General features: G+C 43.8%; 4 protein-coding genes across 10 annotated transcripts in view; 3 read left to right on the forward strand and 1 right to left on the reverse strand.

The window, feature by feature from the left end:
• The first annotated feature begins 9,574 nt into the window (after positions 1 to 9,574).
• Positions 9,575 to 55,839, forward strand: LOC139154135 (seizure protein 6 homolog). Its single transcript, XM_070728566.1, has 18 exons — positions 9,575 to 9,884; positions 10,935 to 11,153; positions 13,212 to 13,529; positions 14,425 to 14,558; positions 18,150 to 18,342; positions 22,301 to 22,486; positions 25,447 to 25,618; positions 28,203 to 28,357; positions 32,142 to 32,336; positions 37,934 to 38,072; positions 42,426 to 42,622; positions 44,394 to 44,588; positions 46,640 to 46,831; positions 47,138 to 47,329; positions 47,440 to 47,478; positions 48,732 to 48,849; positions 51,277 to 51,379; positions 52,964 to 55,839. The coding sequence occupies exons 1-18, from the start codon at positions 9,575 to 9,577 to the stop codon at positions 52,991 to 52,993; spliced, it is 3,087 nt and encodes a 1,028-aa protein (XP_070584667.1). The 3' UTR covers positions 52,994 to 55,839.
• Positions 55,840 to 70,848: 15,009 nt separating this feature from the next.
• LOC139152957 (dual specificity protein phosphatase 14-like) lies at positions 70,849 to 81,444 on the forward strand. Of its 4 annotated transcripts, none has more exons than XM_070726425.1 (2): positions 70,849 to 70,929; positions 77,345 to 81,444. In XM_070726425.1, exon 2 carries the CDS (start codon positions 77,350 to 77,352, stop codon positions 77,989 to 77,991), a length of 642 nt encoding a protein of 213 aa, XP_070582526.1. In that variant the 5' UTR covers positions 70,849 to 70,929; positions 77,345 to 77,349; the 3' UTR covers positions 77,992 to 81,444. The 4 variants fall into 4 exon arrangements, with proteins under 4 accessions (XP_070582526.1, XP_070582527.1, XP_070582525.1 ...); XM_070726426.1 differs by having other exon boundaries at positions 70,878 to 70,943; XM_070726424.1 differs by lacking the exon at positions 70,849 to 70,929 and adding an exon at positions 73,741 to 74,230.
• A 4,944-nt stretch (positions 81,445 to 86,388) lies between these two features.
• LOC139153540 (HIRA-interacting protein 3-like) lies at positions 86,389 to 113,411 on the reverse strand. Its single transcript, XM_070727604.1, has 7 exons — positions 113,248 to 113,411; positions 107,512 to 107,632; positions 107,255 to 107,411; positions 95,565 to 96,952; positions 93,200 to 93,374; positions 91,397 to 91,495; positions 86,389 to 87,160 (listed from the first exon to the last, which is right to left on the reverse strand). The coding sequence occupies exons 1-7, from the start codon at positions 113,313 to 113,315 to the stop codon at positions 87,024 to 87,026; spliced, it is 2,145 nt and encodes a 714-aa protein (XP_070583705.1). The 5' UTR covers positions 113,316 to 113,411; the 3' UTR covers positions 86,389 to 87,023.
• A 359-nt stretch (positions 113,412 to 113,770) lies between these two features.
• Positions 113,771 to 144,179, forward strand: part of LOC139153542 (INO80 complex subunit E-like) — a 33,158-nt gene continuing 2,749 nt past the window's right edge. The window contains exons 1-6 of one of the 4 annotated variants that reach the window (XM_070727607.1): positions 113,771 to 113,992; positions 119,046 to 119,116; positions 123,369 to 123,421; positions 128,113 to 128,188; positions 132,957 to 133,074; positions 141,868 to 141,996. In XM_070727607.1, coding sequence (XP_070583708.1) covers positions 113,828 to 113,992; positions 119,046 to 119,116; positions 123,369 to 123,421; positions 128,113 to 128,188; positions 132,957 to 133,074; positions 141,868 to 141,996 — 612 coding nt within the window. In that variant the 5' untranslated portion in view covers positions 113,771 to 113,827. Of the gene's footprint in view, positions 113,993 to 114,943; positions 115,066 to 116,239; positions 116,841 to 119,045; positions 119,117 to 123,368; positions 123,422 to 128,112; positions 128,189 to 132,956; positions 133,075 to 141,867; positions 141,997 to 144,179 lie in introns of those variants that run through there. The other 3 variants (XM_070727608.1, XM_070727606.1, XM_070727609.1) reach the window with 3 other exon arrangements.

Here is a 144,179-nt window from a genome sequence, read left to right on the forward strand (position 1 = left end):
AGAGTCCGGTGCCTTTTCTTACGCAAAGAAATTCATATTGACCTCCCCTGTGTGTCTCCATTCAATGGGAGAAATGGGAGAAACAGAGGGGCTTGGGGTGAAGGAGGCCTGACATCATGTCTGCTCTCAAAAATAATTTCAGCAAAAGGAAGCAGTCCGCTGCATTTCTCGTTCTATAAGCGAAGAAGGGGGAGCCCGGGGGGGGGGGGAGGTTGTCCAGATAACACAGTTAATCAGTTATGCAGCAAGCGGGAGCAGACTGCAGAAAAGGCACATTTCCAAAAACACAAATAGAAAAAGCCTAGGTTGCTTTGGAAAGGCGAAAGAGAGAAATCCTACAGAACTAGCCCTTGCAAAGAAGCTACTGCATTTTCATTTGCTAAGCAGATTCCTAGCTCCACGGCTCCCTTGCCTGGTAGGAGAAGGAAGTAGCCAGGCTAGGTATTCTGCAGGTCTGAAGAAATCCAAAATGCGCTGTTTGGAAAAAGCAGGACTCGACATGCTGCTTCTACTGCCGCTGCTTTGCTCCCTGTCTCTTCTGCAAGGTAAGCGGGAAGCTTTTTTGGCACAAGGGTTGGGGAGGGGGCGGCCGGGCGACCCAAACGGAAGGGGCTTATTTCAATTTAACCATCTTTTGTATTAACGAGAAAAAAGGGGGGGGTTGTTGAAAAATCCATCTTCATCACTACCAGCTTCCCGCCTCCCCCCCCCCAACCGCCCTTCCCCAGTGCAAATGGCAGGTGGGCATATGTTGTAAAGATGGTGTTGGAGCCTATTTGAAAATGCATCTTGACATGGACCAAAAGAAAGAAAGATTTGTTTTCATTGCTTGGGGATGCACGCATTTTAAAACGGCTGTAGGGAAACGATGGTTGCAAGAGGATAAAAGAAGGGAGCTGGTATTTGATGGTCCATGGTATCTCCTAGGTGGAAATTGGGGATGGGGAGAAGAGAGGGGTTATTCTCTGGGTGTAGTAAGCAGAATGTAGAAATCTGGTGAGGATGATAGCAAGGAGGATGTAATTTGAGGTGCTCTTTGGGAAAAAACAAACAAACCAGAGAGGAATTCTATTTAGAAAGATGTAAAATCTGCTAGGGAGAGATTTGGAATCATTTTCACTTTACCTTATCCTATATCTTTGAGGCATTGTAAAGGTTGGCAGTGATTTTAAGGGAAGCGATTATCTATAAAAGCTGGGTTGTCAGGTTGTTGCAGAAGGTTGCAAGTGAAGCAGAAATTTGAGGCTGACCCTTGACGAGAAGTTGCAGAAATCACCGAAAGATTTGATAGTTAGGCTTGAAAGCTGACCTGAATTTTTGAACATCAGGGTCCAAGAAATGGAGTGGAATGAGATGGGAATAAATTGAACTAGGCAAAGAACAACCCACCCCCCACCTCAGGGGGTGAAAAATCCCAGGGGTTTTTGCATGAAATGCTGCCAAGAAAAACAAATTCAATATTCATTCATTGCTAAACTGGAAAAGCAGAGTCCGGGTCAAAATGAGGGTGCCCCACTCAGAAGCCCTTAGCAAGCATAATGGCAAAGTCTTAAAAGAACCTATGAGGGGGGGGGGCTGCATTATGAAATCATGCGACACATTTCCTAAAAAGGAGGCTGGCACTCTTGCAGCTCTGCAAATTCAGCGAAGGGTAAGAAGTTCGAATTTGCTGGATAGGTTAGGGTGAACCCTGATGCAACAGGGAGTCACCCTGGAAAAGGCCACGCAGAAGGATGGTGGTAGGGAAGAAGGCCTCGGAGTTTTGCGGGGCCCAAGGGTGTAAGGAAGAAACAGGTAGGCCTAGAAAACCAAGAAGGAAGGATGTGAAGACACAAGGGTTCCCCCTCCCAATGGACTGAAGTTAAGAGTGTATTGTTCTCCTCTTCCAACACCACTACCATCACCATCACCCTTGTTGACTTGGCATGGGGGAGGTTGAGACACAGCACCCAGAATGTGCTGGACTTGGGAAATAAAACCTCAGCAAGATGTCATCTCACATAATCACATACCTCCCAGAGACCTATAAGAGCACACAGAGTTGGCCTCCTCTGGGTCCTGTCGACGAAGCAATGCAGGTTGGCAGGATTGCAGGGGAGGGCCTTCTCTGTGGCCGCCCCTACTCTATGGAACCAACTGCCCCCCAGCTGTCCGTACTGCTCCCCCCCTGCTGGCCTTCCGTAAGGCCACAAAAACGTGGCCTTGCCAGCAGGCCAGGGGGGCCATGAACTAACAACTGACAAGGCCACACTGTATGAATGGTATGTATGTATGGGATTATGACTGCTTTGTAATTAATGTGTTTCTTTTAATACGGGGTTTTATAGTTTTAGATTATATTTGACTTCTTTTATTGTTTTTTAATAGAAATTTTATTTTTCTCTAACACAGAATAAAAAACAATACATAAATACAAACACTAAAACTATGCTTAAAGTAAAACATATATAATTTTTTTCTTTTTCTATTAATCATTCCAGGGAGGCTTATTTTCTTCCCTTATAAAAAACATTCTATAGAACCTATGTAATATTATCAAAATAAAGAAAACCTCAATCTTTTCCCCACCTTACATTGAAAAATTACATTACATCAGTATAAACAATATCAAACTCTATATTATGCGCATCTTAACTCAAACTTTCATTTCTACATTAGATTAATTAATTCAATATCAACTTATCCGACTTCTTTTATTGTTCTACATCTATTTGTATTTCTATCTATCTTATTGTAAACCACCCTGAGCCCTTTGGGAGTCGAATCAATCAATCAATCAATCAATCAATCAATCAATAGTTTCAAGTTTCAAGTTTTATTGGATTTATATGCCGCCCCTCTCCGAAAACTCGGGGCGGCTAACAGAAATCATAGACAATATACAATAATAATCCAATACTAAAAGCAAATTAAAACCCCTTAATATAGAAAACCAAACACACATACAAACATACCATGCATACCATTGTAACGGCCTAGGGGGAGAAGAAATCTTAATTCCCCCATGCCTGGCGGCAGAGGTGGGTTTTAAGTAGTTTACGAAAGGCAAGGTGGGTGGGGGCAATTCTAATCCCTGGGGGGAGTTGGTTCCAGAGGGCTGGGGCCGCCACAGAGAAGGCTCTTCCCCTGGGTCCCACCAAGCAACATTGTTTAGTTGACGGGACCCGGAGAAGGCCAACTCTGTGGGACCTAACTGGTCGCTGGGATTCGTGCGGCAGAAGGCGGTCCCTGAGGTAATCTGGTCCGGTGCCATGAAGGGCTTTATAGGTCATAACCAACACTTTGAAATGTGACGGGAAACTGATCGGCAACCAATGCAGACTGCGGAGTGTTGGTGTAACTTTCTATGGGAAGCTTTGCCTTCTCCAGAGGCATCACCAATGGATTTTGACCAGTGGAGCAAACCAAGGTAGGGAAAACCTGTTTAACCCAAGACCAGCAAGCCAGGCCTTTCCATTTGACTGAGGAAATAGGAAAAATGCACAGGGCACCCAACCTCTGAGGCAGCTGGCCTTCCTAATAGAAAGAGCTCAGAGCAATTAACGGTTTTTTCAGAAGCTGCCCAGACCCACATGCTGTCAGTTGCCTAAAGCGGGCTGCAGCTGTCAGTCCTGAACTTGTCATATCCAGGCAACCCGAGTGATGTGCGGCACTCGTCATTTGAGGCCTTTTAGGTCCCTGATCGGATCTGCAGACTTCTCTGCTCCTCGAAGCAGGCATGGGCTTTTCACAATCCAGCTATTCCATTCCATCAGTAGCCTGCCTCCTAGCCAGAGGCTTTGGTTACCCGCCGTGTATTTATTTACAGTAGTCCCTCGCTATACCGCGCTTCACCTACTGCGGCTTCACTTCATCACGGGTTTTCAAGAAATATTAATGAGAAAAATCATTCGCGGATCTTCGCTGGTTCGCAGGTTTCTGAGGAAGTTGATCAGCAGATTTAAACAGCCCGCCGAACTCGATCGGCAAGTTTTTCAAAAAAAATATATCTAAAATTGTAAATACTGTATTTAAATACTGTATCTAAAATAAATACTGTGTGGGAAGGGTTTATAAACACTTAAAACAATGAAAACTTACCAAACAATTACAATATAAATACTTAAATAAGTACTATCAGTCGATAAATTCCACATCGCGGATTTCACCTATCGCGGCCGGGTCTGGAACGTAACACCAGCGATAGGTGAGGGACTACTGTATTCAGCATGAAGCAAAGTTTAATGTATCAATACTCATATTTATATTTAGCTTCGTATTTATACATATTTCATGTAGAAATATGAAAGCTAAGTGACGCAGCTTTCTGCAGCAAAAGAGAAGGGAGTCAGCATTCACAAGATCACTTTTGCACACGTAGGTCTCCAGCGGGTATCTGAGCTATCCGATTCCCCCTCGAGACATTATAGCTACAATTTGCCTCTTTTCATAAAGTAGCTATCCAAGTTTGCTGAAAGAAGACCACATCGTTTAAACAAACCATTCCACTTAACTCATTTTAATCCCAGTTCTGTTAGATTGCCTGTGCCTTAATGAACCATTTCTATTTTGTACTCATTCATCATCTATTCTAATTGCTTATTTGGCTGCCATGGAGAATGAGGATTATTCTACCCCCTCTCTTCCACTCTCTAAATAATAAGTTAGCAAATGGATTTGTCTTTTTTATGATTGTGGAACATCTTAAATTACTTTTTGAGGACAACATCCAGATCACATTTGATCCACAAAGTATATATGTATGAAATTATATTTTACATTTTTATATTATCTCCAACTATGATTGTCAATAAAAATGTGATTAAGCTGCAATTCAAAGTATTTTACTCTGGGAAGTTGACACTTTTGAATGTCATTTAAGTTTGTAAACATCACTGTTTATTTCAATTAACTTGGCCAAAGAAAAATGGAAAATTATTATTATTATTATTATTATTATTATTATTATTAATATTATTTATTAGATTTGTATGCCTCCCTTCTCCGGAAACTCGGGGTGGCATGCAAATCTAATAAATAAGTTGAAGTGATGATGATGAAGGTATACCCCAAATTTTTTAGGGACTACCCCATGTTCAGAATTTTGACTTAAAGAATTGAAAAATTTAAGAATTCGATTTTTATTTCTATGTCAACTATATGCTTGGGAAAACAGATTATATCTATTTTGGGGGGGAAAATCTATGTGACCCAATTCCCATCTTGTAATACATGGAGTGCTCTCAATTTAATTTATAAACTCTATCTTTAAAGAACCCTGCCGTCTAAAACCTTTTCCAATGTTAGCCATTTTAAAAAGTGTGGACTTCAGTTCCCAGAATACCTCAGCCAACTCAACCGAACAGGTCCTACAAACTTTTATCACAAGCAGTTAGGTTGTTAAGTGAGTCATGCTCAGTTTTATGACCTTTCTTGCTGTGGTTGTTAAGCAAATCATCCAATTGTTAAATGAACACCTAGTCATTAAATCAGGGGTCTCCAACCTTGGCCACTTTAAGCGTGTCAGACTTAAGTTGGAAGTTGAAGTCCACCAGACTTAAAGTGAACAAGGTTGGAGACCTCTGCATTAAATGGACTTTGCTTTCCCCTGTTAACTTTGCTTGTCAGATGTCAGTTGGGAAGATCACAGATGGAGATCATATGACAGGAGATATATATATATATATATATATATATATATATATATATATATATATATATATATATATATCCAACTACTCAGGATATCACGCCTAATCTACAAGCATTAACTAATCAGCATACCTCAGTTAAATCAACGACCCCAGGTGTTACCCCACTGACTCACAAGGAAGTTTCTACACAGCAGGCAATTGCTGACCCATCAAACCACACTCAGCCACCAGTATTTATAGAAGGAAGGCAGCTCAGGTCTCGCTGTGTTCGTCCTAGAACAAGGACAGAAACACCAGCCTGAAGATGACGAGTGGGACCTCGTCGAAACGTCGCCAGAAATTTCCAAATCCTACACGGGAAGAAATCCGAATATACCAAGACCATCATATATATATATATATATATATATATATATATATATATATGTGTGTGTGTGTGTGTGTGTGTGTGTGTGTGTGTGTGTGTGTGTGTAGATTTTCGCCCTAGAACAAGGACAGAAGCACCAGCCTGAAGATGACGAGTGGGACCTCGTCGAAATGTCGCCAGAAATTTCTTAAATCCTATACGGGAAGAAACCCGAATATATCAAGACCATCATATATATATATGTGTGTGTTATATATATATAACCTTTATAAATACATATTGATTGCCAAGTGCCCAAAATTACAGTCCTATGACGGTCAGGGATGTTGTACGTGTGAGGACCAGTCGTCACTTTTTTCAGCTCTGTCACAATATTGAATGATAAGTCTGTCACTAAATGAATAAGTTCTATCTATATAAATGGGTAGTCTAAACCAGGGGTCTCCAACCTTGTCAAGTTTAGGAATTGTGGACTTCAACTCCCAGAATTCCTTAGCCAGCGGGCTGGGGAAATCTGGGAATTGAAGTTCCCAAGTCTTACATTTTACAAGGTTGGAGATCCCTGGTCTAAACCAGTGTTTTTCAACCAGTGTGCCGTGAGACATGGTCAGGTGTGCCGTGAAGCTCAGAGAGAGAAAGAAAGCAAAAGGGAGAGAAAGAAAGAGAAAGAAAGCAAGAGAGAGAGAGAGAGAAAGAAAGAGAGAGAAAGAGCGAGCGAGGGAGAAAGAGAACAAGAGAGAGAAAGAAAGCAAGAGAGAGCAAGAGAACAAGAGAAAGAAAGAAAGAGAGAGAGCAAGAGAGAAAGAAAGCAAGAGAGAGAGAGAGAGGGAGGGAAGGAGAGAGAGAGAGAAAGACATAGAGGGAGGGAGGGAGAGAGAAAGCAAAAAAGAGAGGAAGGAAGGAAGAGAAAGAAAGAGGGATGGAGAGAGAGAAAGAGGAAGGGAGAGAAAGAGGGAGAGAGAAATATAGCGAAAGGGAGGAAGAGAGAGAGAGAGAAAGAAAGAGAGAGAAAGAGCGAGCGAGGGAGAAAGAGAACAAGAGAGAGAAAGAAAGCAAGAGAGAGCAAGAGAACAAGAGAAAGAAAGAAAGAGAGAGCAAGAGAGAAAGAAAGCAAGAGAGAGAGAGAGGGAGGGAAGGAGAGAGAGATAGAAAGACATAGAGGGAGGGAGGGAGGGAGGGAGAAAGCAAAAAAGAGAGGAAGGAAGAGAAAGAAAGAGGGATGGAGAGAGAGAAAGAGGAAGGGAGAGAAAGAGGGAGAGAGAAATATAGCGAAAGGGAGGAAGAGAGAGAGAGAGAAAGAAAGAGAGAGAAAGAGCGAGCGAGGGAGAAAGAGAACAAGAGAGAGAAAGAAAGCAAGCAAGAGAGCAAGAGAACAAGAGAAAGAAAGAAAGAAAGAGAGAGCAAGAGAGAAAGAAAGCAAGAGAGAGAGAGAGAGGGAGGGAAGGAGAGAGAGAGAGAAAGACATAGAGGGAGGGAGGGAGGGAGAGAGAAAGCAAAAAAGAGAGGAAGGAAGGAAGAGAAAGAAAGAGGGATGGAGAGAGAGAAAGAGGAAGGGAGAGAAAGAGGGAGAGAGAAATATAGCGAAAGGGAGGAAGAGAGAGAGAGAGAGAATGTTTTGTCCAAACTTTTTTTAGCCCCTGCCCCGCTCAATGTGCCCCAGGGTTTCGTAAATATAAAAAATGCCGCGGCTCAAAAAAGGTTGAAACTCACTGGTCTAAACTATAGGATGGTGGCAACTCTTATTGAGGGCTCCCCTTTTGCTATGAACGCGCTCTTCAAAAAAAGTGGAACCAAGGGGGCAGGGGTGGGCTGTTAGCCATAACACTAAGTTGTGCTTGCCGCGACGGCTCGTAAGTTGTGGGGCCAGCGCTATTTTGCATCTGCACCTGTGGAGGTAGCAAAATCGTGCACAGAACCACAGGTGCGCCCGCGTTTCAGCAAGTTTTTTGCTTCTGTGCATGCTGAAACACGGGCACACCTGTGGCTCCGTGCATGATTTTGCTACCTCCACAGCTGCAGAAGCAAAATCGCGATGGCCCTGCAAGCACTTATGAGCCGCGGTGGCGAGCACAATTTAGCGTTCTTGCTGCGAAGGGACCTGTGGACAGAGAAGAACATTCAGTGTTCAGGTAGTCCTCTGCTTACAACCGTTCGTTCAGTGACTTTTCAAAGTTAAACGGGGCTGAAAAAAGTGAGTTATGACCATTTTTCACATTTACGACTGTTTTGCAGCATTTCCGTGGTCACATGATCAAAATTTGGACCCTTGGTAACTGCATGTATTTATGATGGACTGCAATGCGCCAGGGTCATGTGATCCCAACTTGCAACCTTCTGACAAGCAAAGTCAATGGGGAAACCAAGTTCACTTAGCAACCATGTTATTAAATTAACAACCGCAGTGACACAATTAACAACTGTGTCAAGAAAAGTCACAAATGGGTCAAAATTCACTTTAACCACTACCTTACTTAGCAGTGGATGTTTTGGGCTCAGTTGTGGCTGTAAGTCAAGGACTAACGTGTGCAGGATTGGACCAATGTGTAAGGACGGCAGGCCAAAATTACAGGCCTAAATGGACATTAGGCAGTAAAGCATAAGTAAACAACCAAGAATGTAGGCCTGTCTGTTGCTATAGAAACTGCTTAAGTGATTTGTGCCTGCCTGCCTCTCTCTCTCTCTGTCTCTGCCTCTCTGCCTCTCTCTCTCTCTCTGTGTGCAACCTATCTCACAAAGCTTGATGGTTGTGCAGAAAAATTAGATTAACTGGCCACAAAAACCTACAACATATGTATCCAATCCGGTTGGTTTGCTATAGATCTATTTGGAGCTTATTTGCTCTCGTCAGTCACCCATACCCTTACTGGGATTTGAACCTGCAGCCTCTGCCTTGTAAGGCAGTGGCCTTAGCCTCTAGGAGAGTGATTTTCAACCTTATTTGAGTCGCGGCACATTTTTTACATTTACAAAATCCTGGGGCACACCACCAACCAAAATGACACTCTAAGACACTCTCCTCTCTTTTTCCATTCCTGTCATCCCGCTCTTGTGTGTGTGTGCGTATACACACTCTTGAACCATTTCCAAAAGCAGGTGAGGGCTGGGATTTTTTCTCTCTTATTCTTTGGGTGCTTTTTATCATATGCTTTAAATCAAGAGTCACTTCTCTCTCTCTTTTCTCTCTCTCTTTTGTTTCTCTCTCTTTCTTCTCATTCTCTGCGTCAATAATTTTCTAATTTCTCTTTTTTTTCTCCCCTTTTTTCTCCCATTTCTCTCTCTCTCCCTTCCTCCCCCCCTCTCTTGCTTTTTTTCTCTCTCACTCTTGCTTTCTTTCTCTCTTTCTCTCTCTCTCTCTTGCTTTCTCTCTCTCTCTTTCTCTCTCCCCTCTCTCTTTCTCTCTCTCTCTCTTTCTCTCTCTCTCTCTCTTTCTCTTTCTTTCTCTCTCGTACACCACACCGGCAACAGCAGCATCAGGCAGTAGCCGCAGGGCGGTGGCAGGGTGGTCGGCTGCAAGTGGGAGCTCCAGAGCAGAGGCACTGTCATCGTCAGCTGGATGTGTTGCTGGATTCCCTACATGCTGGTGGCGCACTGGGCATCAGCGCGGGGTTGGCATCTCCATCCTGGCCCAGCCAGCAGGCCAGGGTCTGCCCCACAGTGTCCAGCAACACGTCCAGCCACTGCTGTCGGTGCCTCTGCCCTGGAGCTCCCGCTTGAAGCCGACTGCCCTGCTGCCGCCCCGCAGCTACTGCCCGATGCTGCTGTTGTTGGCATGGTGTACGCTGTTGCCGACCGCTCGCAGCCGCCGGCCCGCGTCTACTGCCTGGTGCTGCTGCTGCCAGCGCCCTCCCACTCCCGCTGCTGGCGCCCTCCCACTGGGCCCCAAGGCTCACATGCCGCCGCCGTCGTTAGGGAAGCTCCAGCCAGGCGGGGCACTGCAGCTGCCGGAAAACATGGAAGGCGCAAAGAAGGAAGCTCAGCTTCCGGTCTCCCAGCTTTTTGCTCTTCGCGCCCTCAGCCAAAAGTTGTGAGACCGGAACCTGAGCTTCCTTCTTCCCGGCACACCTGACCATGCATGCCACGGCACACTGGTTGAAAAACACTGCTCTAGGATCCAGACTCTCCTCCTTATCAGCCCCCCCGAGTCTTCTGAGAGAGGCGGCATACAAATCTAATAAATTATTATTAAATTATTATTATTATTGTACCAGGGAAGGGTTATATGTGATTTTTTGTCGAGTCACCCTGGTATATCCCAATATGGGAGGAGCATACAGCTTCCTTTCTGCCCCTCATTCCAAGGCAGATAAACTTTTTATAGCCGACAACTATATAAGTGTAACATATTTTTGCAGATAAATAAATAGATAGATAGATAGATAGATAGATAGATAGATAGATAGATAGATGGTAGATAGAAAAGTTAATGTACATAAATCAAATAAAACATTAAAAGTTTATGCTTTTTTGGGCTGCACTAATAGCTGTCAAGGGCTATAAACAATCTAGACTATGAGTGGGAGGAGCCTGATCTAGAAGATCCAAAACCTTCTTAGATTTCTATAGCTCTTTGCTGCCATCTGTGGAGGTCTGGAACATTGCAGACCAGAAAGGCCAGTCCCAGGAAAAAAATAGGGTGGGAACCAGTGCTATGCCTGCTGGTCCAGGAGGGAACGTGCAGCCTTATTTAAATTTAATAAATTTACAATTTGCAATTTAATTTAATGTAATTTCTTGAACTTCTATGCTGCCCAATTCTGTAGGACTCAGGGTGGCTTACAACAATTAAAAAGCAGGACAATTGCACAATAACAAAAAGAAGTTGAACATATTTGTTCAAATTTAACAAATTTGCAATCTACTTCTCTGTGGACATATGGGGCTAATGTGAGGAGAATGGGAAGGACTGGCCACTGTTAACCCTTTGTCTCCTGCAGGCCTGCCTCTCTGGGAAAATGAAGAGGCCACCCCTTCCCTCCTGTTGGAAGCCCTCTCTTCGGAGGCCATGGAGGGACCCAAAGAGGAGGAAATGGAGGTCTCGGCGGAGGTGCGGGGATCCTCACCCCCAAGTCCCGAAGGCCTCTCCGAGTTGCTTGAAGGGGCACTGCTGAGAAAGGAGTTTCCCGGAGAGGAAGTGGCAGAAGAACCAATTTCCGGTGAGAAACACCCCCCCCATTGTGACACCATTGTGAATCATAAAATTTGGCATCGCACTTTAAAAAATGGGTTAATGAATAGCTCCATTATGAGTAATGGGTTGTTGCCCCCATGGGGAATGGGACGGGACGCAGTGGGGGTAGTAAGTTTATACACTATTTACAGAATTCTTAATAGTTTTTTTATTCTCCTTCTCTAGTCCCTTAGTATGATCCTTAATTACTTTTAAAATAACAAATAATTAAATAGCATGTTTTTACCCATAAACGCTTTCATCATTTTCATCATTATCTAGAACTGAACTTTTATAGCAATGAAAGGAAATTGAGCTACTTGCCTAATCTGTTATCATACTGAACCTTGTAGGTTCGGTACAAACCCTTAAAAATGTTACTGTGCTCCTCAGCAAATTATGCTGTCTATCATTTGTCATTTTTGAAGTTATTCAAACAATGTGACTTAATCCACTGAAAAAGAGTCCAAGCCCCTATTTGATAATTTGCCCACCCAGTCACATGACCTTTAAGCCACCACCTGGTCATATGACTCCTACCTGGTCACGTGACCATCAAGCCACTCCCGCAAAACAAGCTACGCCCACAGGGTGGCAGTAAACATCTTGGCAGCCTGTCACTCAACATAATTGCACATTGGTTTTTCTGCCAGGAAAAAAACAAACAGGTGGCAGAAAGGAGATTTTTGAGCAGTGGGAGGTAGGGACATGTTGCCATTACTGCCACTACTGCGTGTGCAGCTTCATTTGTCTTTCATGCGCACCCATGCTAGGCACACGGAACCCTAGCATGTTTCTCCTTCTGTGTATGCACAGGAAACAAAAATGAACTGAAATCTCATGACGGGATGCACACGCAAGGGTTTTTTTTGCTTCTGCACATGTGCGGAATGGAAAAATTGCCCAAAATCTCACACATTTATTCATTTATTCCTTCCTTCCTTCATTCACTCACTCACTCACTCACTCACTCACTCACTCACTCACTCACTCACTCACTTACTTATTTACTTACTTACTTATTTACTTATTTACTTTATTTATTCATTCATTTATTTATTTACTTACTTATTTACTTATTTATTTATATTTATTTATTAATTTTGTCCAATACACAATACTTATTGAAGAGAATAGACATGTAGTATTATATATAAAGAAAAGGATAGAAGAAAAGATATAAAAATAGAGGAGAAGATATATGAAAGGAAGAAAATATATATGATATACGAGATAAAGGAAAGACAATTGGACAGGGGACGGAAGGCACACTAGTGCACTTATGTATGCCCCTTACTGGCCTCTTAGGAACCTGGAGAGGTCAATTGTGGATAGTATAAGGGAGAAATGTTGGGGGTTACAGGATGACACTACTGAGTCCGGTAATGAGTTCTATGCTTCGACAACTCGGTTGCTGAAGTCATATTTTTTACAGTCACGTTTGGAGCGATTAATATTAAGTTTGAATCTGTTGCGTGCTCTTGTGTTGTTGCAGTTGAAGCTGAAGTAGTCATTGACAGGCCGGACGTTGCAGCATATGATCATGTAGGAAATACTTAAATCGTGTTTTAGTCGTCGTAGTTCTAAGCTTTCTCGATTTTTATGCCACCCTTCTCCTTAGACTCAGGGCAGCTTACAACATGTTAGCAGTAGCACCTTTTAGCAAGCTTATTGCCCCCACAATCCGGGTCCTCATTTTACCCACCTCGAAAGGATGGAAGGCTGAGTCAACCTTGAGCCAGTGATGAGATTTGAACCGCTGACCTACAGAACTACAGTCAGCTTCAGTGGCCTGCAGTACAGCACTCTACCGGCTGCACCACCCTGGCTCTTATGTGCACCCCTTTGTGAGATTTTGAAGGAAAAAGATGGCAGCGCCCATAGTACTGACAGTGGAGCAGTCACGCGCAAATTGCGCAAACCGGGGGCTGCTACCAGTGTGCAGCCCCCTACTGCAAAGTTAGCAATCCACTACCAGTGGGCAGGTATGAGAGATTTGCAGTGTTTTTGTTCTGATGTCCCCATACTCCTTCTTTCTAACTAGGAGGACAGTCTTCTACTCTGTCCCCATTCCATCCACCCACCCAACATCTAGATGGTGGGACGGTCCTTGAGACCTCTGAAGCTACAGCCACTGGCCCCTCCCCGCTGACCACCGCTGCCCCTCCCACTGGCTTCTTACTCACCACACCTCCAGCTTCAACGGCGGCTGCTCCTTCCTGGTTGCCCCCTCCACTGGACGAGGTCGGTTCGGCCAACCGCCCTATTTCGGCCACCACCACCACCTTCATCCCTGATGGTGATGAGGAGACAACGACCACCCTGATTACGACGACGACTATCACAACTGTTCATACGCCTGGTAAGTGATATGAGTGAGATGCAAAGGTTTGGACATGGGCGTAAGCCTTCTCCAAACCCAACGCTTTCATGTTACTTGCCTACCTAGTACAGTAGTACCTTGTGATACGAACCCCTCGCCATACGAACTTTCCGAGATACGAACCCGGGGTTCGGAAATTTTTTGCCTCTTCTTACGAACTTTTTCCGCCTTACGAACTTGCTGCCCGAACGCTGAACCCGGAAGTTCGGCAAAAGTTCGGGTTTGGCGTTCGGGTTCGGGAGGATGCTGAGAAGCCCCCTGGCTGTTTCAAAAGGCAACAGCTAGACGGCGGGGCTTCTCGGTGGCCACCCGAACCCGAACTTTTGCCGAACTTCTGGGTTCGGCATTTGGGAGAACGCTGAGAAGCGCCCTGCTGTTTCAAAAGGTGACAGCCGGGCGGCGGCGTTTTTGTGGGTTTTTTTCTTGCACGCATTAATTGATTTTGCATTGTTTCCTATGGGAAACATTGTTTCATCTTACGAACTTTTCGCCTTACGAACCTCCTCCGGAAACTAATTAAGTTCATAAGACGAGGTATTACTGTAGTCTGAAAGCATGCAAATGCGAGTAGATAAAAAGGTACCACTTCAGTTGGAAGGTAACAGCATTCCATGCGCCTCGGCCTATAGTCATTAATGACCACATGAACACCGAAGTGTCCTCAGGCTAAGAAACTAGAGATTAGCACTGACCTTTGTACTTAGACATGGCTGGGCATCAGGAAATGTTTACCTTTATCATCCTCCAGCCCAAAAGGTCTGGATGACCCATATGGAGTCACCAAATAATGGTAGGTTGAACTTAGTTGAAAAAATACGGACCATCCTGGACTAAACTAAACTTCTTTGTCTTTTTTCTTGCCTTCCTCGCCAAGTACTTTGCAACAACAACATTACCGACATAGAAGGCTACGTTGAATCTCCCGATTACGCTGGCACTACCTTTTATGGAGGCCTAGATTGTACTTACACGATTTCAGTGTATATGGGCTACGGAATAGAAGTGCAGGTAAGACGATATGAATTGGTCAGCCCTGAAGAAGTTAAAACTACGGTAGGCCTGACATTGGGAAATTTGTGCAATGAAATTTCATTTTAATGTATATGCTGGCTAGTGTCCATTCAAAGTGACAATATTCTAAGTGTAAAAACTCATGTGGATGAGTCTAAACTTTTAACTAACCTCAGTTTGTGCCCCCTTTTTCTTGTGTTCACTTTAATAGGAAAGTGAGCACAAGAACAAGGGGGCACAATCTGAGGTTAGTTGGGGGGAAGATCAGAAGCAACGTGAGAAAATATTATTATTTAGGTTAGGTCCCACAGAGTGGGTCTTCTCCGGGTCCTGTCAACCAAACAATGTCGCTTGGTGGGACCCAGAGGAAGAGCCTTCCCTGTGGCGTCCCCGACCCTCTGGAACCAACTCCCCCCAGAGATTAGAATTGCCCCCACCCTTCTTGCCTTTTGTAAACTGCTTAAAACCCATCTCTGCCGCCAGGCATGGGGGAACTAAGATACACTTTCGCCCTAGGCCTTTACAATTTTATGCATGGTATGTTTGTATGTATGACTGGTTTTTATATAATGGGTTTTTAACTGTTTTTTTAGTATTGGATTTTGTTGTACTGTTTTACTGCTGTTGTTAGCCGCCTCGAGTCTGCGGAGAGGGGTGGCATACAAATCCAATTAATAATAATAATAATTATTATTATTATTATTATTGGACTGAAAGAGTAGTAGATGCTTGGAACAAACTTCCAGCAGATGTGGTTGGTAAATCCACAGTAACTGAATTTAAACATGCCTGGGATAAACATATATCCATCCTGAGATAAAAGACAGGAAATAGTATAAGGGCAGGCTAGATCGACCATGAGGTCTTTTTCTGCCGTCAATCTTCTATGTTTCTATGTGGATTGATCTTTTTTTCCCAAAAGTGTTTAGAAGGTGAAAAAGAATCAGCGAGACCTGACCACATTACAGGCAGTCATTGACTTACAACCATTTGTTAGTGACCGTTCAAAGTTACAACGGCAGTGGAAAAAAGTGACTTGAACTTATGACCCTTGCACAATGGTGGGTTGCTGTCAGTTCGGACCGGTTCGCCCAAACTGGTGGTGGAAACCGGTCCTATGCTCGCCATTCCTGGAAAGAAACTGGCAAAAACCCTCTGCATGCATAAAATGTTTAGGTCCCACAGAGTGGGTCTTCTCTGGGTCCCGTCGACTAAGCAATGCCATCTGGCGGGGCCCAGGGGAGGAGCCTTCTCTGTGGTGGCCCCAGCCCTCTGGAACCAACTCCCCCCGGAGATCAGAACTGCCCCCACCCTCCTCGCCTTTCGCAAGTTGTTGAAAACTCACCTTGCTGCCAGGCATGGGGAAGTTTACATCTCCCATAACTACTTTGCTTTATATATGGTCTGATTGGGTTGTGTCATTATTTTATTATAAGGATTTTTAAATTGTGTTTTTAAATATTGGGTTTGTACATTGCTTATTATTGTTGTGAGCTGCCTTGAGTTTTCAGAGAGGAGTGGCATACAAATCTAATAAATTATTAAATTATTATTATTATGTCAGTACAACACAGCAAACGAGATCACTATGCTGGATTTCGTATTTCATCACCAGTCGGGCGCTTCCCAAGCACCTGGGACTGCGTGATGTAGCGGCGAATTATGTTTGCCGATCCCAGTAAAGCGGCCTTTTGCTATTGACAGATGGAGATTTTGTTAATTCCGATGGTTGTCAAATGTCCGCTGAGATCCTTTGGTACTGCGCCCAGCGTGCCAAGGACCACTGGGACCACTTTCACTGGCTTATGCCAGAGTTGTTGCAGCTCGATTTTTAGATCTTCGTATTTCACTAATTTCTCTAGCTGCTTCTCAATTCTGCTGCCTCCTGGGATTGCGATGTCAATGATCCATACTTTCTTTTTCTCCACGATCACAATGTCAAGGCGTACCCATCACTGGGATTATTATTATTATTATTATTATTATTATTATTATTATTATTATTAGGTTTATTGGATTTATATGCCGCCCCTCTCCGCTCACAACAATAATAAAAAACAGTACAGTACACAATACCAAATCCAATGCCCACCCATCCAGTTCCAATTTAAATTAATAATCTCATAAAAAACAGTATATATAAAAAACAGACACACAGTCAATCAATCAACAAAACAACATGGGCAAGGGGGAGGTGTTTTAGTTCCCCCATGCCTGACGGCAAAGGTGGGTCTTAAGGAGTTTACGAAAGGCAGGGAGGGTGGGGGCAATCCTAATCTCAGGGGGGAGCTGGTTCCAGAGGGTCGGGGCCCCCACAGAGAAGGCTCTTCCCCTGGGTCCCGCCAGACGACATTGTTTAGTCGACGGGACCCGGAGAAGGCCAACTCTGTGGGACCTAACCGGTCGCTGGGATTCGTGCGGCAGGAGGCGGTCCCGAAGATATTCTGGTCCGGTGCCATGAAGGGCTTTATAGGTCATAACCAACACTTTGAATTGTGACCGGAAACTGATCGGCAGCCAATGCAGACTGCGGAGTGTTGGAGTGATATGGGCATACTTGGAGAAGCCCATAATTGCTCTCGCAGCTGCATTCTGCACGATCTGAAGTTTGAATATTATTATTATTATTATTATTATTATTATTATTATTATTATTATTACTTTCGACGTAATGCAAACTGGTAGGGAAGGTAAGTGGACCCCACCTCTGCAGCATCCCATGGTCACATGACCATAATTTGGCTGCTTAGCAACCTGCAAGTATTTCCAACTCTTGCAATGTCCTGGGATCTTAGTGACCACCATTTGCAAGCTTCCCAGCTGACAAGCAGAGTCAGCTGCCCTTTGGAAAAGCTGGTTTCAGGCTTCTTCGCCTGGATAAAGATGCTGTTGCTTTAAGAGTTGCATCCATTTTAGTGAATGGGTTAATTAACCAACAGCATCCTCCCCCCACCCCTCCAGGCTTGCACTGAACCTTAAAGGCTTAAAGCTGCTTTAAGAAACACCAAAGTGATTGTTCAAGAATCAAAGGGCTTCGGAAATATTTCTGAAGCTTAACCCACCCTGGTCCATTAGATCAGTGTTTCCCAACCTTGGCCATGTGAAGATATTTGGACTTCAACTCCCAGAATTCCCCAGCCAGCAAATGCTGGCTGGGGAATTCTGGGAGTTGAAGTCCAAATATCTTCACATGGCCAAGGTTGGGAAACACTGCATTAGATAAATATGTGTTTCAAGTCCTGTTTTTGCAGAGGTGCTTCCCCTTTCATCTTCCGGAACCCAATAATTTTCCTGATCATATCTTCTCTTAACTTTAGATTGTTGAACAACATTTTTAAAATACACTGCTCAAAATAAATAAATAAAGGGAACATTTAAACAACACAAGTAAATCAAACGTCTGTGAGCATCCTCCCCCAATCAAAGTGTCCACTTAGGAAGCAACACTGATTGACATGCGGTTGTGCACATTCAACTTTGTACAGAACAAAGTATTCAATGAGAATATTTCATTCATTCAGATCTAGGATGGGTTCTTTGAGTGTTCCCTTTTTTTTTTCCTTCTTCCTACCTTTGTTCACTTCACAGGTGCAGACTCTGAACTTGTCCAAGGAGGATTCACTGACGGTGGAAGGTCTTGGAGGGGAGAAGCCTGTTGTCTTGGCCAATGAATCATTGATGGTTGAGGGGCAAGTGATCCGTAGCCCAACCAATCAGCTTCTGATTCATTTCCAGAGCTACCACACCACCACCCCTGGTGTCTTCAGATTCCACTACCAGGGTAAGGCTTGAATACCTCCTCATTACACCTTCTTTTAAATTACCTGCAACAACATAGCCAAGAAGGCTTCAAGAGTTGTAAACCTAATCCTACGTAGCTTCTGCTCTGGCAATCTCACACTACTTACCAGAGCTTACAAAACTTTTGCCAGACCCATCCTCGAATACAGCTCATCTGTTTGGAACCCATATCACATCTCAGACATTAACACCCTTGAAAATGTCCAAAGATTCTTCACCAGAAGAGCCCTTCACTCCTCCACTCGAAACAGAATACCCTACGAGACTAGACTTTCAATCCTGGGACTAGAAAGTTTAGAACTAAGACGCTTTAAACAAGATCTAAGTATTGCCCACAGGATCATATGCTGCAACGTCCTGCCTGTTGGCGACTACTTCAGCTTCAACCACAACAACACAAGAGCACACAACAGATTTAAACTTAATATTAACTGCTCCAAACTTGACTGTAAAAAATATGACTTCAGTAACCGAGTTGTCATCCCCAAACCCCCAACACTTTACCCTTAGATTATCTACGGTTGACCTATCCAGATTCCTAAGAGGTCAGTAAGGGGCGAGTACAAGTGCACTAGAGTGCCTTCCGTCCCCTGTCCTATTGCTCTCCTATATCTCCTATACCTTTCTTCTATTCCTATATCTCTTCTATTCTTTCATTGATATGTTCTATTACTATACCTTCTTTTCTATTCTTTCTTAGATATATTTTAGTATGAATATCTCCTCTATAACCTTCATCATGTATTTTACTCTGTGTGTGTGTGTGTGTGTGTGTGTGTGTGTGTGTGTGTATATATGTTGTTTTGTTTTTTGCTGAATTTGAAAATTAAGGGAGACTAGGATAGATCTATTTCGGCCTTATTTTGGCCTCATCAGCTAGCCATACCCTCACTGGGACTTGAACCTGCAACCTTTGCCTTGTAAGGCAGAGAATTATATATATATATAATTATATATATTATATATAATTATATATATATACCCACTAAAACCCTCATTGTGTATTGGACAAAATAAATAAATAAAAATAAATACCTTTCCCTGCTTAGTCCTCCACATATGGTTGAGATTCCTACTCAAAACCTCCCAGGGTGTTTAGACTGCATGTTATGAGAAGCATATCCCAAAGATGCTTTTTTTCAAGAGGCTACTGGACTTTCTTCGTTTCTTCTTGAAGATGTTTCACTTCTGTCCAAGAAGCTTCTTCAGTTCTGTCCTCAGACGTCTGAACTGAAGAAGCTTCTGGCAGGAGAAGTGAAATGCCTTCGAAGAAAAAACCCAGCCAGGATGTCCAGTTCTTACCCCTTTGAGCAGTGGGAGACTAAGGACTGAGAGCACAAGAAGAGTGCAGAAGATTATAAATATTTTTTTCAGTGTTGTGCTGAAGTTTTGGGCTATTCTCAGGGGAAGGGCAGCATAGAAATTAAACAAACAAACAAACAAATAAATACACAAACAAACAAACAATAAATATTCTAGCACAAAAATCAGACCTGACAAAAGCTGATTCTCAACAGGCTTTTTCAGAACAAAAGTGAATATCTACACATTACATGTTTAACGTATTATTAGAATAGATTGGTTCGTTCTCAGCGTGCATCTAATTGCATGCACATTTCTCTAAATTCAGGCTGTGTGTAGTACGTATGATATAGAGTGGGAGGCGCCTCAAAGCAAATGAGATGCATAATATGATTTACCAGAAGCTCCTTTCCTTGGATGTAATCTAATCCCAGAAGCACTGGGGGGGGGGGGGGATCTCTTAAGGGTGATGGCAGTGGGTTTAACAAGGGTTTATCTGCTTTGCAGCTTGACTAATTTACATAAGAGTGAAGGAGAACCCCTCTTGTAACTCCAAATCAAAAGGAACCATACCTCTCTAAAAAAATTAATAATAATAATAATAATAATGAAAAGGCCAATAAACCAGTTACAAATCAAGAATATATTTATTTACATTTATAGGGTGCATATATTTACAGTTTCATGTATGGTATGTCTGTATGTCTGTTTGGTTTTTTATATTAATGGGTTTTTAATCTTTTTTGGATTTATTGGATTATTATCGTACATTGTTTTATTATTGCTGTTAGTCGCCCCGAGTCTCCGGAGTGGGGCGGCATACAAATCCAATAAATAAATAAGTAAGTAAGTAAGTAAGTAAGTAAGTAAGTAAGTAAGTAAGTAAGTAAGTAAGTAAGTACGTAAGTACGTAAGTAAGTAAGTAAGTAAGTAAATATTATATTATATTATATTGTATTGTATTATATTATATTATATTATATTATATTATATTATATTATATTATATAGTATTATATTATATTATATTATATTATATTATATTATATTATATAGTATTATATTATATTATATTATATTATATTATATTATATTATATTATATTATATTATGTTGGCTGCATATATTATATCCACTCAATGATATTCAGAGTAGAGGAGAACTTCTTTGGGTTCATCATATCCTTTGGTACAAATCCAGTGCGCACAGGGTGGGCTCCAGCCGGAACGCTAAATTGGGCTCACCGCCGCGGCTCATGAGTGCTTGCTGGGCCAGCGCGATTTTGCTTCTGCACCTGTGGAGATAGCAAAATCGCGCACGGAGCCGTAGGTGCACCCATGATTTGGCATGTGCAGAAGTGAAAAAATATCGCCAAAACATGGGCGCACCTGCAGCTCCATGCGCGATTTTGCTATCTCGCGCTAGCCCACATGCTCTTGCGAGCTGCGGCGGCGAGCCCAATTTAGCGTTCCGGCTAGCAGCCCCCCCCCGAGTGTGTATTTTGTTTTGTTTTTTAAAAAAATATATTTTATTGGTTTTTGCACATATATAACACAATACAAACAACATACAACAGTGCTCTGTGCATGTGTTCCCATCACCTGACTAAACATACATTCCCCACCACCAATTGTGGGGGGGGTTTCAAATATTTACAAGTATATATTCTGTTATTTCCTCAGCTCTGATTTGCATTTATTTACAATTCAAAGAGTGATTGGAATTTATTTTTCACCTTTTCGTCGCAAATTTTACTTAACATATAATCTTTCGCCTTGTCCCATCGTTCCATCAGTTTCTCCAGTTTGTTTTCATTAAAGTTGTTTAATCTTATTTCCATAATTTCAAAGTGTCTACGGAGAGGGGCGGCATACAAATCTAATAAATAAAATAAATAAATAAATAAAGTGAATGTGATCAGTGTTCCCTCTAATTTTTTGGGGGGGTGGGCGGAAAAGTATAGTGTCTGAGTGGCAGTCCCTTCGGGACTGGGCGGCACAGAAATAATAAACAAACAAACAAACAAACAAACAAACAAATAAATAACCCACCCTGTTTTGCCTCAGAGAATTTCAAAATAAAATACTGTACTGTGTGTCTATAACAGTGAGCTCATAATAGGGCAACTCTATCAATATCAAAATGCCACTTAAATAGTTGAGCTAGTTTCAAACTAGATTTTGATTTTCTTTCTCTCTTCCTTACTCCCATTCTTTTTCTTTCTCTTTTCCTTCCTCTCTTTTTTCTATCTGTTTCTCTCTCTTCCTCTCTCTCTCCTTCCCTCTCACTCTTTCCCTCTCGGCTTCTGGGCAGGTTTGGAAAACTCTGAGTTGATTTATGATTTTTAAGTGAGCGATTGCTCACTGCTCAGCTTAGAGGGAACTATGAATGCGATCCACCATGTACCAGTACCAATTGTGTATTTTGTGTGTTAAAAAAGACACAACCGAGGCAACGGACATACCAAAAACTGAACAAGAGCCTATTAACGGTCGCCTAGGCGTACAAATATTTATCAAGTATTGGCAGCATTGAGCATGTTCCTTTATGAATCCATGTCATTTGTTGAAGGCGTTTTGTGAGTATAATTACCGGCGATGTTTCTCTGTCTGCAACCTTCCTATCTCCCAACCCCAGCTTTCCTGCTCAGCTGTGGCTTCCCCAGTAGGCCAGAAAATGGAGATGTCATGGTAACTGATCTCCATCCGGGCGGCTCTGCCACTTTCAAATGTGAGTCAGGATTCCAGTTGAGGGGTGAAGAGATACTCATTTGCCTCAACGTCAGCCGCCCTCGGTGGAGTGGCACCAGCCCTGCATGTGTGGGTGAGTGAAGGAATAAAACGAAGCAGAAAGTGCATCCTTGTCAAAAGATTGGAGTGGTAATGGACAAAAATGGAGAGCATTAAAAGCTTTTTGAGTCCCAGGGGCAGAACATTTTTTAGAGAACACTTTCTTCCTTCATTGTATGACAACGTATTTTGGGGGGCTTTTTAAAAAAAATGCACTGATACCAATGGCCCAGTTAATGAGACTAATACCAGAATACCGTATTTTTCGGCGTATAAGACGCACCGGTGTATAAGATGCACCTTAATTTTGGGGGAGGAAAATGGGGAAAAGCATCTGCTTACCAGATATTCATCTAGCTAGTGTGGTCAGCTTCAGCAGATTATTTTATCCCCTGATTAGGGCTTTAAAAAAAAACTTATTGGAGAGAGTAACAATGAAAGAGTTTGCAAGCGGGGTAACAGCTGGGAACATCATTAGCACCTGGTTAGGGCTGGAAAAAAACATTTGGAGCAAGTTAGAGCAATGAAAAGAACCCTGCAAAGATGTAGGACTTGGAAAACATTCTTCACAGAGAGTAACAATGAAAGAGCTTGCAAGCCAGTAAGAGCTGGGAACATCGTTAGCACCTGGTTAGGGCTGGAAAGAAACATTCGGAGCAAGTTAGAGCAATGAAAAAAATCCTACGAAGACAGGGTTTGGAAAACATTCTTAGCAGAGAGTAACAATGAAAGAGCTTGGAAGCCAGTAAGAGCTGGGAACATCATTAGCATGTGGTTAGGGATGGAAAGAAACATTCAGAGCAAGTTAGAGCAATGAAAAAAAAAAACCCTGCAAAGACTTGGAGCTTGGAAAACATTCTTCGCAAGGAGTAACAATGAAAGAACCTGCAAGGTAACAGCTGAAGAAGATCGTTAGCACCTAGTTAGGGCTGGGGGGAAAAGCTTTGAAAAATGATACATTCAGAGTATAAGATGCACGCAGATTTTCATCCTCTTTTAGGAAAGAAAAAGGTGCATCTCATGCTCTGAAAAATACAATAATTGTCTGAATTATTCAAAAATATCCATCTGGTTGCCCAAAGGTGCTTTTTCAAGAGGCAACTGGACTTTCTGGTTTTTCTTTGAAGACATTTTGCTTCTCATGCAAGAAGCTTCTTTAGTTCTGATGTCTGAGGACCAGAACTGAAGAAACTTCTTGGACAGAAGTGAAACATTAAACGTTAAAGGAAAAACAAAACAATTCCAGTTGTCTCTTGAAAAAGCACATTTGGGACAACCAGAGAATCTCCATAGACATTTATCCATCTGGCTGTTGGTCTCAAATACTGTACTGAGTGATCATTTGCAGGCTAAGAATTTTTTGGCCCAATGGGGGGCTGATTTAAGAGTTTGCTATTGAAGAAAAGAGAATCCTTTTGTTTTCTTTTGCCATTTATAATATTGTCAGGTGAATTTTGTTTCTTGACCATTCTGAGTTAAATTGTAAAGATTTATATGGTTATGAATGTTGCAAGAACAAGGCAAATAACACTTTTTCCTCTAAATGTTAAAACCAGGTAGTTACACAATGAACAGATTGCCAATATGTTCAGAATAAAAATGTTTCTTTGCAGAATGCATAATTTATTGTCACAAGGTGCAGGGATGATAGTAACTAAATAGCTTTAGAAAGCCATAAAATTAACAGTGGAGAAAGCCTCAATAGCGATTTTGTCATTAGAATGGAAGCTTTATATTTAGAGGTATTATCCTTCTGATTGCCAGACATTCTGGGTAAACACCCAATGCTTTACACAGGTAATATTCTTCAAGTGATTTTCTAAGAGTATCTAACTGGCTTCAGGGTTTTTTTTACAAAAGTTTTTCAATAATGCTTAATTTTTCTTATAAGTTTGGATTCCTTGAACAATTGCAAATGCTCCAAAAAAAAAAAAAGGTCCAAACTCTAGATTCAGGATATTTTGTGTTTAAATTTAAAATTTCCAGAATAGCTACAAAATTCTAGTCAATCCATCATCAGGGAAGAGTGTGACTTTTATATTCTTCGCTAATCACATGAAAACGTATCTTGATAAACGTAATAACTCATAATGTATTTGTAGAGAATGAGAACCTTAACGATATTTGGTGATTTATATATTTTTTATAAAGTGAACTCCAAAAGGCAATGTTGAATTAAGGAACCTGGGAAGTGTCAGGTGTTGGATAGTGTTGGGCGAACCCAACAAAGTTCGGGTTCGGCACCCGAATTTTAAAAAACGTGTTCGGCACCCAAACCCAAACCCGAACTTTTGCCAAACTTCCGGTTTGGCGTTCAGGAGACCGCCGAGAAGCGCCCCGGCTGTTTCTGAAGGTGATAGCTGGGCGGCGGCACTTCCCAGAACAGCCGGGGAGCTGTCGGCCGGTCAGGAGGCGCAAAAGGAGGTGGGGAATCCCACGAGGGGATTGCAGGGGGGGAGCTTTGACGTCACTGAGACGTCCTTCCTGGAGTCTCCGTTTCAGCCGGCCAGGAAGGACATCTCAGTGATGTCAAAGTTCCGCCCCTGGAATCTCCTCGTGGGATTCCCCACCTCCTTTTTCGCCTCCCGACCGGCTGACAGCTCCCCGCTGTTTCGGAAGGTGACAGTTGGGCGGCGGCGCTTCCTGGCGCTCTCCCAAACTCGAACCCGAACTTTTGCTGAACTTTTGCAAAAATTCGGGTACGGGTTCGGTATACCGAACCACACAAAATTTGGTACGAACCCGAACTTTGCAGGTTTGGTTTGCCCAACACTAGGATTCAGGATGTTATCATTCAGAATTCATTTTGGAGTGAGCTGCAGATAAATGCAATAAATAAATAAATTACCTTGAGTAGAACTTAGTTTCTCCTGTCAAAATGAAATCTGAAGGAACTTTCTAAGGATGCATGAAATGTTAAACAGGATTCCAGATTCTGAAGAATTCTAGGGGAAAACGGGACTTGCAAAGAACATCTGGCCTTCCTCCCTTTAGCTTCTTGTGGAGGAACAGTTCACAACGCCACTCGTGGACGCATTGTGGCTCCGGACGCCCCAGGAGGACCACGTGGTCGGAACCTGACCTGCCGTTGGTTGGTGGAAGCACCCGAAGGCCAAAGGCTCCATCTACACTTCGAAAGAGTGGCACTGGATGAGGATAACGACAAGTGAGAAAGTGGGAAAATGGGGGTGAGAAGATGGGAAATTGACGGGAAATCAAGCATGCTGCAGAGGTGGGAGTGGAGAAGGGAGAAGATGGGGAGGCATCAGCTGATGACAAACAGGAACGGTTGAAATATACACTGCTCAAAAATAAATAAATAAAGGGAACACTTTAAACAACACAATATAACTTCAAGTAAATCAAATTTCTGTGAAATCAAACTGTCCACTTAGGAAGCAACACTGATTGACAATCAATTTCACATGCTGTTGTGCACATTCAACTTGGTACAGAAGAAAGTATTCAGTGGGAATATTTCATTCATTCAGGTCTAGGATGGGTTATTTGAGTGTTCCCTTTATTTTTTTGAGCAGTACAATTCAGAAAATGTCAATAACCCAGCCTGGTGCAGGGATGAATCCTACTATCAGTCTGTAGACATAAAAGTAACAGGAGAGAGGAGGAAGGTATTTTTGTACTGCCCACAAAAATATGATGGACTCTCATGAAACGTCCAAAGAAATTTATAACTGTCTTTGGAGAAGGGATGAGAGGACTGTTAAGGAGGAACTTGGACAAGAGATTACAATAGCTTTGCCTTCCTTTGGCTGAAGTGAGAAACTTGGACGAGTTTTCAAGTTTGTTGCCAGCCTTTCATAACTGTGACACTGTCAGAATTCCAGGAATGCCATTTTATTGTTAAAGAATATAATACCAGAATATTGCATTGTGAAGTCCATTACTTCTCAATTATTTTCTGTTATGCCCCCCAGGAGAGAATTAAACAATTTGCACGTCCCCAACTCTCCTCTACAACTATAAATAGTATCATGCCCCACCCCACCCGATCTACCACCCCCAAATTGCGCCCCACCGTGAGACGTACATCCTACCTAGCACTGATACTTCCGTTATCTTCCTGATACCTCCGTCATGTTCCTCACCATTATGTCCAGGGCAGGCCGTTCTAAAAGAAAACATCTTGTGACCTCGAGAACGTTGATTGAACTTTCGAGACGTTTTCTTTTAGAACGGACTGCCTTGGACACAACGCTGAGGAACGTGACGGAGGTAGAGGTACAAATGTCAGGTATGATGCGCGTCCTACTCCCTATGGCAAAAAAAATCCACGTTCCCCAGGATCATGCGCCCCACCGGGCATCACTGCACACACATCCTAAGGCAGTGATGGCAAACCTTTTTTTCCTCTGGTTCCAAAAGAGCGTGCGTGTGCACTATCGTGCCCACACCCATAATTCAATGCCTGGGGAGGGCGAAAACATTTCCCCCACATCCTGGAGGCCAGAAATGGCCTGTTTCCAAACTTCTGGTGGGCCCAATAGGCTCGTGTTTCGCCCTCCCCAGGTTCCAAAGGCTTCCCTGGAGCTGGAAAAAGGTAAAAACACCCTCCCAGAGCTTCTATGCAAGCCAAAAATCAGCTAGCCAGCATATACATGCATGTTGGAGCTGAGCTAGGGCAACAGCTCGTGTGTCAGCAAGTATGGCTCCATGTACTACCTGTGGCACCCACGCCATAGGTTCGCCATCACTGCTCTAGGGGGTTGGCTACCCCACCAGTTTGGTGTCATCTACAAATTTGATTAGTTCCCCCTCTATTCCCTCATCCAGATCATTAATGAAAATGTTGAAGAGCACAGGGCCCAGGACTGAACTCTGTGGTACCCCACTGCCTACCTCCTTCCATGTGGATTTGGAGCTGTTGAGGGCAACTCGTTGGGTGTGGTTGATCAGCCAACTGTTTATATCCATCTACATGTGTTATAATCTACCCCATTTTTTCTAATTTCTGGATTATGAGATGGTGTTCTACTTTATCAAAAGTGACTAACTGCTCATGAAGCCAAATAAATGTCTGTGGAGATTTTCACTCACCCAGGTCATGATTGCTATTTTTTTTTCAAAGGCAACTGACCTGGAGCCAATTGTATATGCCAGTAAATTTTTGATTCAAATGATGCTTCCTCTTTAAAATCTTTGCAGAACATATAGTCATAAAAGGGGATGCGCCCAGTGATGGGCTCCTATGGGAACGGTCAGGAACGCAATTGTGGTAGCAAAATTTGGAGCTCCACCCCAGAACACCCAATTTTTAATTTAATTTAATTTATTTATTTATTTTGTCCAATACACAATGAGGGTTTTAGTGGGTATATATCTATATACACATAATAAAATACATGATGAAGGTTATAGAGGAGATACTCATAGTAAAATATATCTAAGAAATAATAGAAAAAAAGGTATAGTAATAGAACATATCAATGAAAGAATAGAAGAAGAGATATAGGAATAGAAGAAAGGTATAGGAGGTATAGGAGATATAATTTGCACTGAAAGATGTTGAAACAAAATTCATAAGCCACGCCCACAATGTGGTAGTAAAACCTTTGGTAGCCCATCACTGGACGCGTCCCGCTATTTGAGAAGCATTGCTGTAATCTTTTATCTGAATCCGTGACTGTCTGCTCATGCCTTTCTCAAGGTTGATTCAATTTTTTTTAATGCACAGTACGTCATGTACCCTGAGTTAGGGAAATCTGCTTACCGAAATCCTTTCCCTTTCCCAGGCTGATGATCCGCAGTGGGAGTAGCACTTTCTCCCCTATCATTTACGATTCTGACATGGACGATGTCCCAGAACGGGGACTGCTAAGTGATGCTCAGTCTCTCATTGTTGAATTGATCAGTGCTACGCCCCTCATCCTTAGCCTGCGCTATGAAGGTGAGGACCTAACCTTTCCCCGCTTCCTCGCAGTTATATCTGCTCAGAAATAGTAAAGGCAAGAAAACATGATGTTTTTCTTCTCTCGCGGCAGTAGATTCTGACAGTTGCTATAGGTATAACTTTGGAAAGTCGTCAAATCAAAGCATAATGATATGCAATTAACGGTGGCGAGCAAAGTGTTAGAAGCTTACTTTATTTTTATTTGTTTTATTTATTTATTTTGTCCAATACAAATTGAAAATTAAGGAGAATAAAAACGTGTAGTAGTAAATATCAGGGAAGGGATAGAAGAAGAGATATGAGAATAGAATACATCAATGAAGAGTAGAGGAAGGATATATGGATGGGATAAAAGATATATAAAATATAGGAGAGACATTTGGACAGGGGACGGAAGGCACACTAGTGCATTTATGCTCGCCCCTTTAGTAAAAAGTCTTCGGAGGGGGCGGCATACAAATCTAATAAATAAAATAAACCAAAATTCCATTTTGTCATTTAGGGTTGGTTAATTGTGTGTGCGGATAATGTGTGTGGATGTGTGCAGAGGTGAGGCCTCAATGGCATTGATGGGCTGCTAAACTGTTGTGGTGCTACAGAATGCACAGTGGTTCTGGGAACTCATTGGTTTCATTCCAGATTCTTTCAAGAAAAGAGAGGTTTTATTTATTTTATTTATTTTATTTATTTATTTATTAGATTTGTATGCCGCCTCTCTCCGAAGACTTTTTACTAAAGGGGCGAGCATAAGGGCACTAGTGTGCCTTCCGTCTCCTGTCCAAATGTCTCTCCTATATTTTATATATCTTTTCTCCCATCCATATATCCTTCCTCTACTCTTCATCATAGTTCCCTTTAAGCTGAGCAGTGAGCAATCGCTCACTTAAAAATCATCATCAACTCAGAGTTTTCCAAACCTGCCCAGAAGCCGAGAGGGACAGAGTGAGAGGGAAGGAGAGAGAGAGCAAGAGAGGAAGAGAGAGAAACAGATAGAAAAAAGAGAGGAAGGAAAAGAGAAAGAAAAAGAATGGGAGTAAGGAAGAGAGAAAGAAAATCAAAATCTAGTTTGAAACTAGCTCAACTATTTAAGTGGCATTTTGATATTGATAGAGTTGCCCTATTATGAGCTCACTATTATAGACACACAGTACAGTATTTTATTTTGAAATTCTCTGAGGCAAAACAGGGTGGGTTTTTTATTTGTTTGTTTGTTTGTTTGTTTGTTTATTTATTATTTCTGTGCCGCCCAGTCCCGAAAGGACTGCTGCTCAGACACTATACTTTTCCGCCCACCCCCCCAAAAAATTAGAGGGAACACTGCTCTTCATTGATTCTATTTTTCAGTTAGAACAAAAAACCCGGGATCGAGACATAATGAAAGCGAAGAAGTGAAGGGTTCACAAGGAAGGATACAAGAGGAAGGGTGGAAAATGTGAAGGACAGGAACCACAGCCGAAGGTCAGAGGCAGGGAACGGAGACAAGAAAGAGGTCATCAGAGAGAAAGGCTGGTGGTAGCTGGACGGAGAAATGAGTTTAAGTAACATTGATGCAGGGCTTGAACACATGTCCCACGGAGGTGGTTTCCTCCTGGTTTGGACCTGTTCTAAAGAACGGGTAGTAACTTGGTGGCCTGGGTCTCTAAAACTGGCAGTAGCCCAGGCCTGCCATGCTCTCAATCCTGTTCTCCCAGCAGTGCAGTAAGCACTGCCACCTTGTTTTTAGCTTCTGCACATGTGTGCTTTAAAAAAGTACTGCACATGTGCACATACGTATGCAAAGTGCGTGCTTTGGGCGCCCATGAGCAAATTGGCAGCGGGAGAAACCAGAACCCACCCCGATGTCCCAGAAGGGTAGACTGAAGAAATTAGGAAGATATTTGCAGAAAAGAAGACGGGAAGATTAGTAAAAGGCGAAAGATTTATACGATCTGAAGAGTATAAATGTGTATTTGTAAATAAACTTTAAAAAAAAAAGAAAGATTAGATGACCCAAAACTATTTTCCATGTTCAAGCACCAGAAATAATAAATTGTAGCTGGATAGATTCTGTTTAGACGAAAGAAAGAACTTCCTTACAGTTCGTAAAAGCCAAGCTGGCTGGGGAATTCTGGAAGTTGAAATCCACACATATTCAAGTTGCTTAGATTGAGAAACAGAAGCAGCAGCAGGCCAATATCTCTTCAGATCACGTCAATATTGAAGGAAGAAACATGGGGATATTGGCAGGAAAGAAGGGATCAGACATGGAAGTTTGGTGAAGGGCTACAAAACTTTAGACAAGGAAATAGTTGCAATTTGATTTGATTTAACCTTCTTCTTGCGATTTGACCGGGATATGGTAATGTTGTAGTTGAATCTACGGTATATACCAAGTCAACAAAAGAGCTAAGGTTGATATCATCTTACTGTGTCATACTTCACTGCAAAAGGAGAGATCAGAAGCTATTAACAGTGATGGCAAATCTTTTTTGGTTCGCGTGCCAAAAAGGGGGGCGCAGAAGGGTGCATGTGGGTGTGCCCACGCCCATAATTTCATATGGGGGTCCCCCACAAACGCCCACCTCCCACTCGGCATGTAATGGCACACCCGTTCTTTGCTCTCCCCAGGCTTCAGAGTCTTTCTAGGAGCCTGGGAAGGACAAAAACAGCCTTCCCTGCTCCCTGGAGGCCCCCTGCAGGCCTGAAATGGCCCATTTGCCAACTTCTGTGGAAAACAGGCCTTTTCTGACCTCCGGAGTGCCTCTGGAAGGTGGGAAGGCCATTTTTGTCCTCCTCAGGCTCCTAGAAAGGTTCTGGAGCTTGGGGAGAGCAAAAAATGGGCCTTCCCCATTTCTTCGGGAGGCTGAAAACAGGCTGTTTCCTGACTCCTAGTGTAAAGTGACCAGATTTTAAGATTGGGAAAGAGGAGGAGGAGGCTGGCAGCATCGGCATCACATGGACCCCACTCCCATCTTCTCTCCCTCCCCTTGCCTCCATCTCCCCCTCCATTCCCTTGTAGCCTGAGCGGTAGTGGTGGAGATGGCGGCAGTAGCAGTATTGACAGCAGGAGCAGCACACAAAGGGGAGCGCAGGGAGGCGAAGGAGGAAGGGGAACTTCCCGAGCTGCCGAGGCTTATCAAACGGTGCTCTACGCCGCTTTGGTTTTCTCCTAAAACTTCTGGGCGCAGTTCTGTTAATATGGACCTCTGTTAAAATGGGGACATTTTGGAAACACGGCGGGACGCGGGACAAATGATTGAAAAGCATGAGTGTCCCGCTGAATGCGGGACGTCTGGTCACTTTATCCTAGTGGGGTCAGAAGGCCCGAAAATCAGCTGACTGGCGTGTGCCTGCGTGCCAGATTTGAGCTCACGTGCCCACCGATATGGCTTTGCGTTCCACTTGCGGCACGCGTGCCATAGGTTCGCCATCACGGAGGTACAGTAGTCCCTCACCTATCGCTGGTGTTACATTCCAGACCTGGCCGCGATAGGTGAAATCCGCGATGGGGAATTTATCGACTGATAGTACTTATTTAAGTATTTATATTGTAATTGTTTGGTAAGTTTTCATTGTTTTAAGTGTTTATAAACCCTTCCCACACAGTATTTATTTTAGATACAGTATTTAAATACAGTATTTACAATTTTAGATATTTTTTTTTTGAAAAACCTGCCGATCGACTTCCTCAAAAACCTGTGATGAAGTGAAGCCGCAGTAGATGAAGCGCGGTATAGCGAGGGACTACTGTATAACCTTTATAGGGTCAGTTTTCTGACTTCTTTGCTCCCCCTGGTGGCAGCTTTTGATGAAGATCGGTGTTACGAACCGTTCCTGGCCCACGGAAATTTCAGCACATCGGACCCTCTGTACCGAACAGGGACCATTGTTGAGTTTGCTTGCAGTGCAGGATACATGCTTGAGCAGGGTCCCTCGGCCATTGAATGCATTGATTCAAGAGACCCCCGCTGGAACGAAAGCGAGCCCACCTGCAAAGGTAATCATTCTTCATCTCAAACTCTCCGCTCAATTTTCCGATGCCAGATGCGTAATGTCTTTTCTCCTTGATTGCTCTTTTGTGTTCCTGACCTGCTGCCTGAAAGAGTAATGGGGCATGCTGGTGGGGCACAACAGGCCGGAGCAAATTACTCTTATGCAACTGGCTTTTACGAACTCAGGCACATGTTTGCGCAGCTGAGCAAATTGGTTCAGAGGCAGAAAGAAGCCAACGTGATTGGAAGGAGAGGGGAGTTGTGGCAGAGTATGGATCTGCCGTGATCTGTACAAAGTTTGGGAATTAAAATGGGACATATACACCATTTTACAAGCAAGAACGATGCACGATCTGGAAAGCTTATTTGCATGGGGATGAACGGTTCTGGAAGCCCACAGTCACATTAACTGGGTTGTAGAGTTATTGGAACCCCACTTAGTTCCTTCAAAAAGTGGCTGACATCCTACATCAGAAAACTACTGAGAAGGCTAAATGATCTCTCATAATTGATGAGAAGTAAGCCTTAATTACAATAGTGTTTGTAATACAGTGGTACCTCTACTTGCGAACTTAATTTGTTCCATGACCAGGTTCTTAAGTAGAAAAGTTTGTAAGAAGAAGCAATTTTCCCTTAAGAATCAACTTTCAGTAAAAGCAATCAGACTTTCAGTAAAAGCAAGTAATGTGTGTGATTTGGGAAGCCACAGGGAGGGTGGAGGTCCTGTTTCCTCCCAGGAGATTCCTAGAGAGGCCCCACAGAGGCTTTTCCCCACCTTTCCCAGCCCTGTTTCCTCCCAGGAGATTCCTAGAGAGGCCCCACGGAGGCTTCTCCCTGCCTTTTCTGGTCCTGTTTCCTCCCAGGAGATTCCTAGAGAGGCCCCACAGAGGCTTCTCCCTGCCTTTTCCGATTACATTTTCGGAGGCCCGGGTTTGTAAGTGGAAAATGGTTCTTGAGAAGAGGCAAAATATTCCTGAACACCCCAGTTCTTATCTAGAAAAGTTCGTAAGTAGAGGCGTTCTTAGGTAGCGGTACCACTGTATTGTAATAAGTATATTGTGAGACCATGGCTAAATATGGGAAGGTGGTTACTCCCTCCTTCCCTCCCTCTTCAGGACTATACATGCAAACCAAGCTAGATGATTAGACCGAAATATTCTCACAATACAACTGACTGGATGGAGTTAGTTTAATGCTGAGTGCCTGGCTTCGTTTATTACTAAATTTAACCCCTTAGCCTAGGACATAGCTATCTGAGATACAGTGATCCCTCGAGTTTCGCGATCTCGATCTTCGCGAAACGCTATATCGCGATTTTTCCCACCCGATGACGTCACTCTCTTCCTTCCTTTCTCATCTTTCTTTCTCTCTCTCTTTCTCTATCTTGCTTCTTCCTCTCTCACACTCTCTTCCTCCCTCTCTCATCTCTTTCTTTCCTTCTCTCTCTTTCTCTATCTCTCCCCCTCTTGCTGGCAGGCGGGCGGGCGAGCGGGGGCATCGGCGAGGAGCCGGGGTTTCCCCTTTGCGTGGGTGGCGGGGAAACCCCGATCTTCGTCTGCTCGCTGCTGCTGCAGCAGCAGCGAGCAGACGAAGATCGGGGTTTCCCCGCCGCCCACGCAAAGGGGAAACCCCGATTCGGCTCCTCGCTGCTGCTGCGGCCGCCCAGCATCTGATCTGCTCGGCGGCAGCAGCGAGGAGCCGAATCGGGGTTTCCCCGCCGCCCACGCAAAGGGGAAAGCCCGATTCGGCTCCTCGCTGCTGCCACGGCCGCCCAGCATCTGATCTGCTCGGCGGCAGCAGCGAGGAGCCGAATCGGGGTTTCCCCGCTGCCCACGCAAAGGGGAAAGCCCGATTCGACTCCTCGCTGCTGCCGCGGCCGCCCAGCATCTGATCTGCTCAGCGGCAGCAGCGAGGAGCCGAATCGGGGTTTCCCCGCCGCCCACGCAAAGGGGAAAGCCCGATTTGGCTCCTCGCTGCTGCCGCCGAGCAGATCAGCTGCTGGGCGGCCGCAGCAGCAGCGAGCAGACGAAGATCCGGGTTTCCCCGCCGCCCACGCAAACTCCACCATCTGCGCATGCGCGGCCATGGAAAAAGGGCGCACATGCGCAGATGGTGTTTTTACTTCCGCAACCCTACATCGCGAAAAATCGATTATCGCGAGGGGTCTTGGAACAGAACCCTCGCAATAATCGAGGGATCACTGTATTCTGGGAATTGAAATCCAGAAGTCTAAAAGTTGCCAGGTTTGGAGACTCCAGACTTAGGAGACAGGTGGTTAGTTCAGCTGGCTTCTTTTTGTGGTTCTAACAATTTTGTACTGTAACATTCACACGCATACTTTGTGGGGCCACTATTATTTTGATCCAGAAATATAAGATATATTTAAGGCAATATTGCCAGAGCCTTCAGTTTCCATTCTATGGACTCAGCTCTAACCTTTTGAAAGGAAATAAAATGACTTACAAGCAGACAAGTAGGTTTGGTGAGGAAAGGAATGTAATGCTCACCTCCAAGGCAGGAGAAGTGGGACATCTGTGATGCTTCAGATATTGCTCAACCCCAGCAGTGTGGGGAAGAAAGGCTAAACGTGCTATGGAGACTTTTTGAAAACTGGGTTCCATCTTCTACTTGCTCCAGTAGGCAGGACTAAAATGTTTCTAAGAATTCCTAGAACAAGAAAGAACACCACTTGTTTTTCTAAGATACCTTTCGGCTAATTCCAGTTCAGGTATTTTCTTTAATGGCTAGGGAGCACATGGACACCAGGAGGAAGTGTGATTCTCCAGGTAGAGAGATCTTCTTTCCTCCATTATAAAACTTATCAGTTCCAGCTATGAGCCAGATGCCTTTGGAAGGTCCACATTCTCTCCTTTATGAAGCTGAGAAACTAGATAGTTGTACTAGTAGAATCTGGCACAAGTAGGTAGTTGGTTCTCCCATCACCCATCATGAGGGCAATTCAGGAATTCTGGATTTGGACACAGCAAACAACTATTGCTGGGTACCGGTGTCCATCATCAAAGGCTCATCCATTATGATGCCGTTATGTTTCAGCTCAGCACCTCAATTCTTGCTATAATGAGGGTGAGAAAAATGGACCATCCACTTCCATTTGCAAAGTTGGACATCGGGCCTTCCTCAATTTAATGAAAGTGGGATCTTCTCAATATCTAGTCACTACATCAGATTTGATTGGATGAGATAATGATACAACCTTCTGAATCTCATGTTCAGAAAACATCAACTCCCATCTGTTGTCTTCATTCTCAAGACATTTAAATACCGTTTTCCTTGTGGGTGGAGCTTGCAAGAGTTACCCTAAGTTGCCAGGGACTGATCCGTGGAAGTGCATTTATAAATTTACAGATCCTTTTCTTCATGAGCCTATTTGACATCCATCCCAGCCTTAACTGAGTTAGAAGTACAAACCTGGAAGAATCCCAGTGATTTATCTGGGATTTGCCAACAAATCCAAATAAATATAGTGTTTTGTCTCTTAAATTGGCTTAGATGACTTTCATTTGACTTTCATCATGGGGTAGAGTAGCTTCTTCTGTCAAGATGATGCATATTTCTGTTCTTTGGGCCAAGTGACTGGATTTCATTTCCAGGCCTTTGTATTGTGACCTCTTTTGTGCTATCTCCGCAGACCTGCTACATGAATTTTTTCTTCCCACTTTGTCAAAATAATGCTGCAAGTCCTGGCAGAATCGTATCCCCAACCCTCCCAGGGATATCTTTTTACGTATGTCCCAGTTTTCAGGTTATTCTCTTCACATGAAAGAAAAGGAAACATTGAGAATCCCTTCTGCACTGTAGACTGAAGATATCCTTTACTCCCTTTACTCTTTCTTATTCTATCCATTTTGTCTTTTGCATTTTCTCGGGGGATCGTATTTGCACCTTTTAAGTGGAAGAGCCGTGTAACTTTATTGCCAATAATCTTTTAGTCCTGCTTTGGAACAAGTCGAAGGAACTATCCAGTTTTCAAGATACCTTCTGTCTGCAGAAAAAAGGAATGTCGTGGCAACTCCAATATTCTCTTCCTTACTCGTTCTCGGAGAGGGGCGGCATACAAATCTAATTATTATTATTATTATTAATTATTATTACCCCTGCAGTAACATTTTGCACAGCTAGTTGGTATCAAGATCTAGAATCCAATTTTTCATATTGGAGCATTGTGCCATTTTGATAAGGGTCACAGAAAGAGGGAAAGAGTTAAATCAGAAAGCATTGCAAATGCAGAGATGAAGAGAGATGGCTGTCGCTATCTTTGCTGGGAGGCACATTTTTGCCTCTCTTGAATTCTAGGGCAGAGCATGGTGTGTGTCTGGGGGAGGGAAGGAAGTAAAGGGGTTGTTCAATTTATCTTTCCCTATTGCTTTTTTTCATAATCCAAAATAAATCAGGGCTCCTCGGTGCTGTCCGAGCTTAGATGTTTTCTTGCAGACCCAAACAAGATAACATCGTCAGAGCTCGGATGATGTTAGAGTGGCACCTTGGTACTTATCATTAATTGGTTCCAGGAGGCACAATGACTACCAAAAATGAGTACAAAACAATTTTTCCCGTAAGAAATAATGTAGTTAGTCACCAGGCAACCAACGCCGACAAAGTTCTAGCTTGTACACTGTACCAAATGAACAATGAGCACCAGGACAAAATTTTCACATCCTAATGAGAGTGAGCACCAAATTGGATGAGCTTCAAAGCAATTGAGCATCAAGGTACCGCTGGTACCTAATTTGGGCAATGAAACATCTGCAAGAAAACAAACAAGCTCAGAGAGCACCAAGCAGTCCTCATTTCAACCCCAAACTACAGTTACCGTGGTACCTCTACTTACGAACTTAATTCATTCCGTGACCAGGTTCTTAAGTAGAAAAGTTTGTAAGAAGAAACAATTTTTCCCATAGGAATCAGTGTAAAAGCAAATAATGCGTGTGATTGGGGAAACCACAGGGAGGGTGGAGGCCCTGTTTCCTCCCAGGAGATTCCTAGAGAGGCCCCACAGAGGCGCCTCTCTGCCCTTTCCAGCCCTGTTTCCTCCCAGGAGACTCCTAGAGAGGCCCCACAGAGGCGCCTCTCTGCCCTTTCCAGCCCTGTTTCCTCCCAGGAGACTCCTAGAGAGGCCCCAAAGAGGCGCCTCTCTGCCCTTTCCAGCCCTGTTTCCTCCCAGGAGATTCCTAAAGAGGCCCCACGGAGGCTTCTCCTTGCCTTTCCCAGCCCTGTTTCCTCCAAGGAGATTCCTAAAGAGGCCCCACAGAGGCTTCTCCCTACCTTTTCTGGCCCTGTTTCCTCCCAGAAGATTCCTAAAGAGGCCCCACAGAGGCTTCTCTCTGCCTTTTCCGATTACAGTTTTGGGGGCTCGGGTTTGTCAGTGGAAAATGGTTCTTGAGAAGAGGCAAAAAAATCTTGAACACCTGATTCTTATCTAGAAAAGTTCGTAAGTAGAGGCGTTCTTAGGTAGAGGTACCACTGTATTCTCCTTCATTGGTAAGAAAAGAAATTGGTTTAAAACTGGCTTAAACTGGTTGAGTAGCTGCACTGCTTCATTCAAGCTATAGTCTTCTCTTGATTGTGCTTCTTTTCTCTCCAGCGTTGTGTGGTGGGGAGCTCTCCGAGCCGACAGGTGTTGTGCTTTCTCCTGACTGGCCCCAGTCTTATGGAAAAGGTCAAGACTGCGTATGGGGCATCCGGGTGCAGGAAGAGAAGAGGGTGCTGCTAGACATTGAGATGTAGGTACTTCTGCTACTGCCACCATCAATACCATCCCATTTTCTTGAGGGAGGCTTCCCAACTCAACCAACGCAGTGTGTCCTCATGGTCCCTGAAACCATCATTAGATTAATTGTTGAATTCATTCATACCATCAATTCATGGAAAGGTGTCTATGTACTTTGAAGATAATTTGCTGTGACAAACAGGATTTCTACTTAGGGGTCCTCATCGACCGGAATGGTACAGCAAGCTCCTTATATTTATAGACTGGAAGCATCTGGATGGTGAAACATTTTAAATCTTCAGTGCAAGAAAGAGAGGGCTGTGTTTAATATAGTATGTATGCTGCTAGGTCTAATTGTTCCATAGTGCTTTCAAAGTTAGGCTAAAATGACAATGGAGGACACGGCACAAAAGGAGGGGATTATTTAAGTGCCCTCTTAGAACCATTTCCCTCTCAGCAATTCTAAAAATTTAGAGGCACAAGGAACCTTGTCCAAAGCAGCAAACTGAATTCATATGTGTGTATACAGTCACATAATAACAGAATCATCCCGGAGAGACATAAAATCAAAAGAAATGTACTCAAAGAATTAGAAAATTCTTCACAAATCACAGTAACATCTGTATAGTGATTTTTTTAAAAAAAATTCCTGAAGAATTTCACACATTTACATCAGGGGAGAAATTGAGCAGGTTTGGACAGGTTAAATAGAACAGGTAATGGTGATTATGTGCAGTTTGGAGAACTGGCAATTCACGCTACTGCGGGGACCCACCCCGCCTTGCCTCTCACTCCTTCTCTCCTCCTTTTCTGGCTCACACACACAGAGCAAACATGAGAATTCAATTCAATTCAATTTATTGGATTTGTATGCCGCCCCTCTCCGAAGACTCGGGGCGGCTCACAACAACAATAAAAGCAATATTCTAGCGAAAACAAATCTAATATTAAAAAGCACATAAAAACCCTATCATATTTAAAAAGCAAACAACACATACATATCCAAACATAAATATAAAAAAGCCTGGGGGAAAGGTGTCTCAACTCCCCCATGCCTGGCGGTATAGATGGGTCTTGAGTAATTTACGAAGGAGGTGCGAAGCGGTCAGATTGAACACTAGAAGACTTGGCTGGATTTTTTTGTCAGTTAGGGTTGGTGGGCATAGCTGGGTGGGGTGGTGTTGCCCCATCTTACCGTGAGTAACGGCAAGTTGGCCACTCCCATTCAGTCACATGACCCACCCCACCAAGCTGTGCCCACCAAGCCACACCCCCACAGAACCGTTAGAGGGGGATTTGAATGTCACCCCTGATTTACATATAGTTAGGCACTAGATATAAAATATTTGTTTGTTATCCCTCAACAGTTTTCCGAATCTAGATGGTATACCAGGCAACTGGGGTAAATTTGTACAAAAGAATAGAAAAAGAAGTAGGTGGCCATTTGTAATCATTGTTTCAGGCCAAAGTCCTGCTGGAAAAGAATGCTCTTAAATCCCTTCTAAAATCTCATGCGTGTGGGTGGAAGGTAGCCACAAGGCAGGGTCAGCTACATAAAAGTCTTTTGATTCATACCTTTTTCACTAACATCAGGAGTGGGCTGTTGCCGGAACGCCTAATTGCGGGCAGAGCCGCGGCTCTGGGAACGCAAGTGTGGGATGAAGCGCAATTACGCTTCCTACACCTGTGCAGATAGCAAAATTGGAGCCAGGGTGGCACAGCAGGTAGAGTGCTGTACTGCCGGCCACTGAAGCTGACTCTAAGAAGAAGGGCAGCATAAAAATATAATAAAATCAATCAAAAGAAAGAAAGAAAGAAAGAAAGAAAGAAAGAAAGAAAGAAAGAAAGAAAAAGTGTGGGTGCGTTTCGGTGCCTACGGGGAAGCAAACAACCTCACCAAAACTTTTCTGCATGTGTGTCCCTGTGCGCGATTTTGCTACCTGCAGAGGTGTAGGAAATGTAATTGCGCTCGATCCCACACTTGCGTTCTTAGAGCTGCGGGGCTGCGTGCAATTAGGCGTTCCGGCAGCAGCCCACCTCTGACTGACATGCAAACTGCCTCTTGACAACTGGACTGGCAGTGTCATGTTTTAGTGAGGAGTCTCTTAATGGGAACCCCACGTCATATAGGGCTCTATAGGTACAGATATAGGTCCTTGAATTATGACCACAATTGGGACCAGAATTTCCATCGTTAAGCAAAGCAGTTGTTAAGTGAATCACACCCTGTTTTGCAACCTTTTTGTCGTGGTTATTACATAAATCACTCTATTAAGTGAATCACATGGCCGTTAAACAAGTCTGCCTTCCTCCATTCACTTTTCTTGCCAGGAACTGGCAAGGAAGGTTGTGAATCAAACCCACATGGCCTAGGAATGCTGCAGCCATCGAAAACACATAGCAGTTTGCCAGCACCTGAATTTTTATTCTTGTAACTGTAGGGATGCTACCATGGTTCTAAGTGTGAGCAAACTGGTTTAAGTCCACTTTGTTCAGTGACAATGTAACTTGGAACGGTCACTAAACAAACGATCGTAAGTCAAGGACTGCCTGCAATTACACATATTTGAGTTGTTCAGTAAACATAGCAACGGTGTGATTGCATTCGGCCTTCCGCATGCTTTTCCCATATCAGAAATCTGATTGCTGTCACTTAGAGCTTCTGAGTTGTCTTCAAAAGCAGCCCTCCATTATAGGAATCTGGTCAGGTGATAGCAGGTGGCTGTTGCTAGTTTCCTTGTCCAAATAGGGCCAGATCTGGTATACCAGCTGAAGATGTTTAAACAGAACTTTGAATCCAAGAGGATCCCCAGGGATCTCTTCCATAGGAGGGGGGAGAGTCCTATCTACAATAACTAGCAGAATTGATGTTTCCAAGAAGCCACTCTTACACGCGAAGAGCACCTCTTAGTCGGGTTTTATCTGAGCTTGTTTCTCCCATGCAGTCCAATATGGCTGCTTACACGGATTCCGATATCACTGGCCCAGCCTATGGTGATTACAGGCCTAACGGTGCTTCCCTTATAACTGTGTACTAAAAGTCTCTATTCAAGTCGGAGGAGAACCACAGCAAAGCAGCACACTAACCCTTCCAGATGGTTGAGAAGATACCATGGATGATGGCTCTTAAATGTCAATCAGAAATGTTTTAGGAGGGGTACACCATCATCTAGATCAGGGGTGTCAAATTTGCGGCCTCCAGGCCAATGCAGCGTATGTTGGCCACTGCCACCCCTGTTTTAACGAAGGCAAAAAAAAATGTTGTGATACGTCACGTGTTGACAATGTGAGTTTGACACCCTTAATTCAGATGAAGATTGTCTACCAGTGTGACCAGTGCTGTTTCTGTCCAAAATTGGACAGAAAAGATCCAATCGATCCATTTATTTTATTTTTTATTTTATTTATTTAATTTTTATGCCACCCTTCTCCTTAGACTCAGGGCTGCTTACAACATGTTAGCAATAGCACTTTTAAACATAGCCAGCCTATTGCCCCCACAATCCGGGTCCTCATTTTACCCACCTCGGAAGGATGGAAGGCTGAGTCAACCTTGAGCCGGTGATGAGATTTGAACCGCTGACCTACAGGTCTAACTAAACAATGTCGTCTGGCGGGCCCCAGGGGAAGAGCCTTCTCCGTGGCAGCCCCATCCCTCTGGAATCAGCTCCCCCCAAAGATTAGAACCGCCCCCACCCTCCTTGCCTTTCGTAAGTTATTAAAGACCCACTTATGTCACCAGGCATGGAAGAACTGAGATATCCCCCAGGCTTATAGAGTTTACACATGGTATGATTGTGCTGTATGGTTCCAGTGTTGAGTTTTAGAATGTTTTTAATATTAGATTTGTTTCACTGTCACTATTTTGTTGTGAGCCACCCCGACTCTACGGAGAGGGCGGCATACAAATTTAATAAATTATTATTATTATTATTATTATTATTATTATTATTATTATGTCAGTACAACACAGCAAACGAGATCACTATGCTGGATCTCGTTTGCTTTGTTGTACTGACATATTATTATTATTATTATTATTATTATTATTATTATTATTATTATTATTATTATGTGCAAACTGTTAGAGAGGCTCCATCTCAAGCACTAATTCAGAATCATCTTGGATTCAGCTTGAGCTGTGCATTAATCACTTAGAGGTTCCAATTTTACTTATTGGTTGAAGAAAAATCCATGCTTGTCTTCCCATCCGTGTGTGTGTGTGTGTGTGTCTACACTCACTTGCCCTTCAGTTTGGACGCATGAAATAACAGAAACAGGCTGTGGACTCCTTCACTTTCCTTTCCCCCTTTCAACAGTCGTTTCTCCTTTGTCTTTTCTCCCCCTCCTCCAATTCCCTTGCTAGCCTCAACATCCGCAAATCTGATGTGTTGACTGTTTTCGACGGAGGAGACTTAACTGCCCGGATCCTTGGCCAGTACCTGGGCCCCCATCCTCGGTTCAGCATTTATTCTTCAGGCCCAGCAGTCACCCTGCAGTTCCAGTCAGATCCTGGGGACCCCCTTTTCGGTCTCAGCCAGGGGTTCCTGGTGCGCTATAAGGGTACGAGAAAAGGCTATGACGTGCTTTGTGTAAACTGGGGGAGAGTGAGATAGAGAGAGGGGGGGATAGGAGAGAGAGGAGGGAGGGGGGAGAGAAGAAAGGAGGGAGAAGGGGGAGGAGAGGAGAGAGGGGAAGGAAGAGAGGGAGGGAGAGGGGAAAATTGGAATAGAAAAAGGGAGATATAGAGGGAGAGAGAGAGGGAGGGAGATATTGGTATAAATTGATGCCTGCTGACTCATCCTGTGAAGATGGTTTAAGAAGTTAAGCCGTCTTCAAAATGGCTTCCAGAAGCTTCTTGGGCTGAGAATGGACAGGAATATTGTACAATGCATTTTTTTTTGAGATCAGAAGAAGGAAAAGGAAAGACCTCAAATGCAGCTGAATAAAACCAAGGTGATATTTTTGTCCAGTTGTAATTTCAGCAGCAGTAGGTTGAAGAAGGAAAGAGAGGAATTTTGCTTAAATGCCAGTCTGAAGGACAGTCTAAAGTTTAAAACGCAGAGCATGGGTCATAGCAGCATTCTTGTAAATTGTGCAACTGGGGTTGGTTGGGGATCCTTTAATTTGGAATTCTGAGCAGGGCTGTTGGTCTTTTCTAACAATAGGATTGTAGGAGTTGCTTGTAGAGATGAGCTCCTGTCACGAGGTAGAAAAGTGGGGAAAACAGAAGTGAAATTTGGTGAGGAGAGGTAGGGCAGTCCACTGACGGTGTTACTTAGTTTGGTAATTAAATTCTTGCAAGAAAACAACCAAGTTCAGAGAATAACAAAGGGCCCCACAGTTCAACCCCAAACTACAAATACTGTATTATATTCTATCAGACAGGAGAATGCCTGGCAGAAGGTAGTTTATTTTATTTTATTTATTTATTCATTCATTTGTCCAATACACAATACACATGGAAGAGAATAGACACGAAGTACAGTAATATATATAAAGATAATATGTAAAAATAGAGGAGAAGATATATGAAAGGAAGAAAATATATATGATATATGGTCAGGCAGTAGGAAAAGCAAGTAGGATGCTTGGCTGCATAGCTAGAGGTATAACAAGCAGGAAGAGGGACATTGTGATCCCCTTATATAGAGCGCTGGTGAGACCACATTTGGAATACTGTGTTCAGTTCTGGAGACCTCACCTACAAAAAGATATTTACAAAATTGAACGGGTCCAAAGACGGGCTACAAGAATGGTGGAAAGTCTTAAGCATAAAACGTATCAGGAAAGACTTAATGAACTCAATCTGTATAGTCTGGAGGACAAGGAAAAGGGGGGACATGATCGAAATATTTAAATATGTTAAAGGGTTAAATAAGGTTCAGAAGGGAAGTGTTTTTAATAGGAAAGTGAACACAAGAACAAGGGGACACAATCTGAAGTTAGTTGGAGGAAAGATCAAAAGCAACGTGAGAAAATATTATTTCACTGAAAGAGTAGTAGATCCTTGGAACAAACTTCCAGCAGACGTGGTTGGTAAATCCACAGTAACTGAATTTAAACATGCCTGGGATAAACATGTATCCATTGTAAGATAAAATACAGGAAATAGTATAAGGGCAGACTAGGTGGATCATGAGGTCTTTTTCTGCCGTCAGTCTTCTATGTTTCTATGTTTCTATATGAGATAAAGGAAAGCCAATTGGACAGGGGACGAAAGGCACACTAGTGCACTTATGTACGCCCCTTAAGTTCCTATATCCTCTCCTCCCCTCCCCGTCCCTCTCCCCTCCTCCCCTCCTTTCTCTCTTCTACTCTCTTCTCTTCACAGAGGTTCCACAAAATGACACCTGCCCAGAGCTGCCAGAGGTGGAGTTTGGTTGGCGCACGGCTTCCCATACCGCTGTTATCCGGGGGACAGTCGTAACCTACCAATGTGAGCCTGGCTATGACATTGTGGGCTCCGACATTCTCACCTGCCAGTGGGATCTGTCATGGAGCAACAGCCCACCTACTTGTCAGAAGAGTAAGTGTAATCTGATGCTAAATAAGTGGTGAGGACACTCCGCGTTAGGACCTATCTAAGCATGAAGGAGAAGGAGGTGTGAATGACAATGGGAGGCGAATGCAAAAAGAGGGAGTTTAGTGGGCATGAGAAGAGACACACAACCCAGAGTTGGTAGCTGTGGGAAGAGAACCTTAGAATGACGACACCCTACTGTCACTTTGACTGGAAGCTTACTTTTACATTTTTCCAGATTACGTTATCTTCATTAGCATTACGCCAACTAGCGTTAAAAATGCCTTTCTTGAATCTGTGTGGCTCTGACTTTTTGTGTTTTCCAACTATGTCAAATGTATTGTGTGTGTACGTGTGGTGGGGAGGAAATAGAAAAATTATGTTGAAGGAAGAATACCTCCGGAACCGCCTTCTACCGCACGAATCCCAGCGGCTGATAAGGTCCCACAGAGTTGGCCTTCTCCGGGTCCCGTCGCGTTTGGCGGGCCCCAGGGGAAGAGCCTTCTCTGTGGCGGCCCTGGCCCTCTCGAATCAACTCCCCCCGGAGATTAGAACATCCCCCACCCTCCTTGTCTTTCGCAAGTTACTCAAGACCCACCTATATCGCCATGCATGGGGGAACTAAGACATCTCCCCCAGGCTTTCTTAGATTTTATGTTTGGTATGTATGTGTTGTATGGTTTTTAATAGTTGGGGTTTTTTATATAATTTTTATTATTAGATTTGTTCCATTGTTATACTGTTTTTATTACTGTTGTGAGCCACCCCGAGTCTTCGGAGAGGGGCAGCATACAAATCTAATAAATAATAATAGTAGTAATAATAATAATAATAATAATAATTATTATTATTATTATTATTTTGGACATAAAAAGCATAACGTGTTCTGGGTGGCTGCCCTGAGAGGTGGGCTGGAAGTTTTTCTTTTAATGGGTTAATTATAATTTTTAATTTGTAAAATTTTGCAAGCTGCCCAGAATCACCTATATGCAATTAGAGAGTTTATATACATTTATATATATCCAAAATAAATAAATAAATGTCACCACAAGGACCCCTGAAAACTTTGATGCACTATTTTAGACTTTCTAATAGGAGATCTTCTCGTGCATCATTTGCAGTTCTAGAACCTTTGTGACACTTTAAGAACAATGGTTCTCAACCTTCCTAATGCCACGACCCTTTAATACAGTTCCTCATGTTGTGGAGACCCCCAACCATAAAATAATAAAATTATTAGGAAATTCCGGGGTGGGTTCTAACTTCCCTTGCTGCTGGTTCGCTTCCTCCTGGGCTGTGTGTGGGTGCGCTTTGTGCATGCACACATGCGCACTGCTTTTTTAAAAAAATGCAAAAAGAAAAGCTGTAAACAAGATGGTGATGCATGTGCAGTGCCAGAAATTCGGCTTCTGCGCATGCTCAGAAGTTCCCATTGTACATTTTTTGTTGTAGTTTATTTGCATGTGGATGGACCCACCTAGAGACGGATAGAAGAGCAGTGTCTCGGTTCCTAAGACCATCGAAAATATGTGTTTTCTGATGACCTTAGGCGACCCTCAAAGAGGTCATGACCAGCAGTGGGCTACGAGCTGGAACGCTAAATTGCACTCGCAACCGCGGCTTGTAGGTTCTTCCGGAACCAGCGCCATTTTGCTGCTGCACCTGTGGAGGAGGCAAAATCACACACGGAACGGCAGGTGCGCCCGTGTTTCAGCATGCGCGGAAGCAGAAAAAAACCGCCGAAACACACGCACACCTGTGGTTCTGTGCGCGATTTTTCTTCCTCCACAGGTGCAGCAGCAAAATCGCGCTGGTTCCGGAAGAACTTACGAGCCGTGGGGGCGAGCGCAATTTAGCGTTCCGGCTCGTAGCCCACCGCTGGTCATGACCCACAAGTCCAGAATAGCTGCTTTGGAAGAAAAGTTGGAACATTCCTGGAGTAGAATGACCCTTCAGAATACCCCCATGGTCAGATATGATTCCTGAATTGGGAACCACGGAGGGAAACACAGAGCTGCCTCTTCTTGTATTTTACTACACCTTCTTTTTCCCCCAAGTTATAAATTGTGCCGATCCTGGAGAGATTAGCAACGGGAAACGGAGCGTCTCGGACCGGCACTTCTCCATCGGCTCCCACGTCCAGTACTTCTGCCACGAAGGTTACGTAGTGGAAGGGAGCAACACACTCACCTGCTACAACCGGGATACGGGCACCCCTAAATGGAGCGACCGAGTACCCAAGTGTGTCTGTAAGTAAAGGCGGGGAAAGGTAAAAACATTTTTTGCTGGGTTTCAAAACGCATTTTTGGATGAGTTTTCGAGCACTGCCCATGCACCGCCACCTCGTTTTGGGCTATTTTGTTTTGCTTGTTTTTGCTTCTGCGCATGTGCAGAAGCTACATTTTCGGTACTGCACAATGTGTGCACAGCCGCAAAGCATGGGAGGAAGTGAACCAGCGGCGAGGTAAGTTAGAACCTACCCCTGGGTTATAGGGAGTCCTCGACTTATGACTAGTCACCTAACAACTCCTTGTTGCCCCATTTCCTTTCGCCAGTGAAATATGAGCCTTGCCTGAACCCCGGTGTTCCAGAGAATGGGTACCAAACTCTTTACAAGCATCACTACCAAGCAGGAGAGTCCTTGCGCTTCTTCTGCTATGAGGGATTTGAGCTTATAGGGGAAGTGACAATCACCTGCATACCAGGACATCCATCCCAATGGACCAGCCAGCCACCGCTCTGCAAAGGTAGGGGGGGCCTTTTCCCCATTGTGTGGGGTTTTCACTCACTATTTTGTGACCCTCTGCTTTGTTTGCTGGGCATTTTTTTAAAAAAAGTCCCTTGTTCTCTCTCATAGTGGCCTATGAGGAGTTATTGGATGACCGGAAACTGGAAGGTGAGTGGAAAGAAACTTGGGAAGGGATTCTGGGAGGGTGACAAATATGATTGATTGATGATTTGATTTGATTTGATTTGATTTGTATGCCGCCCCTCCGTAGACTCGGGGCGGCTAACAACAGTAATAAAAAACAGCATGTAAATCCAATACTAAAACAACTAAAAAACCCTTATTGTAAAACCAAACATACATACAAACAAACATACCATGCATAAATTGTAAAAGCCTACGGAGAAAGAATATCTCAGTTCTCCCATGCCTAATGGCAGAGGTGGGTTTTAAGGAGCTTACGAAAGGCGAGGAGGGTGGGGGCAATTCCTTCCTTCCTTCCTTCCTTCCTTCCTTCCTTCCTTCCTTCCTTCCTTCCTTCCTTCCTTCCTTCCTTCCTTCCTTCCTCCCTCCCTCCCTCCCTCCCTCCCTCCCTCCCTCCCTCTTCCCTCCCTCCATTCTTTTCCCCCCCACCCTATTCTCCACCCCTCCCTCCCTTCCTCCCTCCTTTCTTTCCTCCCTCCCCATTCCCCTCCCTCCCTCCCTCCCTCTCTCCTTTCCCTCCTCCCTCTTCTGCTCAAACAGCAGGTGGAAGGGGTAGATAAGGGTACTAGGTGTGTCAGGCTCTGTCCCAGACCTCAATAACTCATGCCTTATGTCCATTTAATAGGAGTGCTGCAGTAGGCTCTAAATGGTGCTGTCTTTGGAGACAATCCAGAATTTTGCAGCTGGTACAAAATGCAGCAGCAAGATTTTTGCCAACACAATATAGAATAACACTTACAGTACAGGGGCTGCATTGGTTGCCAATAGACTTCCAGGCCCAATTTAAAGTGGTCTTCGTTACATTTGAAGCTCTGTGGTGCAGGATACTTCAAGCAATAATTTGTCAGAGTGTAATCTGCCCGTCTCATCCCTTCATTCAGAGAAGGCCTGCGGGTGACACATCTTGTTCTCTTTATAGTAGACCCCATCCTATGGAATATTCTTTCCCAAGAAATACATGCAGCTTCCAACTTGCTCGCAATTCTAGAAACAGATTAAGGATGTTTTCTTTTGATGATGACTGTCTGTGGGCAACTATCTTGGATTTTATGTTACAATTATCTTTGCTTTTTGTGACTATTGCAGGTCTAGGACTATGTTCTTATTGTTATACATTTGGGCTATAAATTCTGATAAGTAAACTAAAATAAAAAGTTCAGGGTGGGGTGTTTGATGCATACCTGTCATATTTTCCACTTTTTTCTTTCCTCTTGTAGTCACCCAGACCACAGATCCTTCCCACCAGATGGAAGGGGGCAACATAGCCCTGGCAATCTTCCTCCCCATCATTCTCGTCATCCTGCTGATTGGAGGCATCTACATCTACTACACTAAGTGAGTGATATCAAACTAATTTATGTATGATTTGCTTAGTGGGCAGTGCCATTAAACTCTGTGGTTTAATTCCAGCTAAGTTGCATTTTATTTTATTTTATTTTATATCATAATATAATATTATGCCACCAGGCTTGGGGCTGTTATACTCTATGCTGCTAGGCTTAGGGTTATTAGACTCTAACTCCCTGGCTGACGAGTGTAGGTATGCCTGTTGTTCAAATGGGAATGAATGATTTCTAAATGTTATTAGGGTTTTTAGAGCAATAGTTAAATTAATTGGATTTTTAGATATTTAGATTGTATATTGTCTTTTGATATGTTGTAAGCTGCCATAAGTCCTCGGAGAGGGGTTGTATATTAATCCTAATAATAATAATAATAATAATAATAATAATAATAATAATAATAATAATAATAAGTAATATAGTATAACTATATTACATTATTATGTTATAGGTTTTTTTTAATTATCTGTTATTTAGCCCACCTCCCCTACAGTGTAAAGAAAGACAGAGATGTTATTTAATAGCAAGTGGAGGCGAATTGAAATTTAATTCAAAGATTTTAACCTGAAAACCCTACACAGTTCCAATTCCCAGTTACAAGGAGATAATTATAATAATTTGTCTACTTAATGATGTTGAAAATGCCCTTTGCATAGAAAGGCATACAGATACACACACACATACACACAAGGTTTCCAAGATTAAACTGTAGCATAAAAATGCCTTCCAGTCATAAACTTGGGTTACCTTGTTTTATATGAATACCTCACTGCCTTTAATTAAAACAACTTGGGTTCATATAATGCCTTCCCAACCTACATTTAAAAGAGAGGAAAATTCCTTAATACTGCAATTGTATAACCAATTCAAAACCAAGATCACTGGTATATTAAGTGATAATAAAAGCTCCCGTATAGAAGGAACTTTAATTCCTGCCAAATCAACAAGTTTAAAGTTTTACACTTTTAAGAACAGGGTTCCCAGTCCATGGCCCGCTACTGGGTCTTGAGCTGTTCGGAACCAGCCCCCCCCCCAAACACACACTGCCCACAAAGCTGAAAAGATTGGGGGGGGGGGGGCTCTATTCTAGAAAGTATTAATCATATCCATACCTGCCACTAAACATAGCTAGAGTAACTGACTGAATGTTTATCAGTTTTGTTTCTTTGAATGGTCTTAGCCTCATGTATAAAATACATGGAGTGTTTTATATTCCAGTATATGTGTTCTGCCGGTGTGTTTCAACCGTAATTACAGGGTAATTAATCCAGGAAGACACACGATAAAAGGAAAACCCAAAAGTTTTTATAAACAGGAAAACAGAAACAGCTCCCTTTTTAAATGTCAAAGGGATTTTCTGGTACACACAAGGCACAGGTTAAATGCAATCCAATTGCTCACCCAATAACTAGGAAATTGAGTTCAATTCTAAAGTCCAGAGAGTCCACACCCACAATCCTGAACAGCAAAAACCACGATCTTGACGAAACAATGAATCAGATAAACTGCCATGAGGCTAAAACACCAGGTTGCACTTTTATCTGTAGCACTAATTACAGCAGCCCCACCCAACCACAGGTGGCCTCATTTTCTCTTGTAATAGTCCTTCAGTTGTTGTCTCCTATGCATCACTCTACGCGTGCGTGGATGTGTCATTAATTCTTGTTCAGAATCCAGGGATGATAAGGATGATTGATCTCCTCCTGGGCTGTCTGCTAAACTCCCCTCTTCCCTGTCACTCATGCTTCCTTGGTCAGAGGAGGCTTCGTCGGCAGATTCCATCGGGAGCAAAACAGGCCTGTGGAATGTGGATGTTTCCCCCACATCCACCTGCACATTCCTTGGGGCAGGAGCTGGGCCAGAGATAACCACAACAATATGGAATGTGTATATGGACAAAAAATGTATATGGACAAAGTACTTCAGTATATGGACAAAAATGTGATCAGTGATCAGATTGATTTTGTTGTGATAGATATGGCTGGTACTAACTAAATACATAAACAAAAATACGGACACTGCAACTGAACTTTGTATTTTACTGCAGTTGGAAGTTGGAAGTCTTTTCCCCCTCCTTTACCCCCCACTCCCTTCTTTACCTTTCTCCCTTCTTTCTTTGTTATCTTTGTTTCTCTTTGCATTTTATAGTATAATAAACGTGAATATTTTTTTAAAAAAATGAAAATGTGATTGAAATGTTGGCTGTGCGCAGACCATAGGAAGCTGCTTGGTAGCCAATCAGAAAATTGGTTGGTGACCAATTCTGAACCAGCCAAATGCAAAGTATGTAATCTCCTCCGCTGGGTTACTTCTGTAAGATACAATCCATGGAGCTATGCCATTAAAATGAATCTGATTTTCCAAACTGGTAGAGGCTGGTTGCTTCAATATGCTCTCTTCTTCTTTTACTTTCCTGCAGATTCCAAGGAAAAACTCTTTTTGGCTTCTCCTTTTCCAGCTCTCACAGCTACAGCCCCATCACTGTAGAATCTGATTTCAACAACCCTCTCTACGAGGCTGGGGTGAGCTGCAGATGCTCAGCCAAGCCGTTGTTCTATAGTACCTTTAAAAAACAAACAAACTCTGATTAAAGAGGGTTGACTTAGTCTGGCTCCTCATTTCCTCCTCTCTTACTGCTGTTTTCAACCTCTTGCAATCCTGCTGCAGTTCTGTACAGATTTATCCCAGATTTGGGCTGTAAAATTAGGGTCAGCCATTAGATCTCTTGCAGGAGATTTTAGCCTTTCCCACCCAACACTGCCATCAAGGGATCATCTAGCATTTTACGACCTGGATGAGTTCATTACAGATTTTCTGTCATTTTTCCCAACAAGGGTACCTCTTGACCACATTTCTACTGGTTTGGGGAAATTTTGCTCATTTCAACAGTACAGATAGTCCTTGACTTACAACAGTTCATTTAATGACCGTTTAGAGTTATCACAGCAATGAAAAAAAATTGAATTTATGACTATCCTTCACAGCAGGATCCCCATCATCATGTGATCAAAATTCAGAGGTTTGACAATTGACTCACATTTATGACCGTTGCTGTATCCCAAAGTCATGTCATCCCCTTTTATGACATTCTGATGAGCAAAATCAACGGAGAGGCTACATGCACTGTACAACTGGATTACTAATTTATCAACTGCATTGATTCACTTAACGACTGCGGCAAGAAAAGCTGTAAAACAGGGCAAAATTCACTTAATGAATGCCTCACTTAACAACAGAAATTTTGGGCTTGTTTGTCGTCATAAGTCAAGGACTCCCTGTACTCCCTCCAATACTTCCATATGCTGCCAGTAGGGTCACCAAAGCCCCCCTTTAGAGTTTTTTTAATTTGTTTGTTTGTTTGTTTGTTTTATTTTATTTGTCATACAAATATAGTATTGTATTGTAGTATGTTTAACATAGTATATGTATAAAGTAGAGATAGAAAAGATAAAAAGACATTAGGACAGGGACGGTAGGCACAAAGGTGCACTTATGCACGCCCCTTACAGACCTCCTAGAAAAGGGGAGAGGTCTTCTTTAGATAATGTAAGGTTGAAGGTTTTGGGATTGGGGTAAGAAAAAACAGAGTCCGGTAGTGAATTCCAGGCGTTGACCACTCTATTGCTGAAATCGTCTTTTCTGCAGTCTAGCTTGGAGCGATTTACATTTAATTTGTATCTATTGCGTGCTCTTGTGTGTTGTTGTTCTTACTGAATTTATTCTCTTTGGTGGGTTGGCACATGAGACCCAACAACTGTGCCACAACAGAAGTGGGTTCTGGATCCTTTTGCTGCCAGTTCGGTCAGGGCCGCACCGTGTGTGCGCATGTGTTTCGCGCCCGCCCTCCCACAATATTTGCTTCTGCACATATGCAGAACCAAAATCCAAGATGGCGGTGCCCACAGAGACACTAACAGAACCCAGCTCTGGATTACTAACAGTTCTAAAGAACTGGCTGGAACCGGTAGGAACCCACCTCTGTGCCACAGTGGATGAAGACGATCTTCTGACATTTGGGTAGTTTAAAGTCAATTAGGTGAAGTTAAAGGGAAGGAGCTGGCGAGATTCTGTCCCCGAAATAAGTTGTTTTTCTCCCCTCTTAACAGGATACCAGGGAATACGAAGTTTCCATTTAGAAGACGTTAAGAGGATCTGCCATTCTTCTCCCAAACCCAGCAAGGTCTGAAGATCAGCGACTGAGAATGATTCCTGATTTGGAGGGAATAGCGGAAGGTGGTTTTTGGGAGGGGGCTAAGGGAAAATGGAGGGGAGAGAAGGAGTTTATCCTTTCTACCCCACAAATTCAGCTTTATCTCTTCTTCTCCATGTTGCTGCCTGATGTCCACTCTCAGCTTTGGACCACTCCCTTCTCCCATGTAAATACTCTCTTCAATGTGCCAAATGTGTTTCTCACACACACACACACACACACTCACAGAGTTATTATTATTCTGCTTTACCTATTCGTTTTATTTCTCTATTTATTTATTATGTTACACTTTTCTTTTTTTCTTCATTTTAACGATCATCATTCCCTTAGTGGTTGAAAAACGAGGAGAGGGTTGACCTTATCCCTTCTGTCCTATTTTGTCCCCCACTCCGTTTTTAAGGAAGTGGGCCTGAGTTCTAAATGGTGCTGCCATTGAAATTAAAATAAGATAAAAAGCATCTCTGTAAACAAGGCTGTACTAAAACCTAATATATGTGGCTTTCCACTAGGAGATATATTTAATCCTAAAACCAGTGGCTAACAGATGTGGGTAACAGAAAAAGCCAAATGCTGAGAGGCATTAGAAAATATATTGATCCCTAATTCTTAACATGGAAGCAAGTCTCATGCTGTTCGGGAGAATTTACCTTCATAAAATTGGGAGTACATTAGATAATCATGGAAATGCAAGCAGTGCCATAAAACCATTGATTTTAGCTGTCTAGATTATATACTGTCGGAGTTTTCCAAAGTATGTGTGCTGCAACATGCCCAGCCAAAGAGTAATCAGGCTTCAATTGAAACAGATTTGTGGAATTTATTATTTTTCTCTATATTACAGAACACCGATGCTTCCAGAAATAAGATTGTTAGGTTTGGGGCTGTTGAAACAGCAAAACAATATAATCATTCTACCAGATTTAGCTGTATTTTTCTTTCTCATACCATTAATTTCCTTGCCTTAATGCTTCATACTTCTGTTCTATGCTTTGCCTAATATTACTTATCCCAAAATGGAACAGAATGATAGGCATGAATGAATCTACATATGTTTGTAGAACCCAGGACTAGGGTTGATACCCAGATAAGCGCACATAGATGTGCTGCCTATAAAGGGCTTTCTACTTATATTTTAGCTATTCTTCCTCCTAATCTAATATTTCTCCCACCTCTCTGAAAATAAGAAGAATAAAATAAAATAAATGAAACGAAATAAGGCAACATAATGCAGTTCTTGAAAAGAGGGGTTTGGTAGAACCATGGTAAGAAACGTGGTATTTTTGTTATATTGGAAGATATAACCACCCACAGTCAATCAATTCATTACTTGCAGTTTATCCTTTCCTTTCCTCTTAGAGCAGCTTCCATAGCACTTTGCCCTCTGATTTGTCCCTAGAAAAATGCTGTGGTTGGATTAGGATAAAAAAAGAGGGAAGGGGATTGGTCCAAAGTCATCCAGTCAACTTCCACGACTGCAGGTGGACTTGAATCTGTTCTCCACGATCAGATTAAACCCTTTTACTATTAGATCACATTGGCTCTTTGTTTACCATATTGGGTGTGCGGAATCACTTTAATTTTACATTTGACATACATGCAATAATACATCTGTTCAATCATTTTGATTGCTAAAAATTAATTTTCTTAGTCCCCAAATCTTTGGGGGAATAATTGTTCTAAGTTCTTCTGGAGCTATTTCTCATTAAATTCCTATGGCTGTTTAGATATAGACTAAAACCTTTTAATAATAAAACACTTCTCCCTAATGATTAGGATCCCTATAACTTTTAAAAGGTAAAATGTGTCTGATAACTTTAGGTTGCTTTCAAAGTTAACAAATCACTGACCATTACTAATTTTACATATGCTTATATTTATCATTTTTGAATTGTACTCTACAGCTCTTTTTAAAAAGGCAGTGTACATTTTCCTCATTTGTCTAACGTACTGACCCAAATAATAAAATAGCTGGAGGTTTTGCAGCCTCTGATTCATTACAGCATCCTCCGAATGATTTAAAAAAAGAGTAATGTAATTACGTCTGGAAAAGTTCGCAATATCTTAATAAGAAAATAACATGCCCACCTGGTATTAGACAATTGCTTTAAGGATTAAATATCATTTCAGGATGTAAACGGTTTATTGACAGCCTCTGTTGACCTAATACGACAGAAAGCCACTGACTGCCTTGTAGATGTTGACATTTTTCTGTGGCTCTTTCTGATATTCTTAAGTATGACAACAGGAAAGATCCCTAGTGCCAAAACATTCACTTTTAAAGCTGTTCAAGAGACACTCTTTTAGGACATTGAGACCATCCGAATGGAATCGTGGTACTCGTCTCTCATACTAAAAGGTCTGTAGGAGTTGAGAAAATTGTACCTAAAGCCCCTCACTTACTACCTGTATAGAGCAGGACATTAAAAATAGTACCTCCCAGCCCTTCTCCTGTCCCAAATAGTGAAACTGACTTATTATATCAACCCTTCCCTTGGTGGCCAGTCTTGTATTTTGGAAGAAGGTTTAAAAGTATGATTTACTCCAATTTTTGTAGATAAACTTATCCTTCCTCTTTGTAGATCTTTTATCATACCAGGAGGGCAGTCCTGACATATCCCCACAAATGACAGTACGGTTTTCTGGGGAATGCCCTCCTTTGCGTCCTTACCATTTACAATTATTCTTTTATTTTATTTTTTTTATTTTGGCGTTTGGTTACCTCCCTCGCTCCCGCTCCGTCTCATTGGCTTTTATTTTGGAGCAATAAATAAAGCGCACCATTTGTAAAAGCTGCGGCGTCTGTACTTCTGTTACAGTCCAACAGGAAATGAGTGTATTCTGCAGTAGTGGGGTTGCTTCTGGTTCGGTAGCACCGGCAGGAGGAGGCTCCGCCCTCTCGCCCGGGATGTTAATGCGCATGTGCAAACAGGTAGCAAAGGGTTTTAGAAACCACAACTGGTATTCTTTGCGTGGCAATGGGCAAGTTTGGCCATCCAACTTATATTAAAGAAGTGTTTGGTGGTAACATACATGAAACGATACTTTCACACCTGTTGGGAGGGGGTGAGTGCTTTGTGTTTTGAAACAGATTTAAGGGCAGTGGCTGGTGGCTAATTGGGTGTTGAAAAAGGTCCAAAGGCAAAAGAATATTGACACAGAAACCCAGTGGTTTTTCTTTTTTTAATTTAACTTAACGTTCTGTGGTTCTTTTCACTTTTTCATTGTCCCAAATGTGCTTTTTTAAAGAGGCAACTGGACTTTCTGTTTTTTTTCTTTGAAGATGTTTCGCTTCTCATCCAAGAAGCTCCCCGTAACAAAACAAAAAACCAAACCCAAAACAAACCCCCCAGAAAGTCCAGTTATCTCTTGAAAAAAGCACCTTTGGGACAACCATGACTAGAAATTGCATCAAGCAGCCCATAGGTAAACATAAATACATTTAAAAAGCAACTTGTCTCTTTAACAGAATTGAGCCAGTTATGGAAAGGAACCTAATCATGTACTAATGGTTGTGAATAAAAATGTGAACAGGTGGCTTGTTTGAAATATTAGCATCACATACCGGAGGTAGGTGGTTCTATAACCACAATGTCACATCTATTTCTGGCTGCTACACCTATCTTCTGGGCCTCCATTTAATTTTTATTTGTGCATGATCTATGGAATGCTAGATACTCTCTGAGCTAGATTGTTCGTTGCAGATGCTTCGTTACCCAACTAGGAAACATCGGTACCAGTTAGTGTGGGGTTGTTCCCTGTTTATATCCTTACGCCTACTACTGATGATGATATCTATTAAGATCATGATGGCGAACCGCTGGCATGCACGGCGCCTCCTGTTCCTTTCCCGGTTTCTGGCGCATGTGCGCATGTGACGATCAGCTGGACTTTGTATGCGTGGCAGTGCCGGAAACTGGAAGAACTGGTCTTCCATTGTTTGCTTGCAGATGAAAAGTCCAGAAAGTCCAATTGTCTTTTGCTGGACTTTGTATGTATAGCAGTGCCAGAAACTGAAAGAACTGATCATGCATGTTGACCAGCTGATTGGTACATACATGTGCGCTGTGTTAACCGGAAGATTTGCTGGCCAGAAGTTCATTTTCCAGCCCGTGCAAGCCCTCTGGGCAGCTCCCCTTTCAGATTGAGTGCGTGACCCGCACACAAAGCACACACGCAAAATACTTGTTAGGACTCTGTCCATAACGGTTGGGTTGGAAATATGTGTTATAACTGAGCTATGTGTATTTAGCTGAGGTGTTGCAGACTGCCACAAGAGGGAGTGAGAGTTCATAGCTTATTTTTTTGAGTCATCCTCTCTGTTTCTCTTTGTCTGGTTACTCACTGTTAATGGCTACTCATTGTTAGGTTTGCTCTGCATTTTCTCTGCAATCTCTCTGTATTGTAGTTATATATTATGGCTAAAATGTGTTTAGGCTTGATTTCTTTGTTTCCTGATTATGACAAAGACAACTGGTAAGAAAGACTATGTACTTGGTAATCTTTGGATTGTTATTCTGACTTATGTGTATGACTTAGACTGTTTATCTGAATGTGTTATTTCACGAAGTAAACTTTAATTCAAGTTAGTATATCTGTGTGTGGCTGAATAATTATTCACAACAAATCTCAATCTAAATGTTTTTGTGTTTGCACAACCTTGGTAAACAAGGATTACTCTGCTCATACACTAACATTGGTTATGGGCCCAGAGAGATATTGAGAGTTAGTGTGAATATTCAGTTTCATATTCAGACAGCTAACTTGTGGTTTACTGTTAAACTAACAATGGCACAAGAACAGTCAACTAGCTCATCTCTGATAACCTAGTTAGATGGAACAAATTATGTTTCCTGGTCTATCAAGTGCAGCCTATTTCTGCGTTAAGAAGGATTATGGACTATGGTTAACAAGCCACTGGATGTTACAGCCTGGGATCCAACAAATAATGAAGATAAGAAGAAAATAGCTGACTTTAACAAGGATAATGAAAAGGTTCTTAGCATTATTGGACTGACCCTCAGTGATCGACAACTTATCCATATATCTGGTGAAGACTCTGCTGCCAAGTGTTGGAATACCTTAAAGAGACTTTATGTTCGTGATAGTGTTGGTGCCCACATACACCTTGCGCATAAACTGTTCAGAGCACGTTTGTTAAAAGGTGGTGGCATGTTAGCTCATTTGGAGTTTACGAAGAGAACATTACTAGAGCTACATGAAAAAGATCTGATTTTCTCAGAATTGCATCAAGTTTATATTATTCTTTTTTCGTTGAATGACTCTTACGGTGATTATGTGTCTTCACTGGAAGCTTTGACCAGAGTTGAACTGACATTGATTGGCATAATTGGGAGACTGTTAGAAGAGTCTAGAAGAAGACAAGATAGAAAACATTTGAAAGAGAAACAACCACAGGAAGAAAACTGTCTTCAACTACCCATATTGTTAAGAAATGTTATTCTTGTGGGGCTAAGGGTCATATAGCCAGATTTTGTAAAAAGAGTAAAAAAGCAGAATGCTAGTAACATGCAGAGAGCTTATAACGATGTAAGTGCAACTAAATCAAGTACAAATAAAAATGTAAACTATGATATCTGGATAATAGACAGTGGGGCATCTTAATGTATAACTAAAAGTAAAGAGAGATTTGTGAATATGACTAAAGGTAACCCGCATGTATCATTAACAAATGGCTGGAAATTGAGAGCATCTGGAGAAGGTAATGCATATTGTTCATGTATTAATAAAAGTTTACCAATGTTATATGTACCTAACCTTATATATAACTTGCTATCTGTGAGAGAATTGGTAAAAGCAGGGTTTGTAGTAACTTTTCAGGGAGATAAATGCTTAATTAAAAAAAACAAGGTAAAAGAGTTACTGCAAGATTGCATGATGGCTTTATACATTATTTATTTATTTTATTATTTATTTTATTAATTGGATTTGTATGCCGCCCCTCACTGAGGACTCGGGGTGGCTCACAACACATCAAAGAAAACAGTATACAATATAAACTACTAAAATCCATATAATTCACTATACTAAAACCCATTATAAAAACCCTGGAGCATTAAAAATCATTCACATTTGAACCACAAACATACCTCATATTCATCGGCCAGAGGCTAGGGTCTAGTGACCCCAAGCCTGGCGGCATAGATAGGTTTTCAGGTTCTTGTGGAAGGCGAGGAGGGTGGGGGCAGTACAAATCTCTGGGGGGAACTGATTCCAGAGGGCTGGGCCCCCCACATAGAAGGCTCTTCCTCTAGATTCCACCAAGCGACATTGTCTTGTTGATGGAACCTGGAGAAGGCCGACTCTGTGGGACCTAACCGGTTGCTGAGACTCATACAGCAGTAGGCGGTCCTACAAGTAATCTGGGTCCAATGCCATGTAGAGGTTTATAGGTTATAACCAACACTTTGAATTGCATCCAGAAACCAATCAGCAGCCAATGCAGTCCGTGGAGTGCTGGCGAAACATGGGCATGTCCTGGGAGGCCCACGACTGCTTGCGCAACTGCATTCTGCATGATTTGCAGTTTCCAAACACTCTTCAAAGAGTCCCATGTAGAGCGCATTGCAGTAGTCAAACCTCGAGGTGATAAGGGCATGAGTGACTGTGAGTAGAGACTCCTTGTCCAAATAGGGTTGCAACAGGTGAATCTGGGCAAATACCCCCTCACCACAGCTGGCAGTCAAGTTCCAAAGTCTGGTGTGGATTGAGGAGGACACCCAAGTTGCGGATCCTCTCTGAGGGGGTCAAAAGTTCCCCCCCCCCAGGGTGATGGACGGACAGATGGAGATATCCTTGGGAGGCAGAACCCACAGCCATTCCATTTTGTTGGGGTTGAGTCTGAGCCTGTTAACACTCAGCCAGACCCTAACAGCTCCCAGATACCAGCATATTACTTCCACTGCTTCACGGAGTGGGCATGGGGTGGAAATGTATGTTTTACATACATTTCCACCCCATGAGTATTATCAACATACTGATGGTAACTCACCCCATGAGCTCGGATTATCTCACTCAGCGGTTTCATGTAGATATTAAAAAGAGGGGGGAGGACCAACTCCTGAGTAACCCCACAAGGGAGGGACCTAGGAATCGACCTCTGACCCTCTGCTAACACTGACTGTGACTGACTGGAGAGGTATGAGATGAATCACCATAAAACGGTGCCTCCAACTCCCAGTCCCTCCAGTCAGTGCAGAAGGATACCATGGTCGATGGTATCAAAAGCTGTTGAAAGGTCGAGAAGCACCAGGATAGAGGATAAACCCCTATCCTGGACCTGCCAGAAATAATTCGTCAGCATCACCAAAGCAGTTTCTGTGCCATAGCTGAGCCTGAATCCTGACTGTTGAGGGCCCAGATAATCAGCTTCATACAAGGATCTTTGGAGCTGGAACAACACTACCTTCTCAACAACCTTTCCAATGAAGGGAGGTTTGGAGACAGGACAATAGTTATTAAATATGGCTGGATCTAGGGAAGGCTACTTGAGGAGGGGATGCACAATTGCCTCCTTAGAGGGAGCCAGAGAGGACCTCTCCCTCAATGAAACATTGGCAATCTCCTGGACCCAGCCAGTAGGGGTATGGGTCCAACAAACAGGCGATAGAGCTCACAGCTCCCATGACCTTGTCCACTTCATCAGGTGTTATCAGGTGAAACTCCTCCCGCACAACAGGACTAAGATGGACTGCTGTCATCTCAACTGACTCATTGTCAGCTGACACTGTATTCCAGTCAAAGTCAAGATCTGTCCAGATCTGAGCAATTTTATCTGCGAAAAACTTGTTTAAATCCTCAGCACTACCCTGCAAAGGTTTGTCAACTCTGAGCCCAGCATCTGGATTTCACTTGTCACCAGCACCCCGGGCTGAATTCAAGGGGCCGGAATAAGGGATCGCCTTCAAGCAGTGAGCTCCTGTTCCCCGAGAGCGGCCTGCCCCATGTCTCCTGCCATATCTGCTTCTCCCCACCAAGACTGCAATATTCCTGCCCTTTGCCACCCCAGAGATGGGTTCCCCCACCCCTCCCACCTCCTAAGCGTCAGATGAACTGACCCACTCAACTCATTCATCTCAGTCATACATTTCATCCAATCCATACTTTTCCAATTGCCCTCCACAGACTTCAGAGGACAATCAGAACTGCAGAAAAAGCAATTGCTGCCAACCTGCCTTCCATTGAGGACCTGTATACTGCACGAGTCAAAAAGAGGGTGGGGAAAATATTTACTGACCCCTCATATCCTGGACACAAACTGTTTCAACTCCTACCCTCAAAACGTCGCTACAGAGCACTGCACACCAAGACAACTAGACACAAGAACAGATTTTTCCCGAACGCCATCACTCTACTAAACAAATAATTCACTCAACACTGTCAGATTTTCTACTAAATCTATTCTATTCTAAATAAACTAAAAACAGTACTAAAAGCAATATTAAAACAGTATAAGACCACCAGTATAAAAGTTATAAAAATCACGATCACAAAAAGGTTATAAAATCATAATCACAATAAATACAATACAATGAATAAAACAGCTACAATCGTCCTCGGGATGATGCAAGCAAACAGGAGGACCCATAATGAGTAAAATGATATTGGTACTTGTTTCTCAGTCTTCATATGACCAGATGTTTAAAAATGGCCTGAATTTTTCTTCTCCTCCCAATAGGCTCTATTGGGGAGGTGCTATTATAACAGTGAGATGTTTTAGAAAATCATTACTAAGCCTACTGCCAAATTGCCACAGCATCATTAATTGACAATATATTTTTAACTCTCTTCACAAGCACTTAAAAAACAAATGCTTTTGTAGGGAAGTCATCTTCTATTAAGTTAAAATAAAGCTGCGTTGCTGAGATCAAATCCTGGTTATGACACAGTCATGTCTATATATGGGTAGTTCCTTTTACAATTCAGAAGTGACTGCTCTTGCCTTTTTGAGGAATAGTTCTGGTTTGGCAGTTTCCCACTTTAATTTTCAGCTGTTCTGTTTTCCTTTGAGGGTCCCAACCAAACCTTGAGGGTTGGTAATGGATGGCTCTTCTATAACATGGTTGGCTCAGGAATTCTGGGAGTTGAAGTCCACAAGTTATAAAAGGGCCATGGTTCTCCACCTGTGTCACAGAAGATCTATTGAAACCAGAAGCTTATATCAAATAAAACTTTTAAACATTTGCTTGTACAATAAGACTACAAGTAGTCCCAGTGAAGGGCTACCAAAATTTTTACTACCGCACTGTGGGCATGGCTTATTTTGTGGGTGTGGCTTATTTTGTGCCATGTGACCAGGTGGGAGTAGCTTAACGATCATGTGACTTGACCAAGGATTTTGCAAGAACCTCAAACCAATATCCATATCAATGGACTCAAAACAAGCAGGTCATCGAATTTACCCACATCCTAGAAGTGAGGAGCTATAGAACAGTGAAATTACAGAAACATCTCACTTAGAATTTTGAAAGTACATTTTGAGCATTGTCATAAAGCTGCATTCATGATTAAAATAGCTGGCTTTGGGGTTTTTAAACGCTTTCGGGAAGAACGCAGAGGCTGCCCAAAGAGGACGCCCTGCATTTTCTTTCAACATCTGTCAGTGCAAATTGGATGCTCTGGGGTGGAGCTCCATTTTCACTACCCCACTGTGTTCCACCCCTGAGTAGTCCTCAACATACAACAATTTATTTAATGACCATTCAAAGTTACAATAGCAGCTATTTACAACCCATACCCCACTTACAATTATTGCATGGCCTTGCAATCAAATTCAGGTCCTTGGCAATTGGTGTGTCTTTACAAGGGTTGCAACCTTCTGAGCAAAGACAATAGGGGAAAGCTGGATTTACTTAATGTCTGTGTGCTTCATTTAACAGCTGCAATGATTCATTTAACTATGGGGAAAAAAGATTATTTACTTAACATCCATCTTACTTAGCAATGGAAATTCTGGTTCAAGTTGTGGTCACTCCTCTCGAAACAGAATACCCTATGAAAATAGACTAACAATCCTGGGCCTTGAAAGCTTAGAACTACGGCGCCTAAAACACGATTTAAGTATTGCCCACAAGATCATATGCTGCAACGTCCTACCGGTCAATGACTACTTCAGCTTCAACCACAACAACACAAGAGCATGCAACAGATTCAAACTTAACATTAACCGCTCCAAAAATATGACTGTAAAAAATATGACTTTAACAATCGAGTTGTCGAAGTGTGGAACTCATTACCGGACTCAATAGTGTCAACCCCTAACCCCCAACATTTCTCCCTTAGACTATCCACGATTGACCTCTCCAGGTTCCTAAGAGGCCAGTAAGGGGCGTACATAAGTGCACTGATGTGCCTTTCGTCCCCTGTCCAATTGTCTTTCTTTTATCTCATGTATTATATATATTTTCTTCCTTTCATATATCCTCTCCTCTATTTTTACATATTATCTTTATATATATTACTTCATGTCTATTCTCTTCCATATGTATTGTGTATTGGACAAATGAATGAATAAATAAATAAATAAATAAAAATAAAGTCAAGGACTACCTGTATGAAACAAAAAGCATATTGAAGATTTTGCATAATCGTATTTAGGCATGTTTTGTCCTGGGGTAACACAGAGAATAAGTCCCTCTGTATCTTATGATTTAATTGGATTCCTATCCATTTCCTTTCCTGATGATGTATTGTAAAATCCATTCTCCAGCAGGAGACTCACAGGTTCATAGCAGGTTTCACTGCAGAGAAGAAAGGTGAAGTAGTCATTATGTTCATTTTGATTATTGTATCACAGCAAACCACGATTTACCAAGCTTAAAATAAAACATGACTTAGAAAATGCAGTTCTTCTCAATTATTTTCTGTTGCACCCCGCCCTAGGAAGACGTAAACATTTCACGCCCCCCCCCCCAAATTCTCCCATCTGGGCCCCAGCGGAATTTTAGTGTTAATATTTATTATTATTTTAATTATAAAAATATAATAATAATAATAATAATTATTATTATTATTATTTATTAGATTTGTATGCTGCCCCTCTCCGAAGACTCGGGGCGGCTCACAACAACGATAAAAACAATATTATAATGGCACAAATCTAATATTAAAAAACTAAAAACCCTATCATAATTAAAAACCAAACAGCACACACATACCAAACATAAATTATAATAAGCTTGGGGGAAAGATGTCTCAAATCCCCCATGCCTGGCGGTATAGGTGGGTCTTAAGTAGTTTACGGAAGACAAGGAGGGCCGGGGCCGCCACAGAGAAGGCTCTTCCCCTGGGGCCCGCCAGATGACATTGTTTAGTCGATGGGACCCGGAGAAGGCCAACTCTGTGGGACCTTATCGGCCGCTGGGATTCGTGCGGTAGCAGGCGGTTCCGGAGGTACTCTGATCCAATGCCATGTAGGGCTTTATAAGCTGCAAGCAAACTATTGGCTGGGGAAGGCTGCTTTATCTTGGGGTAACACTGAACTCAGTGGAGCCTGTTTTCGGTTAGGCAGGCATAGCCTACCATGGTTAGGGCCCTCTTTTGACACGGGGCCAGGTCAGCTTAATCAAGTCAATGTTTTGGGGTCGCCAGCCTGGCTCTGATGGACACTCCCAGCTAATGGTGTGGAAGGAGGTTTTAGGGTGCCGTTTGAAGCTTTTGCCCAGCTGCAGGGGATACTCTTCCTTGTCTAGCTGCAGGTTTGCCAGGCTGTTCATGGATACTGCAACACCCGTCCAGAACAACAAAAACCCAAGCAGCCGCCCTGCCCCGCCTGGCCACCTTCTCTTCCAGGCTCGGGAGAAGAGTGCAACTAGGAAAACACTCCCCCTACAGGGAAATCGATATTCCTTCCCCCTAGGCCTATACAATTTATGCATGGTATGTTTGTATGTATGTTTAGTTTTTAATAAGGGTTTTTAGTTATTTTAAATATTAGATTTGTTGTATGCTGTTTTTATTATTGTTGTTAGCCGCCCCGAGTCTATGGAGAGGGGCGGCATACAAATCTAATAAATGAATGAATGAATGAATGAATGAATGAATGAATAAATAAATAAATAAATAAATAAATAAATAATACTTTTGCAACTTTTTTGATGATTGATATTAGTTACTAAAAAAATACTGCATTTTATTGTATTGTTTGAATGTATGTTGAGAGAAAAATAAAATAAAATTTGCACCCCCCAAAAGTCTTTCCTTCCTCTGTCCCTCCATTCATTTCATTCTTCCTCCTTCCTCCCTCCCTCCATTTCTCCTTCCTTTCCTCCTTCCTTCCTCTCCATTTCTCTCTTTCCCTCCCTCTTTTTCCCTTTCCTTCCTTTCTTTCTCTCCACTTCTCTCTCTCTCTCTGTGTTCACTCTTTTCCCTCTCTTTCCCTCCAGGTCTTATTTCTGTGTACTTCTTCCTCCCCCGTCTCTCTCTCATTTGTTTCTCTTCCCTTTTTGCTCTCATTTCTTATTTTTTATTATTTCTCTCACCTTCATTTCTGTTTTTCTCTCGCTTTGATCTCCCTTTTTCTTTCTCTCGGGCTGCAGGATTGGGGTGGGGGCTGATGGAGCGAGCCCACTTGCACCGATCAAGGCTGCCCTGTGGACTTTCTCAAGTGTCTGGATACACAGAGCGCCGACGCACGGCTGCTTTTCCTCAGCTGCTGCCACACACCCCATATCACTTGCCCAGCGGCAGGCGTTTCTTGCAAGGTCCCTGCTGGCAGCGCCCCCGTTTTGGATGCCCGTGGTGACTACCCGCCCCCATCCAAACTGTGGGTGGTGCCAGCAGGGACCCTGCGAGAAATGCCCTTCGCCGGGCAAGTGATATGGGGTGCATGGCGGCAGCTGAGGGGAAGCGGAAGGGTGTCGCTTGGTGCTCTGTGTATCCAGATGCTCGAGAAAGCCGGCAGGGCAGCCTTGATTGGTGCAAGGGGGCTGGCCTCCATCAGCCCCCACCCCAACCTTCTGCCTTTGGGAGGTGGGAGAAACCCATACCCCACTTACAATTATTGCATGGCCTTGCAATCAAATTCAGGTCCTTGGCAATTGGTGTGTCTTTACAAGGGTTGCAACCTTCTGAGCAAAGACAATAGGGGAAAGCTGGATCTACTTAATGTCTGTGTGCTTCATTTAACAGCTGCAATTATTCATTTAACTATGGGGAAAAAAGATTATTTACTTAACATCCATCTTACTTAGCAATGGAAATTCTGGTTCAAGTTGTGGTCACTCCTCTCGAAACAGAATACCCTATGAAAATAGACTAACAATCCTGGGCCTTGAAAGCTTAGAACTACGGCGCCTAAAACACGATTTAAGTGTATTGCCCACAAGATCATATGCTGCAACGTCCTACCGGTCAATGACTACTTCAGCTTCAACCACAACAACACAAGAGCATGCAACAGATTCAAACTTAACATTAACCGCTCCAAAAATATGACTGTAAAAAATATGACTTTAACAATCGAGTTGTCGAAGTGTGGAACTCATTACCGGACTCAATAGTGTCAACCCCTAACCCCCAACATTTCTCCCTTAGACTATCCACGATTGACCTCTCCAGGTTCCTAAGAGGCCAGTAAGGGGCGTACATAAGTGCACTGATGTGCCTTTCGTCCCCTGTCCAATTGTCTTTCTTTTATCTCATGTATTATATATATTTTCTTCCTTTCATATATCCTCTCCTCTATTTTTACATATTATCTTTATATATATTACTTCATGTCTATTCTCTTCCATATGTATTGTGTATTGGACAAATGAATAAATAAATAAATAAATAAAAATAAAGTCAAGGACTACCTGTATGAAACAAAAAGCATATTGAAGATTTTGCATAATCGTATTTAGGCATGTTTTGTCCTGGGGTAACACAGAGAATAAGTCCCTCTGTATCTTATGATTTAATTGGATTCCTACCCATTTCCTTTCCTGATGATGTATTGTAAAATCCATTCTCCAGCAGGAGACTCACAGGTTCATAGCAGGTTTCACTGCAGAGAAGAAAAGTGAAGTAGTCATTATGTTCATTTTGATTATTGTATCACAGCAAACCACGATTTACCAAGCTTAAAATAAAACATGACTTAGAAAATGCAGTTCTTCTCAATTATTTTCTGTTGCACCCCGCCCTAGGAAGACGTAAACATTTCACGCCCCCCCCCCAAATTCTCCCATCTGGGCCCCAGCGGAATTTTAGTGTTAATATTTATTATTATTTTAATAATAATAATAATAATAATAATAATAATAATAATTATTATTATTATTAATTAGATTTGTATGCCGCCCCTCTCCGAAGACTCGGGGCGGCTCACAACAACGATAAAAACAATATTATAATGGCACAAATCTAATATTAAAAAACTAAAAACCCTATCATAATTAAAAACCAAACAGCACACACATACCAAACATAAATTATAATAAGCCTGGGGGAAAGATGTCTCAAATCCCCCATGCCTGGCGGTATAGGTGGGTCTTAAGTAGTTTACGGAAGACAAGGAGGGTGGGAGCAGTTCTAATCTCCGGGGGGAGTTGATTCCAGAGGGCCGGGGCCGCCACAGAGAAGGCTCTTCCCCTGGGGCCCGCCAGATGACATTGTTTAGTCGATGGGACCCGGAGAAGGCCAACTCTGTGGGACCTTATCGGCCGCTGGGATTCGTGCGGTAGCAGGCGGTTCCGGAGGTACTCTGATCCAATGCCATGTAGGGCTTTATAAGCTGCAAGCAAACTATTGGCTGGGGAAGGCTGCTTTATCTTGGGGTAACACTGAACTCAGTGGAGCCTGTTTTCGGTTAGGCAGGCATAGCCTACCATGGTTAGGGCCCTCTTTTGACACGGGGCCAGGTCAGCTTAATCAAGTCAATGTTTTGGGGTCGCCAGCCTGGCTCTGATGGACACTCCCAGCTAATGGTGTGGAAGGAGGTTTTAGGGTGCCGTTTGAAGCTTTTGCCCAGCTGCAGGGGATACTCTTCCTTGTCTAGCTGCAGGTTTGCCAGGCTGTTCATGGATACTGCAACACCCGTCCAGAACAACAAAAACCCAAGCAGCTGCCCTGCCCCGCCTGGCCACCTTCTCTTCCAGGCTCGGGAGAAGAGTGCAACTAGGAAAACACTCCCCCTACAGGGAAATCGATATTCCTTCCCCCTAGGCCTATACAATTTATGCATGGTATGTTTGTATGTATGTTTAGTTTTTAATAAGGGTTTTTAGTTATTTTAAATATTAGATTTGTTGTATGCTGTTTTTATTGTTGTTGTTAGCCGCCCCGAGTCTATGGAGAGGGGCGGCATACAAATCTAATAAGTAAATGAATGAATGAATGAATGAATGAATGAATAAATGAATGAATAAATAAATAAATAATACTTTCGCAACTTTTTTGATGATTGATATTACTTACTAAAAAAATACTGCATTTTATTGTATTGTTTGAATGTATGTTGAGAGAAAAATAAAATAAAATTTGCACCCCCCAAAAGTCTTTCCTTCCTCTGTCCCTCCATTCATTTCATTCTTCCTCCTTCCTCCCTCCCTCCATTTCTCCTTCCTTTCCTCCTTCCTTCCTTCCTCTCCATTTCTCTCTTTCCCTCCCTCTTTTTCCCTTTCCTTCCTTTCTTTCTCTCCACTTCTCTCTCTCTCTCTCTGTTCACTCTTTTCCCTCTCTTTTTCTTTCCCTCCAGGTCTTATTTCTGTGTACTTCTTCCTCCCCCGTCTCTCTCTCATTTGTTTCTTTTTGCTCTCATTTCTTATTTTTCATTATTTCTCTCACCTTCATTTCTGTTTTTCTCTCGCTTTGATCTCCCTTTTTCTTTCTCTCGGGCTGCAGGATTGGGGTGGGGGCTGATGGAGCGAGCCCACTTGCACCGATCAAGGCTGCCCTGTGGACTTTCTCAAGTGTCTGGATACACAGAGCGCCGATGCACGGCTGCTTTTCCTCAGCTGCTGCCACACACCCCATATCACTTGCCCAGCGGCAGGCGTTTCTTGCAAGGTCCCTGCTGGCAGCGCCCCCGTTTTGGATGCCCGTGGTGACTACCCGCCCCCATCCAAACTGTGGGTGGTGCCAGCAGGGACCCTGCGAGAAATGCCCTTCGCCGGGCAAGTGATATGGGGTGCATGGCGGCAGCTGAGGGGAAGCGGAAGGGTGTCGCTTGGTGCTCTGTGTATCCAGATGCTCGAGAAAGCCTGCAGGGCAGCCTTGATTGGTGCAAGGGGGCTGGCCTCCATCAGCCCCCACCCCAACCTTCTGCCTTTGGGAGGTGGGAGAAATGGCGCCAGCTCCACTGGGCAGGCTTGGAAAACACTGCGCTGTATTTGGGATTTGCCTGCGCCCCAGCGCGCTGCGCAGGTTAGAAGGAGCAATGGTGGGGAAAGCTGTTTTCGCCCTCCCCAGGCATTGAATTATGGGTGTGGGCACCTGCACATGCGTGATAGCACCGCACACGCTCTTTCGGGACCCGAGGAAAAAACGGTTCACCATCACTGGTATATTGTATCTTAACAGATGTACAAAATTACACATCTTAATGACAAATCCAGTTTTTCTTACGGCGGTGGAAAAAAATCATGGTTTTATCAGGAATTACCTCATTTGTACAACTTTTTAAAGTCCACGTTTCTTCTAGGTCAGTGTTTCTCAATCCTGGGAACTTGAAGATGTGTGAACTTCAACTCTCAGAATTCTCCAACCAGCATGCTTGCCAAGGTTGTGCAGCAGTGTTCTAAATCATAAGAAAAATCTCCAGAAGTATTGTAGAGACCCAGCACCCATCTATCCTTCTAGAAAATGAAATACTTTGGGGAATATTAAAAAAGGCAGGATAGAATATTTCCGCTAAAGGAGAAATGGGGGAAAGAAATCTTAAGGAAGGCAGAAACCACCTCTATGTAGTTTGTCTGAATGCAATTGTGTATATCTATGCATTATTGGTTTTTTAACCCAGGGGTGTCAAACTTGCATCATCATGGCAGCAGCATATGACTTATCACAATTCCACCCCCCTTTGCTAAACCAGGTATAGTCAGCGTGTCTCGCATTCCCCACCCAGACTAAACTAAAACTCAGACTATCCAAATATATCGTATTCCACTATCAATTTAGCAAGCTAGTCTCCCTCCTTTGTGATTATCCTATCCTTGTGAATCCTCATTTTAATACTTTTCATTTTATTCTCTGTTATACAGTACTGGTACTCTAGGCCACTAATTGCATTAAATAATTAGGATAATTATTTGTCCCTACTGGAAATCAATTTACTCAGTATTATTCGAGCAACATTTTGAAGCTTTATGGCATTTACATCTTACTTGCAAAGAGGTAGTTTATCCAAATATATAAAGTAGCAATTTCTAATATTTTTAAGGGAGAGGACCTATGATCTGTAAAATACAGTAAATTCTTCTCCTTGTAAGAAAGTGGGAGAAAAGAGGTGCTGTGCTGAGTCATGCTTACCATAATAAGCAAAAGAAAAAACTCATCTTAATTACTAAAATGATATATGACTTGGTACTCATGAAAACTCACCATGCAAATTTAAAGATTTTTGAAAGGAACACACAAAAAAATGCAGGCAAGCTATTCTGACTGCCGTTCTATCATATAGTATTTCTATTTATTGATAAAATTGCAATCAGAATAGCTCAACTGCAGCTGCTTTTGGAGAGGAAGGGTATTTACACAATGATTACAAAGTTTGCTCAGAGAAGGTGGAGCTTAAAGATGGGAACCTAGCAGAATGTAAACAAGAAATTTACATAAGAACTAGTTGACAAACTATCTGAATTCTAGCTTCCTGTTTCCTGTAAAGACAGCACGAAACTTGCCTCCGCTGAGCCAGCCAGCAAGGTACAAATGGAACAGTAAGCTATTTGGTTAACTACTTCTAATCAGAGTTCCATTAAACTGTCATGTTTTTCTTGCAAAAAAAAAAAAAAAAGATTTATGGCTTGAAAGCTGCTTAAAACCCACCTCTGCTGCCAGGCATGGGGGAACTGAAATACACTTCCCCCTAGGCCTTTACAATTTTATGCATGGTATGTCTGTATGTATGATTGGTTTTTATATAATGGGTTTTTAACTGTTTTTAGTATTGGATTTTGTTATACTGTATACTGTTTTATTGTTGTTGTTAGCTGCCTGAGTCTGCGGAGAGGGGCTGTATACAAATCCAATAAATAAATAAAGATAAACTTTAGGATTTAGAAAGGGCGTTGACTTACCTGAACGCCCCTTCTCGTAAGTTGGAGTCAGCCTTCAGATAGGGTTTCCCTCATCCAATCACATGGGAACTGAGCCTACACCATTTTTGGTTATGAACAGTATCACAAGCCATCCCTTAATACTTTAAACCCCTAAATTACCATTTCCCATTCCCTTAACAACCATTTTAGTCACCATTATTACTGGTACGCACCATTGAATAAGACACTTAGTGATACTGATATTTATAAACATAATTATTTATTAACAACAATTATTTTTTTTGTTATTTATTTGCAAAAATTATTAGTTTGGCGATGACATATGATGTCATCGGGTGGGAAAAACCGTGGTATAGAAAAAAAAACCTGAAGTATTTTTTAATTAATATTTTTTGAAAAACCGTGGTATAGGCTATTCGCGAAGTTCGAACCCGCGAAAATCGAGGGAACAGTGTATATATATATATCACATGGTTTTTTGCTGAATTTGAAAATTAAGGGAGACTAGGATAGATCTATTTCGGCCTTATTTTGGCCTCATCAGCTAGCCATACCATATATATAGATTTTCACGGGTACAGGTCTTGGTATATTCGGGTTTCTTCCCGTGTAGGATTTGGAAATTTCTGGCGACGTTTCGACGAGGTCCCACTTGTCATCTTCAGGCTGGTATTTCTGTCCTTGTTCTGAGGCGAATATAGTACATGAAACTGAATGTGTCTTTCAATCTTGTCAGCCTGAAGATATGTGGATTTAGGCTCCCAGAATTCCCTAGCAAACTTAATATCCACTGTAGTTTTCACAACCTTTCCAATGATTATTTAGAAATAATATCCACATGTATCCAGAACAAGCTTCCATTTCGAGCCCTATATTGTCGAAAACCTGCTAACTTTTCACTACCATTGCATTAGAGCTGGGAATTATGGGAGCTGAAATCCAACACCAACACCCTTGAAAACATCAACACCCTTGAAAATGTCCAAAGATATTTCACCAGAAGAGCCCTTCACTCCTCCACTCGAAACAGAATATTCTACGAAAATAGACTAACAATCCTGGGCCTTGAAAGCCTAGAACTACGGCGCCTAAAACATGATTTGAGTATTGCCCACAAGATCATATGCTGCAACGTCCTACCGGTCAATGACTACTTCAGCTCCAACCGCAACAACACAAGAGCACGCAACAGATTCAAACTTAATACAAACCGCTCCAAACTTGACTGTAAAAAATATGATTTCAACAATCGAGTTATCGAAGCGTGGAACTCATTGCCGGACTCAATTGTGTCAACCCCTAACCCCCAACATTTCTCCCTTAGACTCTCCACGATTGACCTCTCCAGGTTCCTAAGAGGCCAGTAAGGGGCGTACATAAGTGCACTGGTATGCCTTTGGTCCCCTGTCCAATTGTCTTTCCTTTCTCTCACGTATCATATATATTTTCTTTCTTTCATATATCCTCTCCTCTAAGTTCACTTTACCCTTATATATATTACTACATGTCTATTTTCCTTCCTATGTATTTGTGTATTGGACAAATGAATGAATAAATAAATAAATAAAAACCTCAGCAGGAAAGCATTGAATTGGGAAGGGCCTTTTGAATAGTGTTGAGTGTTAGAGTGGTTTACCATCCTGCAAGGCAATGTTTTTGAACTTGGCCATTTGCAGATTTGTAGTTTTCAACTCTTGGAATTCCCAGTCAAGGGAGTTGAAGTCCATATATCTTCAAGTTGCCAAGGCCGAAAAACACAGCTCCAAGGGCTGCAATTCAAAGCTTTTATGTAGGAGGAGCCATTAACTGTTAACTTACACTTTCTTGGTATGAGATACAGGTATATGGGATCAAGAAGGGAGAGGATGATGGGGGATCACTGCCAGTGCAAGGAAGCAAGAGAGAATCTTCGTGTGTGTGTGTGTGTGTGTTTGTGACACAGAAACTACATTGAGACGACAACCATCTTCCTGGGGGATGGACCTATGTGGTTTCCTTACTTTGGGGGAATTCGCACAACGTGCTGGCCAAAAACGTGGCCGGCGCTGCAAAGCTGAGGATCAATTCAGTGCCCTCCATCCTGCCAGCGGTTGTTTGCGCAGGAGGGCTGCAGCAGGATTGCAGTCTGGGGAAAGCCCAGGCTAGACTACCCTACTATGTCGCACAAAACAGAAAATCAATTGCAAATGGCAGTTTCCCCTCCCTATTCCCGTTCCACTAATCTTTTCAGATATGTCCAGATTAAAACCCAGGGTTTGTTTTCCCCCCTCCCTCGTAGGTTTGAACTATTTTCTTTCCCCCCACGTTCATTGTTTTCCTTTTGCAGCAATTATGCCTGCAGCTCACGCCTCCCCCCCCCTTTTTTTTTTTGCGGCCGGGAGAAGCGGAGAATCTGGGCCGGAAGCCGAGGAGGGAGGGGGAAATCCGTGGGCTTTTTCTCAGTCCCGCCTGCGCGGTCACCTCCGCCTGCTCCTCCGCCGCCGCGAGCTTTGGCTTGTGTCACGGGCGCTGACGACAGCAGCCTCCTCCGCATCCCGTCGCCATGGCAACCTTTTGTTGCCTCCAACGCTCGAGTGGTCCAGCCGAGGAGAGGGGCAGCCGGGGCGGTATATAGGCAAGGCTTGGGTGGGTGGGGGAACCAGGGAAGGAAACTCCAGTTCCCCACCCAGGAAAGAGGAAGGAAGACTGGAGAAATCCTGCGGGAAGGAGACGAGCCCGACCGGCAGGACAGAAGGAAAGAGGTTTATTATATTGATTGGTGTGAATTGTGCAGACGCTGCTTCTATAGAGTGGGCTATTTGGAAGAAGGGCGAGGAGGAAGGAAAGGCAAACCCATCTGGAAACCCTCAGCCTTCTTCCCCAAGGAAGAAAGCTGATTTCTTGGCCCAGAAGAGTTGTTGTGGGAACTGTCCCGAAAGTCTCCAGTTGAAAAACAGCGCTGACTGGTAATGTTTTTTTCATTTTTCTCCTGCAAAACTGGGCATTGAGGATTAACTGGAGTTGCTGTTTTTTGTAAATCCAGAAATAATTATTTCTAAAGTGGAGCCTTGGGGAGGAGAAGGGGATGCGAGGAGGGATGAGGAATTGGATATTTGGGAGTGGGGTGGCCTTTGATATCCAATGAAGGAATTAGGGTGTGTGCGAGAGTGAGATGCCCCCTCCAAAGCCAAGGGGCTGAAAGTAATGCATGCCAATCATATGTGTGTGTATACATACATACATACATGTATGTATGTATATATATATATGTTTTCGTAGATTTTCACGGGTACAGGTATGACGGTCTTGGTATATTCAGCTAATCACAACATATTTATTAAATATATTTAGTTGTATATGTATATTTAAATGTACATTATACATATATGTATATATATGTATATATACATGATGGGCTTGGTATATTCGGGTTTCTTCCTGTGTAGGATTTAGAAATTTCTGGCCAGAAATCCTACACGGGAAGAAACCCGAATATGCCAAGACCGTCTCATATATCTATATATATCTATATATATCTATATATATCTATATACATCTATATACATCTATATCTATCTATCTATCTATCTATCTATCTATCTATCTATCTATCTATCTATCTATCTATATCTCTCTCTCTATCTCTCTCTCTCTCTATCTATCTATCTATCTAATCTGTCTGTCTGTCTGTCTGTCTGTCTATCTATCCTATCTATCTATCTATCTATCTATCTATCTATCTATCTATCTATCTATCTATCTAATCTATCTGTTTAAATATACATATACATACATTTAAATATACATATACATACACACATATATGTATAATGTACATTTAAATATACATATACAACTAAATATATTTAATAAATATGTCCTGATTAGCTGAAGTGGGGAGTCTATCAACTTGCTTTAAAATTGTGACCCAACTATAGTAGCTGCCACGCCTTTAGAAGACTTGTGTCCACGTACTATACAAAATATGAGCAGAGACTTTCTCAGTTGCTGTTAGAGACCATGACAGCAGCACAATTCAGTTAAAAAATCTTGAGTAGATGAGTGCTGAAGGAAGTAGAATTAGAGAGGAAGCATTATTTAAGGGCTATTAAAGAACTGAAACCAGATACAAAGATTGGTGCCCTTTGAGAGGAATGGAAGGGAACATGTGACCAGGCAAAAGTCAAAATGGAGTTGCAATGACTGCTGAAAAAGTTGTGGTAAACAAAGAAGATGGATTTTGGCAAGCCTCCGTTGAGGTAAGGTGGTGTTCTCAAATTGGCATCAAGGGCACAATGCTGAATGAGATGGGCGGTTCTCACTGGGCAAGCTTACATTTATTTTGGTTTATTTCTTATAATATTTATTGTTTGCACAGCCTTGCTGGGATAGCTTGTATGTGGGGGGAAATCATGTATTAATTCAGGGGCTAAAATAATGTATATCCATAAATAAGTACGGTCTGCATCTTTTAAAGTTTGAAAACTAGATGATTCAGCATCATAGGTGAATCTGTGGGGAAGAAAGTTTGAAACCAGGAGGTTTTGAGGGAAATGGAAGGTGAAAGAATAAAGTAACTGGCAGCTGAAATCGGAATTCCCAAAGACTGCAGATAAAACTAGGAGGCAAAACTAGACAGGAAAAACAATGTACATAAAATTGGAAGTGAACATTTTAGAAGCAGCATGTTTATTATTAGATATACAAGCATATCTGAATTGAAACGGGGAGACTACCCCCCCCCCCTCCCCAGAATTTAGGCTGTGGGGTTATGGTGCAAGATACAAGTTTCAAGATAAATGGGAGCACAAATTGGCTGGCTGCACTATATCCTGTTCTTATATAAAGGACTCTAAATAGCATCGTATTTTTAGACCTACAATCTTATCCTGAAAGACCTTGGCACATTCAGAAACATCATCTCTACCTTGCTTCCCCCAAAATAAGACACCCCATGATAATAAGCCCAGTCAGGCTTTTGAGTGCATGGGCAATAAGGACAAGCACTTATTTCAGGGCTCAGAAAAATCTAAGACAGGGTTTTATTTTCAGGGAAACACAGTATATATCCTACCAGGACACCAGATAGCAGTAGAAATCCCGATCTTCCTTATAGAAAAGGGATTTTTTTTCTTTTTGTTTTAAATTTAGATCCTTGGTCAGCAACTGGGGCAGGGAAGCAAAGCCAAAGGGGGACAGTGAATACAAACTGGACTTTTAGTCTCCTGGTAAAAATGAGGAGAACCACTGGTGCCAAAGCTGCCTTTCTCCCTTTGCACTAATCTAGAGGGAATATGAGTCACAATTTAGCATGAGAATTCTCCCCACCCGAGTTTTTGAGCCCATAGCTAAGGTGGTGAGAGGGAGGGGTGAGAGAGGCGACGGAGAAATGCGCATTAACAGTCCAGGCTGGGGCGAATCCTAGGGATAGTGGAGGCTTTACTGCCCCTTTAAGAGGCTGTCTGCTCCCTCCCCCATCCCTCCATTTTCCCATCATCTCCATTATCCCCCCCTCCTGCGCATTATTCCTGCAGCATCATAGTTTCTAGTTCCTTCCTCCCCCTTACCGTCTCTGTCTAGCCTAAGAAGCAGGGGTCCCCTCTGGATGCCGGCAGCTTCTGGAGAGCTCCAGAGAAATGACATAGGGTATGGGGAATTATTTAGCTTTGCAGAAAAGTAGAACTTGCTGATGTTTGGGTTGACCACCCTTATTTCGGGCCTTTGTGTCCTTATTCCTGCTTGTTCCCCCTTTTCCCTTCTGTTCCACTACCAGTTTTGTCCTGCTTCAACGTATTATTTGCTGACTGCAGCTGATTCAACCTTTGCTTTCGTTGGCTCCAAAATCTGCTTCTAACTCTCTCCCTTGCCTCGTCCCCTGTTGCCGCTGGCCCCATGCTCCTCTCTTATGAAAAGTAACAGCCAAACAATTGGTTAGAATAAAAAAGAGAGTTAAAGCTTTGTATTTGTGGGGCAGGTCAAATTTAAGACACGAGAAATCATTAACCGTTGATTGTTAAAAGTGTACCAACTCTTAAGACTTTGCTTCTTTTCTCTCTCCCTCTCTCCCTCTCTCCCCTTAGCTGTTATGTATGCTGAACCATCCACCATGAATTTCCGGAACCATGGGTTCTTTCGCCGTTCTCCACCCACTTCGGTGGCGAAGCCATCTCCTGCAGCCGGAAACACATTGTCGGTCTTAGGAGGCATTGCTCAAATCTCTCCTTGTCTCTATCTCTGCTCTGGCAATGCTGCGTCGAATAGGCACATGGTGTACTCCCGGGCAGTGACCTGTGTAGTCAACGCTACCATGGAAATCCCCAACGCCAACTGGCCAGACATTGACTATGTGAAGGTGCCTGTCCCAGACCTTCCCCATGCTCCCCTGTCTTTGTACTTTGACTCCGTGGCCGATAGGATACACCTGACAGGGAAGAAGAACGGAAGAACTCTAGTCCACTGCGTGGCAGGGGTCAGTCGGTCTGCCTCCCTCTGTATTGCTTACCTAATGAAATACCATCGGTTGAGCCTCTTGGATGCTCACGAGTGGGTGAAGAGCAGGCGGCCGGTGGTAAGGCCCAACGTAGGTTTCTGGAGGCAGCTCATTGAATACGAACGCAAGCTGTTTGGCAAGAACACCGTCAAGATGGTGCCTTCACCCATTGGGTTGGTCCCAGATGTCTATGAAAAGGAGACCCGTGGGCTGGTCCCCTTGTGGAATTTGAGATAAAGATTATCATTGATATGGGCTGTGGGCCACCTTGACTTAGAATGAAAAAGTTCCACCCTGTTAGGATGTTTTAACAGGATTGTTCAGTGTGGTGGATCTTAATAAGAAATTCTGTTAATGGTAGTCTTTCCCTAAGACCTTGCAATATGAGTACAGTAGATCATGGAAAAGACACGAGTTGCTCGAACTTTTCAGTGTGATAAGACAATGCTGTTCGTTATCATCCTGTCCAACATTGCTAAGAACCTGTATCTTTCTTACAGTCTGAGATGAGAAATGGTTAAACGCAAACGTTGCAGGCAGTAAAGATTACTATCTAATGCAGAGACTCCAAGGTCTTTATAAATTAATCTTTGCATAGTAAGGAGAAATATCTTTCCCTTTCTTTCCCCTTCCTGCTTCAAGAGTTTCAGAAATCCTTCCTTGGATTTGCTTTACTTTGAATAAGCACAGTAGCCTTTCTGAAGAGTTAAGCCCTAAAAGGGGATGTGAATTAAAAACACAATGATCCACCTAAAGAGTCAGGATTTTGAGGAATGCCCATAAACTCTAAGCAGCAGCAACCAAGAAACTGAGGATGGCACAACCATCAACAATAGGTGCAAGAGGCCAACTCGACAAAGGAATGTTGTTTCATACAGACATTCACTAAGCAGGTTGCAACTTGGCCACAGTATTCCACTCTTGTTGTGGGGAAGATAAGGATTTTTGAATATTGGCTCAGGTTACACTCAAGCAGGGTAGAGATTAGAAAAGGGGTTGAAGAAAAAAATACGTCAATCAAGCCTTCTCATACCCCTTATTAAGATTCAACAGTATGTGTACCAGGGAAGCTTTTTTCAACACACTGCACCTTAAAAAAAGGAAAAAGAACATCTTGAAAGTTAACACTTTCACAGTCAAGTGAGAAGTGCGACTTCAAAAATGTTTTAAACTTGCACAGCGAACAATCAGCGGAGTCACAATTTGGTGTGAGCAAGCAGTCCTGTAGTTCTGATTATGTGATTGTAGTATTTTATAATCAGGATTGCTAAGCGAAGCCTTTCTAATACAAAGGTGTAAAATTGGAATGGTATCCAGAGCTGAGCGATTGTCAAGTGAGATCAGCCTGGGCCAGAGGTAGGCAAAGTTGGCTCTTCTACGACATGTGGACTTCAACTCCCAGAATTTCTAAGTTAGCATAATTGGCTCAGGAATACTGGAAGTTGAAGTCCACAAGTCACAGAAGAGCCAACTTTGCTTACCCCTGGCCTGGACAGCCTTAAGATATGTTGACTTCAATTTCCCAGAATTCTGGGAGTTGTAGTGTACACACCCTAAGCCTGCCACAGTTGAGAAACACTAGTGTAGTAGAAGATACCAAATAGGAGGAGGGGTGACCAAACCGGTCAGCATAGTAAAATGGTTTAAATCAATTATTAAAGCATGTGTTTGGACAATACATCCATAATAATTATAGGAAGATGTAATAAAAATGGAGAATGGATGAATCGGATTCCCTTTAGATATGTTGAAATGGTAACTCCCATCTTTTATAGTCAGTATGGCCTTGATCAGTTGTTGTCATTCCAGCATACCGAGAGGGAGAACCATTTTTAAAGAAAGCTGTCTTAAAAGAACTCTATTAGGGGCAAATTCTGGAGTAAAATTGTCAGCCTAAATGGAAGAGGCCCAGATGTGTTTTTGCATAAATGTCACATAAGCATAGTCAAATCTATAACCAACAAGTGGATCTATTCCTATGAAAAGGAATGGCTTAGCAAAGTTTCATAACTCTATTTCTCTGTCCAGAATAAAAAATATACGGTATTTCATTTCCATCTCAATTGTATTGACTTTTCAATACAATCACTAACTTGTGGGCTTTTCACAAAACAGTATCTTAAGTTTCATATGGGAATATGGGAGTAGAAGACCACATTTTCACTGAGATTGAGAAATCTTGGTATAGGCCTGTGATGGCGAATTTATGGCATTCCTGCCGGAAGTGGCACACAGAGCCAGCTCTCTTCACCTGTTGCTCCTCTAGGCTCTGGTGCACGGCCTAGCTGGTTCTCACGCACGCAGGACCATTGGAAACCAAAACAGCAGCCACTCACTGTGCATGCACAAGTTGGTAAGATGATCTGGTCTTCACATGTGCATATGTGCCAGAAACCGGAAGGCTAGGTGACCACTATGCATGTGTGTGCCGGAAACCGGAAAATCATCTTTCCAATGCATATGCACCGGGTGGCTGATCATCTGGTTTTCAATGCGCGCATGCACACCGGAAACCGGAAGACCAGATGGCCGGTGTACATGCACCCCTGGCCCCTGATCTGGTTTCCGGCGCGAGGGGGCACACACTCCCATTTCAGCACTTGGTGCTGAAAAGGTTCGCCAACACTGGTGGAGGCCGTCTAGGCAAGCAATTCTGAAATCTTTCATTTATGCAGCTAGAAAATAGTCCCTTCTCACATTTACGCTAAAGAAACTGAAAGAATAGTAATCTTTTTTTGGAAGCAGAGTTGTCTGTCTTAATAGACCTTACTTTTTTAATGGATATGTTAACAGCTTGGATATCTGCCATGAAAAATGTCTCACGTGTTAGCATTTTACATGGGTTCGGGGATATGATAATACAGGGGTGAGTTTTTTGTGAGGAAGAAATCTCAGGTGGATTATTTAAATTTTTTGTTTATACACGGTCCTAAAACTAAAGTTTTCATTTCCCCTCCCCCTAGATATTTTTAGTTGTTCAAGGAGTGGTATTTTTGGAAGGATTTGGGACTGAAAGCCATGATTAGAAGTGATCCACCTCCCTATCAGAAGGAAACCTAAATCTCCCCAAATCTCAATCTCCCTCCTTCCCCCTCATAGTATTTGCTTCACTTTATCAGAGTTAAGAGACTAAATAGGGGCAGATCTTTGCAATATTTGGATAGAAACCATTAGTGGTGTCTTAAAACATGCCCAGGAAGTCACTGGAAGACAAACTCAACTAGAAGGAGAGGTTACCTTTATCCCTCCCAAAATGCTCATATATGAATGGGTGATTAATTATAAAACCATTTTAAGGCTGAATGCGTCATTAGCAAATCTAAGAATGGTACAGGTGTTCAGACTACCTTTTGGGTTGGATCCACAGGTAGAACTTCCAAGAGACTCCAGGGAAGAATTTACTCCAGGGTTTTCCACACAAGCTGGTCTTCCTTTAAAATGGTAAAATGTGTGTATATAATAAGTTATCTAAGGCTCTGCTTCCTAGCTTTGGTCATCTGGATTTCAATTACTTGAATTTTGGGATTTGAAGTCCATGCACCTTTAAAGTCACCATGGCTGGGAAACGTTTATCTAAGGTCTCTGTATACATTGTACATAGAAAAGAGCTATTGATATAGAAGTTCTGATGTCTTTTGACTTCAGTGACAAAAAGGTCTATATATAAATAAATAAATAAATAAAAGTGAACCAGTAGCTTCTTGGATCATTATTGCCAGTTCTATGGTTGGTGTATCTATCTATCTATATATATATATATTTGATTTAAAACATTTGTATAGACAGATTATTTTTATTTTTATTATTATTTATTAGATTTGTATGCCGCCCATCTCCGCAGACTCGGGGTGGCTCACAACAGTGATAAAACAATATACAATGACAAATCTAATATTAAAAGTCTAAAATAACAAATCTAACATTAAAAGTCTAAAAACCCTATTATTTAAAAATCATACACATAAACACATACCATACATAAAACTACATAGGCAAGGGGAGATACCTCAGTTTCCCCATGCCTAACGGCAAAGGTGGGTTTTAAGGAGTTTATGAAAGGCAAGGAGGGTGGGGGCAATCCTAATCTCTGGGGGGAGCTGGTTCCAGAGGGTTCGGGCCGCCACAGAGAAGGCTCTTCCCCTGGGTCCCGCCAGCCGACATTGTTTAGTCGACGGGACCCGGAGAAGGCCAACTTTGTGGGACCTAACTGGCCGCTGGGATTTGTGTGGCAGAAGGCAGTCTCGCAGATATTCTGGTCCGGTGCCATGAAGGGCTTTATAGGTCATAACCAACACTTTGAATTGTGACTGGAAACTGATCGGCAACCAATGCAGACTGTGGAGTGTTGGTGTAACAGGGGCATACCTAGGGAAGCCCATGATTGTTCTCGCAGCTGCATTTTGCACGATCTGGAGTTTCCGAACACTCTTCAAGGGTAGCCCCATGTAGAGCGTTACAATAATTGAACCTCGAGGTGATGAGGGCATGAGTGACTGTGAGCAGTGACTCCTGGTCCAAGTAGGGCCGCAACAGGTGCACCAGGCGAACCTGGGCAAACGCCCCCCTCGCCACAGCTAAAAGATGTTTCTCTAATGTGAGCTATGGATCAAGGAGGATGCTTAAGTTGCAGACCCTCTCCGAGGGGGGTCAATAATTCCCCCCTCAGGGTGATGGACGGACTTTTTCAATAAAAAAGATGTAAAAAATACCATAAAATGGCAAGCCAGCAGGATCATCAGATACAGCGGCTTCGTAGGTCCCTGGAGCTGCAAAAAAGAGCAACTGCTATATTCAGCTAAGTTCCCTATGTTAAGGTGTTTTCACCGTACTCCGGTGGAGCAGCGATCTTCTCCTTCCTCCCTGCTGCTCACTGGAACCGGAAAGATAAGAAGACAGTTAAGGGCAAATAAGTTGTTTTTGCAGAAAGTTCCAGATTTAATCCTTGATAGCTTCAGTTATCTCTTCCTGTGATTGTGGGCTGTCAGAATGCATTCTCCATAATGGATCTCACCAGTACTCTTCAAATGCGGAATAGAAAGCGATCTTCAGAAAAGTGACGGTAGAATCATCAGGATTAAATAGACAGGGACTGGCATCCTGTGCCAAGCAGTTTTTGTCTTAGAAACTCCAATTTCCCACCCTTTGATGGATACAGATAGCCCTTGGCTTACAATCATTTCTTTAGTGACCGAGGTTCAACAGCACTGAAAAAAGTGACTTACAATCCAGTCCTCACACCTATGACTTGCAGCATTCCTATAGTCAGAGATCAAAATTTGGGCAGTTGGCAACTGGCATGGATTTACAATGGATGGAGTATCCCAAGGTTATTTGATAGCCACAGATAGATGGTAGATAATAGGTTCTTAACATGGGGAAGCCAATTTGCTTAACAATTGCAGTGATTCTTTTAATAATCAATTGGTGTGAGTCTCTTAACAACCATAGGAAAAAAAAAAGGTTGTAAAATTAGATACAACTCACTTAGTAATCACCTTGCCTAGCCATGGAAATTCTGGTTCCAATTGTGGGCATAAGTCGAGGACTATCTGTACACACTATTTTTCAGGCCTAATTGAAACTGGTTAAGAATGACCATACTTCCTCTCTAAATATTGTTAAATAGAATCTGAATCAGCGAAGTCAAATTCCAGCCAGACCCCTATAGAGATACAACATGCGGGAGCCATCCCCCTACATGCCAACTTTTTCAAAGTTGGGAACATTAAGATGTGTGGACTTCAGTTCCCAGAGTTCCCCAGCCACTGTGCTTATCCCATACTATCCAATAGCAATAGCACTTAGATTTATATACCGCTTGACAGTGCATTACAGCCCTCTATAAACAGTGTAGAGTCAGCCTATTGCCACCAACTATCATTTTACCCCCCTTGGAATGTTGGAAGGCTAGGTCAACCTTGAACCTGGTGAATTTGATTTGTCAAACTGCTGGCAGCCAATGATCAGCAGAAGTAGCCTGCAGTACTGTACTCTAACCACTGTGCCACCCCGGCTCTTAGGAGATCCCAGCCCAGTTCCTTCTGATCATGTTTATTGATGTTATGTTGCAACCATGCAATAGGGAAATGGACTACAGTAGTCCCTCACCTATCGCTGGTGTTACGTTCCAGACCCGGCCGCGATAGGTGAAATCCGCGATGGGGAATTTATCGACTGATAGTACTTATTTAAGTATTTATATTGTAATTGTTTGGTAAGTTTTCGTTGTTTTAAGTGTTTATAAACCCTTCCCACACAGTATTTATTTTAGATACAGTATTCAAATACAGTATTTACAATTTTAGATATTTTTTTTTTGAAAAACCTGCCGATCGAGTTCGGCGGGCTGTTTAAATCTGCCGATCGACTTCTTCAGAAACCCGCGAACCAGCGAAGATCCGCGAATGATTTTTCTCATTAATATTTCTTGAAAACCCGCGATGAAGTGAAGCTGCAGTAGGTGACGCGCGGTATAGCGAGGGACTACTGTACTGTGGAATCGTGCACTAAGAAAATGGCTGCTACTGAGACGACCACGAAAGTTCCATTTCCCAGGTTAGACAGACTGTTGCATTAAAGTTAGCAACTGAATCTATTTAATATCTTAAATAGATTCAGTTGCTAAGTTTAATGCAACAGTCTATCTAACCTTGGAAATGGAACTTTCATGGTCGTCTCAGTAGCAGCCATTTTCTTAGTGCACGATTCCACACTATAGCAAGGCAGCCATTCCAGAGAGATAATTTGTTATACAAGAAATAATGCAGAATTAATCAGCAAACAGAATAAGAGTTGGAGGGATCTTAAAGGTCTTCTAGTCCAACCCACTGCTCGAGCAGGAGATCCCGTACCAGTGATGGCGAGCCTTTATTTCCTTGGGTGCAGAAAGAGTGGGTGCACACTATTGCGCATGTGCTCACACCCATAATTCAATGCCTGGGGTGGGCGAAAACAGCTTCCCCCACCCCTCAGAAACCCTATGGCCTGTTTCCCAACTTCTGGTGGGTCCAGTAGACTAATGTTTCACCCTCTCCGGGTTCCAAAGGCTTCCCTAGCCAGGGGAGGGTAAAAACGCCCTCCCCCATCTCCCCGGAAGTTCTCTGGAAGCCAAAACACTCTCTCAGAGCCTCTGTGCAAGTCAAAAATTAGCTAGCTGGCACACACATGCATATTGGAGTTGAGCTAGGGCAGAGGTGGGCAAAGTTGGCTCTTCTATGACATGTAGACTAGGTGGACTTCAACTCCCAGAATTCCTGAGCTAGCATGATTGACTCAATAATTCTTGTTTTATGTATGGTTTGTATGAGATGTATGATTGGGGGGTTTTATATTAAGGGTTTTAAATTGTTTTTAACTATTGGATTTGTACTGTTTTGTTGTTGTAAGCCGCTCCGAGTCTCCGGAGAGGGGCGGCATACAAATCTAATAAATAATAAGAATAATAATAATTCTGGGAGTTGAAGTCCACAAGTCACAGAAGAGCCAACTTTGCCTACCCTTGATCTAGGGCAATAGCTTGTGTGCCATCAGATATGGCTCTGCGTGCCACCTGTGCCATAGGTTCGCCATCACTGTCCTATGCCATTCCAGACAATGGTTATATCTAATTTCTTCTTGAAAACCTTCAACGGTGGAGCACCCATAACTTCTGTAGGTAAGCCATTCCACAGATTGTTTGCGCTGACACGAAATGCCTCCTTAGTTCCAGACTGGATCCTCTTTGATAAGTTTCCACCTGTTACTTTTTGTCCTGGCCTCAGATCCTTCGGAGTCCGGCCCCTCCTCCTGTGACAGCCCCTCAAGAATTGAAAGACAGTCATCACATCAGCCCTAGCCCTTCTTTTCCTTAGAAATATCTATTTCCCTTAATTGTTCATCAGATAACTGTTCATTGTATATTACAGTGATCCCCCGAGTTTCGCGATCTCGATCTTTGCAAAACGCTATATCACGATTTTTCCACCCGATGACGTCACTCCCTTCCTTTCTCATCTTTCTTTCTCTCTATCTTTCTCTATCTTGCTTCTTCCTCTCTCACACTCTCTTCCTCCCTCTCTCATCTCTTTCTTTCCTTCTCTCTCTTTCTCTATCTCTCCCCCTCGAGCGGCGGGTGGCACCCAGGGAAGATTCCTTCGGCCGCCCACCAGCTGATCTGCTCGGCAGCGCAGTAGCAGCGAGGAGCCGAAGATGGGGTTTCCCCTTTGCGTGGGCAACGGGGAAACCCCATCTTCTGCTCCTCGCTGCTACTGCGCTGCCGAGCAGATCAGCTGGTGGGCGGCCGAAGGAACCTTCCCTGGGTCTTCAACTCCCAGAGCGGCGGACAAGCGGAAAAGCGGCGGACAAGCGGGCAGGCAGGCGGCTCCTCAGCTGCTGGGTCTTCCCAGGTGCGGAAGTAAAAACACCATCTGCGCATACGCAGCCTTGGAAAAAGGGGCGCGCATGCGCAGATGGTGTTTTTACTTCCGCACCGCTACATCGCGAGAAATCGATTATCGCGAGGGGTCTTGGAACGGAACCCTCGCGATAATCGGGGGATCACTGTATACTTTCCGGTTGCCTAATCATTTTCGTTACTTTTGAAAAAACAACAACTTGAAGTTAGTACATGCAGAAGGTAAAAACATCTACTCTGAGTAAATTCCAAAACATATTTTATTTTACAAATATAAACTGCTATTTTCATCAAATCTCTTAAAAAACAACAACCCTCACATGTAGAGGTAGTGACTCAGATTACAAAATAATAGGCACATGATATCTAGCCCAGGACAAGATTTAATCTTCAGAAAACAGAAGAAACGCCTCATAAATGTATTAAGGAAGCGATGCTGTACATTTCATATGGAATGAAAATGAAACAAGCCTCAATTCAAACCACAGCTTATTTACCTACTGAGAAATGTCTATGCTTGAGGAAAGGGTCTCAATGTAGATAGTTTTTTTAAAAAAATGATGTAATGGCAATGTTGACAAAAAAAAAGGGGGGGGAAACTGATTTTCTTGTGTTCTTCAGAAAATTTGCTTTCAGTTGAGGTACTTGTGTTCTTTCTTTGCCCAGGGAAAATGCAATACAAATAATATTAATATTAAATTAAGGATAACATATCAGGAACTTACTTTGTTTGCCTTCTGAGCAGGAGGAGGAGAAAAAAGATTAAACGGAAAAGAATTTCCCTTATGGCTGTTTGATTAATTAAACCCCTTTCCTCCCCTTCCCCCCAAAAAGATCAACGAAATCAATGAATGCCGGGCTCTCCGCCACCGCAGAATCAACTGCTTTCCTCATCTGAACTGATCACTCCTCGAAGCCGGGACCAATCTGTGGTTTTGCGGCGAACAATCAACTCATCTGGCGAACTGGGTGATTTATTGTAAAGGCTCCAGACCTTCTGACGCCTTGGGCGACCTGCGTGGAGAGAAAGGAAAGTTTTCTAGATGTGCTAGGACGGTGCCTCTATTGCATGGAAACTTAGTGGGCGCCGCCATATTGCAATCAATTATTTATTTATTAGATTTTTATGCCGCCCTTCTCTTTAGACTCAGGGCGGCTTACAACATGTTAGCAATAGCACTTTTTTAAACAGAGCTAGGCTATTGCCCCCACAATCCGGGTCCTCATTTGACCCACCTCGGAAGGATGGAAGGCTGAGTCAACCTTGAGCCAGTGATGAGATTTGAACCGCTGACCTTCAGATCTACAAGTCAGCTTCAGTGGCCTGCAGTACAGCACTCTACCTGCTGCGCCACCCCGGCTGCAGCACTTAACTTTCCGTCAGGCAGATGTTCTTCTAAGGCAGACCTGGGCAAGGGGCAGCCCGCCTGCTTTCTGTGACTGGCCCGCCCGCTACCTGTGACCGGTCTGCCCGCTACCTGTGACCGGTCCGCGGAGGTCGGGGTCTGTACCACTGTGAGGATGAAAGAGCTCACCACGTCTGCCGGGACTCCTCCAGTTCCTGGTCTCCTGATGAACCATGAGGAAAGCAGGAACCGGAGGAGTCCCGACAGACACATGAGCTCTTTCATTCTGGCACTGGAGCGGACCATGAACGCCTACCGAGAGCGGCTGAGCACAGAAACCACACAAATACTCCAACGCAGTGACTGTGGTGCACCATGTTGCCATAAAGCAAACAATTAGGGGTCTGTAGAGTGGGTCTGAGTGTTTAAGTCAGGCCAGGGTCTGGGTCTTTACAGTATTGGGTAGAACTGATTAATTATATTAGTCCGGCCCTCTAAAACCATCCCAATTTCTCATGCGGCCCCAGGGCAAAATTAATTGCCCACCCCTGTTCTAAGCAGTTTCTCTTATTGTTCCTCACACCAGAGAGGAGTCCTTCGGGATTGGGCAGCAGAGAAGTCAAATAAATAAATAAATAAACCTTGACAAACTAAAGCAGGCTACTTGCACCACAAAGTATTTACAGCCAGTTGTCAATTTACAACAATTTATTTAATGACCGTTCCAAGCTACAATGGCCGAGAAAAAAGTGACTTATGACCACCAGTGTTCCCTCTAATTTTTTTGGGGGGTGGGCGGAAAAGTATAGTGTCTGAGCGGCAGTCCCTTCAGGACTGGACGGCACAGAAATAATAAATAAACAAACAAACAAACAAACAAACAAAAAACCCACCGTTTTGCCTCAGAGAATTTCAAAATAAAATACTGTACTGTGTGTCTATAACAGTGAGCTCATAATAGGGCAACTCTATCAATATCAAAATGCCACTTAAATAGTTGAGCTAGTTTCAAACTAGATTTTGATTTTCTTTCTCTCTTCCTTACTCCCATTCTTTTTCTTTCTCTTTTTCTTCCTCTCTTTTTTCTATCTGTTTCTCTCTCTTCCTCTCTCTCTCCTTCCCTCTCACTCTTTCCCTCTCGGCTTCTGGGCAGGTTTGGAAAACTCTGAGTTGATGATGACTTTTAAGTGAGCGATTGCTCACTGCTCAGCTTAGAGGGAACTATGATGACCACCCTTACAACTGCTGCAGCATATCCATGGGTCATGCCTTTGGCAACTGGCATGTATTTATGGCAGTTGCACTGCTCCACAGCCATGTGACCTTGGTAACCTTCCAACAGGCTTCGGACAATCAAAGCCAGATTTGCTTTATGACTCCATGATTCACTTAGCTACAAGAATTCACTTTACCTCCAGGGAAAAAAGGTTGTAAACTCAGGTCCAACTCAATAATGTCTTGCTTAATAACGTACATTTTGAAGCTCAATTCTGGCTGTAAGCCAAGGAGTGTCCATGTACTGGCGGCTATTAGGGAGCAGTTGCCTTCACTCTCTTTCTCCTACACACACTGTATAAACACTTCTGCCTTTTGTTCACCTTTTGCGCTACCTCCTTTCTCCTGGGCATCTGGACAAAATTCTATCACACTCTCCCAGTGTGAAAGGCCTCAATGCAAAGTTCGCTCACACTCTGCACCCAGGCAGGACCAGCCCTGCTCTCATGTAGCCGAGAAAGAGGCTGTCGTCTGAAGCTGCAGGCCATCATCCCCCTTTAAGCTGATCTGCTGCTTTTTGAGGCACTCAACCCAGACAAGACGGAGTGGCTGTGGGTCTTGTCTCCCAAGGACAATTCCATCTGTCCGTCCATTACCTGGGTGGGGGAGTCATTGACCCCCTCAGAGAGGGTTCGCAACTTGGGCGTCCTCTTCGATCCACAGCTCACATTAGAGAACCATCTTTCATCTGTGGCGAGGGGGGCGTTTGCCCAGGTTTGCCTGGTGCACCAGTTGCGGCCCTATTTGGACCGGGAATCACTGCTCACAGTCACTCATGCCCTCATCACCTCGAGGCTCGACTACTGTAATGCTCTTTACATGGGGCTACCTTTGAAACGTGTTCGGAAACTTCAGATCGTGCAGAATGCAGCTGCCAGAGCAATCATGGGCTTTTCCAAATATGCCCATGTTACACCAACACTCCGCAGTCTGCATCGGTTGCCGATCAGTTTCCGGTCACAATTCAAAGTGTTGGTTATGACCTATAAAGCCCTTCATAGCACTGGACCAGATTATCTCTGAGACCGCCTTCTGCTACACGAATCCCAGTGACCAGTTAGGTCCCACAGTGTGGGCCTTCTCTGGGTCCCGTCAACTAAACAATGTCGTTTGGCGGGACCCAGGGGAAGAGCCTTCTCTGTGGCGGCCCTTTGGAACCAACTCCCCCCAGAGATTAGAATTGCCCCCACCCTCTTTGCCTTTTGTAAACTTCTTAAAACCCACCTCTGCCGTCAGGCATGGGAGAACTGAGATATTCTTTCCCCCTTTACAATTTACGCATGGTATGTCTGTATGTATGTTTGGTTTTTATAATAAGTTTTTTTTTAGTTATTTTAGTATTGGGTTGGATTGTTACATGTTGTTTTTATCATTGTTGTTAGCCGCCCCGAGTCTACGGAGAGGGGCGGCATACAAATCCAATAAATAAATAAAATAAAATAAAACTGCTGTAAGTTGAGGACTACTTGTAGATCCCGCTTAGCTTCTCATGCTCTTTTGATTTCCTCTAAGAGAGGCTTAATAAAAGGGAACCTTTTATTAAAAAGTTAGTAATAAGGATAATTAATAAAAGGGAACCTTTTATTAAACAAAGCAGGATCTCTACAACATTATCGTAATTATGCAAAAATGGAACGTTTAGAGCTCAGAAATTGGAAAAAAAAACAACCAAAATAAACACCCTGACCTCTGCATAAAAACAAAACCCAATCAATGTACAGTGATACCTTGTCTTACAAACTTAATTGGTTCCGGGACGAGGTTCTTAAGGTGAAAAGTTTATAAGACGAAACAATGTTTCCCATAGGAATCAATGGAAAAGCGATTAATGTGTGCAAGCCTAAAATTCACCCCTTTTGCCAGCCGAAGCGCCCATTTTTGCACTGCTGAGATTTCCCTGAGGCTCCCCACCATGGGAAACCCCACCTCCGGACTTCCGTGTTTTTGCGATGCTGCAGGGGAATCCCAGCAGGATAATTCCAGCATCGCAAAAACAAGCGCTTTGCTGGCAACGGAAGTCCGGAGGTGGGGTTCCCCAGTGAAGGGAGCATCAGTGAAATCGCAGCATCGCAAAAACACCAAAGTCCTCAAAACCCCACCTCCAGACCTCTGTGTTTTTGCGATGCTGCGATTTCACTGAGGCTCCCCTCGCTAGGAAACCCCACCTCCGGACTTCCGTTGCCAGCGAAGTGCCCGTTTTTGCACTGCTGGGATTTCCCTGCAGCATCACAAAAACATGGAAGTCCAGAGGTGGGGTTTCCCATGGAGGGCAGCCTCGGGGGAATCCCAGCAGCGCAAAAACGGGCGCTTCACTGGCAACGGAAGTCCGGAGGCGGGGCATCCCAGCAGCGGCGGTGGGTTTGTAAGGTGAAAATAGTTTGTAAGAAGAGGCAAAAAAATCTTAAACCCTGGGTTTGTATCTCGAAAAGTTTGTATGATGAGGCGTTTGTAAGATGAGGTATCACTGTATTTGGATGGTGAGTGGATTGGTATTATTTGCCATTTCTCCGGGCTGCCATCTGGTGGGAGGGGGTCTTCCCAAAGCTAGTTCCCCAGAAAGATTCCAGTTTCCTTATGAAGCACTGGGACTTTTATATTAGCCAGCTCCTCCCCTCCACAACCACTTTACCTTCTGTAACAATAATATTGTTGACATCAAGGGAATCCAATTCGGCTTGTTCTTCCCGCTTCTGCTTTAGTGCTTTGCACTTGGCTAGAGTTGGAGTTCCTGAGGAAAGATCGGCGGGAGGTGCTTTAACATATAATTTGAAAATTTTACATTTCGATTCAAACCCAATTTCTTTGATAACTGCTCAGCCTATTTTGTTAGCCACCCAGCAAGGTTTTCATTTATGCATTTATCACTTAGTGTGCCATGGCAACTCGGTGAGAAGCCAAACTAAAAGAAACAATGGCTTAGTCACCTACAATTCTAGTACCTTTTCTGATGCAGATCCGAACAAAGAGATTCACATAGCTCAACCTAATAGTGACCGTTGAATTGTGTCATTTTATCCCTCCTTTACTATTTTTATAAATAATTCAAGGCAACAAACCAACCTCATACTCCTTTACCTTCCTACACTATTTCTCTCCACAGCACTTGAGAGCCAGTGACTGGTCCAGTCACCCGGTTGGCTTTTATCCCTAAGGCAGAAGTAGAGCCTACTGTGTCTTGGTGACTGGTCCAAAGTCACCCAGTTGGCTTTTATCCCTAAGGCAGGAGTGGAACCTACTGTGTCTTGGTGATTGGTCCAAAGTCATCCGGTTGGCTTTTATCCCTAAGGCAGGAGTAGAACCTACTGTGTCTTGGTGATTGGTCCAAAGTCACCCGGTTGGCTTTTATCCCTAAGGCAGGAGTAGAACCTACTGTGTCTTGGTGATTGGTCCAAAGTCACCCGGTTGGCTTTTATCCCTAAGGCAGGAGCAGAACCTACTGTGTCTTGGTGATTGGTCCAAAGTCACCCGGTTGGCTTTTATCCCTAAGGCAGGAGCAGAACCTACTGTGTCTTGGTGACTGGTCCAAAGTCACCCGGTTGGCTTTTATCCCTAAGGCAGGAGCAGAACCTACTGTGTCTTGGTGACTGGTCCAAAGTCACCCGGTTGGCTTTTATCCCTAAGGCAGGAGCAGAACCTACTGTGTCTTGGTGACTGGTCCAAAGTCACCCGGTTGGCTTTTATCCCTAAGGCAGGAGCAGAACCTACTGTGTCTTGGTGACTGGTCCAAAGTCACCCGGTTGGCTTTTATCCCTAAGGCAGGAGTGGAACCTACTGTGTCTTGGTGATTGGTCCAAGGTCACCCGGTTGGCTTTTATCCCTAAGGCAGGAGCAGAACCTACTGTGTCTTGGTGATTGGTCCAAAGTCACCCGGTTGGCTTTTATCCCTAAGGCAGGAGCAGAACCTACTGTGTCTTGGTGACTGGTCCAAAGTCACCCGGTTGGCTTTTATCCCTAAGGCAGGAGCAGAACCTACTGTGTCTTGGTGACTGGTCCAAAGTCACCCGGTTGGCTTTTATCCCTAAGGCAGGAGCAGAACCTACTGTGTCTTGGTGACTGGTCCAAAGTCACCCGGTTGGCTTTTATCCCTAAGGCAGGAGCAGAACCTACTGTGTCTTGGTGATTGGTCCAAAGTCACCCGGTTGGCTTTTATCCCTAAGGCAGGAGTAGAACCTACTGTGTCTTGGTGACTGGTCCAAAGTCACCCAGTTGGCTTTTATCCCTAAGGCAGGAGTAGAACCTACTGTGTCTTGGTGACTGGTCCAAAGTCACCCAGTTGGCTTTTATCCCTAAGGCAGGAGTAGAACCTACTGTGTCTTGGTGACTGGTCCAAAGTCATCCAGCAGGCTTTCATGTCTAAGGTGAACCTAGAACTCGCCTCCCAGTTTCTAACCTGGCACCTGGCTATGCCTCACATCAACTGCCATTAACTAACCTTTTATGCCAATATGAGACAGCTGTCTTTTGAGAATTTCTATCTGAGCTTCGTCGGAGTGGCAACTTGCCAGGAGCTTTTTGTAATTCTGACGCACACCACATTCCCAGATAAGGCGTTTCAGGAATAGGATGGAGGAGTTCTCCTCTTTCTTTCCAGAATGGTGCTTCTTATCCTACAGCAGATGAGGAAACAAGTTAACAACCCAGCTCACAATAAACTTTCCATGAACTATCTTGAACAGATCAAAGAAAAGCAATCTTTATTTTTTAAAGCGATTCTGCAGTATTTTGCAATCTTGGCAGCGTTAAAAATTTCAACTCTCAGAATTTCAACCAGCCAGTCCTGCTAGCTGGGAATTTTAGGTTTACCTATCTCAAAATTGCCACGGTTGCAAAACATTGCTGTACAGATGGTCTTTGACTTACAATGATTCGTATTGTGGCTTAAGTTACAAAGGAACTGAGAAGTGACTTATGACAATTTTTCACACTTATGACCATTGCACATCCCCGTGATCATGTGATCAAAGTTTGGGTGCTTGGCAACTGGCATGTATTTATGACAGTTGTAGTGTGTCCCAGGGGTCATGTGAAATGGCCCTGGGATGGGCCTAGAGGCAAAAAGGAGCTGTGACATTCCTTCAAAATACCAGGGTGAGCCCTTCCCTGGTACAAAGCTGAAGGGATCAGATCCTGTGGCCTAGAGGTTAATTCTCAGGCAGAAGCCCCAGGATCAAATCCCAGCAAGAATATGGCTAGCTGATGAAGCCAGAACAAGGCTGAAATAGCGCTATCCTAGTCTCCCTTAATTTTAAAAATTCAGCAAAAACATGTGATACATACAGAATATAGTTTGTTGCCTATGAATAAATTAAGTGTCTTGAAATGGCCCTGGGATGGGCCTAGAGGCAAAAAGGAGCTGTGACGTTCCTTCAAAATACCAGGGTGATCCAACAGAAAAAACATATAGCCCTTCCCTGGTACAAAGGTGAAGGGATCAGATCCTGTGGCCTAGAGGTTAATTCTCAGGCAGAAGCCCCAGGATCAAATCCAAGTAGGGATATGGCTAGCTGATGAGGCCAGAACAAGGCCGAAATAGTGGTATCCTAGTCTCCCTTAATTTTAAAAATTCAGCAAAAACATGTATATATATATATATATATGTTTTCGTAGATTTTCACGGGTACAGGTATGACGGTCTTGGTATATTCGGGTTTCTTCCCGTGTAGGATTTTGAAATTTCTGGCGACGTGAGACCTCGTTGAAACGTCGCCAGAAATTTCAAAATCCTACACGGGAAGAAACCCGAATATACCAAGACCGTCATACACACACACACACACACACACATGTTTTTGCTGAATTTTTAAAATATTATATATATATAATTTTTAAATTAGCTATATGATACAATATTAAAACTTAGGTAAAAGAGGTTTTATTACTCTTTGCATTGATGTAATGTAACTTTTATAGTAAGACGGAGAGGAAGAATTTTTATTTAGATTTTTAAGAATTGATAATGTTGTATAAAATTAACAGAAAAATTTAGACAAGGAGAGATAAGAGCCTCCACTGAGGGTGTAATAAGAAAAAGAAAAGTTTATATATGATTTTAAGTACTGTTGTTGTGTTTATAACTATATATTGTTTTACTTTATGGTGGAGAAAATAAAAAAAATCTTATACCGTCAAGTTAGTAACATGCTTGTTAAGTAGATTTGTCTTCCCCACTGACTTTGTCAGGTTACAAAAATGTGATGACATGCTCCTGGGACACTGCAACCATCATAAATGTGAGAGTTGCCAAACCTCTGAATTTTTATCATGTGACTACGGGGTTGCTGCCACTGTCATAAGTGCAAAAAATGGTTATTAACGTCAGAAGGTCATTAAATGAACTCTTGTAAGTAGAGGATCACCTGTACAGACAATTCCTGACTTAAAACCACAACGGGGGACCAGAATTCCCATTGCTAAGCATGGTAGTTGTTAAATGAGTCGTGCCCGATTTTACGACCTTTTCTGCCACTGTATTGCGAATTACTTTGGTTGTTATGTGAATTACTCCAGTTGTTAGGTGAATCTGGCTTCCCCCATCGACTTTGCTTGTCAAAAATCCCCCAGAAAGTTGTAAACGGCAATCAGATGAGCAAACATTGTAAACACATGCCAGTGGCTACGTGCCCCAATTTTGTTCACGATTGTGGGGATGCAGCAATGGTTGTAATTGCAAGGGCCGGTTACGGCGGTTACAGTGCCTCTGTAATTTCGAATGGTCACTAAATGAATGGCTGTAAGTCAAGGACTACCTGTAAGAAAACCCTTTTTTTTAAAAAAGTCCCCGTGCGATTGTCCCTTACCTTTCGAAGACGGTGCTGCTGAGAAGTGGTGGGCTTGTCTTCTTCTGAGCTGGAGTCCTCCCCCTCTTTCTCCTTGCTGGGACTCCTCTTTTGTGGCTTTTTCGTTCTTCTCTGCTGCTGGCTTTGGGTTTTTCCCTTTCTTGCAGACCCACTTCTCGAACCCTCAGAACCAAACGGGGAGGTTTCTTTATCGATGCTCAGTCTCTCTGACTTCTGAGCTCCTCTCTTCTTCAACGTCTCCTCCCCTTGACTTGAGTCACATCCAGAGCTCTGCTCGCTCTCCTTTTCCGGTGTCCTCGGATCTCCATCCTCGCTTTCATCGGACTCACTTTCTGATGGGTGACCTATTGGAGCCTTCTTCTCAGGTGGGCCTTGATTCGTCTCGCTTTGCGATCCCCCCTCGCTGCTAGCTGGATCCTGCACCCTCTCCCCTGCTTTCACACCCTTCTGGCCCCCTGAGTCACTTTTAGATTCGTCACTGAAAGACTCCTGGATCCTTTGCGTCACCTCCACTTCCTCCAGTTCTTTCCTGCGCAAGTCTCCCCTCTGCAGCTTCTTCTTCCTGCTCTCTTGACGCTTCCTCTTGAGTTTGGAGCCATTCCCCAACTGCTGGCCCCCTCTTCCTCCCCTGGCCCTCTTTGCTCCCTCTTTCCTTATTGGACTTTGACTTGAAGAATCCTCAGAACTGCTCCCCGAATCCTCCATAACTCTTCTCTTCCTTCCGCATTGGCTATCCGCCATCTTCTTCTGCAAATTACGTCTTCTACCACTTCCTGAGAGAACCTCAGATTCATTCCTTTTCAAATGCATCTGGGTTCCCAGACTCACCCTTCGCTGTGCTTTATTAGTACGGAATGTCTTATTCTCGTCACTCTCACTCCGTTCTCTTTTCTCCTCAGAGATTTCTTCTATCTCTGACAGATCAGTTCCTCCCTCTGATAGGCTACTTTCCTCTCTTTGCTTAGTCATCATCCTGTTTTTTCCTCTGCCTCTGGGATCAGTAGTTTTGGACCCTTCGCCCACTTTTTTCTTGAAGCCTCTTTGCCTCAAGTTGTTCTCTTTTGTGATCTTCCTGTGTTTGTTGACCTCTTCTTTAAGGTCACTCTGTTCCGTGTCGGTGGTGGTTTCCTCAGATTCACTAACCCCCCTTTTCTGTGAGCCCCTGATCTCTTGGCCATTGGGTGACCTCCTGTCTAACCGTCTTGCCTCCTGAAGAGATGGTTTTCTTTTGCTATTTGTAGGTTCCTCATTGCTTTCAGACTCAGAACTGTGGTTTTCGGCTCCGGAGTCTCCTTGGTCAGAAGAATCCAAGGATATAATTTTTGGACTCCCATGGCATGGCCTCTTCTTGGAATCAATCCCAGAATCTTTTTCATCAGAAGTTATTTCTGAGAGACAAAAGGAAAAAGTGACAAATATAATCATGTTGAGGAAGGGCAACTGTTACTCTGAAGTTGGAGAGCCCAACCAGAAACTCTGAATCTCAAAGCCTTGGATGCAGCATCTGGAGAGCTCCCAAAGTTGTCATTTTAATGCGACAGAAAGGTATATTGAGAATATGAGAATAACCTTCTTTTCTCTCTCTCAGTTGTCTCAATTTTGAGTGCTAGTTTAGTCTAGTGCAGAGGTGGGGAACTATGGCCCCTTTGTGACTTGTGGATTTCAACTCCAAGAATTCAGGAATCCACAAGTCATCAAATGGCCACAGATCCCTTCCCCGGGTCTTGTGGTTAAAGTATTGGGCTAGAAAGTAAAGCCCATGAGTTCACATCCTGCCTCAAGCTTGGAAGTCAGTTGGGTGACTTTGGGCCAATCACAAGAAGATCTCAAGAGTTCTAGACCTGCCTTAACCACGAAAGCCAACTGGATTATTCTGGGTCAGCTACTTTCTCTCAGCACAACTCATTTCATAGGGTTGCTATTGTGGAGGGAAAAGGAGGAGAAAGGGGTTATATTTATTTATTCAATTTTTTATGCCGCCCTTCTCCTTAGGCTCAGGGCGGCTTACAACATGTTAGCAATAGCACTTTTTTAACAGAGCCAGCATATTGCCCCCACAATCCGGGTCCTCATTTTACTCACCTCGAAAGGATGGAAGACTGAGTCAACCTTGAGCTGGTGATGAGATTTGAACTGCTGACCTGCAGATCTACAGTCAGCTTCAGTGGCCTGCAGTACTGCACTCTACCTGCTGCGCCACCTTGGCTGCCTGTTTACTGTCCTAAGTTATTTGTAAAAATAATAAAGGCAGGATACCAATAAATAACAAAAATAAATTATCTCCCCTCTTTTTATCCTAGATTTGCCCACTGCTGGCATTCAGTCCTTGGAATTCCAGCTAATATTTAAAAAGTTGCACATCCTTATGGATCTGTCGGGTTAATTGTGGCTAATAAGTTGTTGGTTGAAAGGAATATACTGTATCTTCAATTTTGGAAGTTCAGCTCCAAGTTAAATATATGGCCTGCACAACACGCTTTCTTATCATTATGACTGGTCACTTATAATCATTGGTGCCTAATTTTCGTTAGGATCTCTATTTTTCCCTTTATTTCCCCCCCCCCCCCCCAAAATCATTTCTGTTTCACTCTTAAAATTGAAAAGCACATAGAATAAACTTCTAAGAAGAAAGAGAGACTGGAAAAGCAAGAGGTTAAAAAACAGTTCAATGGAATCAATATAAGAATAGCAACATGGATAACAGAAAAGCAGAAACAATAATTTCTGGGAAAGGTAGAAGAAAGCAACGGCTTTGATCTGCTTCCAGCAACCACTCCATCATCCAATCACCAGCCCTTCCAATCAGTTGCTTTGGGGCATATTTTTAGTGAACTCCCAGATGCAATCCCCTCCAGATTTTCTTTAAATTCCAGAAAGCATAATTAAAGTTCAAGGCTTATAGGATTGTGAGTTCAACACACTTGGAGGACAACAGGTGGCCCATCTCTGGGTTCAATGCAGTCTGATATTTGATGAATTGGAGCCTGGCTAGAGGCTCACGGAGCAGATGGAGGCGGATGATAAAACAGCAAGTGGATGGTACTATATTGATTCCAAATGCAAATGAGGATGGTTTTGCATCACAGTCTCATAGCATTAAGAAGATCAGCATTGCAGAATGAAATAGTCTGCCTTAATAAATAATAAAGAAGAAAAGCCAGACCCCTTTGCCCTCACGTCTGAGTTTCCATGGGCAGATGTGAAAGGTCTGGCACCTATCTTATTTTTTGGAGAATAAGACGCACCCTTTTCTGCCTAAAAGAGGGTAGAAATATTGGTGCGTCTTATACACTGAAGACTGCCATTTTTGGCCTCACAAAGCCCGCCCCCCTGCACCCCATTTTTGCGAAAAATGGGCCCTTTTATCACAAAGGGATACACACAGGGTTTGAGAGGTGTGGAGAGCGATCTTGGGGGCTGAAGGAAGGCAAAACCACCCCAATTTTCATGAAAAACAGGTCATTTTTGCCTTCCCCCAGCCTTCAGGAGCACTCTGTAGCCCTCCCAAGCCCTCTGTGTGCCATTTTTTGCAAAAAACAAACAAACCACAGGTGAAAAATGGACCAATTTTTTGCAAATTTTATTTTGCAAAAAGAGGGTTATGCATAGGACTTGGCAGGCCTGCAGAGTGGTCCTGGGGGCCAGGGAGGACAAACCCTTTTTATTCTTACTTACCTCTTCTAAATCTTGGTGTGTGTATGTGTGTATTTATGTATGTAAGTGTAACATATTTTTGTTTATAATGAAAAGGGAGATTAGTATAGATCTATTTCAAATTATTTTGCTTTCATCAGCGAGACATATCCTTTCCAGGATTTAAACCTGGGGGTCTGCCTGCTTTAACCTCTAGACCACAGGTTCTCCTCCTGTCAGCTTATGGTAAAATTCTGGTGAAATATATATTTTACCAACTTCACAAAAGCATCCATACATATACATAAATCATATCAAAACCATGTATACATTTCTATCCAATATATTGTAATCCGCCATACTTATCCCTAACCTCAATTTACTCATCTTATTTTATTCATTTCCAAATGCCCTAAATTTCTAATCTCTTTTCAGAACTCCCTTTCTATTCATCGTTTGGAAACATTATCAACTTCCCAATATACCAAAAGCCTCCTAGCTATCAAAAATCTCTCCAACATAAAGTCAAATTTATAAATTATATAGTCTTATATAAAAACCTTTGAAAGTAATATAGATCTTATAACATTCCAACAATTTCAGTAATTATCAAAATTCTTTTCAGCATTAAATCAAATTTATAAATAAAATAGAATAAAATAGAATATAATTTTATTGGCCAAGTGTGATTGGACACACAAAGAATTTGTCTAGGTGCATATGTTCTCAATGTACATAGAAGATCATCAAGAATCATAGGGTACAACACTTAATGATAGTCTGGGTACAAATAAGCAATCAAATCATATTAGGAGCCAGTCAATATAAATTGTAAGGATTCAAGCAACAAAGTTACAGTCATACAATCATTTGTGAGAGGATATTTATTTATTGGATTTGTATGCTGCCCCTGATGGGAATGATGAGAAGATTAATAGTAGTGTAGACTTAATAAATAGTTTGACAATTCGTTTAGGAAAAAACTCTGCTAAACGAATTGTCAAACTATTGCTTGTATCCTTACAATTTATTTTATTTTTATAAATATACAGTGGTACCTCAAGATACGAACCCGTCTTACGAACAACTCGAGATACGAACCCGGGGTTCAGAAAAAAATTGCCTCTTCTTACGAACTTTTTTCGTGTTACGAGCGCCAAACCCGAACTTCCGGGTTCAGCGTTCGGGAGGCTGCTGGGAAGCCCCCGGCTGTTTTAAAAGGTGACAGCCGGGCGGTGGGGCTTCCCAGCAGCCTCCGAACGCCGAACCCGGAAGTTCGGGTTTGGCGTTCGTAACACGAAAAAAGTTCGTAAGAAGAGGCAAATTTTTTCTAAACCGTTCGGAGGCAGCTGGGAAGCCGCACGGCTGTTTTAAAAGGTGACAGCCGGGCTGGGGGGCTTTCCAGCAGCCTCCGAAAGCCGAACGCGGAAGTTCGGGTTTGGCGTTCGGCTTCGGGAAGCTGCTGGGAAGCCGCCCGGTTGTTTTAAAAGGTCACAGCCGGCTGGGGGGCTTCCCAGCAACCTCCCGAACCCCGAACTTTCAGGTTCGGGAGGTTGCTGGAAGCCCCCCAGCCCGGCTGTCACCTTTTAAAACAGCCGCGCGGCTTTCCAGCAGCCTTCCGAAGCGACGCCGAACACGGAAGTTCGCGTGTTCGGCGTTCGGAGGCTGCTGGAAAGCAGCGCGGCTGTTTTAAAAGGTGACAGCCGGGCTGGGAGGCATCCCAGCAACCTCCCGAACCCCGAACACGGTAGTTCGGCAAAAGTTCAGGGTTCGGGAGGTTGCTGGGAAGCCCCCCAGCCCGGCTGTGACCTTTTAAAACAGCCGGGCGGCTTCCCAGCAGCTTCCCGAAGCCGAACGCCAAACCCGAACTTCCGTGTTCGGCGTTCGGAGGCTGCTGGAAAGCCGCGCGGCTGTTTTAAAAGGTGACAGCTGGGCTGGGAGGCATCCCAGCAACCTCCCGAACCCCGAACCCGGAAGTTCGGCAAAAGTTCAGGGTTCGGGAGGTTGCTGGGAAGCCCCCCAGCCCGGCTGTCACCTTTTAAAACAGCCGCGTGGCTTTCCAGCAGCCTCCGAACGCGGAAGTTCGGGTTTGGCGTTCGGCTTCGGGAAGCTGCTGGGAAGCCGCCCGGCTGTTTTAAAAGGTCACAGCCGGGCTGGGGGGCTTCCCAGCAACCTCCCGAACCCCGAGCCCGGAGGTTCCGCAAAAGTTCGGGGTTCGGGAGGTTGCTGGGGAGCCCCCCAGCCCGGCTGTGACCTTTTAAAACAGCCGGGCGGCTTACCAGCCGTCTCCCGAAGCCGAACGCCAAACCCGAACTTCCGCGTTCGGAGGCTGCTGGGAAGCCCCCCAGCCCGGCTGTGACCTTTTAAAACAGCCTGGGGGCTTCTCGGCGGCCTCCCGAACGCCGAACCTGGAAGTTCGGGTTCGGCGTTCGGGAGGTCGCTGAGAAGCCCCCAGGCTGTTTTTAAAAGGTGACAGCCGGGTGGCAGCGTTTTTTTGCGGGGTTTTTTTTTGGTTGCACGGATTAATTGATTTTACATTGTTTCCTATGGGAAACAATGTTTCGCCTTACGAACCTTTCGTCTTACGAACCTCCCCCTGGAACCAATTCACTTAACAACCGTGGCAAGACGAGGTATGACTGTATATATATATTTTCTGAATTAGTTTTCTTCCTTTTAAGTATATTATTTGTTGAATACTCCTCATAATTCTGCTTGTCTTACCTTCTTTGTCTTTTGATTCCCTATCTACCCGTCTTGTCACTATAAAATCATCATTTTCTTAATATTAGTCCCTTTTTCTTCAAGATGCTTTCCTTGTTCTTCATTCTTATTTTCCAACACTGTGAGTTCTGAAAGTTCTATATATTCCAACTTCATTTCTGCTTTCTTATTACCTCTAATTTGCAAGATATAATTTTTTATGTCTTCATATATTTTTAATAACCGAATTAATTCTTTGTATACACTCTTTCGTAATTAAATCTCTCTTGATTAAAGCTTAGACTCTTTGATTCAATAGTTTGATATTCACTTTTAATATGTTCCATTCCAGTTCAGTCTTATCATCTTCTATCACCATGATAAATCAGAATCAAACACCATAGCTCAGCATGTTCTCAAATTCTGAGCTCCAATGTTACCTTTTTTTGTCCTCGCAGCTTTCAACCAATTTCCCTTTTTCTTTCCACAAATTTATTGCAATAAATATTTCATTCAACCAGCAGATGGTGGTATTGGATTTCCAATGCAATACAATTATTTCACAAAAATTTCCAAAATGCTTTACACCAGGGGTCTCAAACTCAATTTACCCAGGGGCCACTGGAGGTAGAGTCTGGGTGAGGCTGGGCTGCATCAGGTTTTCCACAAGAAAAGCTCTTACAAAAACATTCCAATGTTATCAAATGTCTTTATTTTTTCATCTTATTTTGTGTTAAAAATAATTCATAAGAAAAATTCATAAGAAAAAAAAAATCAATCAGTAATAAATTAAAAAAATGAAAACAATAATAATTATACAGCAGATGTGGAAGACTGAAGAAACCACATATAGTTGCTGACTAGAGAAAATGTAATTATTATTATTCAGGTTCTGTAATAATGTCTTTATTAACAGTTCTTTAACATTTAACGGACATAGATTACGAGCTGGGCAGTGTCGGTGATGTCTGTGGTCTCAAGAGCGACCGAGTATACAATGAAAGATTTTGCTTTCTCACACAGTTGATCATAAATGTCACTTGACAGGTCAGAAATGCGCTCTGCTACGGTGTTGGCAGAAAGGCTGATGTTGCTAAACTGACCTTTCTTTTCTGGACAGACAATACTTGCAGCCTGTAATATGCACTTTTTTTTACAAATTCACCTTCTTTGAATAGCTTTCCTCCTTTAGCAATCATCTCACTAACCACGTAGCTAGCTTCGACTGCTGCATCATTCTCTTTGGTTGCTTTCTTAAAGAAATCTTGTTGCCATAGTAGATATGTTTTAAGATTAGTAACTCCGTTTGCTCTCTCATCTCCCTGGTATTTTGCATACTCTTCAAGCATGTCTAGTTGTGTAATGACATTTCAAATTGTATTCTTTGTGCACCACAACTTTCTCTGTGCAAATAAGACACATCGGGATGCCCCTGTGCTCAACAAAGAAATATTGCACTTCCCACTTTTCCTGAAATTGTCTGTGCTCAACACCAACCTTTCTCTTTACTTCAGGCTTTGAAAAAGACATGTTTGGGGCTGTAATATATAATTCCACTTGGTGTCACTGTTTCAGTGTTTAGCGTCCTGCTGAGTAGCAATTTCCACCTCCACTTCTGAGCCTGGGGTAATGGCGCAAGTTCGCAATATGCCCGGATGATGTCCCGCCTCCGAGAGCAATATACCCCACCGTGATTGATAGGTTCATTCAGCTCTGCACACAACACTGAAAAGTGCCATTCGTATCAAACTCGGGCCACACTAACATTAAACTTTGATATTGAGGTGGGGGCCGCAAACTATTGTCCCGAGGGCTGCAGTTGACCAGTGGGCCGCGAGTTTGAGACCTTTGCTTTACACCCGCATATGGGATATTTTCTTCAAATTCTTGTTCTTTTTCAGTCTTTTTAACTTCCACCAAGCCCAATTATAAAAATTTCCTCAAATTTCTTGGACTTTTAAACTCTGTTCCTTTAACTCTCTCTATGGTGTTTCCAATTGCTAGATAACTGCTCGCTCCATTTTGAAATCTCTTTTGTCTCCTTTTAAGTTTCTTCTTTTTATCACTAAATTGGCCAAAACCTCACCCAGCTTCAACATTTCTTCACATCTTTCCAGCACAAATGCTTAGATCTCGTCACTAGGCAATCCACAATCTCTCTGCTCCTATCCTTCCGATCATGGCTGTCCCAGCTAATGGCAACAGAGTAATCTTCCACAGCTGCTGGTCGAGCCTGGTGCCAGCTCCCTAGCGGGTTTACAAGTCCCCCTGGACAACTGACCGGTGCCTCTCTTCTTCACACTCCTCCAGGTCAAGTTCTGATCTGCTTCCAGTCCTGTTCTGGGTCCCCAAGCAGAGACCCGGTGGGAGCTACTGCAGGAGACAACTGTAGTGCTGCAACGTTGGCCAGGCCCCTCCACTTGTGTGTTTTATAATCCCAAAAATACAGTATACTTAACTCACTCACTGATTCACCTTGCTGTCGTAAACTGTCATCAAAGTACTATCATGGAAAGATCCTCAAAGAAGGTTAATTCTCATAGAGGGCGTGCAATTTTCAGGGAAATTATGAAAAACCAGGTTCTGTTTTAATACAAGATCCTCTCTCAGTCCGACCTAACATACAAGAGTTTTATTATGGGAATAAAATTAGAGAAGCTCTCCATTTATGGTCCCTGGGCTGTTAAGATTCCAAACAGGATATTTATATGCAATGAATAAATTATAATAATCCAGTCTAGGGATACACATTACCCAATGAGTCTTTAGAAAAGCATGAAAAGCTGGAATGGAATGGCCCTGGTCTATCACTACTAACCAGCAGTCAGAGGTTTGCATGCTGGTGGTAATGCAGGAAGTCATAAAGTCCCCAAAACTAATACTCTGTTTCTCTATCAGCGGTGGGTTCCTACCGGTGCGGTCAGGTGCTGCGCATCAGTAGGGGCTTTCTGACAACTCAGAGTAAGTCATGTTAATTAGAGATTGGATCAAAGAGAACTACAGTGGTACCTCGGTACTCGAACGCTTCCTTTCTCGTACATTTCGGATATCGAACAAAATTTTCGGCAAAAATTTGCTTCGGTATCTGAACAAAACTTCAGATACCGAACAGCCAGAGAAAATTTTGTTCATTATCCGAAATGTAATCCCGGCAGCTCCTCATGGAGTACCTCACCACCTTCACGGGCAAGAGCGGCCGCCTGCTGAGGGGCACCGCCAACCGTCTCTGGGGCGCCATCCCCGGCGTGGGGAGCCTCCGCCAAGTCCACTTCCAGGATCCCCAACACGACAGGGTTCCCTCGCCGCCCGCTTGGCAAGATAACTTGGTCCCAGTTGGGCCGGCGGGTTTCGGGAGGGAGGGAGTAGAATGTTTTCCTTCGTAGCTGGTCAGTCAGAAGGAAACAAAACGTCCGTCCCTCGCTCCCCCCTCCCTTGTGGGGGGACCCAGAATGCGCGACTCCTAAAAAGTTGTGTTTCCCAGCCTTTTGTGGAGGGCACTCAGCAGCGCCGGGAACGTCAGCAGCTTCCCTTTCTCGTGTGACGTTCCCGGCGCTGCTGCTGCTTGAAGGAAAGCCGCCCTCGCTGAGAAGGAGAAAGTTGTTGTAGCTGCTTAAAGGGAAGTAGGAGCCCCCGAAACTGCCGGTATTGCAGCTGCCCCCACCCTTCCTATACCTTTCCACTCCAAGCTGTAGGCAGTTTCGGGGGCTCCTTCTTCCCTTTAAGCAGCTACAACTTTCTCCTTCTCGACGAGGGTGGCTTTCCTTCGAGCAGCAGCAGCGCCGGGAACGTCATCAGCTTCCCTTTCTCATGTGACGTTCCCGGCGCTGCTGCTGCTCGAAGGAAAGCCACCCTCGCCGAGAAGGAGAAAGTTGCTGTAGTTGCTTAAAGGGAAGAAGGAGCCCCCGAAACTGCCTACAGCTTGGAGCGAAAAGGTGTAGGAAGGGTGGGGGCAGCTGCAATACCGGCAGTTTCGGGGGCTCCTACTTCCCTTTAAGCAGCTACAACAACTTTCTCCTTCTCAGCGAGGGCGGCTTTCCTTCAAGCAGCAGCAGCGCCGGGAACGTCACACGAGAAAGGGAAGCTGCTGACGTTCCCGGCGCTGCTGCTGCTCGAAGGAAAGCCACCCTCGCCGAGAAGGAGAAAGTTGGTGTAGCTGCTTAAAGGGAAGAAGGAGCCCCCGAAACTGCTGGTATTGCAGCTGCCCCCACCCTTCCTCAGATCTTTATCCCATAGGAAATAAAGGAAATAGGGGCTGGAAACCAATTAAACCCATTTCCATTATTTCCTATGGGATAAATTAATTCGGTACTCGACCAAATCGGTTCTCGACCACACTTTTGGAACGGATTATGGTCGAATACCAAGGTACCACTGTATTTGGGAGTTCTTGGCTTTAAGTTAAATAGCTGATACAAAAGGACTTATTTCTTGCTTTGCTGATACACTTTACTTAGTTAAACCTGTCTTATACTAAATTATTAGAATTATATGCTTAAATTTTTGTCAAAGCCTTGTGTGGATCTATTTCTTGGGGGGGCTCATCACTGGGACAGAACTGCATGATACCATATATTTCACTTCGCTATAAAAAGTCAAAAACTCAACTGCTGTGCTCCCTCCTCATGGAGAAGTCCCTACTACTGGTTACCCTTTCCATATCTTTTCATAGATTTCTTTAGTGCTGCAGAAAAAGTTAGGAAAGCCATTTTTCATGAAAATTTACCTAAATTTGAAAATAACTGTAAATCCCAGTTTATATTTAGCTTCTACCAATTCAAGAAACAGTGATACATTGGATAGTACAGTGATCCCTCGGTTAGCGCGGGGGTTACGTTCCAAGACCTCCCGCGCTAACCGATTTCCGCGTTATACTGGATGCGGAAGTAAAAACACCATCTGCGCATGCGCGCCCTTTGTTCCATGGCCGCACATGCGCAGAAGGTGGAGCGACGCAAGTTCGGAGGCTGGCAATGCAATGGTGATTTTTCCGGGCTCCTCGCCGCTACCCACAGGGCAGCGCTGGCGGCAATGGCAATGGCAACCCTCCCTCCTTCCCTCCTTCCCTCCCTCCTTCCTTCCTCTCACCGGCTTTCTTGGGGCAGCGCTGGCGGCAATGGCAATGGCAACCCTCCCTCCTTCCCTTCTCTCCCTCCCTCCTTCCTGATTTTGGCCAATCAGCAATCAGTATGACGTCATCGGGCGGGAAAAACCGTGGTGTAGGGAAAAAAACACGGACTTATTTTTTAATTAATATTTTTTGAAAAACCGCGTTGCAGCGTTTCGCGCTAATCGAGAACGCGCAAATCGAGGGATCACTGTACGTGCTAAGCACCATCGCATAGAAATACAATTACCTATGTCATTTTCAATCTTTTGTCTTTTTTGCTCCTGTTCATTTTTTATCTCATCCTCTGAACTAGAGGAGACCTGAAGGGGTCTTTTGCGGTTTTCAGTTTTGAAGGAGTCCTGGGTTTCAGTCCTTGATTCCTCATTGCTTGGCAATGGATCAACCTGTGATGTATAACATTAAAAAAAGTTATAAACACATGGATCAACTTCATTCTTTACCAAGACATAACATGTATGTTTTCTCCTCTCCTAAAACCAGTACCTTCATCTGGAGTAGTTCTTCCTCTACGACGTCTCTGAGCTGCTGCTTCTCCTCATTGGACATATTTTCCATGCCAACGTAGTCAAGATACTGCTTCCGGATGATGGCATGAGTGAGGATGCTGCAACAGACCACAAATTATAACGTCAGCATCTGCTAAATATACCTTTATGTATAAATAATTTTAATTTTGATTTAACTTATTTGATTTCTAAGCCGCCCAATCCCATAGGACTCAGGGCGGCTCACAAGGATAAAAACAATACAGTAATACAATGATAAAAAGAAGTCAAATGTTAACAGTTATAAAACTCCATTATAAGCCCTAACTAAAATAGCCCCCTATAAAAAACCTTAAATCCAGTCCAACAGCAACATACATACCAGTCAAACTTAATTTGGGAGTGTCAGATGTTAAGATTCATGGCCCCCAGGCCTGTCGGCAAAGCCAGGTCTTAATAGCTTTTTTTAAAAAAGAGCAAGGATGGGAAATCTGAGGGGCGTATATAAGTGCACTGATGTGCCTATCATCCCCTGTCCAATTGTCTTTATCTCATTTATCATATATATTCTCTCCTTATCTATATCTATATACCGTGTTTCCCCGAAAGTAAGACAGTGTCTTACTTTCTTTTTACCCCCAAAAGCCCCACTACGTCTTACTTTCGGGGTATGTCTTACATTGGAAAAAATTTGAAAGGGTCCTTTCAGCGGCGCAGCAGCGAGGAGGCGAAGATTGGGGTTTCCCCTTTGCGTGGGCGGCGGGGAAGACCCAGGGAAGATTTCTTCGGCTGCCGAGCAGGTGGGAGAGCTCGGCGGCAAGGCACAAAGGATTTCCCTCGGTGCACGCGTGGAGCCGCAGATGCAGGTCGGGGAAGCGTGTGTCTGGAGGGGAGGAGCCGCTCTGCGCAGTTGGGCAGCCCCACCTGCCTGCCGGAAAGGAGGCGGGCGAAGGAGGGCGCAGCTCCGGCCGCCCGCTCGGCTCGCTTCGGACCAGTGCCGTCCTTCGCCTCGCCGCGGCGCCACCGCCTCTTCCCCGGCTTGGCAAAGCGAAGGACGGCGCTGGTCCGAAGCAAGCCGAGCGGGGCGGCCGGAGCTGCGCCCTCCTTCGCCCGCCTCCTTTCCGGCAGGCAGGTGGGGCTGCCCAACTGCGCAGAGCGGCTCCTCCCCTCCAGACGCGTGTCGGGGAAGCGGGTCGGTTGCTGGGACGAGCGCCTTCGCTGCAAGCCGCCGCCCACTCGGCTCGCTTCGGACCAGCGCCGTCCTTTGCTTTGCCAAGCCGGGGAAGAGGCGGTGGCACCGCGGCGAGTGAAAAAAACAAAACAAAACCCAACCGCAAAGATAGGGCTTGGAAAACATTTTTAGCAGAGAGTAACAATGAAAGAGCCTTCAAACTGTAAGAGGTGGGAACATCGTTAACACCTGGTTGGGGCTGGAAAGAAACTTACTTGGAGCAAGTTAGAATAATGAAAAAAACTCTGCAAAGACTTAAGAGCCTGGAAAATATTATTCCCAGACATTAACAATGAAAGAATCTGCAAGATAAGAGCTGGGAAGATTGTTAGCACCTAGTTAGGGCTGGGAAAAAAAGCTTTGAAAAAAGCTGCATTCAGAATATAAGATGCACCTGAATTTTCAGCCTCTTTTAGGAGGAAAAAGGTGTTTTTTATACTTTTAAAAAGGTATTTATTTTGTATCCCTTTATTAGTATTGAGCCTTGGTGACGCAGTGGTTAGAATCCAGTACTGCAAACTGCTTCTGCTGACTGCTGGTTGTGGTGCACCAGTTCATATCTCACCAGACTCCAGGTTGACTCAGCCTTCCATCCTTCCCAGGTGGGTAAAATGAGGACTCAAACTGTTGGGGGCAATATGCTATGTAAACCGCTTAAAGAAGGCTGCAAAGCACTGTGAAGCGGTATATAAATCTAAGTGCTATTGGTAAGTCTAAATCCTATATTATTTTTACAAACTCAAAGTGGCAAATATATCCCATATAAAGTTCCTCCGCCCATTCCCCCCACAACACAACAACCACCCTGCAAGGTGGATTATTTATTTATTTATTTATTGGATTTGTATGCTGCCCCTCGCCGCAGACTTGGGGCGGCTAACAACAGTGATAAAAAAAACAGCATGTAACAATCCAATACTAAACAATAAAAAAAAACCTTATTATAAAACCAAACATACATACAAACAAACATACCATGCGTAAATTGTAAGGCCTAGGGGGAAAGAATATCTCAGTTCTCCCATCCCTGACGGCACAGGTGGGTTTTAAGAAGCTTATAAAAGGCAAGGAGGGTGGGGGCAATTCTAATCTCTGGGGGGAGTTGGCTCCAAAGGGCCGGGGCTGCCACAGAGAAGGCTCTTCCCCTGGGTCCCACCAAACGACATTGGGATTAGGCAGAGAAACAGTGGACTGGCCAAGAAAAAAAAAAAGTTACCCAGCCGGTTTTCATGCCTTAAGGTAGGATTTGAATTTGGGGTCTCCTGCTTTCAAGATGGTGCCTTAATCCCACCCTACTATCCTTCTGAAAGGCTGTGAAGACCTGGCTTTGCCGGCAGGCCTGGGGGCCATGAATGTAACATCTTATCAGGCCAAATTGTAACAGGTTCCGTATGCATGTGTGTTTGATTGGATAGTTAATAGGGTTTATTATGAATTTATTTATTTATTTATCTCTCGGGGCAGCTCACAGCATACAATGAAACAATTCATAACAAATCTAATAAATTTAAAAAACTTTAAAAAACCCCATTATTAAAACAGACATACACACAAACATACCATACATAAACTGTATAGGGGGGGGGAGGAGTGCCTCAATTCCCCCATGCCTAGTGGCAGAGGTGGGTTTTAAGGAGTTTATGAAAGGCAAGGAGGGTGGGGGCAGTTCTAATCTCCAGAGGGAGCTGGTTCCAGAGAGTCGGGGCCACCACAGAGAAGGCTCTTCCCCTAGGACCCGCCAGACGACATTGTTTAGTCGATGGGACCCAGAGAAGGCCAACTCTATGGGACCTAATCGGTTGCTGGGATTCGTGCGGCAGAAGGCGGTCCCGGAGATATTCTGGTCTGATGCCATGAAGGGCTTTATAGGTCATAACCAACACTTTGAATTGTGACCGGAAATTGATCGGCAACCAATGCAGACTGCGGAGTGTTGGTGTGACATGGGCATATTTGGGAAAGAACCATGATTGCTCTCGCAGCTGCATTCTGCACAATCTGAAGTTTCCGAACACTTTTCAAAGGTAGCCCCATGTAGAGAGCATTACAGTAGTTGAATCTCGAGGTGATTCCCCACCCCACCCCCACCCCCAGGATTATGGATGGACAGATGGAATTGTCCTTGGGAGGCAGAACCCACAGCCACTCCGTCTTATCCGGGTTGAGGTTTTACTGTTCTTTATTAACTAATATTTGACTTTTGTTATATGGTGTGTATTATTTGCTGTGGCAAGTCACCCTGAGTCCCATTGGGATTGGGCAGCATAGAAGTCAAATTAATTAAAGAAAAACAAAATGCATAGGTACAGTATATGTGGCACATTGCTCAACAGTAGTACCATATTTTTCAGAGTATAAGACGTACTGGAATATAAGGTGCACCTTAGTTTTGGGGGAGTAAAATAGGGAAAAGAATCTGCTTACCAGGTAGGTATTCATCTAGCTAGCATCCTCAGTCTGGTCAGCTTCAACACATTATTTTATCCCCTGGTTAAGGGCTTAAAATTTTTTATTCTGACAGTAACAATGAAAAAGCTGGGAACATCATTAACACCTGGAAAGAAACAGTCTGAGCAAGTAGAACTTTTTACACAGGGGGGCCAGTTCACTGTCCCTCAGACTGTTGGAGGGCCAGACTATAAAAAAAACCTGCGGTTTTCTTAACGCAGCCCCGGGGAAGGAGGAGGCGGCGAAGTGGAGAGTGCAGAGTTTTCTCTTTCTCTCTCTCCCTCTCATTCACTCTCTTTCTCTCTCCCTCTTCCTTTCTCCCCCCTCTCTCTGTCCCTTTCTTTCTCTCTCTCCCTCCCTCTCCCTTCTCTGTCCCTCTCTCTTCCTTTCTCTCTCCCTCTTTCTCTCTTTCTATATCTCCCTCTTCCTTTCTCTTTCCTTCTCTATCTCTCTGTCCCTCTCTTGCTTTTTCTCTCTCTCTCACTCTTTCTGTTTTCTTTCTCTCTCGCTTTCTTCCTTTCTCTCTTCCTTTCTTTTCTGCGGAGGATGGCGAAGGTTTTTCTTATTTTGAATGTTGGCCGTGCATGCGCGCACGCTCTCCACCCCCCTGCCAGCCCACCTGGGGGGGCCGGGAAGGCTTGGCAAAGGCACATCCGCAGCGGGCGGGGGCCGCTGTGGCTCCCTTTCCTTCTCCCACCGCCCCAAGCCAGTGGCCGTCGAGCTGAGCAAGAGGAAAAGGCACGGCGACCACAGTGACTCCCTGAGTGGAGGCACAGGCGGCGGCAGTAAGGAAAGGGAGCCGTGCCCGCAGTCGCCCCCACCCGCTGCAGATGGGCTGGTGCCAAGCCTCTCGGTTGTGGGCTCCCCGTCCCGGCAGGCTGGCAGGGGGATGGGGAGCACGCGCGCATGCGACGTTCAAAATAAGAAAAACCATCACTGGCCTCTGCACTTTCGTCGCTTCCTGTCCCCAACTCCAACGCCCGGCTCCGTTGCGCAGCCTTGGAAAAAGCTGCGCGGGGGGTTGGTTTTTGCAGTGAGTGGACAGGAGATTCAGGAGCTTCTTATGCCTCTTAAACCAAAAATACAGTAATTGTGAGAGGGACCTTGGAGTCCTAGTGGACAACCATTTAAATGAGTCAGCAGTGTGCAGCAGCTGCCAAAAAAGCCAACATAGTTCTAGGCTGCATTAACAGTGGCATAGAATCAAGATCCTGTGAAGTGCTAATACCACTTTATAAGGCCTTGGTAAAGCCACACTTGGAATACTGGATTCAGTTTTGGTCACCACAATGCAAAAATGATGTTGAGACTCTAGAAAAAATGCAGAGAAGAGCAACAAAGATGATTAGGGGATTGGAGACTAACACATATGAAGAACGGTTTCAGGAAGTAGACATAGCTAGTTTAAGGAAAAGAAGGACCAGGGGAGACATGATAGCAGAGTTCCAATATCTCAGGAGTTGCTAAAAAAAGAGAGTCAAGCTATTCTCCAAAGCACCTTTGGGTAGAACAAGAAGCAATGGGTGGAAACTAAACAAGGGGAGAAGGAACTTAGAACTAAGTAGAAATTTCCCGACAGTTAGAACAATTAATTAGTGGAACAGTTTGCCTCCAGAAATTATGAATGCTCCAACACTGGAAGCTTTTAAGCAGATGTTAGATAACCATCTGTCTGAAGTGGTGTAAGGTTTTCTGCCTACACAGGGGGTTGGACTAGAAGACCTCCAAGGTCCCTCCCAACTCTGTTGTTGTTATTGTTATTTGAATTAAATTGCTGGACCCTCATTGGCTTTAGGCTGGCAGGGTCGACTCGAGACCTGGAAAAGTCGCCCCCGAGCTCCAAATATTACCGTAGTTCTGCTTCCTCCAGCTATAAGGGACGCTACATCACCCATATTCCACAGCCGGTGAGGGTTAGGGATTGCGGGAAAGCCTACAGGGGCAAAGGGTTCTGGAGGTCTGGCGTAATGCACAGTAACCATCCATTTCCGTTAAGGAGGCTTCGGTTCCCTCCCTCCCTTCGTCCCGAAGGACAATCCGGAGTCTGAGCCGCACCTGAGGTCGGGGTTTCCCTGGAAAATCCTGGAGACAAAATCACGCATCCCTGCAGAGCCTCTTGCCATCTTTCCCCGCCAAATAGCATCGCCCGCCCAACGTAGCCCTTCCCTCGGCAACGTCTCATAGCAGTAACAGTTCCAACTGTGGAGGCGTAACCGACAAAGAGCAACAAACACGCATGAGCCAGCTCTTTATTCCGCGGGAAGATTATCTGTCAGCCAATGAGGGCAGAGGGCCTGCTCTGCAGGTTTCTTGGGAAATGTAGTTTTTTCCCCCCACCTCGGGGCAAGGCCGCAGGGGTCTCCTCCTCGCCTTAAAATATGGGTATATGGATCCTTGCTGGGTCTTCCTGAGACTCGCTCACCCCTTTTGCCCAAATAAAAAATGAAGTTAATGAAATTAGTTATTGGCTGAACTTTCATTTACTTGTGTGTTTTTGATAAACCTCAGCAGAATCTGTCATCCAAGTAGAACGAGCTGGACCACCCCCCCCCCCCCCCCAAAAAAAAAACGTGACTAGCGATCAAATTGCATTAATCTTCTTGCTTGGAAAATGGATCCTCAAAGAAAATGAAAAATGCCTGTGTTTCTGGACCTCTCAGCAACCTATGATACGGTCTGGAGAGAAGGACTGCCTTGGAATAGAATAAGAATAAGAATAGGATTTTATTGGCCAAGTGTGATTGAAACACACAAGGAATTTGTCTTGGTGCATATGCTCCCAGTATACATAACAGAAAAGGTAAGTTTGTCAAAATAATAAGGTACAACACTTAATGATAGTCCAGGTACAAATAAGCCATCAAATCATATTAGGAACCAGTCAATATAAATTGCAAGGATACATTGAACAGAAATTGAAAAGACAGGTGTGGCATTGGAAGAAATGCCTCTGCTCTGTATCAGTGGGATTGTGTTGCTGCTATGTAAACTATTGTGTTGATGCTATGTAAACTATTAAATATAATGCAAGATTGCTCATCATGTGAATTCTCTAGATCTACATGAGCAATTCCAGAGGCTATCACCCGGAAAGCTGATATCCAGCTATGAGGCCACTTCCATACTCCTGTAGAAGTTTTATCTGATTATTTATATGTTTACCTCTTATGTTCTCATCATACACTAAATATTAATTACTTGATAGTTGATACTTGATTTAAAATAAGGTGATTTATTATTGCATTATTGTTGTGTTTGTATTTTACTGTGCCTGCCTGGTTTGATTTGGCTGAGCTACAATAATATAAAACAAATAAATGGTCACATAGCAAATAAAGTGGACATCATTTCCCTTTAAACTGAGACCAATGGCACATTGTATTACATTGATTATATCTCCAAATTTCCATTATATCAATTGAATGCATATTTGGTAGATAACATTCATCAGCAAGCCCAAAGATTAAAATACACTTATTGAAACCAGCAAAGAGATGGGGCAAAATAACCAAACCAAGATAAGAAAGAGATTTTAGCAGGCTAAACTCAGTTCTATTACTATTTCCTAGTAAACGCTGGTAGGACAGAAAATAAATCAGGAACGTTAAACATTAAGAAAAATGTAACCACGATTCGTTCGTTTTCCCCCCCTCACAATGCATTCTGGGCGATGTAGTTCTGAGCTCCCCACGTGCCCGCTTTCCAAAGCATGCTGGGAAATATAGTTTTTCCACTCCAGCTTTGAATCACGTTTCCTGTTCCACGTTACTTCCCCAGCTGAACATGAACGGAGCAGGAGAACCGGATCCAGGCGGTGGGGGCTACAAAAGGCGTTATAGAGCATTAAAGAGGAGGCTCAAATTCCTGATTTATGTAAGCAGCCGGGAATTTCGGGAGTGGAAAGGACTTGGTGCCGGCAGAAAGAAGGGATTGATTAAAGGAGCAAATATTTTAGGAAGACATGGGAGTGGGTGGGTAAACACAATAAGGGAGTTTTACAAGAAAGAATAAATGGTAAAAATCATATTGATCGCATGCCTCCCAAACATTTAAAGAGATTCTGACATTTGGGGAGGAAAGGCAACACGTATGGACATTGAGTAAATTTGGGGGTGATGGTAGGTGTGATGAGGGTGATCAGAGAGACGACCTTTCATTTTTATTTTATTTATTTATTTTGTCCAATGCACAATATTACACAATGAAGGTTATAGAGGTTATACTCGAGTAAAATATATTAGAGAAAGAATAGGAGTGAAAATTTAGGAATAGAATATATCAATTAGAGAATAGAAGGATATTATGAGAGTAGTATAAGAAGAATAGTAGATATGATATAGGACAGTGTTTTTCAACCAGTGTGCCATGGCACACTAGTGTGCCGCGAGACATGATCAGGTGTGCTGCGAAGAAAGAAGCTCAGGTTCCGGTCTCACAACTTTTTGCTGAGGGCGCAAAGAGCAAAAAGTTGTGAGACCGGAAGCTGATCTAAATTTTCCGGCAGCGGCTGGAGCTTCCCTGGCGGCGGTAGCAGGTGAGCTTTGGGCCCGGCGGGAGAGCACCAGCAGCAGCGGCACCAGGCAGTAGACGCAGGGCAGGGGCTGCGAGTGGTCGCAACAGCGTACACCACACTGGCAACAGCGGTATCGGGCAGTAGCTGCGGGATGGCAGTAGGGCGGTCGGCTGTGAGCGGGAGCTCCAGGGCGGAGGCACTGACAGTGGCGGCTGGATGTGTTGCTGGACACCGTACATGCTGGTGCTACAGGGCTGGCACTGGCCCGCTGGCTGGGCCATAACGTAGGTGCCAGCCCCGCGCCAGCATGTACTGCGTCCAGCAACATGTCCAGCTGCCGCCGTCAGCCGACCGCCCTGCCACCGCACCGTGGCTACTGCCCGATGCCACTGTTGCCGGTGTGGTGTACGAGAGAGAAAGAGAGAGAGAGCAAGACAGAGAGAGAGAGAGCAAGACAGAGAGAGAGAACAAGAGAGAGGGGGGAGAGAGAAAGAGAAAGAAAGCAAGAGAGAGAGAAAGCAAGAGAGAGAGAGAGAGAGAAAGAGAGAGAGAGAAAGAAAGCAAGAGAGAAAAAGAGAGAGAAAGAGAGTGAGAGAGAGGAAGCAATAGAAAAAAAAGCAAGAGAGAGAGAGAGAGAAAAGGAGAAGGGAGAGAGAGAGGGATGACAGCAAAAAGGGGAAAAAAAAGAGAAATTAGAAAATGATTGAGGCAGAGAATGAGAGGAAAGAGAGAGAGACAAGAGAGAGAGGAATGACTCATGATTTAAAGCATATAATAAAAAGCAACCAATAAATAAGAGAGAAAACCCCCCCAGCCCTCACCTGTTTTTGGAAATGGTTCAAGAGTGTATATACACACACACACACACACACATACACACACAAGGGGGGGAGGAGACAGGGATGCAAAAAGAGAGGATGTCTTAGAGCAGTGTTTTTCAACCAATGTGCCATGAGACATGGTCAGGTGTGCCGCGAACAAGGAAGCTCAGGTTCCGGTCTCACAACTTTTGGCTGAGGGCGCGAAGAGCAAAAAGTTACGAGACCGGAAGCTGAGCTTCTTTCTTCACGCCTTCCAAGTTTTCTGGCAGCTGCAGCGCCCTACCCGGCTGGAACTTCCCTGGCGGTGGTGGCAGGTGAGCTTTGGGGCCCAGCGGGAGGGCGCCGGCAGCGGGAATGGGAGGGCGCTGGCATCAGTGGCACCGGGCAGTAGCCGTGGGGCGGCTGCTGTGAGTGGTCGTCAACTGCATACACCACGCCGGCAACAGCGGCATCGGGCAGTAGCAGTGATGCGGCGGCAAGGAAGTCGGGAGGTTGATGGTGTGCCCCAGGATTTTGTAAATGTAAAAAATGTGCCGCGGCTCACAAAAAGTTGAAAATCACTGACATAGGAGATATAGGAGAGCAACAGGACAGGGGACGGGAGACATGCTAGTGCACTTATGCACACCCCTTACTGACCTCTTAGGAATCTGGAGAGGTCAACTGTGGATAGTCTAAGGGTAAAATGTTGGGGGTTAGGGGAAGATACTACAGAGTCCGGTAATGAGTTCTACACTTCGACAACTCGATTACTGAAATCGTATTTTTTACAGTCCAATTTGGAGCGGTTAATATTAAGCTTGTATCTGTTGTGTGCTCTTGTGTTGTGGTGGTTGGAGCTGAAGTAGTCGTTGACAGGCAGGATGTTGCAGCATATGGTCTTCTGGGCAATACTTAGATCATGTTTAAGGCGTCGTAGTTGTAAGCTTCTAGACCCAGGTTAGTGAGTCTACTTTCACAGGGTATTCTATTCCTTCCACGTGAATGTTATAAAAGGATCGTTACAGAGAGGGCTGTAAAGTGGCATATAAGTCTAAACCCTGTTGCTCGTGTTTTGCCCATGTCCGTGAGAAAGCAAATACTGTACATGTTTAACTAAATATATAATATACTGCTCAAAAAAAAATAAAAGGAACACTCAAATAACACATCCTAGATCTGAATGAATGAAATATTCTCATTGAATACTTTGTTCTGTACAAAGTTGAATGTGCACAACAGCATGTGAAATTGATTGTCAAACAGTGTTGCTTCCTAAGTGGACAGTTTGATTTCACAGAAGTTTGATTTACTTGGAGTTATTGTGTTGTTTAAGTAGAGTATTCCCTTATTTTTTGAGCAGTGTATTTTGGTGTTTCTCAACCTCAAGCATCTCCTACAAGCTATTATCCACTTTGTGATCCAGTGAGTTGCTACTCTTGGAGTTAAGGCAGCCAGGTTGAAAGGAGTACAGGTAGTCCTCGATTCACCACCACAATTGAACTCAACATTTTTGTTGCTAAGCGACAAAGTTGTTAAATATGTTTTTCTTCCTTGTTCCTTTTCCTTCCTTGGCACAGCTGTTAAGTGAATCTATGCAATTTTTATGTTACCCTGTTTCCCCGAAAATAAGTCACCCCCGAAAGTAAGACATGGGAGAGGTTTCGTAGAATGGCCTAATATAAGGCATCCCCGAAAGCAAGACGTAGGAGATGTTTCATTTCGCAGTATTCCTGAACAGAATATATATAACACTACTGCCCATAAATTGCACCGCAAAACGCTGCATCAATCAGATTTAAAACACATCCAATACGCATCTAACAAGCAGCTGCGTGTTTGGCTGCGTTTTTGCTGCAGCAGGATACAGGATACAATTCATTGAAAAAAAATAAGACATCCCCTGAAAATAAGACGTAGCACATCCTTGGGAGTAAAAATTAATATAAGACGCTATCTTATTTTCGGGGAAACACGGTAGTAACACAGCTGTTATGTGAATCTGGCTTCCCATCGACTATGCTTGTCAGAACACCACAAAAGGTGATCACACGACCCAGGGACAATATAACTTATAAATATGAGCCGGTTGTCTGAATTTTCATGTGATCATGGAGATACTGCAACAGTTGTAAATGTGAAGCACAGTCATTAGTCACTTTTTTCAGTGCTGTTTGAACTTTGAATGGCCACTAAACAAATGGTTGAAAGTTAAGGACTATCTGTAGCAGATTCTTCCTGACATGAATAATTATGTCACGCTTCTATTTCCTAAAAGTCTTGGAGATGTGTTAAAAGTCCCTACTCTATTTCCTTAACCATTTTATAGTGTTACATTACAAAAATTCAGATATTTTAATGTTATTGTTCAGATATTTAAATTTTATTGCCTGTAACGTGTTCAGATTTTAATAATGTCTCATTTTAAAATACCTGCGAATTATTATTATTATTATTCTTAGAGTACTTTAAGTGACCTGGAGATTTATTTAATATACTATTTTCTTACTTACACGTAGCCTTTTTAAATAAATTCTCAGGAGCAAGAATGTTTCCAAGAAGAACTGAGAAAAGCACAAAGAAAACTCTTGAAAGTTTCACAGGATAAAAGGTAAGCTGAGATGATGAAGAAGGATAGAGGGTATGTGAAACGCGAAGAGTTCAGTTAGAATTAGAATGTGGAGGCAGAAAGACAGAATTAGCACTTTTCTGCTTGAGTCTGGAGTCTTCGATGACCATGTGTCAGGCAGAAGTCTAGTCATTTTATTTTATCCAAATGCTTTTTGAATTTGCCCTTAAAGTGGCAGTTTAATCATTTGAGAGGTAGAAGTAGTTGGTGTAGTGCAGGGATGTCCAACCTAGGCAACTTTAAAACCCATGGACTTCAACTCCAGAATTATTCTGGAGGCATGCTAGTGCACTTATTCACACCCCTTACTGACCTCTTAGGAATCTGGAGAGGTCAACTGTGGATAGTCTAAGGGTAAAATGTTGGGGGTTAGGGGAAGATACTACAGAGTCCGGTAATGAGTTCCACGCTTCGACAACTCGATTACTAAAGTCGTATTTTTTACAGTCCAATTTGGAGCGGTTAATATTAAGCTTGTATCTGTTGTGTGCTCTTGTGTTGTTGTGGTTGGAGCTTAAGTAGTCGTTGGACATCCCTGCACTACACCAACTACTTCTACCTCTCAAATGATTAAACTGCCACTTTAAGGGCAAATTCAAAAAGCATTTGGATAAAATAAAATTACTAGACTTCTGCCTGACACATGGTAGACTTCAACTCCAGAATTATTCTGCCAGCAACAAGTCAAAATTGGACACTCTTAGAGAATAGAATAGAATAGGAAAGACAGGAAAAGAATTCTTTATTGGCCAGCTGTGATTGGACACACAAGGAATTTGTCTTGGTGCATATGCTCTCAGTGTACATAAAAGAAAAAGATACATTTGTCAAGAATCATATTGTACAACACTTAATGATTGTCATAGGGGTCAAATAAGCAATGAAGAAACAATCAATATTAATAAAAATCTTGGGATACAAGCAACAAGTTACACTCATACAGTCCTAAGTGGGAGGAAATAGGTGATAGTAATGATGAGAAAAAAACTAGTAGAAGTAGAAGTGCAGACTTAGTAAAAAGTTTGACAGTGTTCATGGAATTAATTACTACTCTTGGCGTAGTAGTTAAAACCATCAGACTAGAAACGGGAACACTGGGTGTTCCAGTCCTGCTTTAGGGCACAAGGCTAGCAGGGTGACCTTGGGCGAGTCACTCAGATGGCAGTGGTAAACCACGTCTGAAAGATGCTGCCCCAAAAAAAACCCTTGCATGGAGTGGTCCGGATGACCTCCAGAAGTCAAAACAGGTTTAGAGACACTAAAAGCCTGAGCAAGAACATCTCAGTTGTAAGAACAACATCTCTTTGAGATATATGCAGCCACTTAGTCTGGGCTTGGAAACAAAATACGACCAAACCTTGTTAGTATTTGCAATGGAGTCTATGAGACCTTAGTACCAAGAAAAGGGCCTGGAGCCAGATTGGTCCATTACAGTATTATTGGACAGAGGTCAACTGCTTCCTCTGTTGGGAAGTGAATGGCTCCCATCTGGTTGCTATGCCTGGATGGAGGTAAAAGTGGATCTGCCAAGGGGTCCCCAGCCCCTGGCCCATGGATTGGCACCAGGCCAGAAACCGGGTTGCACAAACAAGTGAAACTCCACCTGTCGGATGCAGGCAACACGTGAAATTTTTTTGTCTGCGGAAAAAACCGCTCGCAACCGGTCCCTGGTGCCCAAAGGGTTGGGGGTTTATTTATTTATTTATTGGATTTGTATGCCGCCCCTCTCCGGAGACTCGGGGCGGCTAACAGCAATAATAAGACAGCGTACAATAATAATCCAATACTAAAAATGATTAAAAACCCATTAATATAAAAACCAAACATACATACAGACATACCATGCATAAAATTGTAAAGGCCTAGGGGGAAAGAGGATCTCAATTCCCCCATGCCTGGCGGCAGAGGTGGGTTTTAAATAGCTTACGAAAGGCAAGGGGGGTGGGGGCAATTCTAATCTCTGGGGGGGAGTTGGTTCCAGAGGGCCAGGGCCGCCACAGAGAAGGCTTTTCCCCTGGGTCCCGCCAAGAGGCATTGTTTAGTTGACTGATAGAGAAAGTGTAACTTGAAAATTACAAATTGCAGTTGCTGGGGTTTTCTTCACATTAATGTCTTTGCTAGTGCAGGTAATCCTCAGGTTTTAATAATTTGTTTAAATGACTGTCAAAGTTGTAATAGCACTGAAAAAAGTGATTGGCAGCTTTCAATCACACTTATGACTGATGCAACAACCCTAGGATCACATTATCAAAATGTAGGTGCTTAGCAACCGACAGGTATTTACCGTATTTTTCGGAGTATAACAAATTTATAAAAGGGGCTGAAAATTTGGTTGCGTCTTACGCTCCGAATGTAGCTTTTTTGAAGCCCCCCCCCCCCCCCAGTCCTAACAAGATGCTGGTTGCAGACTTGTTTTCATTGTTACTCCCTCCAAAAAATATTTTTTCAGCCCTAAAGAGGATCTTCCTGGCTTACAGTACGTATTCATTCCTACTCCTTCCAAAGACATTTCCCCCCAGTTGTAAGTCTTTGCAGGGTTATTTTCATCCTTGCCCCCTCTGAAAAAGATTTTTTGCAACCCTAACAAGGGGATAAAGTAATGTGCTGAAGCTGACCAGACTAAGGATGCTAGCCAGATGAATACCTGGTAGGTAGATTTTTCTCCCTATTTTTGTCTTCCGAAACTAAGGTGTGTCTTATACTCCAAAAAATATGGTAAGATGGTTGCACCATCCCTGGGTCATTTGATTATTATTTGTGCCCATCTCAGCTTGCTTCTGACCAGCAGAGTCAGTGGAATAAACGGTGGTTCCACTTCAACCACCATGCCATTCCTTTCACAGGTGCAGTGATTCGCTTAACAACTGTGGTAAAACCGATGTAAAATTGGGCGTGAATCATATAACAATGATTGTTGTTTGCTATGGAAAATCTGGACCCAGTTTTGGCTGTAAGTCAAGAATTACCTGCATCCCCTGTCAACAACCTCTCTTTATCAAGAGCTGAAGCTGTGAATCTCAGCCTATGAGCCACTCAAGGTAGTCCTCGACTTACAACTACAATTGAGACAACATATCTGTTATTAAGCGAAGCACTGATCCATCACCTCGAGGTTCGATTACTGTAACACTCTCTACATGGGGCTACCTTTGAAAAGTGTTCGGAAACTCCAGATCATGCAGAACGTGGCCACGAGAGCCATCGTGGCGTTTCCAGATTCGCCCACGTATCTTCAACACTCCGTGGCCTGCATTGGCTGCCAATCAGTTTCCGGTCACAATTCAAAGTGTTGGTCATGAGCTTTAAAGCCCTACATGGCATTGGACCAGAGTACCTCCGGAACCGCCTGCTACCGCACGAATCCCAGCGGCCGATAAGGTCCCACAGAGTTGGCCTTCTCTGGGTCCCGTCGACTAAACAATGTCGTCTGGTGGGCCCCAGGGGAAGAGCCTTCTCTGTGGCGGCCCTGGCCCTCTGGAACCAATTCCCCCCAGAGATTAGAATTGCCCCCACCATCCTTGCCTTTCGTAAACTACTTAAGACCCACCTATACTGCCAGGCATGGGGGATTTGAAACATCTTCCCCCAGGCTCATTATAATTTATGTGCTCTTTGGTTTTTTAATTATGATAGGGTTTTTAGTTATTTTTAATATTAGATTTGTGCCATTATAATATTGTTTTTATCGTTGTTGTGAGCCGCCCTGAGTCTTCGGAGAGGGGCGGCATACAAATCTAATAAATTGAAATTGAATTGAATTGAAGTGAATTTTGCCCTATTTTCCAATCTTTTTCGCCCTGGTTGTTAAGTGAATCTCTGCAGCTGATAAGTTAGTGACCCGGATGTTAAGTGAATTCTGGCTTCCCCATTGACTTTGCTTGGCAGAAGGTCACCTGATCGCAGGATTCTGCAATGGTTATAGATATAAAGCAGTTTTCGGGCATCTGAATTTTGACTATGTGACCATGGAGGTGCTGCAATTGTCGTAAATATGAAAAATGGTCATAAATTTCTCATTTTTCAGTGCCATTGTGACTTTGAATGGTCACTAAACAAATTGTTGTAAGTTGAGGACTATCTATATGTGCAAAAATCTTTCTCTTGCCAAGGGACTATTGTAATTCGATTCTAGATGCCTGCCCTGGATTAGAGGATGGCCCATTAAAATGGCAAACCTTTGGAGCCAGTTTAAGACCTCAGTCTCTGCTTTTTCCTACCTGTTTCCTTTTTCTAGTTTCCTGCTTGATCGCCTGCTCCAGTATGAGAATGTGGATGAAGACTCCTCAGGTAAAGTGAGCCTGACAACCTCCATTGGATGGTGCTGCAAGAAAGGGGAGGATTTCCCTCCCTTTCTTTATAAAGCGGCTTAATAATATTAATTTGGCTGCTGTGAATATAACATAGAAACATAGAAACATAGAAGACTGACGGCAGAAAAAGACCTCATGGTCCATCTAGTCTGCCCTTATACTATTTCCTGTATTTTATCTTAGGACTGATATATGTTTATCCCAGGCATGTTTAAATTCAGTTGCTGTCTGTTGGAAGTTTGTTCCAAGCATCTACTACTCTTTCAGTAAAATAATATTTTCTCATGTTGCTTTTGATCTTTCCCCCAACTCACTTCAGATTGTGTCCCCTTGTTCTTGTGTTCACTTTCCTATTAAAAACTCTTCCCTCCTGAACCTTATTCAACCTTTCCCCCAACTCACTTCAGATTGTGTCCCCTTGTTCTTGTGTTCACTTTCCTATTAAAAACTCTTCCCTCCTGAACCTTATTCAACCCTTTAACATATTTAAATGTTTCGATCATGTCCCCCCTTTTTCTTCTGTCCTCCAGACTACTGTATACAGATTGAGTTCATTAAGTCTTTCCTGATACGTTTTATGCTTAACACCATCCACCATTCTTGAAAGTCTTTGGACCCGTTCAATTTTGTCAATATCTTTTTGTAGGTGAGGTCTCCACAACTAAACACAGTATTCCAAATGTGGTCTCACCAGCGCTCTATATAACGGGATCACAATCTCCCTCTTCCTTCTTGTTATACCTCTAGCTATGCAGCCAAGCCCCCTACTTGCTTTTCCTACCGCCTGACCACACTGCTCACCCATTTTGAGACTGTCAGAAATCACTACCCCTAAATCCTTCTCTTCTGAAGTTTTTACTAACACAGAACTGCCGATACAATACTCAGGTTGAGGATTCCTTTTCCCCAAGTGCATTATTTTACATTTGGAAACATTAAACTGCAGTTTCCATTGCTTTGACCATTTATCTAGTAAGGCTAAATCATTTACCACATTACAGACGCCTCCAGGAATATCAACCCTATTGCACACTTTAGAGTCATCGGCAAATAGGCAAACCTCCCTACCAAACCTTCCCCTATGTCATGCAATGTCAATGCAACATGCAATGTCAATGCAACATGCAACGGTTGTAAATACGAGGACCAGTTATAACTACTAGTTGTGCTGTTGTATATTTCAAATGGTTGTTGGACAAGACATCATTAAAAGGTGACCACCTGTATAAGCAAGCATACAAATTGGTATCCATGGTTGAGATTTAATCCTGATCCTTTCCCTAAAATATGGACTACAACAGTCTTTCACACCCTTAGCAATTTAAGAGGAGTGGGCTTCAGTCAGTGAAGGGCTACCAAACCTTTTACTACCACACTATGGGCATGGTTTATGCAGGATACCCTGCATTTTCTTTCAATATCTTTCAATGCAAATTGGGTGCTCTGGGGTGGGGCTCCATTTTCGCTACCCCAGTGCATTCTCCCCCCGTCCGGGTGGTAGCCCACCCCTGGCTTCAGTTCTGGGACTTGAAGTTCACTCCTCTTAAAGTTGTTAAGATTGACAAACCCTGGACCACAGCTTCCCAAATTACCAGCCCAACTAACTGGGAAAAACTAAATTCCAGCCTAGGAGAGTAGGTTGAATTGCTACCTCTCTTCACACAGAAAGAAATTTATTTATGTACATACGTGAACCATCTTGTTGTTAATTTTTCTGGCTTCTTTCCCCCTCCTTTGAGCTGGCCTAAGTGGTCCCTCTTTTACAGTTCTTCTGCACATAGCATCTTTTTATATTGGGGCTTGTAAAAATTAGGATTTAATTGCGATATTCCTTGAGGACTCGGCTGCTGATTACTTGTTAATATTTGATTCCTCCAGGACATGTTATTCTTAAGCACTTTTATTTCTCTATTATATCTTATATTTGGCTGACATTAGCTTTTTATTTTAATAACCAATAGCCGGGGGAGGTTTTAGCTGCCCAGTAAATCCTCCCTATTATACTAATTTATCTACTTTTTTCCTTGCTGCTCAGTCCCATTGGTGACTTTGAATAGATTGGATAAATGGCCCATGGCATTCTTTATTTGAAAGCTGTCTCTGTAAAGATGAATGGCTAGAAATTGAATGTTGACGTTGTTCTGGAGACGTCTTCATTTTGTTGCAAATGGATATGTTGCGGTATCTCTGATCACTTAGGAGAGCAAGCTTGCTGGCAAAAAGTGAGATGTAAATAAATTGGATGATGACTTGTTCCAAGACATACTCTGACTGTTCAGAATGATGCAAATTAGAAGTGTAACTAAATGCAGATTTCGGTATCCGAGAATTCAGGTAGCGTCACGGTATATTTACGATGGTATATAGTTCACTAAGCATGGTTTATAGAAGTGTTTGCTTCTCAGGATAGTTTTCATAGCCAAGCTGAGAAAAAGTGGACTTCTATGCATTGCTTTGGTATCCTTCAGTCTCGAAAGACCATGGTATCATGTTCTGGATACCACGATTTGTATGCAAAGGGAGCTATATTTAGTGTCTGAAAAGGGAATAAGTGCTGTTGGGGCCTGGATGGGTGTCAACAAACTCAAACTCAACCCAGACAAGATGGAGTGGCTGTGGGTCTTGCCTCCCAAGGACAATTCCATCTGTCCGTCCATTACCTTGGGGGGAGAATCATTGACCCCCTCAGAGAGGGTTCGCAACTTGGGCGTCCTCCTCGATCCACAGCTCACATTAGAGAAACACCTTTCAGCTGTGGCGAGGGGGGCGTTTGCCTAGGTTCGCCTGGTGCACTAGTTGCGACCCTATTTGGACCGGGACTCACTGCTCACAGTCACTCATGCCCTCATCACCTCGAGGCTCGACTACTGTAACGCTCTCTACGTGGGGCTACCTTTGAAGAGTGTTCGGAAACTTCAGATCGTGCAGAATGCAGCTGCGAGAGCTATCATGGTTCTTTCCCAAATATGCCCATGTTACACCAACACTCCACAGTCTGTATTGGTTGCCGATCAGTTTCCGGTCACAATTCAAAGTGTTGGTTATGACCTATAAAGCCCTTCATGGCACCGGACCAGATTACCTCAGGGACCGCCTTCTGCTGCACGAATCCCAGCGACCAGTCAGGTCCCACAGAGTGGGTCTTCTCTGGGTCCCGTCAACCAAACAATGTCGCTTGGCGGGACCCAGAGGAAGAGCCTTCTCTGTGGCGGCCCCAGCCCTCTGGAACCAACTCCCCCCAGAGATTAGAATTGCCCCCACCCTCCTTGCCTTTCGAAAGTTGCTTAAAACCCACCTCTGCCGCCAGGCATGGGGGAACTGAGATATGCTTTCCCCCTAGGCCTTTACAATTTTATGCATGGTATGTCTGTATGTATGATTGGTTTTTATATAATGGATTTTTAACTGTTTTTAGTATTGGATTTTGTTATATACTGTTTTATTGCTGTTGTTAACCGCCCCAAGTCTGCGGAGAGGGGCGGCATACAAATCCAATAAATAGATAGATAGATAGATAGATAGATAGATAGATAGATAGATAGATAGATAGTATCTGAAAAAGGAATCAATGCAATATAGTTGGTCCTTAGTGGCTGTTCAAAGTTATAACAGCACTTACTACTTCTAGTCCTCACTGTTAAAACTGGCACAGTATTCCCTATGGTGACCTGATCAAAATTTGATTGCTCGGCATCTGACATGTATGCACAATAGTTGCAATGTTTGAATCAAATAAATCGAATAAATCGAATGAATGAATGAATGAATGAATGAAAGAAAGAAAGAAAGAATGAATAAATGAATGTCCCAGGTTTGTATGTGTTGGCTTGTCTCGGTTAGCTAAGCTATGAAACCTTTGACAATACCGAGCAGAGAATTTTAACAGAGTGTGGATGTGTGATAAAGCCAAGACACAGACTTAGTTAAATAAGTATTATTTACATATAAACAAAATATAAACAATACAGAATACAGAATAATACGCACTGAGCAATTACAAGATTAGCACAAAGCAAAACACAATATAGATAACAAGCACGGCTAAAATACAATATAGATAAAGCATGAAGCTAATACAAGCACAAAGCTAATACAAGCACAACTCCCTGTCTCAGGCAAAAGTAAAGTGTAAAGGAAATGAGCTAAATAATGAGCTTTTATAGCTTCAATGAGGAAGTGACGAAACAGCCTTGAAAATTAACTCTTCAAGTACAAGTTAACCCTTTAAGTGCACATTAACTCTTTAAGTACAAGTTTGGTACAGTTTACAATATGCAGTTTACAATGGCAAACCCTAACACACATGTACTCCTGTACTAACAGTATGCTTCCCAGATGGCCAGGTTTGTTTAAAGACTACATGATTCATTTAACAGCAGCAGAGATTCTCTTAACAACTGTGACAAAAGTTATAAAATCGTGTGCAGCTCATTTGCTTAAGAATGGAAATCCTGGCTTCAGTTGTGGTTGTAAATCAATTGCATTTTGACCTTGAATCCAGAAAATCTGAGAGCTCCTCTCTCAGTCATGGAAATCGCTGGATGAGGTCACCTAACCAACAACACCAAGAAATGACGCAAATGCACACGGCAGCATTAGGTGAGGCCAGTAACTCTCTGAAAGGCGGAGGTGGAATGACTTTGTCTGGTTTTATTTTTCCGGGATCAGATTCAGAAGCAACAGCCTCCTCAGACAACAGTGATGGAGAGATGCCGAAAGGGACGGAGACTCAGTCCCTCAAGAGGTGAGTATGTGGTGGGCTTCGGGACAGGCAAAAGCACAAGGCAGTAGACGACTAATTGTGGCTAATGAGGTTGTTCTCTTTAGCAGAGAAAAGAAGTAGGATTCTTGGACATTTTCAACGCACATCTGCAGTAAATTTCATGGAACAATGTTCTAATGGTGGGTGAAGGAAATGGGGGGTCTTGGAAGTTTTCAAGTTTTCTGCCGATTTTCAAGTTGACAAAGTTGAGAAAAACTGGGCTAGACAAGATAACCTCTATTGTCTCACATATATAAATATATATATATTTACAGCAACACGAAGCTTAAAACTTCAGCCTGATGATGGTGAATGTGATTTCACCGAAACGTCGCATAGACACTCAAAATATTACACGGGGCAAAACCCGAACTCAGAACAATCTACATATATATATATATATATATACATACATACCTATCACGCCTAATCTACAACCATTAACTAATCAGCATACCTCAGCTACATCAACGACCCCAGATGTTATCCCACTGACTCACCAGGAAGTTTCTACACAGCAGACAGTTGCTGAGCCATCAAACCACACCCAGCCACCAGTATTTATAGAAGGAAGGCAGCTCAGGTCTCGCTGTGTTTGCCTTAGAACAAGGACAGAAACAGCAGCCTGAAGATGACGAGTGGGACCTTGTCGAAACGTCGCCAGAAATTTCCAAATCCTACACGGGAAGAAACCCGAATATACCAAGACCGTCATACATACATACATACATACATACATACATACATACATACATACATACATACATACTGTACATACTGTATATATACACTGCTCAAAAAATAAAGGGAACACTTAAACAACACAATATAAATCCAAGTAAATCAAACTTCTGTGAAATCAAACTGTCCACTTAGGAAGCAACACTGATTGACAGTCAATTTCAGATGCTGTTGTGCACATTCAACTTTGTGCAGAATAAAGTATTCAATGAGAATACAGTGATACCTCATCTTACAAACCCCTCGTCACACAAACTTTTCGAGATGCAAACCCGGGGTTTAAGATTTTTTTGCCTCTTCTTCCAAACTATTTTCACCTTACAAACTCAAGCCGCCACCCCTGGGATGCCCCACCTCCAGACTTCTGTTGCCAGCAAAACACCCATTTTTGCACTGCTGGGATTCCCCTGAGGCTCCCCTCCATGGGAAACACCACTTCCGGACTTCCGTGTTTTTGCAATGCTGCAGGGGAATCCCAGCAGCGCAAAAATGGGCGCTTCGCTGGCAACAGAAGTCCAGAGGTGGGGTTTTCCAGCGAGGCGAACCTCAGCGAAATCACAGCATCACAAAAACATGGAAGTCCGGAGGTGGGGTTTCGAGGACTTCCCTGTTTTTGCGATGCTGCAATTTCGCTGAGGTTCCCCTCGCTGGGAAACCCCACCTCCGGACTTCCGTTGCCAGCGAAGCATCCGTTTTTGCACTGCTGGGATTCCCCTGCTGGTATTCTCCTGCAGCGTCACAAAAACACGGAAGTCTGGAGGTGGGGTTTCTCATGGAGGGGAGTCTCAGGGTAATTCCAGCAGCACAAAAACAGGCGCTTTGACTGGCAAAAGGGGTGAGTTTTGGGCTTGCACGCATTAATCGCTTTTCCATTGATTCCTATGGAAACATTGTTTTGTCTTACAAACTTTTCACCTTACAAACCTTGTCCCGGAACCAATTAAATTCGTAAGACGAGGTATCACTGTATTTCATTCATTTGGATCTAGGATGTGTTATTTGAGAGTTCCCTATATATACAATGTGTGTGTGTGTTTTCTATCAAATCACCCTAGTATTCCCAAATATGGGAGGAAGCAACCTGCTTTATTTTTGCCTCTTGGACCCATTCAGGAAGCATTTCAAAGGCAGGTACATTTTTTTATAGTCGACAAACTACATGGTTACATATTTTGCTGATAAATGAAAAGGAAGGGAGCCTGGTATAGATCTATTTCGAGCTTGTTATGCTCTCGTCAACTAGACAGTATGTTCCCTTCCATATTTGTCTATACCAGGATGATTCAACAGGAAAAAAAACATAACTCTTCCCTGGTACAAGCTGAGAGGAGGAGAACCTGTGGTCTAGAGGTTAAATATACTGCCTTACCTGCAGACTCCCCAAGGTCAAATCCCAGTAAGGGTATGGCTAGCTGATGAGAGCAAAATAGCTTAAAATAGATCTAGTCTACCTTCCTTTTCATTATCAGCAAAAATATAAGTTACTTACTTACTTACTTACTTAGTCATTCATTCATTCATTCATTCATTCATTCATTCATTCATTCATTCATTCATTGAATACAATAAATAGATACAAAACAGTAAAAGAAGTCAGACATTATCTAGGGCTAAAACATAACAAACTAAACACCCTTAAAAAAAAGTTATAAGAAACAGCAGTCACACTCATATACATACACACCATTCATACAATTGGCCATTGAAGATGTAAATTTATGGCTTCCCGGCCTGCCGGCAAAGCCAGGTCTTTGTGGCCTTGCAAAAGGTCAGCAGGGTAGGAGCAGTATGGATATCGGGGGGAAAGTTGGTTCCTTAGAGCTGGGGCAACCACAGAGAAGGCCCTCCCCTGTGGTGCTGCCAACCTCCATTGCTTAGTTGACGGGACCCGCAGGAGGCCAACTCTGTGAGCTCTTGTTGATCTCTGGGAGGTATGTAGCAGGAGACGGTCCTGTAAATAATTTGGCCCTGAGCCATGTAGGTCTTTATAGGTAATAGGTTATAGGTAATACTTACATACATACGAGGGTTGGCCAGAAAGTAATGCACCACATTTTTTTTCTTCATCAATTATATATGGAACACAATGAAACTTACACGCAAGAAAGAATGATGCTTCTTCTACACTCCCAATTTTTCCACGTAATCTCCGTCCCATTCTATGGCCTTCCTCCAGTGAGATACAAGGGCACTATGCCCTGTCAGTACCACTCCTTGTCCTGGTCACAAAGCCATTTCTGCACTGTGTGAATCCTCAAAATGTCTTCTGCGAATGGCATCCATTCAGATCCATGCAGATTCTCCTTAAAGTGTGCACAAACGTTTCTGTAATGTTCCCAACAGTTTCTTTCTGCGTATTGAGAAATTCAATGATGACACGCTGCTTGTAACGTATATCAACTTACAGCAGCTTTTTTGAAACCCTGCTGCAGCTACGCTGTCTGAGGAAACGCAAAATGTATACATGTATTCATGACAATTCAAATAATGTCTATCTAAAATTTCGCATTCGTACCATTACTGTGGGCTGAGAAAAAAAAAGTGGTGCATTATCTTCTGGGCGGTCCTCGTGTATATACATACGTACATACATAGTTATATATACATATATATGTATATGTATGTGTGTGTGTGTGCGTATATAAACATACACACGAATCCCAGCGACCAGTTAGGTCCCACAGAGTTGGCCTTCTCCGAGTCCTGTCAATTAAATAATGTCGTTTGGCGGGACCCAGGGGAAGAGCCTTCTCTGTGGTGGCCCCGGCCCTCTGGAACCAACTCCCCCCAGAGATCAGAATTGCCTCCACCCTCCTCGCCTTTCGTAAGCGCCTTAAAACCCACCTCTGCCGTCAGGCATGGGGGAACTGAGATATTCCTTCCCCCTAGGCCTTTACAATTTATGCATGGTATGTTTGTGTGTATGTTTGGTTTTATAATAAGGGTTTTTAGTTGTTTTAGTATTGGATTGTTACATGCTGTTTTTATCATTGTGGTTAGCCGCCCCGAGTCTACAGAGAGGGGCAGCATACAAATCCAATAAATAATAATAATAAAATAATAATAATACATGAGCCGAGAGGCAAAAAGAAAGCTGCGATGCTCCTTCAATATACCAGGGTGATTCGACAGAAAAAACTGATTACCCTTCCCTGGTACAGAGCTGAAGGGATTAGATACTGTAGCCTAGAGGTTAATTCTCTGACTTGCAAGGCAAAGGCTGCAAGTTCAAATCCCAGTGAGGGCATGGCTAGCACACCATTTTGAATACATTAGTGGAAAAAAGACTCTTGAGAGTTCATAAAGTTAATACCATATGGAAAAAAGCTGTGACTGAATCTACATGTCTGTCCTGCTTCATGGGTCGTTCCCATGTATACAAGTCATTCTGTTTCTATGTAGCACAATTTTTGGCAGCTCTCCATCCGTGGCCTGTACTGGCTGCCGATCGGTTTCCACTCACAATTCAAAGTGTTGGTAATTACCTTTAAAGCCCTACATGGCATTGGGCCAGAATACATCTGGAACCACCTTCTACCGCATGAATCCCAGCGGCCGATAAGGTCCCACAGAGTTGGCCTTCTCCGGGTCCCGTCGACCAAACAATGTCGTTTGGTGGGCCCCAGGGGAAGAGCCTTCTCTGTGGCGGCCCCGGCCCTCTGGAATCAACTCCCCCCAGAGATTAGAACGGCCCCCACCCTCCTTGTCTTTCGCAAATTACTCAAGAGCCACCTTTGTCGCCAGGCATGGGGGAGTTAGGATATTCCTTCCCCTAGGCCATTACAAGTTATGCATGGTATGTTTGTGTGTATGTTTGGTTTTTATAATAAGGGTTTTTAGTTGTTTTATTAAATTGGATTGTTACATGTTGTTTTTTTATCATTGTGGTTAGCCGCCCCGAGTCTACGGAGAGGGGCGGCATACAAATCCAATAAATAATAATAATAATAATAATAATAATAATAATAATAATAATAATAATAATAATGACATCTCTTTCTGCTCACAGAAAACACAGCCCCCAGCTTGGCAGTGCCTCATCACCGTCCTCCTCAGGTCTTTCTCTACAGCCAACATCTGGCTTTGGGCTTCCGGCTTCAGGGACATCATCGCCCTACTTAGCCTCAGTGAGTAATCCTGCCTCCATCCGGGCAATAAAGCTGAGTAATTAGTTATCCAAAATGGTTCCCATTGACTTTGCTTGTCAGGAGGTCACAAAACGTGATCACATGACCCCGGGACACCACAACCATCATAAGTACATGCCAGTTTCCCAGCTTCTGAATTTTGATCACATGACCGTGGGGATGTTGCAACGGTCATAAGTGTGAAAGCTTAGCGTCAGTGAGTAATTCTGCCTCCATCTGGGTAATAAAGCCGAGTAGATAGTTGTTCAAAATGGACGCCAAAGCTGGGAAAAGATTTAACAGAAATTGGTGGTTCCCCAGTTTGATTTCCTTCAGGTGTGTTGGGATCAGATCTCTTCTTGGTTTGGCTCTGCTGGTTCGAAACGTTGAAAGTTGTAATCTATTACAGGTAGTCCTCAATTTACAACCCAAATTGAGCCGCAAATTTCCATTGCTAAGCGACACCAAATTTCTGTTGCTTTCTTTTTTTACAGCTGTTAAATGAATCATTGGAGTTGTTAAGGTAGTAACAGTTATTAAGTGAATCTTGTGTCCCCATTAACTTTGTTTGTCAGAAAGTTGCAAAATGTGATCACATGACCCTGGGACACCACAACCGTCATAAATACCTGTCAGTTTCCCAGCTTCTAAATTTTGATCACATGACCATGGGGACGCTGCGGCAGTGTGAAAACATACAAATCTAATTAATAAATAAAATAAATAAAAGTGTGAAAATAGCAGTCACTTTTTTCAATGCTGTTGTAACTTTGAATAGTAATTCAAGGACTACCTGTACAAGAAAATAAGCCAGAAAACCTTGGTTTTCAGTGATTATGAAGACCAGTGTTTCCCAACCTTGGCAACTTGAAGATATTTGGACTTCAACTCCCAGAATTCCCCAGCCAGCAAATGCTGGCTGGGGAATTCTGGGAGTTGAAGTCCAGATATCTTCAAGTTGCCAAGGTTGGGAAACACTGATGTAGACAACTTTCAACCAAATTACCTCAGGAATAAGAAAGAATAGCCTGGAAGCAGATAGCAAGGAGAATTCTAAGCCGTTATTTACCTCAGTTTTTCTCAACTGAGATACAAATTTGAAATAAAGGGTTTTTTTTTGTGAGTGTGTGTGTGCAATGCTCTCAGCATTGTTGTGTTGGAGTGGAACTACTGACTGCTGCTAAAAAAAACCCAGACCCAAACACTGCACACCTAATAGTCATTGACCTCATCAGATTCCTAAGAGGTCAATAAGGGGTGTGCATAAGTGCACTAGTATGCCTTCCGTCCCCTGTCCTGTTGTCTCTCCTCTGTCTCCTATATCTTTTCTTCTATTCTTATATCCTTTCTCTATTCTTTCATTGATAAATTTTATTCCTATATCTCTTCTATTCTTTCTCTGATATATTTTACTACGAGCATATCCTCTCTAACCTTCATTATGTATGGGACAAAATAAATAAATAAATAAAAATGTCCCCAAAGGGCACCTTAACATCAAAATTGACTGAATGCTTGAGTTTGCCCAATCAGCTTCTTTCCCCTAGTTATTTCATTAATTCCTGTTTAGATTTGCACAAATCATTGAAATGGGGAAAATTCCAAAATGGGTTGAGTTCACAAATAGTTCTGTAAGCCAGAAGCCCATCTCCCACAACCACAATTAGCATATTTTACGACTACGAGTGCTGGCACTCTATTAGTTCTACTTGTCCTGCTAACCCAACTAATACTTATATCACAAGGCTTTGGCTTCATCTCATTTTTCCTCTCTAACTTGGTTTCCATGTCACTTCCATTTCACCTTATTATTTCCAAGCGCTTAGCGCTGAACATGGGCGTAAAAATTAGGCCTCCATTTAATTTAGTCAATAATTGGATGGCTGGAAGAACAGGGCCCATGATTCTAATACGTTTGGATGTAAATTGCTTTTTTAAAAATGCCTAAATGAAGAGCTGTAAGTAATTTCTGCATCCCTGGTTCACTTCCCAAGCATTGGAAAGATTTAAATGTTGCACTTTTTTGGACTGAAGGCATTTCATGTTTGTGCTTTACCAGATCATCTGGAAGCTGCACAGAGACATCTAAGCTTAAATGGGAAGAATGACACAATGATGATTTTTCTTACACAAAAGAACCTGAGATATGTCGCGGTGTTTCAATCCTACTGTTTTTTCAAATTTGGCAACCTTGTCATGCTGGCAGGGGAATTTTGGGAGTTTGAAGTCCACACAATTTTTGCAGCGTCAGGAATTCTGGGAATTGAAATCCCTGCAATTTAAGTTGAAAAACACTGTTTTGCAATAAGGGATGTGATTTAACTGTGCTACACAAGGAAAAAGGGCTTCTGGTTCCCAGCAACTTGCCAAACAGCAAACAGCATAGATGATACACACTGCTTGCTGTGTATTTCTATGCATGTGTGCCTGAGCCATAGAAATTGCAAAGAATTGGAGCAATGTACATTATGGCAGTATATTAATGCCAGAAAGTTTTCTTAAATGTAGTCACACTAACTCCTCCCAATTATTTAAATAGATCTACTCCAAATATGATTTAACTCAGGTGCTTTATTTTAATACTAAGCAGGACATTGTTACATTTCACACTGTGTACGGAGCTGCTAAAATTGATATGGCTTTCTGGAAGTATACATTGCATTATTCTCTATTATTTAAAAGAAGATACAATAGCATTGGGCCTTTTCAGATTGAGCATTTATTTTAAAGAGCCTCGTCATTTTGTTAAATTGTCTAGGACAACAATAAAGCAGTCTTTAAAAAATAAGTCTAATAATTTGAACAGTCAACAGACATTTATAGTTATTTACTTACCTCCTTGCATCCAGTTCAGCAGAAAATAAAAATCTGCCTGTCTCTCTCAGCAATAGTTTCAATTTTAGTTAAGCACGTGGCAAATCAGCTGAGGGTCGGGAAGCTGATAATGAGTTGCTTGGCTTAACAGGCTCTTCCCTGTTTGCTGCAAGGAGGCAAGTTGCTGGGAGGCAGAGGCCAAAAGGTACAGGTGGCTGGATGGATGGGGCTACATTCAGTGTATAAGACGCACCCAGGTTTTCACCCTCTTTTGGAGGGGGTGTAAAAAGGTGTGTCTTATACAGTGATCCCCCGGTTATTGCGTCCCCGACCATTGCGAACAGGCTAATTTGCGATTTTTGAACCCGGAAGTCAGAACACCATCTGCGCATGCGTGCCCTTTTTTTCCTATGGGCATGCATGCGTAGATGGCGCCGGGCAGATCAGCTGCTGGGCGGCTTCCCTAGGTCTTCCCCCTCTTGGCGGGCATCAGCGAGGAGTTTCCCCACCGCCTACGCAAACTCCTCGCTGCTGCTGCTTCGCTCGGGCCGCTTCCCAGCTGAGTACTCAGCTGGGAAGCGGCCCGAGCGAACGGCTTGTCCGCAGCCTGCCTGCCCGCGCGCCCGCGGCTCGCGCGCCCTTCTCCCGCCCACGCCGTTCGCTCGGGCCGCTTCCCAGCTGAGTACTCAGCTGGGAAGCGGCCCGAGCGAACGGCTTGTCCGCAGCCTGCCCACGCTGTTCGCTCCCCCTCTTGCTGGTGGGAGAGCGAGAAGCCCTCCCCAGCACCCGCTCGCCCGCCGCTCGCCGCTCGCCCGCCCTTCGCCCGTCCATCCGCCGTTCGCTCGCTGCTCGCCCGGCCACCCGGGTTCGTTTGGCTTGAGGGCTCAGTTGGGAAGGCGCGCGGGTGTTTTAAAATGTCGCCGCCGACATGGGGGGCTCGCTAGCACCCCCCCAAACCCGGGTTGGGGGTTCGGGGGGGTGCTAGCGAGCCCCCCATGTCGGCGGCGACGTTTTAAAACACCCGCGCGGCTTTCCAATGAGTCCCGAAGACAAACGTCAAACTTCCGCGTTTGTCTTCGGGACTCATTGGAAAGCCGCGCGGGTGTTTTAAAACGTCGCCGCCGACATGGGGGGCTCACTAGCACCCCCCCGAACCCCCAACCCGGGTTAGGGGGGGTGCTAGCGAGCCCCCCATGTCGGCGGCGACGTTTTAAAACAGCCGCGCCGCCCCCAATCTTCGGCTCCTCGCTAGCGCTGCGGAAGTAAAAACACCATCTGCACATGCGCAGATGGTGTTTTTACTTCCGCAGCGCTACTTCGCGAAAACCCGCTCGTTGCGGGGGGTCCTGGAACGGAACCCTCGCAATGATCGGGGGATCACTGTATTTCAAAAAATATGGTATATTTCTTAGAAGATAACATAACAACATAAGAAGAGCCATGCTGAATCAGGCCAAAGCCCATCGAGTCCAGCATTCTTTTTTTTTAAAATCTTTATTAATTATTAACATTAAAAGGAAGACAAAACAAGTACAGAACAAAAACTAAAGAAAAAAACAAAACATACAAACATAAATTAGCCAACCTACTTGTTGGCATTGCAACTACTGCTTTCTAACTATTATTTTCTATATTCATTTATAAGAATCTTGGCCGTGTTAATTTCATACTTATGTCCAATATTTTAAAAAAGGAATAATAAAGAGTAACAATATTGCTAAAGAATAATATATTTGACTCTAATATGAATATTTAAAATTTTAAGTATTTTTTTTGGTTAACCCAATTGTACCATCTATTCCAAGTCTGGTAGAATTCTGTGTTGTGTATGCTTGGAATTATTAGGCAAAAAATATCAAAAGAGGATAGATACCTAATAATACATATAATTACTGCGGCCAGAATTACCTTTACGCAAACTTGGAAATCAGGTAATATCCCATCAACTTTAAACATAATAAATAAAATTTATGAAATTGCTGAGATGAACAAAATGACAATGGAAATTCAGTAAAAAGACAACACAGAATTCTACGAGTCTAGCATTCTGTGTCACACAGTGGCCCACCAATTGGACATGGGGATCTTGAGCAGAAAGAGAAGGCAAAACTTTCCCTTTCCCTTGACCCCCAACAAATGGTACTCAAGGGAATCCTGCCTGCCTCAACCAACATAGAGGCGGCACTTGGACATCCGCTTTCCAAACTCCTTGCTGTGTCTCAAATGCAATTCTTCCACTGTAGGCCAGCCTGAGTTAGATCAAGACCAATATTTGTTTGTATTTTTACACACTGGGCCAAATATATAATTTGCCCATTTATAGACCTTAGTAATAATTTTGTTTCATCCTGGCCAAAAGGAATAGATTTTTTTTAAAAATGGAGCTGTTTGGACTTTCTTTAACTCTCTGCACTTGATCAAATCTGTGCAACAAAGGCTTTGATGGATTTATGATGTTAATACAGTGATCCCCCGGTTATTGCGTCCCCGACCATTGCGAACAGGGTAATTCGCGATTTTTCAACCCGGAAGTCAAAATACCATCTACGCATGCGTGCCGGGCACGCATGCGTAGATGGCAGCGGCTTCCCTGGGTCTTCCCCCTCTTGCTGGCGTCAGCGAGGAGTTTCCCCACCGCCCACGCAAACTCCTCGCTGCCGCTCGCCCGCCCTTCGCCTGCCCACGCCGTTCGCTCCCCCCTCTTGCTGTCGGGAGGGCGAGAAGCCCTCCCCAGCACCCGCTCGCCCGCCCTTCACCGCTCGCCCGCCCTTCGCCCTGGCGGAGAAATTCCAGCCCCCACCTGGTCCCGCCCGATCCTCCTCCCTGAGGCAGCTCGCCCTCCCATGGCCGCTTCCTCCACCCTCTATTGCAAGCCCTCGCCACCGCAGCCAACGCGCGCTGCGATCTTCAAGCCCGGCTCCTTTCGGCCCAGCATCCCGGGCCAAGCAGTTGCCTTCCGTGACTGAGCCTGGCTGGCCCGGAAGATCGTAGCGCGCGTTGGCTGCAGCGGCGAGCGAAGCCAAGCCGGCAGCAATGTCGCCGCCGGTGCAGCCAACGCGCGCTACGATCTTCCGGGCGAGCCAGGCTCAGTGACGGAAGGCAGCCGCTTGGGCCGAGAGGAGCCGGCCTTGATCCGCCAACGCGCGCTACGATCTTCCGGGCCAGCCAGGCTCAGCGGATCAAGGCCGGCTCCTCTCGGCCCAAGCGGCTGCCTTCCGTCACTGAGCCTGGCTCGCCCGGAAGATCATAGCGCGCGTTGGCTGCAGCGGCGAGCGATTTCGCCGCCGGTGCAGCCAACGCGCGCTACGATCTTCCGGGCGAGCCAGGCTCAGTGACGGAAGGCAGCCGCTTGGGCCGAGAGGAGCTGGCCTTGATCCGCTAACGCGCGCTACGATCTTCCGGGCCAGCCAGGCTCAGCGGATCAAGGCCGGCTCCTCTCGGCCCAAGCGGCTGCCTTCCGTCACTGAGCCTGGCTGGCCCGGAAGATCGTAGCGCGCGTTGGCTGCAGCGGCGAGCGATTTCGCCGCCGGTGCAGCCAACGCGCGCTACGATCTTCCGGGCCAGCCAGGCTCAGCGGATCAAGGCCGGCTCCTCTCGGCCCAAGCGGCTGCCTTGATCCGCTGAGCCTGGCTGGCCCGGAAGATCGTAGCGCGCGTTGGCTGCAGCGGCGAGCGATTTCGCCGCCGGTGCAGCCAACGCGCGCTACGATCTTCCGGGCCAGCCAGGCTCAGCGGATCAAGGCCGGCTCCTCTCGGCCCAAGCGGCTGCCTTGATCCGCTGAGCCTGGCTCGCCCGGAAGATCGTAGCGCGCGTTGGAGACAGGCTTTGAGTTTTGGCTGCGGGGCGAGGGAGTTAGGAAAGTCCTACTTCTCCCCCCGCAGCCAAAACTCAAAGCCTGTCTCCTGCTGCCCGGTTTAGCCAGGACACGAGCGGCGAAATGACTTGGAGGAATGTGAAGCTGAAACCGGCCGGTTTCAGCTTCACATTCCTCCAAGTCATTTCGCCGCTCGTGTCCTGGCTAAACCGGGCAGCAGGAGACAGGCGGTGGGCTGGGAGCCGCAGGCGAAAGGAGCTCGGGAGAACAATGCCTGGCGCCGCGCTCCGATGCCCGAGCTCCTTTCGCCTGCGGCTCCCAGCAGCACTTTGAATCCAGCAGCTTCTGCTGGATACGGGCGGTGGGTGGGACGAGCGGCGCGGAAGCCAGGGGCTGTGGCAGCTCGCCCCCCCATCGCCCGTATCCAGCAGAAGCGGCGGGATTCAAAGGGATTCAAGGCTAACTTCTGCGCTTGGCTTGAGGACTCAGCTCGGAAGCTGCACGGGTGTTTTAAAAGGTCTCCGCCGGCATGGGGGGCTTCCTACCACCTCCCGAACCCCCAACTTGGGTTTGGGGGGGTGCTAAGAAGCCCCCCATGCCGGCGGAGACCTTTTAAAACACCCGTGCAGCTTCCGAGCTGAGTCCTCAATCTTCGGCTCCTCGCTAGCGCTGCGGAAGTAAAAACACCATCTGCACATGCGCAGATGATGTTTGTACTTCCGCAGCGCTACTTCGCGAAAACCCGCTCGTTGCGGGGGTTCCTGGAACGGAACCCTCGCAACGAGCGGGGGATCACTGTATTCAGCCTGGATCTCTTCCAAGGATCTATTTCGGATTAGCCCCTTCACCTTCCTTAACCAGATTAGAATCCTTAAATGTAGAAGGGCATTTAATCTCCCTTGCACAATTGAAAGTCCACGCTGAATGGTCCTAGGTGAATACAAGGGCATCTCTTTTAAATTAAAAATTTGCCCATGCACGAAGGGGATCTTTGAAGCCATGAAATGTGTCCTCTTATATTCCCTATTCTGATAACCTCACATCTCAGCAATTTTCCTGGTCATTCTGACTGATTGTATTTACATTTTTAAAACTTTCAAATCCACGCAATTGTGCTAGGTTAAATGTGGCTAAGACATCCAGTTAATTTCATGATCTGCGTTGACCCCTATTCATGTAGCCTATTTTACATTGCTGAGGTTTTTGGACACTTTGGATATTGGACATTGACTTGAGATTGAGTCCCTTCATCATCTTGCCTAGGGATCTGGAAGCCCTTTATGGCCCAGACAGTATAAATCGGATGCAAACATGTAGAGAACGAGTGTCTGACCAAGATTATGGTATTAATCAGTCTTGCGGGATATATTTATGGATGTATAATTCCTCAGTTAAAAAAAAGCTGAATTATTTCCACAAGTGATTAAAAAAGAGGGTATCAAAGAATCTAAGCATTTGGAAGCATTTCCATACTGTTGAAGGGAAAAAAATAACTAAAGAACCAGATTTGACATTTGTTTAGTGTTTGTTTTGTTTGTTTGAGTGATTCATTCATTCATTTTATTTATTTATTTATTCATTCATTCATTCCCGAGTCTGGAACATCTTACTTTAAAAAGAGAAAATGTGATACTTAAAATTAGTGTTATAATCTAAACAAAGAAAACTTTGAATAAGTGTATAAGGAATTCAAAAACTGAAACCCAGAAGGAATTTATAACACTTATGTGATATTATATAGCATCTGTGGCCCAGAAAATATTGGGTATAAATAACTTTTATAATTGGCTGGTAATAAATCGTCCATTGTACATGATCCATCAAAATCGTGACATATCAGTAAAATATTCATGAGTGTGAAGGAGGAAAAAAGATGGGTTGCCTCAGACTTGACACTATCCAAATGTCATCGTGCTCATCACCTTCACCAACATCCATGTTGGCTGGTTGTGGGAAGAATGTTAACCCTCTGAAGGGGCCTAGTTGAACCGACAGGAGATCAGTGAAGACAATGACTTGGCCTTCCCTAGTGCGATGTCCCCCAGATGTGTTCAGATCAGTTTTAATTCAATCCTCCTCAATTGGGGAGAATCACCTGCTCATCATTCATATTTTGATTTTCTTTTATTCCACCTCTTCCCTCTCGCCATCCCTTTCCCACCCAGCTGAATTCACCCACTTATGCTCCCTTCCCCTCTGACTACTTGACACTGGGGCCAGAACCTGTTCCCCCCCAGCCTGACAGCAACGCCACTCGCTCTGCCCGGCGGCCAGCAAGGCCCCACACTCTCAAGGTACCTCAAGAAAGGCGGTGGGGGTGGATGGAGATGAGGGCTTTGTATATACAGTGGTACCTCTACCTAAGAATGCCTCTACTTACGAACCTTTCTAGATAAGAACCGGGTGTCCCAAGATTTTTTTGGCTTCTTCTCAAGAACGGTTTTCCACTTACAAACCTGAGCCTCCGAAACTGTAACCAGAAAAGGCAGGGAGAAGCCTTTGTGGGGCCTCTCTAGGAATCTCCTGGGAGGAAATAGGGCCGGAAAAGGCGGGGAGAAGCCTCCGTGGGGCCTCTCTAGGAATCTCCTGGGAGGAAACACGGCTAGAAAAGGCGGGGAGAAGCTTCTGTGGGGCCTCTCTTGGAATCTCCTGGGAGGAAACAGGACTGGAAAAGGTGGGGAGAAGCCTCCGTGGGGCCTCTCTAGGAATCTCCTGGGAGGAAACAGGGCTGGAAAAGGCGGGGAGAAGCCTTTGTGGGGCCTCTCTAGGAATCTCCTAGGAGGAAACACGGCTAGAAAAGGCAGGGAGAAGCCTCTCTTGGAATCTCCTGGGAGGAAACAGGACCGGAAAAGGCGGGGAGAAGCCTCTGTGGGGCCTCTCTAGGAATCTCCTGGGAGGAAACAGGGCCGGAAAAGGCAGGGAGAAGCCTCCATGGGGCCTTTCTAGGAATCTCCTGGGAGGAAACACGGCTAGAAAAGGCGGGGAGAAGCTTCTGTGGGGCCTCTCTAGGAATCTCCTGGGAGGAAACACGGCTAGAAAAGGCGGGGAGAAGCTTCTGTGGGGCCTCTCTTGGAATCTCCTGGGAGGAAACAGGACTGGAAAAGGTGGGGAGAAGCCTCCGTGGGGCCTCTCTAGGAATCTCCTGGGAGGAAACATGGCTGGAAAAGGCGGGGAGAAGCCTTTGTGGGGCCTCTCTAGGAATCTCCTAGGAGGAAACACGGCTAGAAAAGGCAGGGAGAAGCCTCTCTTGGAATCTCCTGGGAGGAAACAGGACCGGAAAAGGCGGGGAGAAGCCTCTGTGGGGCCTCTCTAGGAATCTCCTAGGAGGAAACACGGCTAGAAAAGGCGGGGAGAAGCCTCTCTTGGAATCTCCTGGGAGGAAACAGGGCCGGAAAAGGCAGGGAGAAGCCTCCATGGGGCCTTTCTAGGAATCTCCTGGGAGGAAACACGGCTAGAAAAGGCGGGGAGAAGCCTCCGTGGGGCCTCTCTAGGAATCTCCTGGGAGGAAACACGGCTAGAAAAGGCGGGGAGAAGCTTCTGTGGGGCCTCTCTTGGAATCTCCTGGGAGGAAACAGGACTGGAAAAGGTGGGGAGAAGCCTCCGTGGGGCCTCTCTAGGAATCTCCTGGGAGGAAACATGGCTGGAAAAGGCGGGGAGAAGCCTTTGTGGGGCCTCTCTAGGAATCTCCTAGGAGGAAACACGGCTAGAAAAGGCAGGGAGAAGCCTCTCTTGGAATCTCCTGGGAGGAAACAGGACCGGAAAAGGCGGGGAGAAGCCTCTGTGGGGCCTCTCTAGGAATCTCCTGGGAGGAAACAGGGCCGGAAAAGGCAGGGAGAAGCCTCCATGGGGCCTTTCTAGGAATCTCCTGGGAGGAAACAGGGCCTCCACCCTCCCTGTGGTTTCCCCAGTCGCACACATTATTTGCTTTTACATTGATTCCCATGGGAAAAATTTCACTTCTTACAAACTTTTCTACTTAAGAACCTGGTCACGGAACGAATTAAGTTCGTAAGCAGAGCTACCACTGTATACGCAGTCTTGCTTTAAGGGCATGCTGGAATCTATAGCACTGGATTAAATTCACAACTGCATTCATACTTGGAATGGGCGGGGGTGAAATGACTGGGCAAGGTCGGATGTGTTCCAGCTTACTTGAAAACTTTATTTCTCGGAGAAGTTGCCCTTAGAGAGTGGGGTGAGCAAAAGCTATGAAAAGAGAGACGAGATGCTTCAAACCTCAAATTAACTTTGAACCCTGGTGCTGTTCGTGGCTCGAGGCTTCTATGAAACATTCTGTGAATAATATACCGCACGCCCACAGCAGATAGTCACTCATCCAAACTTGTTTGATTCCCGTGCTTTGGGCTACACTCATAAAAAGTTCCAAGATGAAAGCAGAGCTGTTGCTGGGTTTCAGGGGTTTGTAAGACGTTCAAGCATTATGTTGTGGGAAAAGAATCTTATTGATTTATGGGAT

Source organism: Erythrolamprus reginae, chromosome Z (assembly GCF_031021105.1).
Source record: "Erythrolamprus reginae isolate rEryReg1 chromosome Z, rEryReg1.hap1, whole genome shotgun sequence".
Taxonomy (NCBI): Eukaryota; Metazoa; Chordata; class Lepidosauria; order Squamata; family Dipsadidae; genus Erythrolamprus; species Erythrolamprus reginae.

Coding starts and splice junctions, on each gene's coding strand:
- LOC139154135 (XM_070728566.1), top strand. CDS start 9,575: ATGCTGGTGGCGCACTGGGCATCAGCGCGGGGTTGGCATCTCCATCCT. Junction 28,358..32,141: donor CCTTAGCCTGCGCTATGAAG/GTGAGGACCTAA, acceptor CCCTGGTGGCAG/CTTTTGATGAAGATCGGTGT. Junction 44,589..46,639: donor CCCACCTACTTGTCAGAAGA/GTAAGTGTAATC, acceptor TTTTCCCCCAAG/TTATAAATTGTGCCGATCCT.
- LOC139153540 (XM_070727604.1), bottom strand. CDS start 113,315: ATGGCAAGAGGCTCTGCAGGGATGCGTGATTTTGTCTCCAGGATTTTC. Junction 107,412..107,511: donor AAGAACTACTCCAGATGAAG/GTACTGGTTTTA, acceptor TATACATCACAG/GTTGATCCATTGCCAAGCAA. Junction 91,496..93,199: donor GTCTCATATTGGCATAAAAG/GTTAGTTAATGG, acceptor ATCTTTCCTCAG/GAACTCCAACTCTAGCCAAG.
- LOC139152957 (XM_070726425.1), top strand. CDS start 77,350: ATGTATGCTGAACCATCCACCATGAATTTCCGGAACCATGGGTTCTTT.